General features: G+C 38.1%; 1 protein-coding gene and 1 pseudogene across 5 annotated transcripts; one reads left to right on the plus strand and one right to left on the minus strand.

The window, feature by feature from the left end:
• Nucleotides 1-4,816: 4,816 nt before the first annotated feature.
• On the minus strand, nucleotides 4,817-5,170 carry LOC100472306 (annotated as a pseudogene).
• A 19,317-nt stretch (nucleotides 5,171-24,487) lies between these two features.
• Nucleotides 24,488-121,649, plus strand: UHRF2 (ubiquitin like with PHD and ring finger domains 2). 5 transcript variants are annotated; one of them, XM_019809755.2, is made up of 16 exons: nucleotides 24,488-24,985; nucleotides 30,854-31,087; nucleotides 42,833-43,092; nucleotides 61,519-61,737; nucleotides 80,127-80,236; nucleotides 83,113-83,299; nucleotides 91,207-91,330; nucleotides 91,645-91,752; nucleotides 94,051-94,155; nucleotides 104,390-104,496; nucleotides 107,732-107,894; nucleotides 108,541-108,681; nucleotides 110,375-110,471; nucleotides 110,793-110,945; nucleotides 115,103-115,201; nucleotides 121,178-121,649. In XM_019809755.2, the coding sequence occupies exons 1-15, from the start codon at nucleotides 24,833-24,835 to the stop codon at nucleotides 115,189-115,191; spliced, it is 2,250 nt and encodes a 749-aa protein (XP_019665314.1). In that variant the 5' UTR covers nucleotides 24,488-24,832; the 3' UTR covers nucleotides 115,192-115,201; nucleotides 121,178-121,649. The 5 variants fall into 5 exon arrangements, with proteins under 5 accessions (XP_019665314.1, XP_019665313.1, XP_011235359.1 ...); XM_019809754.2 differs by having other exon boundaries at nucleotides 110,793-110,950; nucleotides 121,178-121,647; XM_011237057.3 differs by lacking the exon at nucleotides 121,178-121,649 and adding an exon at nucleotides 116,170-116,308 and having other exon boundaries at nucleotides 24,489-24,985.
• Nucleotides 121,650-138,558: the final 16,909 nt, after the last annotated feature.

Raw genomic sequence — 138,558 nt, forward strand, 5'->3', positions numbered from 1 at the left:
CTATTAGGGAAAGCTTACATCGGAAAGTTGGCAAGACAAAGAGCTAATACTTAACCCAAAGGCCAAAGGCTGGGATTGCAGAACCAGGATTTGAGATTCAGGCAAGCTGGGGTTCAGTTTATAGGAAGGTAGAAAGAAAAGAAAGGTCCAAGGACACTGCTGTAAAGAACCTCAGGGTATTTGTAAGTAAAACCAAGACAATATGAAACACTAACATTTGTCAGCTTCATAGCAAAGCATAGCTTTCTGTCTCCTACCTAGCTTTTAGGTGAGTTAAAATAGGCCTAGTTCCTAGTTCCAGTCCCTGGGATATACATGGTGACTTATATTATTAAAATCTCCTTTCTCCATGCGATGATATTACCTTGGCTCCATCTGAATACTTTGGTTTACTTTGACCTCTGCTTCACCACAGACTGGCTGAAATTTCAGGCCCTTTCTTTCACAAAGTCTCCTGTCCCAAAGTTTTGCAGATAAGCCTCAGACAAGGTCATAGTCAGCTCTTACTTAAGGCTCTGCAGACCTAATGCTGTCTGACTGGCAAACAAGCATGCCAATAAAACAAAAATCTAAATGCCCTGTCATGATCTTCAAGGCTTATCTCATCAATCTCCTCCTATTACCACAGCCTCTCATGTTTACCTCTTTCCAGCTTCACCTTTTTTTCCTTGATCATGCCAACTTTCCATCTCACCCATAGACCCAGGCCCTGCCTCAAATCCTGTACTTTATAGGGGCCTGTCTAGCCTTCCTCCATCCATGCACCTCCCTATAGAATGAGATCCACAGGTCAAGAGAGTTGCCTACCAAGACATAGTACCTCCCATCGTTCTAAATCACACAAGAAATTGCTGGGACCAGAGAAAGTTTGGCCTAAGAGCGTCAAGCCTGCTCCTAGAGTCTACAAGGACCTCTTTCCCAGGTCTACCCTCCTGAGGCAGTCACTCCCACAGATAATGTACATCTGTAGAGACTGTGGTACGCAGCATATCACGGAGTACAGTGACATAGAAAATAATTATTAAATAACATGTTTGGTTAGGTCTATCCAGAAAAAAGGGTTAAATTAAAAGCAGTGCCTTTGAAACTGTGCCCTGAAGGTCAACTTATTAAGACTTTGTTAAACCAGAAAGGCAGGGAACTTCAGAGCTCAAGTTCCCCTCAAGACACCTTTATTCTTGTCTCTTTTGATGAAACTTCAGGAACTTGCTCCTAGTCTTCCAATAAACTCAGTGCCTATGTTTGAGGATTAAATCCAGCATTTCATAGTCCACTGCAAACTAATGCTACAACACAACCTTTATTACTGATGGTCAAAACTGTCTCCTTAAAATGTTTTCCAAATCAGACTGTCAATCACACTTGGATTCTGGTGCAGAGATTAGAATATTCAGTACTTGCAATCTTAAAAGAGTCGCTCATAGACATTGGCTTGCTGACACAAACAATGATAAACATAAATAAAAATGATCAGATGCTATACAGCTATTCAGAAGGTCTATAGCTCCAAGGGATACCAATTTTATTAACAAGTAGTAAGTTAATTTATAGTCTAAGCTGGCCAGTTATTACAGAGGTAAATAGAATTTATATTTCTATTGTATAAATCTTTTTTAAAGATTTATTTATATATTTTGAAGAATGAGAGTTGGGGGGGGGTGCAGAGGGAGAGGGAGAGAGAGAATCTCAAGCCAACTTCCTGTTGAGTTCATAGCCCAACACAGGGCTCCATCTCAGGACTCTGAGATCATGACCTGAGCCAAAATCAAGAGTCAGTTACTTAACCAACTGAGCCACCCAAGCACCCCTTTATTGTACAATTTTTTAAATGCAATCTGTAGTTAATTTTTAAAACAATCTATTTGACTTTTACTTCATCTTCTCCATTGATTTTCGTAGAAATAATGGAGAGCAGCTGTCTTTCAAAACTAACATGTGCTTATCTACACATTTATGTTTCCCTTTCTAAGTTCAACTAGTTGGTGTTGGGTAAGTAGAGTGTGAAAGGTCATTTTCTTAGCTCAGATTCTTAGAAAACAACATGAAGCAAAACTCTGTGCTAATTCTTCCCTGGCGATTCAGTCCCAGAGAGGCAAGAACAAAGGGAAAAGGTAAATGAGGCAAGGAAGGACAAAAAGGTAATACAATCTTTGGTGTATTTGCTGAGCTGGTCATATTTATAAAAGAGACTTAACAAGTTCTTTGGTAATGTGAGGTATCTCCAGAAAATCATTTTGGAATTACTGCATTTGGAATCTTTGGAGGGCAGGCAATTTATCTTTCAGGTTTTTTTTTTTTTTACCTCCCCTTTCCCATAAGTAAAAGTTTGCCACATAGGGCATTAACTCCATGCTGTTCCTACCCTATAAAAGCAAACAGATTTTGATACTCCCTACAGTTGAGGATTGAAAGACAACCATTCACTACACCAATACCCACATGACAGATGCCAGAGGATAAATTAATGTACTTCTGTAAAGATAACCATATCCTGCCCACAAGCCATGACTGAGACTGCCACTACTGGATGTATGGTGGTCCACCACCATCCACCAACATCCCTCAGTTTTGAGAGAATAGAGAGGTGAATTGAAAGGAAATACAATGGGGACCACAACCCCCACATTCTTCAAGTCTGATAGTGGTGCAAATCATTTCAATTCTTTCTGGGATAAGGCATTATTTATAATTTACACTTTTTACTGAGGGGGTAGTCAGTTTCTGGCACTGTCACTTGGCCTTTCTGAAAATAATGGCCCTTAATCTACATAACACAAGAAACCCATACAAAAGTTCTGAATTGGACTGAATGGACTAATACTGCATTTATCATCTGGCTATCACAACTCCCCTGTAACTGGAAGATAGGATGGTATTTTGGGCCTCTTGATATTAATGCTAGTGTCAGCTCAGACTTCATACCTATTTGGAATGCCTGGTTATTGCCCTTTTCCCTGGCACACTGGTAAATGACCAAAGGTCCCCTTAGGGAAGGATAAGAAGAATATTTGTCCTATATACCCTTGTGGCATTGCTAGATTCTTCCTTAAGGAAACCTGGTCTCCCCTTCAGTCAATGGACTCTGGGTCTATTTAGTTCTAGAAATTGGGCGAGTTTTCACTGTAGCACTGATGTCAGATTTCCAGCTCTTAATTTTCTATTATCCAAATCAAGCAGTGCCTAATCAGTTCTCCATGTGTCTTACCCCTAAAATTGCTAGATCCATGTAAGTCAAGGCACTATAACTGCTATTCTGATTTTGATGCCCGTTGCATTAATTATGCCCATCTTGCCTCTGAGAATTAAGTCCTGCCACTGGTCTCTGTCATTGTCCCATTGTCCTCATTTATATTAGACGACCTAATTTCCATGGCACATCTTCAGTCATCGCCTGCAGAGAGCAGGCATCACTAAGCTTCCTAAAGAAACTGGCATACCCAGCACTAGTATATTTCCTATTGCCTTCAAGATAGGAGTGAGCTATGAGTCCTTCCAGGGAGCTTAGAATCAGTGACAGGTCTTCAGGTTATACACAGTAAATCCATTCTAACATTCCTGCTTCCCTGATCCATGTCTTCATTGCTCAATGAACAAGACAACTCATGAGTATATGCCAAGACAACTGGCAACTTCACCCCACATACTCTAAGCCATTGTCATGACCAAATTTCAAGGAGCCAAACTGACAGTGTGTTTAGAGCAACTCTAGGTCCTGGAACATTGAATCCTGAGTTATAGAAGATACCCCCATACCTGTGAATTCTACCAAGACTTATAGTCCCTTGATATCCTCTGATATCTGATATCCTCAAAATCCACTTCTATACATGTTCCCTTGTTCCCTGCTGATATATAATGGCCAGATTCTGTCATTTGTTTAATAGGTAGTCTATCTCTTCCCTAAGCAGGGACTGTACCTTTCCTCTCAGGCTGTGCTGAAATGTGATCCATTGGCCCAGAGGCAATGAGTTGTGGCAGAGGCAGCTTTAAAAGAGAACAAGTATCATCTTATTAGCACCTGCTTCGAGTGAAGCCATTGTACAAACTCTAGGAAAGGGGAGGGTGTTTTCCTTTGGCAAAGAAAACAAGTGGATTCCACTGGCCCAGGAATATTCCAGGGAATTTTTTAGTTCAGTGTTCTTAGGTTTATCCATTCCAATATCCTCATCACAGATCTTTTGTGCCCTCTTCCCCATCCGGGTCCTGGTTTTAATATAGTATATGTACATAGAAGTTACAAATTTAATTTCCTCTACATCTCTACTGCCTTATAATTAGAATCTGGATCTGATTTTCAAACCAGTCTACCCTGAGGCCAGACTGCCATTGACCCCTCTGGTTTTCAGAGGATCCCTTAAATATGAAATTAAGCTGCCCTGAGTATATCATTTTCTTTTCTTTTCTTTTTTAGAGAGAGGGAGGGTGGGGGAGGGGCAGAGGGAGAGAAAGAGAGAGAATCTTAAGCAGGCTCCATGCCCAGCGCAGAGCCCAACTTGGGGCTCAAACTCATGACCTGAGCCAAAACTAAGAGTTGGTGCTCAACTGTCTGAGCCACCCAGGTGGCCCCCCCCTTTTTTTAAGAGTTCAGCTATTTATTTTTTTTAAGATTTTATTTATTTATTTGAGAAAGAGAGAGAGAGAGAGAGCGCGCACAATTGGGGGGGAGGGGCAGAGGGAGAAGCAGACTCCCTGCCAAGCAGGCACCCCGACGCAGGGCTGGATCCCAGGATCCCGGGATCATGACCTGAGCTGAAGGCAGATACTTAACCAACTGAGCCACCCAAGTGCCTAAGAGTTCAGCTATTTATTGAACACTTTACAGAAGAGGTTTAGTAAAAAGACCAAAACCCATGTCATCATCAGACTCCTCTGATTCTTCTTTTTTGCTTCTACTTTCTTCTCCTCAGCTGGGGCAGCAGTGGTGGAGGGAGCACCTGCTAGGGTAGCACCAGCGGCCGGGTCAGGTCCACCAGCCCCTATGTTGCAGACGAGGCTCCTGATGTTGACATTGACCAGGGCCTTTGTGAACAAGCCCGGCCAGAAAAGTTCAACATTTACACACACCCTCTGCTTTAATGAGGGCATTGATCTTAACCTCCATGACTGTCACCTCATCATCATGCACAATGGGGGCCAAGAAGATGTAGGCAAGCTCCTAGACAGAGGCCATGATGCAGGCAAATGCTGCGTGGGCACTGCCAGGCTCAGTGCTAGTTGCCTGACCCCAAAGCCAACTTAGCTTCCTCAGAAGGACTGAGCACCTTAGTGGAAGCTGAGGAAAGTATCATTTTCTTTATATAAGATTTCTACTGCCATCAAAGGCAGTAACACCATGTGACAAATCTTATAATTATTATTTTCCACATAATGATCTCAGAATGCCTTGCCTTCTACCTTGCATCTCCTCCCAACTAACCACAGGCAAAACTTCATTAATTGTGATTTCACTGCCAGAGGTCATTATCCTCCCACTTAACCACCAGCAGTGGGGTCTCTATTGCCTTTAGTCAGGTAGGTAACCCAACTCCAAAATTCCATCCTGAGAGTTTTTCCTTTTAAGGCTATCCTAGAATCCATTTTCTTAGCCTCAATTTAAAAACAAAACAAAACAACAACAACAACAAACCGAGCCTGAAGCGAAGCTTTTGTGCTAATGTGTTATTAGGGAGTATAATCTCAGGAAGACAAGAGTGAAAAAAAAAAAAAAAAGAGAATTCATTTAGGTAAGGAGAGAAGACAAACACACTAGTGCATTATTAAACTGGCCCTAGCAATGGACTGACTGCTCAGTGTCACAGGACCCTTCTAGAAAAAGCCATATGGAGCCACTCTGTCTTGAAATCTTCTATTAGAAAGGGTGGGCAATTTATCTGCTGATTCCTTCCTGTTATCTATCTTCCTTTAGTTGTGTTTACCTATACAATATTAATGCTCCTGCACTTCCTCATTCCCCTGGACATCCACTGGTTCCAGTTGGATCAGACAAGGCCTTAGAGTTACTGTGACAAGCAGCCAAGAAACATGGACCTGTGGGCTTGAATGGATCAGTGGAGCCCTGGACTTCCAGCCTGATGCTCACATAGGTTTACCCTCTCACTTGTCTGAGAAAGCTGAGGCCTTTAACACTTCCTGCCTGACTCACAGATGAAAGCCTCGGGTACCTTAAAGTAAGACTCCTGCTTCAGCTTCCTAGAGCCACAGATAGTCTCTTCAAATTTCAACTACTCCTTGACCTCTGGACATTCTCTTTCTGGTATCCATCGACTCCATCAGGCCAGCCGTGGCTCTCCAGGCTCTGTGTCCTAGGGCCCTAAATTGGCAAGAAAAGTTCAGAAACATTCATTCCAGTATGAAAATCATCATCCTTTGCAGCTGAATACCACCTCTCAAGCCTGAAAAATAGCAAAAAACCTGATAAAAATCCCCTCATGGCCCCCTTCTCTGCAAGACACTAGGTGGCTACACTGTAATTTAGTCAAGATTAATGAAGTGCCTAAACCTTTAACAGTGTTAATAAATTAACTGTGGTTTTCTGTTGTCAAAAAAAAATTGAGTATTTTGTTGTTGCTGTTGTTTTAGGAAATAATGAGCATTACCTCCTTATTATAAATTCAGATTTTATAATAATACTGGAATTTTAAAATTAATAAATAAAAAATTTTTAAATAAAAAAATAAATTTAGGTTTTAGTATCTTTGGCTTGTAAGAGACAAGGTTTTTAGAGAACAAATTCCTTCATTACCTGGCTGTAGGTTTATTTAAATTCCATTTAATGGCAAAGTGACGTGGGTAAAAACTAAGGTGAAGTTGTCCCTATGAAACTGTTTAATATATAGGCAAAAATCTGAGTTACCACATCTGTCATAATGGCTAAAATCAAAAAGACAAGAAATAGCAAGTGTTGGCGAGGATGTGGAGAAAAAAGAATGCTCATGCACTATTGGTGGGAGTGTAAATTGGCACAGCCACTATGAAAAACAGTATGGGGTTCCTCAAAAAGTCAAAAATAGAAATTCTATATGATCTAATAATTCTATTACTGGGTATTTACCTAAAGAAAACAAAAACAGTAATTTGAAAAGGTATATGTACCCTGTGTTTATTGCAGCATTATTTACAATAGACAGGCTATGGAAGCAACCTAAGTGTCCACTGATAGATGAATGGATAAAGAAGATGTGAGATACAAATATTTATCTGTATATGAAACAATGTATTACACAGTCCTGGAAAAGGATGAAATCTTGCTATTTGTGACAATATGGATGGACCTAAACGGTATTACGTTAAGTGAAATAAGTCAGGCTGAGAAATACAAAAGCCATATGAATTCATTCATATATGGAATCTAAAAAACAAAACAAATGAATAAGACCTATAGATACAAAACAAATGAATAAGACCTATAGATACAGAGAACAAACTGATGATTGTCAGAAAGAGGGAAGAGAGGGGTGATAAGCAAATTGGGTGAAGGGATGAGAGATACAGTCTTCCAGTTATGGAATGAATAAATCACACCATAGGGAATATAGTCAGTGATATTGGTATGATGACAGCTACACTTATGATGAGCACAGTATAACATATAGAGAACTTGAATCACTATGTTGTACACCTGAAACTAATATAATATTGTATGTCAACTATACTCAAATTTTAAAATTAAAAAAAAAAAAGCAGCTGAGTCACCTCTGAATCCTAATCCAACTATGAAAAATCCTCCCTGGTGCTTTAGAGGGTCTACCCCTACTGCTAAGACACATCTAGACTTTTCAAATACCTAGTTTTGATTTTTCAAAAATAAATGTGAATATTTAGACTGTCAAAATCTCTGTCATATAATAGCTGAACCAAGAGAATTCTTTTCCTAAAAGTTATCTCTCTAGAATTAATAGGTTGGATCAAGGAGGTGAAATGACCTAAATGGGTAATATTGTTACCTTAACCAAATTTTGTTAGAAGACTGTCTGTGGGCTAATGAGAATCATAGAATCTCATCCTTGAATTAAATATTTTGACCTGATCACCTTGGTTGATATTTTGCAGATTCTTGGGACTTGCCCCAAATCAGAATCTATTAGAATGGTGTGTCAAGAATCTGCGTTTTCAACAAGCTGTCCAAGTGATTCTGTTTGTGTGTTTGTTTGTTTGTTTGTTTGTTTGTTTGACAGAGAGAGAGACAGAGCACAAGCAGGGGGAGCGGGAGAGGGAGAAGCAAACTCCCTGCTCAGCAGCGGGCCTGATGTGGGGCTCAATCCCAGAACCCTGGGATCATGACCTAAACTGAAGGCAGACGCTTCACTGACTAAGCCACCCAGGCATCCCTGTCCAAGCGATTCTTATGGCCACTACAGTTTGAGAACCTGCTGAAAGAGAGCAAGTCAATGGTACTTTACTGAAAGGCAATTTAGTAGAAACTCTCTCAACCAATCCTGAATTAACTAAATTATTAAACTGACACTTTATTGATTCTATAAAACACACTGCTGGCCAGGACCCATTGAATCCTTTATACCAGTAAACTACTCTTTGATCTGCTCTTGACATTTTGAGTTTTCTGCTTATCAAAAGTCAGTGGTTTGGTTTTTAAAAAAATACTTTTATGTCAATTGTACTTTTTTTTAATTATATTATGTTAGTCACCATACAGTACATCCCTAGTTTTCAATGTAAAGTTCCATGATTCACTACTTGCGTATAACACCCAGTGCACCATGCAATACGTGCCCTCTTCTACAAACTGAGGGCTTCAATTGTACTTGTTTTATAATCATGTTTCTTAATCAGTATTACATAAAAGAAAAGAAAAAGACATGTTTAAGGTAAAACTAATTTAATGCTTCGGATAGATTCTAAAGGCAACTCACACACATACAAATGTCAAATTAGGAGCAAAAGATTGGAGAAGGAGTATACATTTTTTCAGTTCTTGCTCCACCTTAAAAAAAGGGAAACTAAAAAGCCTAAACAATTCATTGCGCATGTCATTTATCCAAGAAAGATCATGGAACTTGAATCATGGGTATCATTGTCAACAACAATAAATTCCTTAGTCTTAAAAAGAAATTTTAAAATGTCATCTAAATTAGTGAATGAATATGCACTTATATTTTTTAAGTAAAAATAAAATACCTAAGATATATGTATATGTTTATATATATTTTATATGTATGTGTGTGTGTGTATATATATATATAATATTTTTATGATTCCCCTCTTTAGCCACCTATTTGGATTAATAGGGCTTTTATCAGTTTTTATTTCTTTGGTTAAGAGGGCTTCTATCTGTCAAAATATACATGCTCTTTAATCCAGTAAATATATATCTAGGAACTAGAAATATCATTTATCACTTATCATAATGATAGATAGGTATAGATATATAAATATATAGATATAGCTATAGATAGGTGTATATGTGTATATGTGTGTGTGTGTTCATTATGCATTGATTATACTACCAAAACTTAGAGACTTCCCAAATATCCATCAATGGGTGTTTGTTAAACATGTTATCCATTCAATGGAATATTATCCAGAACCATCAAAAATACCAAAATCTACATACAGTAACAAGGAAACATTGTTCAGGTTATTCTGTTAAATGTTAAGTAAAAGTTACATACACATGGAAAAATATCTAGAGTATTTATATTAAAAAATTCATCGTGGTTTTCTCTAGAAGATGGAAGAAATTTAAGTAAATTTCCCTAATTTCTACAATGTATATGTATTACCTAGGTATTAAAAATAATAAAAGACAAATAAAAAAGTTTGGGGCTCAGAAAGATAATAATTTTTGATGTTTTAAAATTGGCCAATTCTGATTCTTTGACTACTTAAAACCATATTTATCTTTGTGGGCCTCAATAGAAACCACAACAATGTTCTCTAAATTTTCTCCTAACAAGCAAAGTACCACAATCTTTAGAAAGCAACTTATCACAATGGGGTTTCTGTGGATATTGCAATAGATTTGTATCACTGCTTTATATCATCGAAGGGTATTTATTTACCAATATCAGAGGGGAAAAGACTTTTTTTGTTGATTTTCACAAGCTATTCTAGAAACTATTAAAGTTAGGTATACAATTATATAAACATTTCTTTTCTCTCAGAAAACAGCATTAAGCAGCATAAACAAAAAATCTTACCAGGACTTTTAAGGAAAATTGAGATATTTACAATGGATAAAACCTGTAGTTATAGGTGCTTGTGAAAAGCAACAGATTGTAAATTTTTCTAACTTTAATTTTAAACGTAAGTTAAAACGTCTTTTATATCTATAACTTTATGTGACCATAATATATTTTAAGTCCTAATTAAGGGCTTGGACTTCCAAAATTGGAAGAATTTCTCTGAGAACAAGCACACCAAAACTTGCCAACACACAAGAGCCACTCCAGATTTGCAGAAAAACCACAGGCTTCTTTTTTTGCATCTGCGTCATGTTTATTTTAAAAGTAGGAAAGCCAAATCAGAACAACAATCATCTTTCAAAATGATTTATCTTGATAGTCTTTCCTCTTTTTCTAAAAAGAATAACTATTCTTAAGACAAAACATATAGATCACTTCTATTTCTTTAGGTTATATATACAAAGCTCTTTCTTTTCTCACTACAAATTTTTAGAACTTATTAATTTATGTTTTGGGGTTCTTTGCTTTTTTAAGGAAAAACGTTGCACCTTAAATACTTAGTTTTGGAAAGCAAAACTCTTTACTTTGGCTATTTTAGAATTTAGTATGATTCATTAAAAGGAAAGAGCTCTGGGAGTACCTGGGTGGCTCATTTGGTTAAGAGGCCAACTCTTGATTTTGGATCAGGTCATGATCTCTGGGTCATGAGATCGAGCCCGCGGACAGGTTCCGCACTTAGCGGGGAGTATGCTTGGGGATTCTCTCTCTCCCTCTACTCCACCCCCTGCTGGCTCACTCTCTCTCTTGCTCTCAAATAAATAAATAAATAAATCTTTTTTTAAAAAAAGGGAAAAACACTGGAGGGTATTATGCTAAGTGAAATAAGTCAATCAGAGAAACACAATTATCATATGGTTTCACTAATATGTGGAATATAAGGAATAGCACGGAGAACCATATGGAAAGGGAAGGAAAACTGAATGGGAAGAAATCAGAGAGGAAGACAACCATGAGATGCTCTGGACTCCGGGAAATAAATTGAGGGTTATAGAAGGGAGGGGGGTGGGGGAATGGGGTGACCAGGTAAAGAGGGCACGTGTTGTGATGAGCCCTGGGTGTTATACACAACAAATGAATCGTTGAAAGCTGCATCAAAAACTAGTGATGGCTAATGGAAACTTATAAAATAAATACATAAATAAAAAGTTTAAAAATTAAAAAAATTTAAAAAGAGAAAAGCTCTGAAAAAAAATCATCTAGATTATCTTAAATCTGCAAACTGAAAAAGATCAGATCATTGTATTCTTTCTCACCACTGTTATTTATTTGCCAGTGATTTTAATACCATCTTAGATAACCGAATTTTCTTTTTTTTTTTTTAAAGATTTTTATTTTTTTATTTATGTGACAGAGAGACAGCCAGCGAGAGAGGGGATACAGCAGGGGAGTGGGAGAGGAAGAAGCAGGCTCCCAGCGGAGGAGCCCGATGTGGGACTCGATCCGGGAATGCCGGGATCACGCCCTGAGCCGAAGGCAGACGCTTAACGACTGCGCTACCCAGGCGCCCCCCGAATTTTCTAAGATTAATATTCAACATGTGGTTATAATTCATTTACCTCCTAGCAATCTGAGGTTCTACCTGAATGAACTAAATTTTAAAACCCCTAAATTAGTTTCAAGGTTTTTCCAATAGCAATTCATCCTTTACTTAGGGTATTTTGCTGTTTACAACAAGCAGTAAGTTGTAATCTTAAAAGGAAAGTAGGTAATGATAGAATTTCAAGTTCATGAGAATGGCAATATCCCATGAACTGAATTGTGTCCCCCTCCCCCCAAATTCAAGTGTTGAAGTCCTAACCCCCAATATGATTGTATTTGGAGATAGAACCTGTAAAGAATTAAGGTAAAATAGGTCATACGGGTGGTACCCTAATTCAATATGACCAATATTCTTTTAAGAAGGAAAGACACCAGGAATGCACATGCACAGAGGAAAGACCATGTGAAGACAAAACAACTAGGTGGCCATCTGCAAGCCACGAAGAGAGGCCTCAGGAGAAATCAAACCTGCTGACACCTTGATCTTGGATTTCCAGCCTACAAGCTATGAGAACGTAAATTTCTGTTGTTTAAGCCACCAGTTTGTGGTATTTGGTTATGGCAACCCTATCAAACTAATACAACATCTGAAGCAATCACCAAGTATTTTTAAGCCGCAAATAAATGCCTACAAATGAGAATAGAAAAAACAAACAAACAAACAAACCAAACAACACTTTGGGAACCTTGCAAATAATTTAACAGAAAATAATAAACTGGTTCTATACACAACAGCAAATATAATGACCGTGCGGTCTGGATGCTTTAATGACTGACTACATCATGGTTGAATTGACTGCTCCAAAACTGGGCCACATTCAGAGTTGCCATCTTAATCACTATATATGGATTGGGACTGAGTCCAGAAAAGATACAGGGAAATCATACTACTTCTAGTATTGGTCTGATTGGACTTTCTGATTCAAAGGAGACATTCAGGGACATATATTCTATTTCTACTTACATTCCAAGACTATGGGACATATAAAATTTTTCTCGTAATGGTTTAAGGGTTGCTTTGTTGAAGTTACTGAATACAAAATTTGACAAGGGCATGCCCCTGCCTCAATTACATTTACTCTCCTTGAGTTTCTCTTGACGTTTTTGACAATTAAAAGGTAGTTAGCCTTTTTGCTGACTTTGGATAAAGTTGCTGAAGATACACACAATTTCAACCACATTCATTTCTAATTCCAAATCATTTCATGATTTTTTCTCCCATCGATCTATGAATAATTCAGAATAACTGAAATCCTCAAGGGATATACTTTAAGTATAACCCCATTTTTTAAAATTTGTACCTTGTTTCAATTTGTTTCCATACTTTCATGGTATCATGAAGCTAAATGAAATGCATTTTGGCTTTTTTTCCCTAAAGATTTTACTTATTTATATGAGAGAGAGAGAGAGCGTGCATGAGTGGGGGGAAGGTCAGAGGGAGAGGGACAGAGGGAAAGGAAGAGGGGCAGAGGGAGAAGAAGACTCCCTCTGGGCAGGGAGCCTGATGTAGGGCTCAATCCCAGGACTCTGAGATCATGACCTGAGCCAAAGGCAGACACTTAACCTACTAAGCCACCCAGGTGCCCTTATTTTGGCTTTTTAAAATTGTACACATAGGGTATTTCAAGGCATGGTAAAAAATCCAATCAGTCTCTTTTCGATCTTCCCATTCACATGTCATTCCAGTCTTTTTTTTATCAAAGATCCTAAACCATACTGTGAGCCAAGTGTCTGCTCATTCTCACCCACCTTTCGCACCCCTGCCTTACTTTAGGGGGGTGGTCTCCCATCCCCTCCTGCATTTGTCCATGTTGCAGCAGCTTCTCTGTTGCAACAGAGTGGGATTTGGTTCATTTCATTCCTGGTGACCTCATGAATTCTAGGATCACTGTCCTCCTTCTCTATTCCCTGTGGTTCCAGTTACATTGGCCTCAGGGAGAGGTGAGATGGTAAGGCTGCTCTTCCATTTACTGCCTTGTCTCTTAATTTCCTGCCTACCGTCCCAACACCACCAACATAAGGCTGCAGAATAGGTACTATGTTTTTCTGAAGAACTGGGAGAAAGCTAGAGGGAATAACAAAGTAGGAAAAAACAAAGAACTGGATGCTATATGTCCAAAGAACAGAAATAAGGTTCCCTTTGGTGGAGCAGCATAGTTCCTAGACTTGTTTCACCCTCCCTCAAAGGTCACTTTGCCCCAGAGAGCCCCTCCTTTTACCTTCACAGTGAGATTCTAATACTGCTTTATAAATATTGTATTCCCTAATACAGGAGTGATATACTAGTCCTAGGCTCTGTGCCTTGTCCCCACTTCCACCTACAGCTATTCACCTGAGGTTAAACATTTCTCCAAGGCTGCATTGTTATATATAGAATAATAGTACTTAGGATCCTCAGCAAAATTTTGGGACTTAACTCAAAGCATACACCCTTTCATGGAACCTTTGATATTTTAGAGGAAAGCTATGCCTCCAAGCTTCTCCTACGGTAACCTAGTAGAAAACACACATGCACATACATACACACTCATGGGCACACACACGTGTATCACATGTGTGCACATAGCATATGCACACACGGTTACACACATGAATATGTATTAACACACGCGCATGTACACATACTATCATACCTTTCCCCAAAATATAGAACCAACCTCTCATCAAGATCCTTAATTGCAGAACCTGCAGAAGCTTTTAAATTTCACTTCTCTTTGTCTCTGACCAGAGAAAACTCTTATACTGGACTTTCTCCCTAATTAATCTCTGAAAAAGGAGGGAGAAGAGTGGAAGGTTAATTTCTCTATATAGATCAATGCTAAAGCTAGGATTTACATTTTCATTTATACCACCCATGATAGAAATAAAAAGTTCACTTTTTCTAAGAAGGATGTCCATATAACTATGTAAGTGTAGATATGTATAAACATCTGGTGTACATAAAATGAACACATCATAAGTTAAATTTTCTATATATAAACTCTTCTGCGGCCACTATCCTGATCATAATATAGAATATTACTATCACCCAGAAGTTTCTCTTGTACTCTCTCAAGTCCTTCATTCTCCAAAGTTTTGACTTCTAACACTATGCATTAAATTTGCATTTTCTTGAACTCTATATAAGAAATCATACAGCATATGCTTTTTGTGTCTGGCTTCATTTATTCAACATAATGATTCTGAGATTCATTCATGTTGTGGCATATATTAGTAGCCCATTCTTTTTTATTGCTGTGTAGTATTCCATGGTATAAATATACTACAATTTGTTCATTCATTCTTCTATTTATAGATATTTAGGTGGTTTCCAACTTGGAGCTATTATAACTAAAGCTACTACAAACATTCTTGTACATATTTTATTGGACATATGTATTAATTTCTATTGCATATATACCTATGAGTAGAATCTCTCCAAGGGTAGGTATATAGAAACTGCCCAGGTTTCAAATTTGGTTGAATCAATCTGTGTTCCCATCCTGCAAGGTATGAAAGTCCCAGTTGCTCTTTATTCTTGCTAACACCCAACACTGTCAGTCTTAATCTTTAGTCCATTCTCTTGGGACTTGTGGTAAGTTTTAAGAAACTAAACATTGTTGTGATATTCTTACGAATATTTTTATTGCTATGGATATAAAACAAAACAATAATTCCTACCATCTTTCAGATTGTACCGTGATATATTCTGAGGGATCACTCAAGAAAGTATATAATTTTGTCCTAGCTGGGACTAGATAAGATGATACTCGGTCACAAATTTGAGGTAGATCAAAAGTTTACCAGCACCAGCCGGTCATGTGACAAAAAATTCAGCCTGAACCAGCAAATACATGAAGTGCACTTATAGTAGCAATCTATGGTTAGACTGAGAGATTGGTGGCTTATGAGAAATAGAGTAACAAGTTTACTAATGCTATAAAAGATTACCAATGGATAATCTATTACATCTAGGACTAATAGGAGATGGTGTTTTAGATTAATTACAAAATGGCCATAATTATTTCCCTCTCTACCACTTTGCAATGAGTCTTTGCAGTTCCTCCTGTCAAGAAGAGGAGTCAATTCTCCCTCTCCTTGAATTTGGGCTGGCCTTGTGACTTGTTTTGTTCAATAAAATCTGATGAATTGACACTGTGCCAATTCTAGGCCTAGGCCTCAAGAGGTCTTTTAGGCTTCCACTGGCTTTTTTAGAACCCTGAACATTCACCATGTGAATAAGCCCAGGCTAGACCCATATGTTTCAGTGACAGATCATTTCAGGTGAGGCCATTCTAGACCAGCCAGCCATCATCTGAAACCTGAAGAACTGCTCGGTTGAGCCTAGTCCAAATTGTTAACACATAGAATAATGAATTAAATAAATGGCTGTTGTTTTAAGCCTCTAAGTTTTGAGGTGGCTTGTTATGCAGCAAAATTTAACAAATACAGGAAGTCTATCACAAGTACTTGATGAAAAAAATTCTTAATTATCATTATGAAAAACTCAAACATAAATTTCTTCTGAGTCCTGCCAATAGTTGCTGCTGCTGCTAATAGTACTCAACATTCACGGAATGGTATGTTAAGTGCTTATATATGATATCTCACTTAATCCTACCATAAATCTATTAGGTAAACAATAGATTACAGTTGAGAAAACTGAGGTTCGCATCACAGAGTTGACTCCAGAGCTGACTCTAAAGCTTAAGCTATCAGCCACCTCACCACCAGCAGTGGTTTATTCTAACCCAATACTACTTTTCCTGATCATTACAATTTAGAGATAGGAAATAGATAGCCAGTCCCTGGCTTGACTTGCTCAAACCAGTCCCTGCTAACTCCTAGTCTAATGTGGTCTTCTGCTAAAATTTTTTGTAGCTTATAAATTATATGAATTTGCTCAAACCAGTCCCTGCTAACTCCTAGTCTAATGTAGTCTTCTGCTAAAATTTTTTGTAGCTTATAAATTATATGAATGTTCATAATAACAAATCTCTATGGTAGTTTATAAAAGAAAATATGTAAGCTAATATCGTTTAAAATATTCTTTCAACAACCTAAAAGGGATAACAAAATTTCCTCACTGTTTGGAAACTTTATAAAATGCAATCTTAATAGTACAGTTTTATAGGGAGTACATAGATATATTAGGTTTATTTGCATAGTGTAAATATCATTTTAGGTACCAGGAAGAAAGTGAGACCGTTATATCACTGTAAATATTTTTGCAATTGTATTGTGATTTTTTTTCTTTTGGCTTTACAAAATTATGTTTTCGATTTAAAACTTAGCGTCTGGGAGTGAGCAGAGAGAAGGCAAATAGTAGATCTTTCTGGGTTTTGGAAATCCTCTGGGATTTCGTAAGAGGATAGAAAGCTTCTTAAAGTGCCTTATAAATATTATGATTTGCTTGTTGAACTAATGAAACACAAAAATGATTTAGATATATGTAAATTGGCCAAGCAGAAGTTAGCACTTCGTAATTCATCTCCATCTTAAGCTTACTGGAACCCTATCAGAGAGAACTTCTTCAAGCTCATAAATCCAAATCCATAAAATGGACTGAAAATGACAACACTGCTTCCCACTCCAAATTCTTTATTGTTTCAAATCACCAACAGAATCATTTGAAAATCAGAATAAATCCTATTGACAGAATGCATTCAGATACGGTGACAAAAACAGAAGAAAGTGACCATTATCAAGTGCCTATGCAAAGAGACTTTGTCTCATTTGGTTCTTGTGGCAGTCTATTTCAGATATAGAAATCAAGGCTCAGAGAAATTAAGTAAATTGCCCAATGCTATGACACTGGCGCTTAGCAGATTGCAGAGTCAAATTCAGGTCTCTCTGATTCTAGAGCCCATATTCTTTCCATCATGCTACACACTTTCATTAAACCTTCATTAAACAAACTAATTACTAAATGGATATGGATCAGTTGTAAAGGATTTCTTGCTCATGCAAATCAGCAAAATAATGTCAACATGTGTTTTCACTTGGAAAATGGGGGGAAAACACCTTTCTATAGAATGTATTTATGTTAATAACCTTTCCCATTCACAGGCAATAATCCTCATAGCAAACTAAATATATTAGTGAGATTGAAACACTGTATTTTTTCCTCCATACTAGTCTAGACAAAAATCTATTTTTTATTACCTCAATTTTCTTATCCTTCTTCATAAATAGCAATAGTTTTTAAAGGTGATCATCTCTTAGACCTGGGAATTTAGATTATAAGAAAATGTACAGCAAAGTTTTTTCTACACAAAAATTATAATTATCTGTATAAAAGAATACATGATTTATCTACCTCCCTGCAAAGAGGAGGTAGGAGGGCATGAAGAAATGCTCTAGAATGATGAAGAAAGTAGTATCTTCACCTTTAGAGGCCTGCAGATTATGCAAATTTGTTTCTTGGTCCAATTAGACACCTGAATAGACTCTAGCTCTTCCCTCCCTCCCTCCCTTCCATCCTTCAATAACCACTTATTAAGTATATCTAGGTACCAAGCACTGACTTTTGTGTTGGGAACAAAGATAAATAGACTAAGTCCCTGTCCTCTAGGGAATCAAAAATTTCATGGAGGAAAGACAGTCATGCAAACAAATTACAGCTCTGAGTTCAGTGTTAGAGAAATGAACTAAATTTGAGAATACAGGTGAAGCTGGGGAGTATCAGGAAAGTCAGCCTGGAGGAAGTGCCATGTGAGAAAAATCATGACATAGGAGTTGAAATTTTCTAGGCAGAGTAGGCATGGTAAGAAAGAACCTGGCCAAGTTCAAAAGAGGGTGGCTAGAGGGGTCTAAAGACAGGGGTTTACTGACCTTTACCCTCAAGAATAAAAGGTGAAAACTAGAGTCCAATGAAGCTTTCCACAAATCAAAATTTAGTAAATCTGCCAATTTCACTCCTAAGTGATGCTCAAAATTTCTTAAGGCAAAGGAATATGATAAGGATGGGGTTGGGGGTAAGTTATAACCTAAAGTAACTTAGGGAACATAAGATATCTGTAGTGTTATAATTTTTATATTAGATCTGGGGTCAGCAATTCTGCACCCTGCCACCAATTTTCATAAAGTCTTATCAGAACACAGGCACAACATTCATTTACTTATTAAGTAGCTGCCTTTGTATTACAACTGTAGGATGAAAGTTGCAAGATATCATCTGTCCACAAAACTTAACATATTCCCCATCTGAACTTTTAATAGGGTTTGCACTAGAGCTATACGTTAATGCAAATAAATCTCAGAAAAATAATATTGAGGTAAAACATGTTTCAATATTATAAAGAATCATGTTATATAAACTGTAAAAAGACCTCAAATTTACTAGTTTTTAGAGATACATATATTAAAAGTATAAAGACAGGCATAACAATAATAAATATCCAATTCAAGACAATGTTTCTCTCTTTGGAAAAGAGAGAATGTAAGCAGAGAGGGATTTTAACTACTTGAAATTTCTAAAGCAAGGTGGTGAATACAAAATTGTTTATTATATTATTCTCTATATCTTTTTTGTATGACTGATGTATTTTTATTTTAAAAACTCTTTGGTTATACAAAAAAAAAAAAGAAAAGAAAAAAGAAAGAAGAAGGAAAAAATTAAGTGGAGAAGTTATAGACATTTCTATTCCCCCAAAATGGCTGCAACAATATCTTCCATCCCATATGCTCTTCTTATAATATGACTTTTGACACCCCTCCCATCAAGAGGTGGGATATGTATCCCCTCCCCCTGAAACTGAATGGGCTTTTGTAAATGTTTTGGTCAAAAGAGTATGGTACAGGTGATGCTGTAGGACTTTCAAAAAAGCCATAAAGAGTGATGCACCTTATACTTTGCTCACTGGAATTCTCAGCCTTGAAGTCTTCAACTACAATGTAAGGAGCCTGACTACTCTGAGGCAGCTATGCTGTGAGAAAGCCCAAACTAGCCCATAGAGAGAAGTCCATGGAGAAGTCCTGAGACTTCCAAGGGAGAGATGCCTAGATAGTTCCCAATTGCTCTAGTCTCCAGTCTTCCAATTTTAGCTGCATCTGATTATAATAGCATAATAAATTCTAAGCCAGATCTCAAGGCTTTCCAACAGAGCCAATTCAGAACTCCTGTGCTGCAGAAAATGTGAAAGACAGTAACATCACCATTGTTATTTAAAACCTCCAAAATGTGTTTCACGGAGCAAGTTGTAACTAGAATTGACCCCATCCTTAGAAAATAGAGACTTACCTGCCTCCAGTGGGGAAATCTGAGCTGAATTGATCCAAAGACCCACAAAGAGGAGGACCAATTCTAGAAGACAGGAGGAGTGCCTGGCTGGCTCAGTTGGTAGAGCATGCGATTCTTGATCTCAGCATTATAAGTTTGAGCCTCATGTTGGGTGTAGAGATTACTTAAAAATAAAATCTTTTTTTAAAAAAATTTTTTAGGGGGCGCCTGGGTGGCACAGCGGTTAAGCATCTGCCTTTGGCTCAGGGCGTGATCCCGGCGTTATGGGATCGAGCCCCACATCAGGCTCCTCTGCTATGAACCTGCTTCTTCCTCTCCCACTTCCCCTACTTGTGTTCCCTCTCTTGGCTGGCTGTCTCTATCTCTGTCAAATAAATAAATAAAATCTTTTTTAAAAAAATTTTTTAGAAGGCAGGAGAAAGCATGTGACTGAAAATAAGGATAAACTGTAAGTCCTTAGTGAGAATCCCAGGTCCCCACTTCTTTCTGAGCCATCAAAGAACGAGAGGCACTCATTGCGGGAAAGACAAGGATTATTCTCTGGACAAAATGAATGGAGAAGCCTTGAGAGAAACAAAAGAGGGACAGCTGAAGGGTAAAGAACATTGGCTAAAGATGAAGGACACAAGGGTCTAAGCTCTAACACTGTCATTCATTGATTACATGTCCTTGTCCAAATCATTTTCTTATTTGTTAGAGAGAAGGTAGACTGGAATGATCTCTAAAGCAGATGTCCACAGTAAAAATTTGTGATTCTATTAAAAAGAAGGAGCACACCCTTTAAAATATAGCCATATTTAAGTAATGAGCCACAATATGAAGTGTTTAGTTCACTTCTCATAACATGTAGTTCTTTTAGAAATAGCGCTAGAGATTACAACAAAACCTTCAGTGGGCACTTTAATGACACCCCCACACACACACACATGCAAGGGACCAAATGAAAGGGTGTGGGCCATGGTACAGGAAACTGAAGGAAGATGCATGAATCTAGGACTGTAGAACTGTTACAATCTGTAGACCCAAAGCAACAAGAGAAAGGGAAGGTTATCAAAACACGGAAGAGTGAGTCATGTGGAGTAGGCTACTTTAAGAGGAGTAGTGACTTCCCAGGAAGGCAACAATAGCTAGGGGTGAACTTTTAGGGGGAAAGCCAGAGGAATAAATATACTGACCTCATTCTTTGTTTCCTATTTGTGCTTCCTTCGCACTGGCCAGACTCAACTGGAAGCCTGAGAGCACTGATTCCATTGATATATTCCTTGCCCTTGGACTCCAGGACAGCAAGCAGGTAGAGTGGCTCTGGTGGAGCAAAAGGAAGACCACCAACATAGAAGTGCTGATGAAAAGGTGATAATCGTAGCTTCAGAGAGCAAATTGAAATTCACTTTTTTAACATACATGAAAGTTCTTGACTTTGGGACGTTAGGTGAGAAAACTGGAGATATTCTGTGGTGTGAGGAGTCTAGAATAATTAGTTCAAAAATCTTTTTCTGTTTCGCCTGTTTTGAGTTGAACAAATTTTGAATCATGACTGATGGCATAAATTTCAGTATTTGCTCTTGATCCATAAATAATTCCTCTCTTCTTTGCCTGTTCACATCCAAGTTGTTTTAGCTGTTTATGTGATAATAAAGCACGTTATATCAGAACTGTCTGATATTTTGTTTTTTGTCAGAGAACTTCTATCTTGCTTTTTCAACTGAACAACTTCCTAAGTAGGCAAAAAAACATGCAGGGAAAGAGGGGAAACCTTAGTTATAGTATGTACTGTGTGGAGAAACACAGAGGGGTGTATTTTGTTATATATAGAATCACTATTTGCAATTACTTATTTATATCCTAAGGAACTTACTACAGACATAAGCTTATGTTTCAAGAAGTAATTAATTTGGTCTCCACAGGACAAATATATTTTTTCTGGGTCTCACACCTCTAAGTCCTGTCCTACCAATCCTTTGGGATCTATAGTGCCTAGATTAACACAAATCCTATACAGTCGAAGTAGACACCAATTTTCACAGTTTTCCCGCAAGAGTTCTCCACCACATTAACAAGGATAAATCCCTTCATGGGTGTGAGTACACAAAGTCTTGACTAGTTCATCTTTCAGAGCTTTTCTACTTCCCTTCAAAACTTTGGATTTATATTTCCAACGGTCAGTTATACATCTCCATCTAGTTCAGTTAAGAGCATCACCATCTACCCAAGATACCCATTTTTCTCCCAAACTAGAAAACCCAGGAATTAGTCTCAGCATTTCACATTTCCACATCCCTCATAGTGACACATTTTACAAGTCTGGTAGGCTTGATTTTCTAGAATATTCTGGAATTTGCTTTTTCTTCTCTTATCCATTGCCACAATTTTTCACTGAAATTGACACAATTGCCTCTTCACTAAACTTTCTGACTGGTCCTTTAGCTTTTCCCTAAGGTATCCTTCAAAATTCCTTCTGTTATCTTTCCAAATGCATGTTTAATCACATCAGTGGTCTCCTTAAAATTTTAGTTTCTTCCTGTGGCCTGCAAAATCTACTGCTTTGAATGCTAATCTTCACCATCCACCCTTCTCCATCTAGTCAACCTTTCTCTGATATGCAATCTCTTCTGACCTGTAAAAATGCACACCTTCTGTTTGTACGTAAGCATTCTCTTCTCTTCAGGCATTCTCTGCTTATCTAAATCCTCTCCGTAATAATAGCATGAAAATAATTTATTGTGTACTACCAAGGGATGGGTGCTATGCTAAGGACTATACGTCCATTAAATGTTATGAACACCATTTTACACTGAGGAAATTAAAACAGGTAACTGGTCCAAGATCACATTTGAAGTAAACATCAAAACTGGGATTATAATTCAGATCTTTCTCAATCTATGAGTTGAAATTTAAATACTGCCCCCATTACAATATACCATCTAACTTAGGTCAAGTTGTACCCCTATCCTTACACTTCCAGATCATTCTGGTCCCCCTTCTCTCACTGCTAATTACTGTTTAAACTGACAACAAACTACTTAGTACTCAACAATTCTTTAGTATTTTCATCTTTTCTAAATCTTACCTGAACTAGGTTGTAAATTCTCTGTAGCAGGGAATTAAAGAAACTCTTAACATGTCTTCACAAGGGTAGAGCACATTCTTATAATAGCAAATACCTATTCCTCATTGGGGCAGGTTAGAAGTGTGCTTTACATATCTCCATCATCTCATTTACGCATGTAATGAATATTCAATATTTGCTGTACTTAAATCAGGAGCAGACAAGATGAATTATATTTAGAGGATATAAGTGAATGTAAATTTTTCAGCAAGGGCAGAGACCCAAAAAACTAGTATGTATTCCATTTTTTTCTGTCTCTTACATGTTGGGCCATCCTTTTCTTAATGTTACTTCTGGACTTCGCCAGACTTGTAATTATTTTAATTGGTTATTACAAAATTGCTGCTCTACCTCTATGGTAATAATTAGCACCAGTCTGAATATTCAAGCTGTGGATTTTGGCAAGTACAAAGTCCAAATTTTGTTATATGTATTATTTTATACCTATATCCCTTTATATATCTCTACTTTCACATGGTCTCTTCCTTCTTATGAAGACATTTTCATTTTAAATAAACCCACTGTTAGCTAATCCTGCGTTGGGCCTATTTCTGATCATTTATTCCTGGTAGGATCTTTGGAGTTTTTCCTTCTGACATGTGTAGTTCTGCACCCTTTGTAAGTGTTCTCCATGCCCCTTCAATCCGTTAGGTCAAAGGCTCACTAACAAGGTCCAGAAAACAGAGATGTCCGATTCTGGCGAGCGGCCCTCCGGGTGGCAACACCAAAACCTCTGTGGCCAAAGGTCCAGGCGTGAAGGCTTTGGGTCAGAGAGGGCGATACCAGCGGGACCAGCGGCCTGCGGACCCGAAGCCTCCACCTCGACCCAGACGCGGGAAACCACAGGAAGCAGGTTTCCGCGCGAAGACAGCCTTCGGGCTCGGCGGGAAATTCGGGCCCGGTAGGAAGTTGGCGAAGCATAAGCGTCCTGGGTCCTTCCCCGGGCGGCAGGTCCCGCCAGGCCGCGGGGCGGGCCGAGTCCGGCTGAGCGCGGCAGAACAGGCTCGGTTCCTTCTGGGCTTTCTCAGAAATTTAGGCCGCACCCGCCCGCACCCCCATTTTCATGATCATACAAGTGCACGTCAGAGTTGCTTATTTTGGACGTGTTTTTGAGACCACAGAAACGTATCCGCTTGGGCCTGAGGAGTCGCTAGCCCCCCTGGGTCCCAAACACAGGACTAACACGGGAACCCTTGCTGTGGGCTTTGCAACCGCGCGAAACCTTCAGACTAGAGGGCGTTTCCAGGGCCCAGGTGCTGGAGCAGGGGCGAGCAACGGCTCTCCGCAGCCCCGCCCCTCCACCCCGCCCTCTCCGCACCCGCCCATTTTAGTTCTCTCCGGGCTGTAGCCTTCCCTCCCCGCCCCCTCACCCCCGCTGCTTCCTCTTTAAGGCGGAGCCGGGCGTCGATCTCGCGAGATCCGGGTTGGCGCCGTGACCTCCATGTGGGAGCTAGAGCTCTATAAGTAAACACTCCGTGCAGCGCAGACAAGGCTTCTTCCTATTTGTGAGGCGGGGGCTGCGGTGGTGGCGGCCCCTGCTACTGGTTCCGGTTTCCTTTCCTTCTCAGCTCCGGGCAGGCGCGCGGGTTAGGAGTCGCCGCCTCCTGTGGGGTCCCGGCATCTGGTCGGTTTCCCTCATTTGTGTGCGCGCTCGCCTGCCGCCCGCGGAGAGCCGGAGCCGCTGGAGAAGCGGGCCGGGTGGGGCGCGGCGTCCGGAACGCAGGGGGAGACAAAGCCGGGCCAGCCCCTTCTCCTGGCGCCAAGATGTGGATTCAGGTTCGCACCATCGACGGCTCCCAGACGCGCACCATTGAGGACGTGTCTCGCAAAGCCACAATTGAGGAGCTGCGCGAGCGGGTGTGGGCGCTGTTCGACGTGAGGCCCGAGTGCCAGCGCCTCTTCTACCGGGGCAAGCAGGTGAGGCGTGCCCACCGCACCCCTCGGGAAGCCCGGGGAGAGGGCTACAGGGCGCCGCTGGAACGCGTAGGCTGGACGGGCCCGAGGGCTTGGTCCGCCGCGCGCGTAGAGAGCACCTGGCTCCCCTTCGGGTGGGCAGCCCGGGAGGCTCAGAGTGCAGGCCCAGGGCCCGCCGAGGGGGCGCAGCGGGGTCCCTATCAGCCCCAAAGTGCAAGTGCGGCTGGCAGGGTCAGAGGCGGAGGCACCCAGAGCGCGGAGACCTCAGCCTCCCCCCCTTTCTCAATGGGCCAGTATAGCCCGCCGGAGTGCCTGGGTTCCCTCGCTTCCCGCGCTCGGCGGGGTCGGCGCCCCTGGAGGCGGGGAGGGCAGCGGGCTCTGGCGGCCATGCCACAGTGCTGGTGGGGAGGGCCGACGGCCCCGGCTCCGGGCCGCGCTGACCCGGCTAACGGCTCACATTGCTTCCGTGGCTCGTCTGCGCTCCCGGCTTCCGAATAGGAGGGGGGAAACTTACAGCTCGCTTCCTCTTAGGCAGGAACCCTAGTTCTGACTCTTAACTGCGAAGGGGTCTGAACACACTAAAGATTCGAAGCGTTTCCAAGACTTCTGGCTCCCCTCCCTCACCTCCTCTTCTAGAATTGGAATCTGTCTTGAGGATTACGGACTTGGACTGAAGGAGGGAGCTCTTGATGTAATTCGGCATCGGGTTTAAACTCCCAGGTGTAGGCAAGGTAGGGGAGTTAATCCCAGAATGGAAAGGAGTTTGAAAGACTGTTTTGCTCTTTTTGCTTCTCACCTTCTGATGTAGTCCCCCTCACACAAGCTTTTAAAACAGCAACTGGAGCATAGCCAGCGGTACCATACTTGAAGGCTGAAAGTGGTTTTGGCAGTGAGGGTGTCTGTGGGTGTCTCTGGTAGTTGTATGGTATGGCCATGCTCTGGCCCATTGAAGATTTTTCTTCTCCGACAGGTTCATACCTAGAGACCAAGCCTACCCAATTTTGTTTGTTTCGTTTTGTTTTTCCGTTTTTTCCTCCACTAGAAAGGTGGCATTCTCCAGTTGATTAGACCACAGTTTGGCGTCAGTTTTGTGGTTTGGAATAAATGTACTCTTTGATTTGGTGGAAGTAGCATTTTCCTATAGCCACAAAGGATTTGAAAGGAATATTTTTTCTTCCCTTCATAGGATTAGCTTCAAAAACTGCCCAGAAATGTTAGAGTAACAAGATTATACTCTGAGAGAGAAAGAGTCAGGGTTTATTTTAATTTGTTGTTGAATAAATGATAACATCTTTGATAGGTGTCTGACGCTGTTTTATATTGATCCTTTACTGTTAGACTTGTAAAAACAGGTGTTCAATTTAGTTGTAAACTTTGCTTTTGAAATCATGTGTACACTACGTAGCTTTGTATTGCTGATACCTTTTTATCTATTGGTCAAAGATAAAAATTACGTAATCAAGTCTTCTGAATTTTATTTTCTAGCTAGGAATATAGTAGTACATGAATTGCTGGGATACTTTGACTTTACAAGAGATAGAAATGAAGCGTGAGAATTGTGTTTTCTGGGAAACACTCCTAAAGTCTAATTATCAAATATACTACTAAAAGAAAACGTGGCACCTGGCTGTCTTGAGGAAAAAGTAGAAATTGAGTTAAATTCAGGTCAACAAAGTAGACTTCCAGTAAACCAGGAAACTCGTTCCGGATGTAGGGAAAAAGTGTTGAGGATAATCACCCTTTTGTACTTCTTCCCCCAGGACAGTTGATAACTCACCGCTTTTGATTTCTTCGGCTCAATTATAAGCCAGTAAGGATGAGGAATGGAACTTTGGTGCCCCATTGAGTTGAAGACAGAAGGAAGACACTGCTTCAGCTGTGTTTACTTCTTTGTGAGCTGAGGAACAGCCATGGCAGTGGTTACTACCTCCATTCTCTTTTACTCTTTGGAGTTCACAGTCCATGGACAAAGTAATAGGTCTGTAGCAGACAACTATTGGATTGGCATCATAGGGCTGCCCCTAGCCTATAAAATGCCTTTGTGCTTATTTGAAAAAGGCACTCCTTTACTACCACATAGTGAAAAATGTCATAAATCAAATTTACAGTATCTGTGATGTAAATGGTGGTACCCTTTGCCTTTATTCCCCACCCCTTTTATGTTAGGTTTGTTGCTTTTAGTCTTAGATATATACCAGAATCACTTGTGGATATTAATTATAAGTTCTCAACCCACCCCAGAATTGCAAGTGGTTGAATTTAACAAGACCCCGTGGGAGATTCTGATGGCCACCAGAGTTTGAAAATGGATGTTGAAGAATAGTCAATCTCCTAATTTCTTACTATTCAAGGTATGGTCCCTGAATCAGCAGGACCTGCAGCATTAGGTTCACCTGGGAGCCTCACACTTATCGAAGTAGAATCCAAATTTTTAACAAAGGCCCCAGGTGATTTCTAGCAAATTAAATTTGAAAAACAGTAATTGTGTAATTGACTCCACTTTTGAGGGTTAAGATAGAGGGCAGCAGTTGCAGGGCTATAAAAGTTCTGGTTAGAGGGGCGCCTGGGTGGCACAGCGGTTAAGCGTCTGGCGTCTGCCTTCGGCTCAGGGCGTGATCCCGGCGTTCTGGGATCCAGCCCCACATCAGGCTCCTCCGCTATGAGCCTGCCTCTTCCTCTCCCACTCCCCTTGCTTGTGTTCCCTCTCTCACTGGCTGTCTCTATCTCTGTCAAATAAATAAATAAAATCTTTAAAAAAAAAAGTTCTGGTTAGAGTAGGGTAACCTCACTTGGGTATTACTCTGGGAGGTTGAGTGTGCATCCTGGGGATTAGGTCTTTAAGGAAAGTTACATTGATGGATCTCTAAATATTTTGAGAATCCAGAGCTTTTCCTACTTTGAAAGTATTCTGTCACTTCCCCTCATTCTTTTGTTTATGCCACTGTAGGTGGGACATGAACCAGAGCTGAAGGAAAACTGAGTAGTACCCTTTTAAAAGCCCCTGGATTCTTTATTTTTACATGGAATACAAAGTAAAAGCATTTGCCTATTTAAAGGGGAGAGAGAAAGTGTGTGTCATATCTATATTATATATATGATATGAAAGATACATGAAAGTTGTTAAGGGATCCAGGTTGAGGGCATTGTTATCAGTAACCCCTTGGGAATGACCTCTCCCATTGCCTTCTCAGCTATTGCCAGCTGGTGTTTCCTTCCTAGTTTTATTTCCCATCACTGTTGCAGTTCTTCCTGTTACCTGGAATTTCTTCCTTCAACCCCATATACATGCAAGACTGAAGTCTGGCAAAAAAACCCAAAAAACAAAAAACAAAAATAAACACTCTAGGGCCATTCTTGCCCCTCTAGTATTTTAAATACTGCACTCCCATTTTCTAGGATGGCAGTTCCCAAACATTTTCAGCTTTGAGACACTGATGGACTATGGTTACATGCCTGAAACTCACGGGTGTTCGTGATTCCTAAGTGATTCAATCCCTTCTCCACTTGGGGTATAATATAAGTGGCAATAACTTCCAATCTACACTTAAATTTGGGAGAACTTCACTAGTTTTCAAGTAACAATTCATTCACAAAAGCCTAGCTGTGTGGAAGTTACTACGCAATGGATAGTAATCACTATTTTATGAAAACTGGAAGAATACGTATGAATTAGGGGAGAAGTAGATACTCTGGGTAAAAGTGGCTGTTTTAGCAAGCGTGAATAATTGAAGGAAAAGTTATATGTTAATGTGGGCCTAATGTCTACAATAGGACCTCATGCCTTGATATGCTTAGTGTTTTCCTGACTGAAGACATTGCTCTTCGTTTCAAACCAAGTACCGTTTGAAGCAGCTTATATTATTTTGGCCACTTAGTAGAAACTTGTCAGAGGGATTTAAGTATAAGAATGTCCCCGCTGTCCCTCTGACTCTTGTGCCTCAGATTTCAAAGGAAAATTGTGGAAGCACTTTCAATTTCCAATTATTTTACCATCTTAACAGCTTTCTTCATTTTGGGAGATGTCCTTCCAGTTAATTGCATATTGTGTTACTGGGTTTTTTGTTTGTTTTGCATGTTCTATACTGTTAAGAGTTTGTTTTTTCTTTTACTTGGACATTCATAATGTGCAACAGTTGTATGTTTAATCAAGTTGTACTTTTTCAACTGATTCAGAATTGGTATGTCTTACTTTTTTGGGGGAAAGGGGTATTGGAGAGTGTCAAAATGAAGGTGTGAATGTTTAGTTATATATTTAGTATAGTTTTTTTGCTCCTTGAATTTTTCTCCGGGAGTTGAAGATTAGGTGGGTGTTGTGTTTTGTTTTGTTTTTTTAATAAGGTAAGCAATATTAACAATTTCTAATCCCTATAAGGGCTTATTTACTTGTTGACTTGGGAAACTCCTTAGGCTTTTTGTAATAAGCATGTGAACCAGCCTGTGAGATAGTGTCTAATATCCCCACTGGGAAATTTGTGAATTGTTTAATCACTTAATGTAGTAAAAATTGTGAATATCTATAATATGTAGGGTTGTGCTAGATGTGTTTTGGGACCACTTGAATTAAAATTATTTATCCAGTATATTAGTAAGTTTATCGTTTAAGGACAAACTTATTCATTCCCTTTGGTGGACTTTGGAAATATGGTCTTATTGTGTTAAGGAGTTGAGGACGAGGATGGGTTTTATATAGAAAGAGGGGGAAAATGAACAGTGGTTAAATTGGTGATGTTTCTGGGGAAATGATAGTTTGATCTTCAAGGAGCTTTTCTTACTGTATTATGGTAAAGTGGCCAACTGAATTTTATAAAGAAACAAAATGGAAACTATTAGTTTTCAAGGGTTTCTGTAACAAAGCCACCAAAACCTAGGTGGCTTAAAACAATAGAAATTTATTGTCTCCTTTTTCCAGAGGCTGTGAGTCTGAATTCAAAGTATGAGCAGGGCCATGTTCTCTCTGATGTTTCAAACAGAGACTCCTTCCTTGTTTCCCTCAGCTTCTAGTGTTACTAGGAATCCTTTGTAAATTCCTTGGTTTGTAGATGCAATGCTCCAGTCACATGACTGCCTTCACATCTTCTGTGGTCCAAATTTACACTTTTCATAGGGATGTCAATTACAGTGGATTAGGGCCCACCCAATGTGACCTAATTTTAACTTGATTACTGCTATAAAGACCCTGTTTTCAAATACATACTGAGATATTTGGGATTAGGACTTTAGTATAATGGGGAGGAGGGGTTGTCACAATTTAATGCATTGCAGAGACCTTGCCAAGATATGGGTAAGTTGCAAGATAATTTATTCATTATTCATCCTGGAAGACTTTTCATGATACAACTTGACAACCTTTATAAATGGAGAATAGAATTAGAGAACTTTAGGCAAGTGGAATAGCATGACCAGTACTTGTAATTCTTGCTTTAATTTTTTTTCTGCTTGATTTAAAAAAAAAAAATTGCTGACAGTGCTTCAGAAACATAAAATTGTTAAATGTCTTTATGAGCACAAGGTCATAAAACCACTCACCTTCAAAATTCACCTTTCTTACAGTGGATTCAGGTACTGTTAATTTAAATAAGACTTGGGGGAGAAGTCTAGGGTTTTTCTGCCTACATGTTGAAGTCATGTAAGCAATGATATATGTTTGGTTTCAGTGGCTATTCATGTTCCTGATAGCTAATATGGAATGATTGTCAAGAATTTATCGAGGTCTTGAGATGCTGCTGCCATCAGAGGCCATAAAGTAATAGGAATGGTTTCAGGTTCACTAAATTGTATTGCTATGAGTTTTAATAATTTGGGTAACTAAAGATGTGGAAAGATCAAGTTTTGAGAGAAGCATTTTAATCTTTTTTTATCCTTTTTTTCCAGTTGGAAAATGGATATACTTTATTTGACTATGATGTTGGACTGAATGACATAATTCAGCTACTAGTTCGCCCAGACCCTGATCTTCCTAGCACATCTAAACAGATTGATGTACAGGCCAAACCCTGTTCTAATAGCCCACCTAAAGTAAAGAAAACCCCAAGGGTGGGACCTTCTAGTCAGCCATCTACATCAACTTGTGATTTTCTTATTGATCCTGGCATTGGGCTATATAAGGTATGTTGTCTTCTTTGGACTTGATAGTTGTGGAAATACAGATGTCTCTTCTCTTTAGGATGTTGCAAATAAGTGAAGATTGATTGTCATTTGAAAGTAAAGACTGAGCTGTTGATACTTTAACTTCTAAGTCTTTAAAAATTGTGCAATATGTAGATAAATGTATAAAATGTAAGTACAGCCTAAAAATACAAAGCAAAAACCTGTGTAATTCCACTGAGGTTAAGTAGAATAATGCCAGTTCCTTTTTAAAGCCACTACTAGAACATATCTCCCTTAAGAGGTAAACTAATTCTGATTATTCTGATCTTTTTTGTTTTAGTGTTGCTACTTTTGTTATCTCTAAAAAATGTTTTGTCTTGCCTATATTTGAAGTTTATTTAACAGAATTCTATTTTTTCTCAGCTTTGATTCTCATTTTATTAACATGCCATAATACAGTCAGCCAATGATTAATAGATAATTTTGGGCTTTTCCCAGTTCCACCTGTTTTGAACCTTCTTTGTGTATCCTGGTGCACTGTTCTAGAATTTCTTTAGGAATTTTTACCTAGAAATGGAAGTGCCGGTTCACTCACAGGATACTGCCAAATTGCTCTCTACTGTGTTCTGTTGGTCTGCTTGTGTATCCCTATGTTTGTGCTCTTCTAAGTACTGTAGCCTAGTAGACTGTTATCTCCCTATCCCATATCTCCCAAATCTATTCCTATTTAAGGGTGTCTTGGTGTTCAGCTTTTAACACTTGCATGTAAAAATTTTAGAATTAGCTTGTCAAACTATACAGATAAGTAATACAGGATTTGATGGGGATTGTATCTATAAAATAGCTTGCAGAATTGACAACTTTACAATGTTGAGTCCTTCATTCATGGACATGATTGATGTCTCCACTAACTTAGATCTTTGATAGCTTTATCAGTTTTCTTTACATATCTTATTTCTAGTGGTTGCATTTTTAATACTATTATAAATGGTTATCTTTTAAAATCGTGATGTTTGCCTACATATAGAAATGCAGTTTATACATTTATTGACCCTTGTATCTACCAACATTTTCAAATTCTAGTAAATTTGGTAGAAATAATTGAATGACAGTTTTGCTTCATCCTCTCCTTAAGATTGTATTTTCTTAATTCTTAGCGGTTGGGACAAATTGGGACCAAGACTCAATTTTTCAGAGCATTTTTAGGCTAAAAACTAAAAATTAGTAGCTGAAGTAAATTAAGAAAATGCAAATAAAGATAATTTTTGATATAAGGAAAAATGGAAACAAATCCTATGTATAGAATTAAGAAAACTGGCCAAGAGCTATATCTCAAAAGTATCTGGCCTAGATGGCTACACTGATGAATTACCTTAAACCTCTAAAGAATAGATAATTATCTAAATTGATCCACAACTTAAAAAAAGGAAAGCTTCCCATTGCTTTTTAAATTTAATATAGCACTGATATTGGTGTGCTTTTTGTTATATTTTAGTATCACTACATATTGATGTCAAACTGAAGTTATATTTAGCAAATAAAATTATGGCTATATGTTAAAAGAATAATACCTTGACCAAGGATGGTTTGTCAAGAAGTGGGCTAGATCATTATTTGAATTTTTTTTAAATATATAGATGTTTCAGGTATATAACTTTATAATTTGCCTTCTAAAATTCAGGTTTACAGCTTTATAATTCGATACACTACAAGGTGATCACCACCGTAAAGTCTAGTTACTATCCGCTACCACACAGTTGACCCCCTTTGCCCATTTTACCCAACCCCCAATATAGTAATATTAATATAATTCATCATAGTAATAAGCCAAAAAAACCCAAATGATCTAATCTAAAAAAGAGATCCATTTCTGATTTTTTAAAATAAATCCTTCGTAAGCAGAACAGATGGAATACACGAATATTTTAAACTGTACCAGCATCATGCTTAATAGTGGGGGAAAGCCAGAAGCATTCCCATTAAAGACAGGAGTCAGACAAGGAAGCCAGTTAATGATGTTACTTAGTATCTTTCTACATGGAGATAGGCAGGAGAACAACAAAGCGTAAATATTGAGAATGCAAAGTTATTATTTATGGCTATCTGGAAAGGCTAAGAAGATAAACATATTAGAGTGTTACAATCAGTAAGGTGGTTCTTTAAATACTAATGCTTTCCTTGTTACAATCATTTAGTAAAAGAAAAAAATTTATAATAAAATGTAGTGTCTGGGAATAAAGTTACATGACATGGGCAAGACTTCTATCAACTAAAACAATGCTTTTTATATAGTCAAAATTTAGAATTTTAAGATTTGAGAGAGCAAGCACAGCAGGGAGTGGGGGGCAGAGGGAGAGGGAGAAGCAGGCTCCCTGCTAAGCAGGGAGCCCAACGGGGGGAGCTGCATCCCAGAATCCCAGGATTGTGACCTCAGCCAAAGGTAGACACTTAACAGACTGAGCCACCCAGGTGCCCCAGAATTTAGAATTCTTAATGTCTATTTCCATATTGTCTACAGCACCTACTGATATCATCCCTCTGAGTAACCAGTATTTTCTATGTGTTTTTTGTTTTGTTTGTTTGTTTGTTAAGATTTTATTTATTTGAGACCGAGAGTGTAAGAGTGGGTTGAGGGACAGAGGGAGAAGTAGACTCCCTGCTGAGCGGGGAGCCCAGTGCGGGGCTTGATCCCAGGATTCTGGGATCATAACCTAAGCCGAAGGCAGACACTTAACCAACTGAGCCACCCAGGCGCCCCTCTGTTTTCTAAATAAACTTGTTTTAGAACAATTTTAGATTTACAGCATAATCGGGAAGATACTACAGAGTTTCCATATATCCCACTTCTGGTTTGCCTTGTTAACTAATATTTTACATTAATATGATACATTAGTTATAAATGAACCATATCTCCTTAGCTTTTATCTAACACCCTTTTTCTATTCCAGAATCCCATCTAGGATGCCACATTATATTTACATTAGTGCTATACTAAATAGTTGTTGAATCTCCTTAGGTTCCTCTTGGCTGTGACAGTTTTTCAGACTGACTTTGTTTTTGAAGACCTTGACATTTTCGAGGAGTACTGGTCAGATATTTTGTAAAGTACCCTTCTATTAGGATTCATCTTATTTTCCTCATCATTAGACTGGATTTACATATTTTTTGGAGGAAGACCACAGAGGTAAAGTGCTATTTTTATCACATTCTATCTAGGGTACAAACTACCAACATTCTATGTGCTAATTACAGGTTAGGTTTTTACATCAGTAGTCACTTACCGTACTGTTGATGTGAACTGTAATCACCTGGCTGATGAGGTAGCATTTGTCAGGTTCCTTCACTCTGAAGTTACTCTTCCCCTACCCCTTTTTCATACTGTATTCTTTGAGATAAAGTCCCTATATGCAGCCCACAGATAAGGAGGTGGGTTAGTTACAAACTCCACTTCTTGAGGGTGGATTATCTACAGAATGTATTGGGAGTTCTACATGGGAGACTTGTCTCTTTTCCCCCATTTATTGAGTTAGTCATTCACATCAGTAGGGATATTTTCCCCTCTGTGTCCCTTTGATATACCTCCATTATTGTGGGGGTGTTTTGTTGCTTTTGTTGAAGCACTTTCTGGAACTAGAAGATGCACCAGGCTCATCTTAGTTATTTCTTGCCACAGTCCTGGAATCAAGCATTTCTTCAAGGAGCCTTGATTCTTTTAATTGGAGAATGGTATTAGAAACCAAGATCTAGGGTCTAGGTATGTTCTTTGCTACTAGAGTATCATTGCTTTTAGGGCCCCCAGCTGACAGACTAAGGAGGTATATGTATGTATATATAAGAACTCCTGTATATCCCTTATCAATAAGTATATAGCCATCTGTATATCAGGCTTACATTATTTTAACTATTTGGTTAAGGGCAGTAGTTCAGAAGCTGCTACTTTTGGCTTAATATGTTTTGGGCAGTGAAGGCATGAATTTGTTTTCAAAGAGGGCCAGCTTATATAGGTATCCATAAGTCTGAACTTAAGGTTAATCATTTCTAGTCAACTTCAATTCTTTCTGTTAAGTAGGGGTGCATGGGTGGCTCAGTCAGTTAAGCAGTCTGACTTTAGGTTTTGGCTTAGGGTCATGATCTCAGGCCCTGCATTGGGCTCTGCACTCAGCTCAGAATCTGCTTGAGATTCTCTCCCTCTCCCCCACCCCCTGCTTGTGGGCTTGTGCTCTCTCAACTGTATTAAATTCTGTTGAGCATATTTCTCCGTACCCTGCCATATCTCCAACCTAATTCAAAAGAGCATTTTGAGAAACTACTTCTCTCAGCAGATCTGTGCTTTTTTTCAGTGTTAGGTACTAGAAGTAGTAGATAAAGTACTAACTTTTTAAAAATGTTTTTGTTTTTGTGTTTTAAAAGACTGAGAGTGAGAGAACATGCATAAGCGGGGAGCTCGACACAGGGCTTGATCCCAGGACCTCTGGATCACGACCTGAGCCAAAGGCAGATGCTTAACTGACTGTCACCCAGGCACTCCTGCTTTTGTTTCTTTTTAAAGAGGATTTTATTTATAGGACACAGGAGTGGTTTTTTGTTTTATGTTTGGGGTTTTTTTTGTCTTTTTTTTTTTTTAAAGTAGGCTCCACACCCAGCGTGGAGCTCAATGCAGGCCTGAACTCACTACCCTGAGATCAAGAGTTGGCTGCTTAAACAACTGGGCCACTCAGGTACCCCTGTTTTATTTTAAGTAAGCTCTACACCCCTTGTGGGGCTTGAACTCACAACCCCAAGATCAAGAGTCACCTCCTTACTAACTTGTTGGCCAGTCACCTCTCTAATACCTTGCTTTTTAAAGAACCCTTATAACTCGTATTAATATATAACACAGAGGTTAAGAAATTCAGCTTTGTCATCAGACTTGCTTTCAAATTCCAATTCAGCTTCTTCCCATTTGTACAAATATAATAAGTTTTATATTGTCTTCCTTTCCTCATTTAGAAACACACATGAAATCTGGAACTTAAACTCTCAAAAGGCTATACTGTTGTTTGTAATGTTTAATCAGAGCTGCATTTAACTTATTAGTTGAAGAGGCTAACAGATTTGGGTTTTTTGTTTTTTTTGATGAAGCTTAGTAATTGTCATAGGTATTTGAAATTTTCACTGGTTTTTATTTGAGAGCGTGAGCAAGCATCTGGTTGTGTGTGCGTGCAAACGCACAGAGGGAGAAGCAGACTCCCCAGTGATCAGGGAGCCCAACATGGGGCTCAGTCCCAGGACCCTGAGACTGACCTGAGCCAAAGGCAGATGCTTAACCAACTGAGTCACCCAGGTGCCCCTGATTTTTTTTTTTTTTAACATGGAAGTGCTTATTTCTGGATAATTCATCCATTGGATGAATATTTGGTTATCTCATATATATTTGTACTAGATATTAGAGATGGAAGGATAAACAAATGATATTGTCCCCTGCTTTCACAGAAATTATTAAAATTTACCTTTGGCTAACCTGAAAACCCTTAGAAGCTGCTACTTTTAAGATGATTTGTTTTGAATATTTTCCTTTGAGCAAGTCTATGAATAGTATATCAAAATTTAATTTGTTCCTGGATCACTAAAATTGGGAGGTTTTTTTGGCCTTTATCTTGAATTCCCGCTTATGTCACTTGTGCTTTGTAAAGATTCTCCTTTTATAGACATAGGGCTTTCTATAATTAAAATTGCTTTATGGATGAGCAAACAGATTTGGGGCTTTTCCTTTTTGCCTAAAATTTTCCTTGGACCTCATGCAAGTGGATACAAAAATTGAATTTTCAAGTCAGTATTTCTCAAAACTGGCATAGGTAAACATTTAAACATTTTTTTATTTAAAATTTATTTTTTATTTTTTCATTTTAATTTTATTTAATTTGTTTTTATTTTATTAAAAAAAACAGAATTTTAAACTGAAGTTCTTGTCCACCATCATTCTTGTTTTGCCCTGTTTGATGTCTGAAACTGACCAAATGTTCAGTTATCTTTTCACATGTTGTAAGAAACTATCACACTCAGAGAGCCTGTGGAAGATTTTGTGGAGCCTGGCTACATCCGTTTCCATGGTCTCTGGGAGGTAATTTTCCCAAACAAAGTGGACTTCTGATATCTAAATAGAGTTTAATTCTGGTTTTTTGGATGTGGAAGCTTTGAATAACTCACAATAGATCCTACTGTTGAAATGACTGTCATCTTGGCCTAAACTCCACAATGAGGATAATAAGGCTTTAGAGTGTAGATAAGTTAACTTTTTTAGAGAAGTTAAACTTTTTACATATATTCTGATGTTCTGTATTACAGGAAATAAAGGAAAGGGGAAACTTCTCAATACTTAAGTAAAAGTCATGGATATTTTAATATCTCCTATCTTTTGTAATACAGTGCAACTGTGCTTTTTGATTTTGAACCTTTTTGAATATGAAACATAATAGACAATACAAAAAAGTAGAGCTTAGTGAAATAGCAAGTCAATGTCTGTAAATACCAACAAATTAGGAAATACAAAAGCAGTACCCCAGGAACTTCCCATGGGCCCCCTCTTGGGGGCCCTAGTTATAACTGATACCCAAATTTCTAAGTAGTCATTTCTTCACTTTTGATTAACTTGATCCTTATTATTACCCTTTAACAACCTCTTAATAACCTTTAACCTATGTGTGCATCCTTTATTTTCTTTCTGAACTTTATGTAAATGGAACCACATTGTGTTGTATTTGTAAATTTTTAGAAAAAACATAAAATGAGAGTCATGTTCAAAGTCAGAGAAATCTTTATCAGCTTAGCTGATATCTAGCTAAGCTGTGTATCTCCTGAGGGCCACTGTATTTCCTTTTGTACCTCATTGGAAAATAAGCACTTGTATTGTAGTTATTAAAGGAGGTAATATACGTAACAGTGAATTGCTAATATCTTTACTAAGAAGACCATGGTATTAAGATTGTACTGAGATTTAATGAGTCTTAAAATTGTGCATATTGATACCTAGCAGAAGGAGACTGTTGTTTCATTTGTGCCTATACTTGCCAGGTTGGCACATCATGGGGCTTTAGTCACCTAATCTCTTAATACACAGCAAAGTATGTTATTTTATAAAGAAGCTGCGGCTGAGACAAGTTAAATAATTTGTTCAAGTTCAGTTATATACCTCGTAGATGATAAACACAAACTTAAACCTAGGTTTATCTGCAGAGCTGCTGTAGGGTTTTTGGGGGGTGTGTGTGTGTGTGACCTAAGTTAGGAGCTAGTTCTTAAATGAGAGAGCTGGTGTGTTTTAAGTGGAACATATAAAATGCTTAGAAGTATACCCAATAGAGTAAGTGTTAAGTTCTCCAGTATTTGTTGGTGTTTCATTTTTTAATGATTTCTCCTTGCCTCCCATACTTCCCTTTTTCCCCACCCCCAAACTCTCACCTACTTGGCTATGGAAGATTCTTCTCTAAATGTGGCTATATTTTTTATATGAATAAATCCAGATCTTCAGTTAACATTTATGTGATTGTGTTTGTTTTTAACTTTATCTCATAACTTTAGCTCAGACACTCCTTCCCCATTAATTTGTTTTCCTGTATCTTTTATGTTTTGACATCTTTGGGGGAGGTACCTGCTGGCTAAGGATAGACTACCTCTTTCTAGATAGAAAGAGGCAGTAAACAACTTGTCTGTGAGCCCCCCCCCCCGTGGTGGTAGGATGGTTTTTATTTAAGAATTCAATTTATTTATTAAATGTAGAGAGATTTAGATTTTTCTATTTAAAGTTTTTCTTTTACTTCCAGTATAGTTAACATAGTTATCTTAGCTTCAGGTGTAGAATAAGTCTGTTTCATGGTTTTTCTTTTTCCCTTTATTTTCTTGAATTCCACATGAGTGGAATCATATGGTATTTCTTTTTCTAACTGGCTTATTTCACTTAGCATAATACACTCTAGCTCTGTCCATGTTGTTGCAGATGGCAAGATTTCAGCCTTTTTTATGGCTGAATAATACTCCTGTGTGTGTGTGTGTGTGTGTGTGTGTGTGTGTGTACGTATGTACGTATGTGTATCTATCCGTTTATCGATTATCGAGGAACACTTGGGCTGCTTCTGTATATAATTTGTCTATTGTAAAGCTGCTATAAACATAGAAGTTCATAAAGCCTTTCAAATTAGTGTTTTTGTATTGTTCAGGTAAATATCCAGTAGTGTGAATACTTGATCATAGGGTAGTTCTGTTTTTAATTTTTTGAGGAAACTTGTACTGTTTTCCACAGTGGCTGTACCAGTTTGCATTCCCACCAGCAGTGCAAGAGGGTTCCTTTTTCTCCACATCCTCACCAACACTTGGTGCTTCTTGTGGTTTCGATTTCAGCCATTCTGACAGGTGTGAGGTGGTATCTCCTTGTAGTTTTGATTTGCATTTCCCTAATGATGAGTGATGTTGAGCATCTTTTCATGTGTCTGTTGGCTATCTGTCTTCTGCCAATTTTTTAACTGGATTATTAGATTTTTGGATATTGGGTTGTATCAGTTCTTTATATATTTTGGATATTAATCCTTTGTTGCATATGTCATTTGCAAATATCTTCTCCCATTCAGTAGGTTGCCTTTGAGTTGATTGTTTCCTTTGCTGTGTAGAAACTTTTTATTTTGATATAATCCCAATAGTTTATTTTGCTTTTGTTTCCCTCAGATGGCATGTCTAGAAAGAGATTGCAACAGCTGATGTCAAAGATATTACTGCGTGTACTCTCCTCTAGGTTTTTGATGGCTTCAGGCCTCACATTTAGTTAGGTCTTAAATCCATTTTGAGTTTACTGTTGTGTACGGTGAGAGAAAGTGGTCCAGTTTTATTTTCCAAGTGGCTGTCCAGTTCTCCAACACCATTTGTTGAGGAGAACATCTTTTTCCTTTGGGTATTTATTCCCCCTTTGTTGAGGATTAATTAACCATATAATTGTGGGTTTATTTCTGGGTTTTCTGTTCCATTGATCTATGGTCTGTTTTGTGTCAGTACCATACTGTTTTAATTCCGCCACTTTGTAATAGAACTTGAAACCTGGAATTGTGATGCCTCCAGCTTTGTTTTTCGTTTTCAAGATTGCTTTGCCTATTTGAGATCTTTTTGGTTCCATACAAATTTTAGGATTATTTGTTCTAGCTTTGTGAAAAATGATGTTGGTATTTTGATAGGGATTACATTGAATGTGTAGATTGCCTTGGGTGGTATAGACATTTGAATGATATTCTTCCAGTCCATGAGTATGGGATGTCTTCCCATTTCTTTGTGTCATCTTTAATTTTCTTTCACTGGAATGTTAATGGTTTTCAGAGTACAGGGCTATTACCGATTTGGTTAACATTATTCCTAGTTAATTTTACTGTTTTTGGTGCAGTTGTAAATGGGATTGTTTTAATTTTTCTGCCGCTTCATTATTAGAGTATAGAAACGCAACAGATTTCTGTAGACCGATTTTTGTATCTTGCGACTTTACTGTGAATTTATTTATCGATTCTAACAGTTACTTGGTGGAGTCTTTCAAGTTTTCTATATATAGTATGTCATCTGCAAATAATGAGAGTTTTACTTCTTTCTTACCAATTTGGATGCCTTTTAATTTTGTCTAATTGCTGTAGCTAGGGCTTCCAGTGCTAAGTTGAATAAAAGTGGCAAGAGCGGACATTCTTGTCTTATTCTTGACCTTAGGGGAAAAGTTCTCAGCTTTTTACCATTAAGTAACATGTTAGCTGTGGGCTTTTCATATAAGGCCTTTATTAAGTTATGTTCCCTCTAGACCAACTTTACACAGGGTTTTTCATCATAGCATATCATAACTTTTTTATTCAGTTTTTAATTTTCAACTGGATTACCATGAAATCAAAGAAATTACCTTGGCGGCATCCTGGTTTTTTTTGTTATTCGTGTAAGTTGGATTATCCTCCTAACCATAATCAAAACCCAGGCTTTACAAAGAATCTTTAATCTCTTGCATGCATTTGACTCATTCAAATTTGACCTAATTCAGTATGTCTATGTAATGTGCAAAATCCTTTTTAATTTAGAATGATTTTTTCTCACCCAGTTTATATGCATTGTCATGAGTGGTTAACTAAATTGAGAATTTGTTTACAGTTATAAGTCTAAGGTTGTTTTACTCAATGTCCTGCCTTTTATGAGATAGTAAATTCTCTTACATGTCATGAATATGCAATGGAGTATTTTCAGATTGCCTTATGTTTCTGTTACTTATTTCAGTATCAACTGTATGCCCTATTGTCTGCTATAATAATTGCATAGTGCTACATAAAACGTTACATTTTGATTTGCTATGAAAGCGCAGTCTCGGATTACTCTCCCAAGTATGATTGACCTTAACATTGATGATTTTTTTGCTTTAGCTAATGTTGCCTGTAAGTACGTCTTTAAACTGTCAGTGACTGTTAAGGAAGAAAAGCACTTGTGTCCATTTAATGCATGGATTAATTTATGTAATATATACTGTGTTTCATCTTTGAGTTTATCTTTTAATACCTTATTTCATCACTTAACCTTTGAAGTTCCTATTTACCTATCTTGTCATCTCATCAGGCTTCCTAATACAGTGGCGAGAATATAAGCTTCAAGGTCGATGTCTGCAAATTCTAGCTTTACATTTCATTAGCTTTCACTTGGAGCAAGTTAACTTGTCAGAGCTTTTCATTTCTTATCTTGTAAAAGAGGAATTATTAAGCTTGTTAGAGTTAGACAAGCCTAAAGAGAGACTTGCATAGTATATGGGTATTTAAGTTTTAGTATAAACTCCACCCTGGTCCCAAGCTATACCATCTGTCAGAATTCTGTTGGATACCTTAAGTGGTCTCTAATACCCTCAGGAAGAATTAGCTTGATTAGATGATCATCTTGTATTAATGATGTCTTTTTTTTTTTTTCTTCTTTCAGAGGGCTTTTAAAAAATGAAAAAAGCTGAAGGGGGAGGTCTCTTGGTTACTGCTCTTGAAAGAGCCTCGCCTTTAGACCAATTTCCTTAGATTTTTTTAGGAGAGTTTTGTTTTGTTTTGTTTTTGTGTTCTATTTAACCAGCTTCCATATTGTAACTCTTCTCTGATATGCATGGTTTCTAATCCACTGTTTTCCTCTTGTCAGCATGTTTTAGTTCTGGAGTATGCACTACACTTGAATACATCTATTTTGCATCTTACAGCTTTGTTCCCTTTATTTTCTACTTTGAGGTGCTAAATAATGCATTTGCTAGTGAGTTATTAACTGGTGCTAGAACTTACCCCATTTTGTATAGATGGATTTACTAGATTCTTCCTTTTATACATGTGCATAATTCCCCCATGTTCAGGTTTCTTCTTATACTTTTTTCTGTTAGACTGATTATAAGTTATCTCTAGGATAACAGCCACAATACTATGAAGTCCCGGATTTTCACTAAGTGACATTCTTATTTAATGACTTGCTACAACAACATTTAGGTACGCAAGAATGATATTTTTAAAAGTCTAATGTAGACCCAGGCAAGGAGTAAAGAAAATATCTATTTCATTGAACGAAATTGGAAGGAAAGTTAGTTTTCATAATAGTAAATAACAGATTTGACAGTGTAATCCAAAAAGAATAGTTTTGATCTAATCTAATTACTTTAAACAGGAATAGCTGCAAATGTTAACCATGGTAATTCAGAATAACTTGGGTTATTATATGGTTTTTGAAGCAATAGATGAAATCAAGCTTCATTAACTAATTTTAAACTTTTTTTAGGTAAATGAATTGGTGGATGCCAGAGATGTCGGCCTTGGTGCTTGGTTTGAAGCCCGTATACGTAGTGTTACTAGAGCTTCTGATGGACATTCACGTGGCAAAACTCCACTGAAGAATGGCAGTTCTTGTAAAAGGACTAATGGAAGTGTAAATCATAATTCCAAAGAGAATGCAAATAAATTGGACAGTGTACCCTCTACGTCTAATTCAGACTCTGTTGCTGCTGATGAAGACGTTATTTATCATATCGAGTATGATGAGTAAGTGCTCATGCTATTGAGGACTTCGTTCATATTTTTGTTTATAGAAGCAAAGCCTTCCATTTCAAGATTGTTTTCAAGTAATAGTCTTTCTGAAGAAATCTTATAGGGGTCATATTCAGTCTGTTACCCTTTTACTGGTTGTAATAAGGGCTGCTTAATGCTCAGTCATCTCTGGCTCCTAAGTGGTTTGTTATTTTTGGAATCCTGATGCCTGGCTTAATTTAGTATGTAAGGGTTTCTTTGTCTCTTCCTCTATGATATACTTTTGGTTTTTTGTTTTTTGGGGTTTTTTGTTTTTGTTTTTTTGGTATGTAATAACATGTAGAGTAGAGCTATTAGGATGAGGTTGAAATATTTTTTAAATAGCTTATTGAGAAAGTTCACATACACAGTTTACTCATTTAAAGGGTACAATTCACTGTTACTAGTGTATTCACAGGATTGTGCATTACCACAAACCAATTTTAGAACATTTTTATCCCTTCCCCCAAAAAACCCCTATACCCAGCAGTCGCTCCCTTCCCCCCTCCCCAATGAAATGTTTTTAAATGTTCTTTTTTTTAATTGTGATTTTTTAAGATTTTATTCATTTATTTGTGAGAGAGAGAGCATGTACACAACTGCACAAGCAGGGGGAGAGGCAGGCAGAGGGAGAAGTAGGTAGAGGGAGAAGCAGGTTCCGCTCTGAGCAAGGACCCCCATGCAGGACTCGATCCTAGGACCTGGGGATCATGACCTGAGCCAAAGGCAGACGCTTAACTGACTGAGCCTCCCAGGCGTCCCGTTTTTAAATGTTTTTATGAAACAGTATTAACTTGCCTTGAGGGCTGAGATTCTAAAATTGATTATTTTTTTTTAAACCTGTTTTCAAAATTCTAGTATTAAAGTTACCACTGAGGCAGATATAGTATTTATTCAGCACGGTAAACGAACTTCTCAAGTGATAACCTTAATATGCATAGAAAATGTTAGGCTACTAAGTCTTTATCAGTATAAGAGTTCAAGATCCTAAAATGGTTTTATTTATTTATTTATTTTTTAAATGGTGTAAAAGACTTTGGTGTTAACCCAGATATCCAGGATGCCTAGAAAGGGGTCCTTAGTCATTACTTTTCTGTTACTTCCTGTGGTTGTAGCTAACTTGCCAACCTTATTTCAAATGAGACCTCATACAATAAATAGAATATCATGTAACTAACAAGTTGAATGAATATTAAGATCTGGGATTGGCCAGAACTAGCAATATTGGTAAATCGAGTCTGGGATAGAAAGGGATTAGAATTGATGTGTTGATAGTAATCCGTCTCTGAGTTTGTGAATGCTGTGACAAAGAGTATTGGGGACTGTAGCTGTCTGTATACCTGCTGTCAACAAGTAGAGTTCTTGATTTGCTTGAGTTTTATTTCTTAGAGAATAGAAGAGGTATTTGGCAAAAAATATTGTACAGAATGGCACGGCAGAGAAATAGTGTAATCTTTAAACAGTAAGTGAACTAAGGCTTATTAAATTTTTAACAGTTTTAGGGGTTTTGGAGTAAGACTTTCCAAGGGATAGGCCTCAGTTTGGTGTAATGTTAGGGCACAAATCACTATACCTTTGCGTTTATTTGGCTGGTTTTTTGTTTTTGGAAGGAGAAATTTGTCTTGATAAATGTTAGTAAAAGAGTCTAAATCCAACATGCATAAGAAGACTAAAATTATTTGTCCTAAATACTTTTATGAGGTAGAACTAAATGTTTCACTGCCGGCAACTTAAAGATACGATAGCTGTCTTTGAGAAATAGGAGGACAAAAGCTTAAGTGGTAGGTGAATGCCATTCACATCTTTAAAAAGAGAAAAAGGCTATATAAAACATAGTATAAAATAGATGAGCTTTTGGATAAGAGTCTCATGTAACAGAAGGCTGGGATATGCACCTAGAAAGAATCATGACCCAATATGGATATGATAACAAATCCTGTTCAAGTTTATGGTTATTGGAAAAGGAAGTTAAAAACTATAGTAAAGTGCCTGTTGAGCTCAATAAGTTAATAAACAAGTTCTTGATTCCTTGTATGGAGGATGCATTGAGGAGTGATGTTGAAGTGGTTTTGTTTTTGTTTTGTTTTTTAGTAGTAAGCTCCAAGTGAGTCAATAGAATGTGGCTATTAAATAGTTATATTGTAAGGATGTTTTATCAAAAGATAGCTAGAATAAGCAGGGTAAGGTTACTACTGGTTATTCCCTACTTCGAATATTATTTGCCATCTCTCATGTTTTAAGAATATCAGCAGGACCTGGTGCATCTTCAGAGTAGAACCCAAAATGTAAAATTATCATGAAAAGTGACTGAAGGAACTAAATATTTAGCTTAAAAAGACATGGATCATGATAGCATTCACATTTTAAAAGTACTGTGTAGAAGAAAGTTCTTTACAACATAAATGGTAAATTTAGGATAACCTAAACTTCAGTCATATCTCTAAAGAGAGAATGGTCTGCCCTGAACAGTGAGCAATAAACAGGCATTGGCCATCTTCAATCATATAGACTGGGAGAATTAGTAGAGATGTTACATTGCGAAGAGAACTTATAAAGTTTAAGTGATTGGATTAAGTGACCCCTAACTTAGAATAATTTTTACTTCTGCAACAGAAGTTCTCAGTTTTTTGGACTTAAGCTCACTTAAATAGACATTAGTACTTACAGGCTACCATCCCATTCCATTTTTGATACTGATTAAGTGTTGTCATTTCCCTCAGTGAACTAACCTCCTTTCTCTCCTGTTAGAGTAAATTGAAAGTAATCTGCTTTATTAAAAATCATACCTCCCAACCTCTGAGTGTAGTAATATAATTTGAGCAGGCTGTCATTTAGCCAGGGCAGGGAGGTACATGGGACCAAGGAACCCCAAAAAGCCAAATAAAATCTAGTGGTAGACATGGTTCTAAAACATAAATGAAATTTGTTTTCCTAATCTTCATTTTTCTTTTCAAAAATTAAAGATTAAAACCTTGTAAATTCATAAAAAACAGATTGAGATTTATCTGAAGTATTTTAAGATTTAAGAGTTTTACTGTTTGTACGGGTTTTTGTGTGTGCAGTTTTTTTTTTTTAAGATTTTATTTGAGAGTGAGCATGCGTGTGTGCATGCACTAGCAGGGGGAGGAGCAGAGGGAGAGGGAGAAGCAGACTCCCAGCTGAGCAGGCAGTCCCACTCGGTCCTTGATCCTATCCCCGGGCTCTGGGATCACGACCTGAGCTGAAGGCAAATGCTTAACTGACTGAGCCACCCAGATGCCACGTAAAGGTCCCTTTTCTGTAGATTCTTTGATGGACATAGACTGAATTGTCGAAGGCTTCTAGTGAAGATCTTGTAGTTCATCAATCATAAGGCCTAGATTAGGCTTGTCAGCTTTATGATTCACATCTTACTGCAAATAACATAGAGCAGACATGTGGTGTTAACATCAAAGTGCCTGGTACAAAGTAGGTATTTGTGGGGGGGGGGTTTCCTAATTGCTATTTTATACCACTTATCTGTTGTCACCCTTGTCTTAGCAAGGGCTTTGTATTTTTATTTTTATTTTTTTTAAAGATTTATTTATTTATTTATTTATTTATTTGACAGAGATAGAGACAGCCAGCTAGAGAGGGAACACAAGCAGGGGGAGTGGGAGAGGAAGAAGCAGGCTCATAGCAGAAGAGCCTGATGTGGGGCTGGATCCCAGAACACCGGGATCACGCCCTGAGCTGAAAGCAGACGCTTAACCGCTGTGCCACCCAGGTGCCCCAGGGCTTTGTATTTTTAAAACTCAACCAATGTAGTAAGTACTTGGGAGGGAAAGAGTTGGCAGTAGGAATATTAAATTTATACTTAAGAGATTTAGATTCCAAGGAGTCCTGAAATCCTCTTTAAGGTTTTTAAAAAGTACCCGGTTAACGGAAATGTACAACATGGCTGTGAGGAGAGCTACCATTTTTTCTTTAAAGCCATGATTACCAGGGAGAGACTATGCCTGATGAAAAATGTATTTTTAGTGGTATTTTGGACCAAAAAGGGGGGGGGTCAGAAATGAGCAAACGTCAAGGGTAATACAGGCAATTATAAATCATGAAATGGTTAAGCAGTCAATTAAGAGACAACATGAAATTTTCCCTTGTTTCATAGTAAGTTGTACTGTATACTTCCATAGCTTTTTAAAAGTTGTATTTATTTCCATTAATTATTCTCTCTGTAGGTAAGGTATTTAAAGTTTAACACTTACTAACAGTCCTGAACATCTAAATTCATAAGGGTGTGACTGTAATCTTGTAAGAATAAACACCCTGATGTTGACTGAAGGGGAAGAAGTGGACTTGGAAAGGACAATAATTTCTTTAGTGTTTCTGGTAGGTTAATGTCTGGGTAGTATGTGTATGGCATAGCTTCCAGTGATTTAGCTTACGTTCAGTCTTAGGTGCCAGACTCTCATCTAGCTTATTACATGGATGCCCCTGTGATCTTCAGCATAACTACAGTGTTAGTTTCATTAACTCCCAAACAAAGATACCAAGGCTTAATTATGTAACTTGCCAAGAGTAACATCTATTAAATGCTCTGACTCCAGAGCCAAGAGTTAGCCAATATGCAGTATTGCTACTCAGCCTAAACTTGGTACATGGGATGGGTAGTAATGTTTCTGTTGTCTTCAAAGGTCAACCATTTTGTATGACCTAAAGACTTAACCGTGGACTTTGCCCAGGTTTTAAAGCAGGCAGCATACATACAACTTCTGTTGAGTTTAACCCTAGGTATGTAAGCAACTGAGGCCACCATACTGAATTTAATCTTGACTCCTTATTTGGCTGCTTTATCAGCGGATAAGGGCTAAAAAATCTTACCTTGCTTTTGTATTAAGCAGTATCTGTTCTCAGTAGATTTGATTTAGACTTATTTTAATTAACCAGACTAGTTGTTTTCAACCCTGGGTACACGTTAGTTGTCTAGGACTTAGCTCCAGAACCTCTAGTATGATTGTTCTGAGGGCCTCCCAGGCATTGGTGTTTACAGAAGTCCCCTGTGATTCTAACGTGCAGCTGTGGTTGAGAATCACTGCCCTTAAACTAGTGGTTCTCTGTGTATTCCTTGGCCAGCAGCATCAGCATCACTTGTTAGAAAAGTAAGCCTTTGGGCTCACTCCAGATGTAATGAATCAGTCTTGGGGTGGCCCAACAGTCTGTTTTAGGAAGTCCTCTGGGTGATTCTGCACATTCATGTTTGCAAACCACTCACTGATAACAGCTGATAAGGCTGGGCCAAAGAAAATTGACAGACACCTGCTACTGAAGAGCAGTGTGGGAAAAGGGGATTGATAGACAGTTTGAGTAAATAATAGTTTATTAAAGGCCAAAGGTGAGGAATCTGTTCATTCTTATTTTACACATGTCCAGGTGGTTTGTGGCTTGTTTTTTTCCCCCACTGTTTTCATATAGACAAAATTATTAGAATTGTCTCTTTCTGAAAGAAGTATTTCAGTCAAGCTAAATTATCTGTATGTAACTTTGAATGAGGGACTGTTTTCCACTATGCAGTCATTATCTGTACTAACTTTGCATAGAAAGCAACGTCCATAATGTGTATGGAAAATCGATGTATTAAAATGTGTTGGTAAATTCTTGAGTGGGCGAAAATATTGTGTAATGGTTGAATATTTGTTCTGTGACTAATCCTGGTTTTCCTGTTAAATTAGGCTCTTAATTATACAGTTGGTCCTTCTAAGAACTTTCTGAATTTGACCTAGGGTTAAACTAGATCTTAAAATCTTCCCTGATGCCTTCTTGCTTTGAAGGTTCACGATGTACCTTTAGTTAGTCTTATAACCTTAAAAGACTTATAGTCTTAAATCCCATACAAGGTCAAACAAGTGAATTTGAGAATACTATTCTTGTTGGTGATTTTCTTTCTTTCTTTCTCTCTTTCTTTCTCTCTTTCTCTTTCTTTCTTTCTTTTTTCTTTTTTTTTTTTTTTTTAAGATTTTATTAGACAAGAGAGTGAAAGAGTGCCCAAGAACCCTAGCAGGGAGGGGCAGGGGGGAGGGAGAAAGAAAGACTCTGAAGCACACTCTATACTGAACACGGAGCCTTACTTGGGGCTCCATTCCATAACTGTGAGATCATGACCTGAGCCAAAACCAAGAGTCTGATGCTTAACCAACTGAGCCACCCAGGTGCCCCAAATGATTCGCTTTCTCTACTGTTTTATTAAACTGAGTAGTTTAATGTAGAGATTTTGATTTCTAAGTTTTAGCTGATTTCTGTAAAGAAAAAAGTAAGATAGAAAACACCTATTAATTTGTTAAGGAAGTATATATGTAAAGAAGGAAAATGTTTATGGAGATTGTTTTTTTTTTTTTTTAAGATTTTATTTTTAGGGAATCTCTACACCCAACGTGGGGCTTGAACTCAGTCACAAGATCAAGAGTTGAATGTCCCATCGACTGAGCCAGCCAGGCACCCCCATATGTTAAGAATGAGTAATTATTGTCTGTAGCTAGGCAAAGTTGAAATCTTTAAACCTGAGTAAATGATTGCTAAGAGTTTTCATAATCACATGAAAACTATGATCTTCCATGCTCTATAGTGTTCTCATTTAAAATAGAAATGTCAGTTTACCTCAGACACAAATGTTTTTGTTTTGACTTTTTTAGTAAATTATTGCCAAGTATTCCTTTTAGGGGTGCCTGGGTGGCTCAGATGGTTAAGCCTGTGCCTTAGGCTCAGGTCATATCTCCAGGTCCTGGGGTCGAGCCCCACATCGGGCTCCCAGCTAAGCGGGGAGTCTGTTTCTCCCTCTGTCTTTCTCTCTCTCTCTCAAATGAATAAATAGAAATCTTTTTTTTTAAGTATTATTAAAGTATAGTAGCTTAATTTAGTAATTGTACAGTGCCTGGAAGTGTTATTTTAGCAAGTACTTGACCTGGATTGTTTTATGTAATCCTCATAAAAACTCAGTGAAGTAGGAACTTCTTTTATGTGTTAAGTGGAGATAACTGAGATTTAGAGAGGTTTTAACTTGCCTGATATTGGGTAGCTAGGAAGTGGTAGACCCCAGTTCCCAAAAGCACATTCTTGCAACCATTCTGCCATACTATAATTTTGAGAGAAACATACTTATAAAATATAATAAAACATCTATATGTAGCATATAGGATTGTTTAGATAATTTGAATTTTTTTCTCTCTCCAGTTAACGATGTTTCTGTAGAATAGATACCTTGAACCAAAGGTTCTTTGCTTGTTCATAAATGCCTGTGTGCCTTTTTTCTCTGGGGAGAATCCAGAGCTCATTAGTGTTATATGACTTCTTATATCAAATAGGTTAAACTGCTGCTTTTAACACAGTGTCAAGACTCTGCCATGGGATTGAGATCAAATGGAAATGTCATAGCATCCCTTAGGACTTGGAGGATAACTTATGCTAGACTATAATTTAAAAGCTCATCTGGCAAGTATCTTAGTATAATGTCATTGCTTTCAGCATTCTTTTAAGATTTTTCAAGATATTCTCAGCCTGTGTTGCATGTCTTTTGAGTAGCCTTAATTATTGCATATAGAAGTCATTGAGCCAGTTCTGAATAAAACAAGTGGTATTTTTAGATAAAAGAAAGTAGTTTTTTCTATAAAGTAACAAAACTAGTTTTTTTGACTGTATTGATATAGTGATCTGTTTCTGAAAGAGTCCCCAAAATATTTTTTTTTTAATTTTATTTGTCAGAGAGCGAGCAAAAGCAGGGGGAAGAGAGAGCACAAGCAGGGGGAGTATCAGGCAAAGGAAGAAGCAGGCTCCCCGCTGAACAAGGAACCCAATGCCGGACTCGACCCAGGACCCAGGGATCATGATCTGAGCTGAAGGCCGATGCTTAAGCGACTTAGCCACCCAAGTGTCCCGAAGAGTCCCAAAAATATTTTAAGCAGTGTCAAAATGTGATGATTTCTGGGTTTTGATGGGAGAGAAAGAGTAGGAGATTTTTCTTTAATCAAGTCAGTGTTCTGTTGATTTTTTTTTTTTAAGATTTTTTTATTTATTTATTTGACAGAGATAGAGACAGCCAGCGAGAAAGGGAACACAAGCAGGGGGAGTGGGAGAGGAAGAAGCAGGCTCATAGCGGAGGAGCCTGATATGGGGCTCGATCCCATAACACCGGGATCACGCCCTGAGCCGAAGGCAGACGCTTAACCGCTGTGCCACCCAGGCGCCCCATGTTGATTTTTGAATATAGACAGCAAGAATGAGAGGTTTAGTTTCAGAACCCATGTGCAGCAACCAGTCTGACCCATTGTCGCTTGATTGTTACTATTACATTGTTCATTGTTACTGTTTACCAAAGACCTCAGATACTTCCTCCAACTTTCTCTGACATGCCGCGTTCTGAATAGATCATAATCAAAAGGAGGGCGGAAGAAGTTAGGTCTGTGACTTTGTCATTGCTCTTCTATTTTGTTATAAGATCACTTAGTGTCTAGAAGAATGACTTTACAGGTTGATTTCACCTTTTCAAATTTCTACACCATCCCTTTACATTAGTGTTTCTCAAAAGTTTGATCAGTGGTACTGCAGATTCATGGGGGAAAGGTGTTTAAAATGTAGATTCCAGAGGGACACCAAACCTCACCCCCACTCCAGTGTAGGGTGGGCCTGGCGTACGGCCCAAGAATCTGCTTTTCAAATAGGTATCCCAGAGATCTGTTAAGTGTTCGGAGTGGTAGTTCTTTTATAGTTCAGGCATTAGAATCAGAATTTGGTTTGAATTCCAGGTCTTTGGTTTATTGGTAAGTTTTTTTGTTTTGTTTGAACTCTTGCAGCTTTAATTTTCTCATCTGCAAATATCTACTTGACCAATTTTTTCCCTAATAACCTTGAAAAATACCCAGTAGTAATAGAACCAAACTTTCTGCATTTCGTTGATTAATAAAGCCAGGTTGGTAAGTACTCTTAAATATAGAGTTTTATCTTTGGCATAGGTATTTTTTAACATAATTATGTTGTTTACATTATTAAAACAGTTATCTACCATTGTTAAGGTGTTATACAAAATGAGATTTATTTCCATGTAATATGTAAAGCCTTACTACAAGCAGTTATAAATTCTTAATTGTCTGAGTATGCTTTACATTTAAGGCGTGAAACTTAGTAATGTTATCTATTAGAATAAATGCTTTTTGCACGTGGTATGACATTAAAGATTTGCTAAACTAGAACATGCCTCCAGGTGAATGGTGTTCTTATTTAAGCATATTAGCTCCAGGAAGCCATGTTTTGAAGGAAGGTTTCAGTGATACTTCTTTGCTTAATACATTTTGAGTCTAAAATTAGTGTTAGCCTATAAGCCACCTTAGTTTACTATTTATAATAAATTTATTTTTGAGGAACAATGCTTAATTTCCCTGAAATTTAACTCCTCAGGCTTTACTCGAGGATTATTTTGTCAATTGAAAACAGACTTGGCTTTTGCTAAGATTTCACAGTTAAGAAGAATAATCAAAAGCATGTACTCCGAAAGATAGCTCTAAAAGATATCCAAATATTTGGACCAATGAAAATGTTACCGAAAACACTTAAGCTTAGGGATTTTTTAAAATTTTAATTCCAATGTAGTTAACATACAATGTTATTAGTTTCAAGTGTACAATATAGTGATTCAACAGTAAGCTTAGGGATTTTTAAGGGTTGTCTGATTGGTCCAAACTCTAAAGGATCCAAAGTAGCTAATTAGAATAACATCAGAATAACCTTGACTTTAGGTTCTGAGAACGGGAATTCGTGTAGTACAAGGGAAAGAAGGACCCTAGTTTCATACTTCCATAGGTGATAGGATTGGCCCTCAGCACCATGTAGGTGAAGTTGGCCTTGATAGATTCCTGCCTCTCTGTATTTCAGTCTTTGAGAATATCTTGAGTCCTGTTTCAGAAGTTGCTCAAGGTTCCAACACTTTACAAAATATTTCAGTTTCCTACGTAGTTTTGCTTAGTGCAAGCTGAAAGAAGTTGGTTGTCTGGACCAGTTTGCAGAGGTTGTCTTCAACCATACATTGGACCTCATGGGATGGGGAGAATGCTGTGTTGGAGACTGCCTATACTTAAATTGAGTACTGGCATAATTAACAGTTGAACTGATTACAGGTTTTTTGTTTTTAAGAACATCAAAAACAATCTTTAAAAAGCTCTTATTAGCTCTTCATTGAATTCTATGGTCCTACTTTACTGTCTAGTTCAAGGATGAAGAGGAGATATAGCAAAATCAAGAGGATCTTTTCGAAATACAGATGTCATAGTTTTTTGTAGTTAAGAGCCTTAGTTATTTAAAAGCAGATTTTTCCATTTAATGGGTTACATGCTTCCAAACATCTGTAGTCCTGGTATATCCCAAACACATCAAAGTTTGAAAATGGTACCTGCGCAATGAAAACTTGCTTTTTTACAGTGTAGGTATTGTGATAAAAATATGCAGCCCTAGTTTCTAGAGTACGTAGGGCTCTGAGAGTACAAGGTAGACGAGATAACTTCTGTATTTCTGAAGGAGACTAGCAGGGTACCAAGCATAAAGAAGTAGGAAATAACAGGGTTACCTGAGGGTAGATTAGTGTGTCTGGAGTGTAGGAGGTACATGGTAAGTAGTAAGAAGTGAAACTAAAAGTGAATAAAGACGTTCATTTAAACATGGAAGATTAAGATGCCTGTTTGTCTCCAGTCCTTCTTAAACCTTCCTAGAAGACAGTAGAAGAATCAATGCATAAACCCCCAAGAATAAAAAAATGGGATAGGAGTAAAAGACACAAAAGAAAGCAACAAACTTTTGGAAGGTAAGAAGCTAATGGGTAAATGATTCCTAACTTAGCAGACCGGAGAAAACTGGAACCTAGGAGCACTGAAGAACCTTTGAAAGGCTCAGGCCTTGGATTTACCAGGTACCTTGGAGGTAGGCATATGAAATAAAACTGAAAACAAAAGGATTGGTCAATTTATATGAAAGATCGTTTTAACCAATCCCACCCTATTCAGGGTTTAAACCAAGAAAGAGGGAGACTGTGGTATTCAGGAAAACAGGAAATAATGAAAGGAGATCCCAGCATGAAGCTGTGGAACAGGTCTAGGCCAGGTAAGCTGTCTAGATTAGACTAGGATGAGGTCTCTAAAAGAGATGTTTTGAAGCTAAAAGGATTGCTTGAGTGCCTGAAATGTCTGGATGTACAGAAGTTTACCAACCATGGCAGAATGAAGAGAAAATAATGGTGCAGAACAGTTAAGCATTCAATGAAAACCAAAACTGTGGAATAAAGGACAGGTATTAAAGCATCCTTCTTTACTTACCTGTGACTTCTACTTAATCAACATGTCTACAAAAATTATTTAAAAAAAAATACTTTGTATACGTGCTTAGGAGCAAGAAAAGGTTTATCAGTCCTTGCAGGAATATGGGTTTAGATCCAGATACTTGGAGTTTGAATCCTGTCTCTGCCTCTTGTTTCTGTCCAAAAAAAACCCAAACCCCTCTGTGCTTCATCTGTAAACCGGGGGTGGGGGGTGGGGGGTAGAATAGCACTTCTAAGAGTTGTAAATATGTGAACACTTTAAACAGAGCCATGTGTTACCAATTATAAGGAAGAGAATGAAGACAAATGAACTGTACACAAGGGATGGGTAGAATAATAATTTAAAAACCAAAGTATGAGCATGTCATTTAAAAATATGGTTGTAAATAAAAAAGCTGAGAATTGAAAATAGTTACATCTGGGGAATACAAGCCAGGAATATGGTGGGCTGGGGCAGGAGACCGCTTGTCCTCATTGTAAGGCTTGAGTGTTAACTTACTGAATTTTGTACATATATGGGAAAACTGAAAAAGAATGAGCCTTTTGTTTGGATTTTAACTTGAACCATAAAGCACTGTATTATTTATTATAGAAATCTTCAAATTTTTTCGGAGGTTGAGAGAACAGTATAATGAACCCATCTCCTAGCTTCAACCATTATGAACTCCTGGCCAATCCTGTTTAATCTAAACCAGGATCCCTAAGCACTACTGGATTATTTTGAAACAAGTCCCAAACCGTACCACATTTCAACCAGTAAGTGGCCTTAGTAGCTATGGTGGATGCACTGCTCCTCCCTTCAAGGAAAAAAAAAAACAAAACACAAAAATGACCAGCTGCAAGGAATGAATGCAATTAGCTGAAAACTTTTAGCAACAGCACTTTGGAGACCTGCCACAGTGTTTGAGCAAAGACCACATTCTCCCAGTATCCTCCAACCAGCGAGCAAGCATAGCCTGGCAATTTCTGCCCACTGTGGAACCCTATGGTCAGTTTCTGTACCATAGCTCACCATTGGACTGGTCAAGACTTTGTCAGAGTTGTACCACATTCTGATGCTTTTCTTGCTCAGCCATCCTTTCTTCTTTCAGAGTGACAGACTAACATGGTCTCAGGGGTTTTGCTTATAGGTTCACTTTCATCTTAACATCTCAGAGCATTCAACTGACTATCTGCTGAAAGGATTCTTTTTAAAGTGTGTAAGAAAAGAACATACTAGATCTCAGACTGATTTTCTTTAAAAGGTGTTTGTGCATTGGACCTTAGGCTGGTGTTTGCGAATTTAGCATTCAGGAGGATTCTCATCATTCCCTGACTTCAAAAAACAAAAAACTCACTGTGCTTAACCTGCAAACAGTATGGTTTATGCTGAACACCTACTTCTAGGAGTGCTTATGTGATCAGCCCCTAATATTCTTTATTTAATATCCCTGTATTCTTTATTCTTTATTTAATATCCCTGGTAGATAATATTTCACATGTGTTGTCATAATTTGTTGCCGGAGGATATAAGCACATTTTGTGTGACCCTCTTGGGAGAGGATTCTGGGCTTGTACTTGGTTTCCTTTGATTTTACCCTATGTGCCTTTTTCCTTTGCTGTTTTTTTGCTTTGTATCCTTTCATTGTAGTAAATCATAGCTGTGGAAACAACCATATGCTGCCCTATGATAGGGTCCTTTGAGTTTCCCTAGTAAATCACTGAACCTGGAGATGGTTTTGGAGACCCTAACAAACCAACAAATCCCACATGAAATTTGTAATGATTCATAAATGTGAAATAACCAGTCAATAGTCTTGTCTTTTCAAAACTATATTTAGGTTGTCCAAATAAGGATCAAAACCAAGATTTACCCATTACATGTAATTTTTGGGTGAAATCTGTAAGTTCAGACTTAACCTATTTTTTCCTCCTTGCTCGTTTATTTGTGCAAGTGACAGTTTATTCAGTTTTCCCAGAATCTGGGCTTTACTGATTACATCCCTATAGTGGTATTTAACTTTTCTCTGTTAATGTTAGCTTCCTGAAAGCTTATACTTCTGTCTAGAGGTTTGATTGGATTCTCATTCTTTATCTGATAAGACTAGTAGAGAGACGGTGTTTACTTATGTATTGTATAATATGGGGAGGCACATAATACCTGCTTCTTTCCTCTTTTGGGTTCGGGGATCTTAAGGTTCTTTGTTGTCATCCTGATCCATTTATTGTGAAATTTGCTATTAGATTTTAATGGTTTAGCAGCCATTAATCTTTACCTAGATGTACTATTTTGTTGTGTTGCAAAACAGATGCCTATCTTTCCCTCATTTATTAGCTATAATTCTTTCATAAAGAACTTTAACAAACAGTTTTATATATAAAAAGATAAATTATTCCTGAACTTTTTGAGTGTTAAGTTCTTTAGCACTCTCCAAAGTTTGACCAGTAAGATGTTTACTTTTAAGTATCATTGTGAACTAATAGATTTTAACACATGTTTTAAAAAGTTCTTGGTGCCCAAATTGTCCCATCTCTGGCCTCTGGAGGCTCCTTCAAGTTGAACTTGACATATGCAAAGAAGTGAGGGCTTCTTTGCATTCAAGTATAGTAGGATGTCCCAAGCCCTTCTACTTCCTGCACAGACCTGAATTCAGCCATTTCTTCAAGGAGCCCTAGTTCTTACTAGAGATGGTATTTAGAGCACGTAGTCTGGGCTGCTCATCGATACTTGTTTAATCATGTTTCTAGGTCTTATCATTGGACACAGCCAGGAATTACTTAAATATGCCATATTGGAAATATTGATATTTCCAATTAAAGGGTTACAATTTAATCTCTTTAATCTTCCGTTTCTTATTTTTTCTCTTATCTTGAAAATCATGGTTCCTAATAATAACCCCGTTGACTTGCTTTATCCTACTAATTGTAGTTTCAGGTTAGGCAGTAATAATATTGCAAACAATATGATTACTGAAAAGGTCGTGGTTTTGTTTTTTACTTTATGTCCTTAGGAAATAACCCTATTTAGGATGTGTTATTAATCTAGTGCTTTTAAGTCCCTTGTAATGGTTCCTCCCTATGTAGTTAAGCCACCATGCTTTTGGTTTTTTTAGGGATTTCTTATATTTTTCAAATCCTGCTTTATAATTGTGAAAAACATTACATGGTTCTATAGGTAAATCTCCAAAACAAGATACATGCGGAGAAACAGAATGTCCGTCATGGTTTCTTACCTCTTCTATTTCTTATCTCTTTTTATAGTCACTATATTTATTAGTTTTGGTATATCCTTCTGTTTTAAAATATAAGCGTATATAATTATATATTCACATCTATTTGTATATATATATGCATGTGTGTGAATAAATATAATTTGTATTTCCACACACACTTATTAGGAAGTAAGTAGCACACTATGAACACTTTGCATCTTGCATTGTTTTGTTACCATAGCTCTCCGTATAACTCCATCGTATATAGTCTGTTCCTTTTTCACAGGAGCATAATATTCCATTATGTAATTGTACCATATGCTATTTCAAGTGGTTTTCTCCTGTAGGCGTTTGATTGTAGTCCTGCCGTTACAGATACTATAGCTATAAATAGCTTTGTGTATGTCCTTTCATGGGGATTTTTATTTAATGTTTGGGATGGATTCCTAGAAATGGAATTCCTGCGTCAAAAGGTAAACAGGTAATTTTGTTGGCTATTGCTAAATTCCTCTCTACAAGGGGATAGTACTACTTTGTATTCCCATCAACAATGTATGAGAATACTTGTTTTCCCACAACTTATGAACAGACCATTATCAAACTTCACAAAATATTTTAAGAAGATCTGTGTCTTAGACTTCAGCAAAAGTGTGATGTGGGTTTAAGATTTGATCCTAAAGATAGGGAGCTATGTTAGGCCTTGACGGTAGGCTTAGAGAAGTGCAGGTCTTTGTTAAGGGGGTATAGTTATATTAAAGAAATGTTCAAGGTACAGCATAGGGAGGACTTACTAACTGGATGAAGGCATTATTAGAGGAATCAGGGATAATTCCTAACTTTCTGGGAGTATAAATAGTTTCCTCTAGAAAATACTGAACGTAGATTATGGGATGGGGAATTCCATCTTGGATGCCTTGAATTTGAGGTGCTTCTAAGGTATCTTTTAGAAATGTAGTTGGATATATGAATCTGAAGGAAAAAATGGGGGTTATGGTGGAGCTTATGTGTCCCTATCCTATGTGTGTTAGGATACCTGTAGATGAAGATGCCCAGGAAAAGAGTACTCTTTGAGCACTTGGCATGTTCTTGACTTTGATAAGAGAAGTTTTATGTGCCCCTTCCGTGTTTGTTTTTATACGGAGCATTGACTTAATATCTCTTTGGCTAGAATTATAAAAAGTATACTTTATTTTCATGAGTTACCTTTTATAGACTAGTGCATACATGTAGAGTATATGTATATATAATTCTGTTATGAAATTGTACAAATTTCCAGGGCAAATATAGCTTAAATTCCCTTGCTCTGATGTATGGGATGATTTATTTTGCCTTATCTCTGATAAACATGATTTTATATACAGTTTTGAAACTTGGGTCATGATTTCTACTTGAAATATTTCCTTTCTTAGTATCTACTTAGGCAAACTTTGACAAATTAAGGCAAACGGAGAATTTTTTTGCCGTCGAAATATGCTTTCTTACTGTATTTTTTTAATGTTTTTTTATTATATTATGTCACCATACAGTACATCCCCAGTTTCCGATGTAAAGTTCGATGATTACTAGTTGCGTATAACACCCAGTGCACCATGCAATATGTGCCCTCCTTACTACCCATCACCAGTCTATCCCATTCCCCCACTCCCCTCCCCTCTGAGGCCCTCAGTTTGTTTCTCATAGTCCATAGTCTCTCATGCTTCATTCCCCCTTCTGATTACCCCCCTTTCTTTATCCCTCTCTTCCCCTACCGATCTTCCTAGGCTTTCTTACTGTATTAAACATATGGTCTTAAGAATATTAAAGCAGGAAACAAGTTCACAAACCTCAGAAGTAGAAAAATCCTTAAAAAAAAATCTAGTTTAACTTCATTTTACAGATTAGGAGAAATATTGGTTATTTTTGTGACCAAACCAGTGTGAAACAATATGAGTGTATAAACACCAAGTGTTGGGCCAGAGACCTCTAAATTTAGGTTTGACGATTAAAAAATGGGATTGAAATGGGAGAAGAGCGGAACCATAGACATGATTTTGTACTTGTCAGTTTCTTTAGAATTATTTCTGTGGGTTAATGACAATATTAACTGTTTACTTAACCCATTATGTACTGTTTTAAGCACTTTACAAGTCTTCACATTTTAGTTCTGGAAACAGCCACATGTGATACAGTTAGTTAACATTAAGCTACATTTTACTACATTTTACATATGACAGGTTTAGTAAGGAGACAGAGTTTTCCAAAGGATATCCAGTAGTAAGTAGCTGAAATGGGAATTTAAACCCAGCCAGTGAAGACACGAGGATGATAAAGGACTCAAAACGTTTTTATATAAGTTGAAGGAAATCCACTTAAAATATTTTTACTTAAAAGGGAATATTGAGGGTGGCAGGGACATTTAGACTGTCCAGTATTAGGTCTTTTGTGAACAGTGTATAAATTTCTTCGTGGGACTTAGGCGTAAAATGAGTTCCAAAGCTTATGTTTGATCCACTATCAAGTATTTTCTCTTCCCTATGTCTGAACAGTATGAAGATAGAATGGCTTTTCTGAGGGTTAAAACTGTCCCCTTATCACTTACTGTCCAAGCAGAGGTTACATGCTTATTTGGAAGGCTTGTGGTAGAAGGGAGTTATGGCATAAGAAGGGAAAAATGGACCAGATCCATTCTGAGACCCTTTGCTAATCCCGAGATTTTTCTTTTTCAATTAACTAAAATATGAAGAGACTTTGTTAAATTGGATGATTTAACTAAAGGTGATAAAACTAAAGATCCCACCTAGGATTTATACCCATTTACTCTAAATGAGTTATGTGTACTGTGAGCGTCCTAGGCTTGCACAGTTCTTGGTTTCTCGAGAAGAACCAAGGCTTTCCTGCTAGAGCTGCTTCCAACTTTGGACCCACTTACATTTTGAGCAGGCCACTCGGTTAAGGGTTAATGGTCTTTTCGTTTCTACCTTTTTAATACTGTCACACTAGGGTATGATATTTATTCTTATAGCACACTAGGTTTATCAAACTGGAACATGCTTTTCAATTACAGGTTTTGTGAAAATTGATTGCTGAGCCTCATTCCCAGATTATCTGACTCATTAGATTTGAAGTGGAGCCAAAGAATTTGCATTTGTAACATGTTCCCAGATGATGTTGATTTTGCTGGGCTGGGGCTCATACTTTGAGAAACACCATTTTGGTAGTTTGGCCTACCCCAACAGATTGAGCTTTCCAAGAATAGGAACCAGACTTCACTCATTTCTTTGTCCCCCTGCTACCAAGAAATACATAAAGGTAACAGGTCTTAATTTTGTAGCAACTGTTACTGTTTCATTGCTCTCTTTGGCTTGTTGATACCAGAAGTTAGGCCTAAAATTTAGGAAACTTCTAAAGCTTTAAGTTTGGATCAGGTTTCGTTTTAAGTTAAGCTTACCTTTAGAAACACAAAATCAAGATTCTGCTAGAATTATTTCACATGGGTCCACTTTTTTTTTTTCTTTTTGCCATTACTAGGCTGCATGGCTACCTGTAAGGAAAAATGGAGGTTATGAAATATACTGAAATGTACTAAGTTCATCTTCTTATGTGTAAAGCAAGCAGCAGATCTCAGTGAACTGATTTCTGAGCTCAAGAACAGGTCAACATCTAGTTCTCTTAAAGTAATTTTTAAGCTTAGGCTAGAATGTGCAGCAAGAAGAGCTCGTATTTTTTACCTACTCCTACCTCTTAATCTAGCAAAGAATGTCTTATGAAATTGTTAGCAAAAACTGTTTATCCTGGCAGTTACAATCATGAAAAAAATACCAATTAAGTGAAATCAAGAATGTTTAGGTTTTTATGTATTTGCTTTTAGTCTTTGGTAGTAATCATAAGCAGCATTCTGTGATTCTTCTCTTTTTCTCTCCTCAGATATCCAGAAAGTGGTACGGTAGAAATAAATGTCAAGGATCTTCGACCACGAGCTAGAACCAATTTGAAATGGAATGAACTAAATGTTGGTGATGTGGTAATGGTTAATTACTCTGTAGAAAATCCTGGTAATAGAGGATTTTGGTTTGATGCAGAAATTACCACATTGAAGACAATCTCAAGGACCAAAAAAGAACTTCGTGTGAATATTATCTTAGGGTAAGATTACTTACGCTGATGTCCTTTAGCTACTGAAGTAATCAAGGAATATAATCTTTAGGTATTATGCACATGTTCCTTAGTTAAAAAACAAAAATGGAATCTATGAAAGTTAGAAATTTATGTACTAAAGGGGAACTTTTTAAAATACGTTCTTGAGATTTTTGTATTAAGGATGGCCCTTAAATGTCCATCACTGCTTTAATGCTGGATATGTTATTTGAAAGCATCTTGTAAGTACCTGAATATTTTATTCAAGAAATCCTTGCTTACTTCATAGGTTTCTTATAGGTAATATACAAAAGCATTTCAATAGCTGTGGTTACTATGAGGAGCTATGGTGATATAATAGCAGTGAATATCAACCTAATCAGCTGTCTGCTATACTTGTAAGACTAGCTGAAATTTTCCTTTATACTAATTTTCTTCAGTTTACAGAATTTAACAAGCTGAGTAAAGAGAATTCAAAATGTAAAATATCACTCAAAATGCCAAATTTCTCCACTGTTTCCATCATCAATTCTTTTATTGGGGCGCCTGGGTGGCTTAAGTTGGTTGAGTATCTGCTTTTGGCTCAAGTCATGATCCCAGGGTCCTGGGATTGAGTTCCCGCATCAGGCTCCTTAATCAGGAGGGAGCCTGCTTCTCCCTCTGCCTGCCGTTCCCCCTCGGTGTGCTCCCTAACTCTGTCTCTGACAAACAAATAAGTAAAATTAAAAATATATATATTTTAGTGTTTCACTCAAGTGATAAATTACCATGCATTGTTTCACAACTACTTTTTTACATATAGGAAAATATTATCACCATCTTTCTGTGTCCAATTCTTTTTTTTCCTTTTTAATTTTTTATTATGTTAGTCACCATACAGTACATCCTTAGTTTTTCATGTAGTGTTCCATGATTCATTGTGTATAACACCCAGTGCTCCCTGCAATATGTGCCTTCTTACTACCCATCACCAGCCTATCCCAATCCCCCATCCCCCTCCCCTCTGAAGCCCTGTTTGTTTCCCAGAGTCCATAGTCTCTCGTGGTTCATTCCCCCTTCTGTTTACCCGCCCTTCATTCTTCCCTCCCTTCTCCTACCGATCTCCCTGCTATTCCTTATGTTCCATAAATGAATGAAACGAAATGATTATCTTTCTCTGCTTGACTTATTTCACTTTGCATAATCTCCTCCACTCCCGTCCATGTTGCTATAAATGTTGGGTAGTCGTTCTTTCTAATGGCTGAGTAATATTCCAGTGTATATATGGACCACGTCTTCTTAATCCATTCATCTGTTGAAGGGCATCTCAGCTCCTTCCACAATTTAGCTATTGTGGCTATGAACATTGGGGTGCATATGGCCCTTGCTTTCACTACGTCTGTATCTTTGGGGTGAATACCCAATAGTGCAATTGCTGGGTCATAGGGTAGCTCAATTTTTAACTTTTTGAGGGATATCCACTGTTTTCCAAAGTGGCTGTACCAACTTGCATTCCCACCAACCGTGTAAGAGGGTTCCCCTTTCTCCACACCCTCTCCAACATTTGTTGTTTCTTGCCTGGTCCATTTTTGCCATTCTAACTGGCATAAAGTGGTATCTCAAGATGGTTTTGATTTGAATTTCCCTGATGGCTATTTTTTGAACATTTTTTCATGTGTCTGTTAGCCATTTGTATGTCTTCATTGGAAAAGTGTCTGTTCATATCTTCTGCGCATTTTTTGATTTAATTGTTTCTTATGTATTGAGTTTGAGAAGTTCTTTGTAGATCTTGGATACCAGTCTTTTATCTGCAGTATCATTTGCAAATATCTTCTCCCATTCCGTGGGCAGCCTCTTAGTTTTTTTGACTGTTTCCTTGGCTGTGCAGAAGCTTTTTATCTGGATGAAGTCCCACAAGTTCATTTTTTCTTGTGTCTCTTACCTTTGGAGTTGTGTCATGAAAAAAGTTGCTGTGGCTGATGTCATAGGTTACAGCCCATGTTCTTCTCTAGGATTTTGATGGATTCCTGTCTCACATCGAGATCTTTTATCCATTTGGAGTTTATCTTTGTGTATGATGTGAGAGAGTGGTCAAGTTTCATTCTTTTGTATATAGATGTCCAATTTTCCCAGCACCATTTATTGAAGAGACTGTCTTTTTTCCACTGGATGTTTTTTCCTTTTTTGTCAAAGATTAGTAGCCCATAGAGCCGAGGGTCCATTTCTGAAGTCTCTATTCTGTTCCCTTGGTCTATGTGTCTGTTTTTGTGCCAGTACCATACTGCCTTTGTGATCACAGCTTTGTAGTAAAGCTTGAAATCCGGCAACATGATGCCCCCAGCTTTGTTTTTTTTTTTTTTTTTTCAACATTTCCTTGGCGATTCGGGGCCTTTTCTGGTTTCACACAAATTTAAGGGCTGTTTGTTCCAGTTCTTTGAAAAATGTCATTGGTAGTTTGATCGGGATGGCATTGAAAGTGTAGATTGCTCTGGGTAGCCTAGACATTTTAACTATGTTTATTCTTCCCATCCATGAGCATGGAATGTTTTTCCATCTTTTGTGCCTTCTTCAATGTCTTTCAAGAGTGATCTGTAGTTTCTAGAATATAGATCCTTTACGTCTCTGGTTAAGTTAATTCCGAGATATCATATGATTTTTAGTGTTATTGTAAATGGAATCCATTCCCTAATTTCTCTTTCTTCAGTCTCATTGTTCGTGTATGGAAATGCAACTGATTCCTGAGCATTGATTTTGTATCCTGCCACATTACTAAATTGTTCTAAAGTTCTAGTAATTATGGGGTGGATTCTTTTGGGTTTTCCATATAGAGTATCATGTCATCTGCGAAGAGAGAGAGTTTGACTACTTCTTCGCCGATTTGAATACCTTTTATCCCTTTTTGTTGTCTGATTGCTGTTGCAAGGACTTCTAGTACTATGTTGAATAACAATGGCTAGAATGGGCATCCTTGTCCTGTTCCTGAACTTAAGGGAAAGGCTCTCAGCTTTTTTAGATTGTTCTGTTCTTTTGAGTGAACACAAGCAGGGGGAGTAGGAGAGGAAGAAGCAAAGCAGTCTCCCAGTGGAGGAGCCTGACGTGGGGCTCGATCCCAGAACACTGGGATCACGCCCTGAGCCGAAGGCAGACGCTTAATGACTGAGCCACCCAGGCGCCCCACAGATGTATCTTGAGATTCAAAATGAGTCTCTTGGAGACAGCATATGGATTTGTTGTATCTTTTTATCCAATCTGCAACCCTGTGGCGTTTTATGGGAGCATTTAGGCCATTCACATTGAGAGTGATTATTGAGAGATATGATTTTAATGATGTTGTGCTGCCTGTGAAGTCTTTGTTTCTATACATTGTAAATTTCTGTTCTGTATCACTCTTGGGGACTTTTTACTTTTATAGAACCCCCCTTAATATTTCTTGCAGGGCTGGCTTGGTGGTCACATATTCTTTCAGTTTCTGCCGGTCTTGGAAGGTCCTTGTCTCTCCATCCATTCTGAATGACAGCCTTGCTGGGTAAAGGATCCTTGGCTGTATGTTCCTCTCACTTAGTGCTCTGAGTATGTCTTTCCAGATTTTTCTGGCTTGCCAGGTCTCTGTAGACAGGTCTGGCTTTATTCTGATGTTCCTCCCTCTGTAGGGGAGGATTCTCTTCACCCTGGCCGCTGTCAAGATTGTATCCTTGGATCTAAGATTCACGAATTGTGCTATTATGTGACGTGGTGTAGGTCTGTTCTCATTGATCTTGGGAGGGGTGCTCTCTGCCTCTTGGACATGAATGCTTGTTTTTTTTGCCAGATTAGGGAAGTTCTCAGCTACAATTTGTTCAAATATCTCTTCTAGACCTTTCTCTTTCTCCACTCCCTCAGGGATGCTGGTGATTCTGACATTGGAATGGTTCATTGAGTCAGTAATCTCCCGTAACCTACATTCTTGAGATTGGATTTTTTTAAGCCAAATTCCCATTTTTCCTTTTTTTTCTATCATCCCATGTTCCAGTTCACTAATTCCTTCTTCTGCCTTGTTACCCTGGCCATCAGAGCATCCAGTTTAGACTGCATTTGATTCATAGCATTTTTAATTTCTCCCAGATTCACTCTCATTCGCCCTTATAGATTCTATATTCTTGTTAATATTTTCATTACTATTTTTTTCCAGCCTACACATCATCTTGACCATTGTTACTCTGAACTCCATTTCTGACAATTTGGTTATGTCCATATCCATCAGTTCTGTGGCAGAGGCCACAGTCTCTGTCTCCTTTCTTTGCTAGGGATTCCTTCTCCTGGTCATTCTGATGAGGAGAGGTTGCCAGGACCCAGGCAGTGTGCACTTGTTTTATAGGGACCTTAGGGATGTGGGCTTCTTGATTTTTCAGCCTGCCTTCTGGGGGGAGGGGGGCAGCCACACTGATACTCAGGCAACCCTATTTGGGTAGAGTCTCCCTGTTCCCTGTGAGAGGGGATGGGGATGGGCACCCTGTGAGCTGGTATTTCCGGGCTTTTGTTCTCTGGCAGCTTTCCCTGGCGGTTTTCTGTGACTCTTCTGAGAGTCAGAGCAGCAGTGGCCGTATCCTAGCCTCTGTTTCAGAACAGAGAGATCGCAGTCCACTCTCCACTGAGCTCTCTTGGCCACTTTAACTCTGTTTCTGTCAGTGCTGCTAAAAACCCCGCAACGTCCGGGTTGTGCGCCCCACAGCCACTCTCCCAGCCCCCGCTCCCAGGGCTGGCACATCTGTGTCCTTTGTGCTTCTAACACCGCCAGCTGCCCTGGGTTCCCACGTGCGCTCCTGAGCTCCCTGTTTGAGTGTGGTTTGCGCACGCTGCAGAGCTCCAGTTTTCAGTCTGGTCGCACGTGCTCCCGAGCACCATGTTTCAGTCTAGTTCATGTGCGTGCTCTGGAGCTCCCGGTTTTCAGTCTGGTCCACTCACGCTCCCGATGTCCTGGTTTCAGTCTGGTTTGAGTGAGCCCTCCAGAGCTCTGGTTTTCGGTCCGGTTGTGCCCACGTTCCCGAGCTCCCGGTCTCGGTCTGCTTTCTCGTGGGTACCGGTCCGCAAATCTGGCCCGCTCCCCGGTGCAGGTGGCTACTGCTTCCCGGTGCCCGAGCCTCGGGGCTCCCTTTCCATTTATCTTCCGATATCTGTGTGCAGATTCATGGTTCCCTGCTTCGTACCTCAATACTCAGTGCCAGAGATGTTCGTTTGTAGAGATCCAGATGTATCTTCCTAGTCTCAGGCTGATTTTGTGGGTGTTCAGGATGGTCTGGTAGATATCCAGCTCGATTCAGGGGATCAGCTGAAGAAAAGGTCCCCTACTCCTCTGCCATCTTTTTTCATCCTGTGGCCAGTTCTTTTGAATAGAGTTTATTGGTTGAACAGTCACTAATTTATTTTTTTTAAAGTCTGTTAAATTGTTTGTAGTTCTTACAATATTTAAGTGAATAATTTCATATATGAATTTTGTGCTTTGCTGTATTTTTTTTTTTTTTAGAAGGAATTCTTATGAATACATTTTTGTCGAGCATTGGGGATTCTAGAACAATCCTGGCAGTTGTGTATGTGTGTGTATAGGAAGCAGCCAGGGCACCTGGGTGGCTCAGTCGTTAAGCGTCTGCCTTCGGCTCAGGGTGTGATCCCAGAGTCCTGGGATCAAGCCCCACATCAGGCTCCTCCGCTGGGAGCCTGCTTCTTCCTCTCCCACTCCCCCTGCCTGTGTTCCCTCTCTCGCTAGCTGTCTCTCTGTCAAATAAATAAATAAAATCTTAAAAAAAAAAAAAAAAAAAAAGGAAGCAGCCACACTAAGATTCTTGTCAAGTTCTGATTAATAGAATTATTATATGTTATATATAATATATTGAATAGATATATAATGTGGATTATATGTTAAATATAATGGATATATTATAATAAATCAGATTAAGTATCTTCTTATGATTAATAATACAGAGTAGGGGTCAGTTAACTACAGCTCACTGCTTGCCTGATTTTTATGAAAATAGTTACTGGAACATGGTAATGCCCTTCATTTACGCATTATCTATGGCTATTTTTGTATTCAGCATTGTTCAGTGGTTGCAGCTGAGACCCCCTGGATTGCAAACCTAAACTATTTACTCTCTGACCCTTCATGGAAAACGTTTGCTAACTCCTAAGATAAAAAGAATGTTGTGAGGTGCTGAAAATAGCTTATATTTTAGAAAGCAGTTTCAGAACTTTCTACAAACAAAAGTATGATTTTGTTGCCAGGTAAGGATGTAACTCAGGCTTCTAAGCAACTTGAAAATTGGATATGGATGCAAATCATGAAGAAAAGGAAAAGGCCTATACATAAATGGGTTATATAGGGGACCATATAATGTACTTGAGTGTAAGAAGTACAATACAGCATGTGTATATGATAGGAGGAGATAACAGTACTCAATAGCATAGAGTTTAAAATAAAAAAAAAAAGCTTGCTCTTTAAAAAAAATGTTCCCTGTGTGATTCTAAAGTATAGTTAGAGAGGAGCACCCTGGCTTTAGGGACTAGAACTAAGATTGAGTGGAAATTATCGATGGTCAAATATTGGCTCACTAGAGAGAACAGTTACGTGATAGCTATCCCAAAGAGTAAAACACATTGTCCTGTAAAATATTATGTTCTCTGTCATGTAAGTTTTTACTAGACGTGTTAGGGACATAAGAGCTTAAAAAGGAGTCAGTGTGGCATGTGGCTGTGGATAGGATTTTTTTTTTCCATGGTTAGAAATCTTTTTACTGGAAAGAGTGGATAAACAGCAGAATGAAAGTCTTAATGTATTCTGCTGTTGACAGCTTTGGGCTGTTACAAACTGTGCTGTCGTGACATCATACCTGTTGCTTATGTGCATTAGTTTTTGTAGGCTGCATCTTGCCTGGTAGAATTGCTGGGTTTAAGTAGCTCTATCAGATTACACTTCTATAGCAGTATTAGAGGTCCCATTGCTCTGCATTCTCATCCACACTTAATTTGGTCACACTTGAATTTTTGCTAAGCAGAGGGGTATATAATGAAATAGTATATCATTACGGTTTTGATTTGCATTTCCTTGACTACTAACGAGATTGATAACCTTATGTTTGTTGGCAAATTTAGATACTTTTTGTGAGGACCCTGTTCCAAACATTGTTTTGTTGTTAGTCTGTATTACTGATTTTTTTTTTAAGAGTTCTAATTATGAAGACTTGACCATTTCAGTTATGTGTAGAGAAAGTATTTTTGCTTTTATAGCTTTTTTCATGTTTTGAATAATAGTCTTAATTTTAAGTAGTTTATTAAATTTTTCCTCCTGATGCTTATGCATGCTATGTCTTAAACCTTCTGGGTTTGGGTGGGGAGTGGGGGCTATGGGTGAAGGTGGTCAAAAGGTACAAACTTACACTCCAGGGATATAATGTACAGCGTGGTAACTATAGTTAGCAATACTGTATTGTATATTTGAAAGTTGCTGGAGCAGTTCTTAAAAGTTCTCATCACAGAAAGAAATTACAACTATCTGAGGTGATGGAAGTTAACTTTTTGTGGTAATCATTTCAGTATATACATCTATCAAATCGTTATGTTGTATACCTTAAACTTACACAGTATATGTCTATTATATCTGAGTAAAACATGGAGTGGGCAGGGGAGAAACTTTTCTTACCCAAAATGCATTAAGATACTCTCCATTATTAAAAAAGCTTTGTGTTTTTGCCTTTCTTTAGTGGGTCTTTAATCCATTTGAAGTAGGCTTTGAGGTAAGGGTTTGACTTCCCTTGATATATATGGATAATCATTTTTCCTGGTAGCGCTTATAAAAAAAGCCCATTTTCCCCTCACTGGTCCTCAGTATGACCTCATATCAAGTATGTAATTTGATGCATCCATCTGGTTTCCATTCTGTACCATTGGTCTATTTTGTGTATCCTAATATCAGTTCCACATTTTAATAATACGACAGAACAGGGCTTCCTACCTTGTTCTTCAGTAGTTCTCTGTTTTCTTGGGTCTGTGTGCTTTCATTTCAGTTTTCCAAACCATCCTGGTAATTTAAACATAAAAACCATTGGGAATTTAATATACTGTGTTGACTCTAACCCAGAAATGTGCTTTTTCTCCATTTATTTAGGTCTTTAATGTGTTTTTCTCATATTTTTATTAGGTTGAACCATATAACGTGTTTTTATACGTTCAAAATAATTGAGTGATGGCAGTTATATGGTAGAACTTGATTTAATATTCTCCAGAGATCTGATCATATATGAGTCTGTTATCCTTACTTAACTTTAGGTATTACTTATTGTTCCGATAAATGCAATTTTGGGGGTGGGGGTCACTGATATACAAGTAACCTTTGATCTTGGATCTAGTAGCCTTACTAGATTTATTAGTTTTAATTTACATGTAGATTTTTGGGGGGGAATTTTTATGATTGTAATCATCTCTGAATTATGACATTTTTGTCTTTTAATTTTTTTAATTCACCAGGTACCCTTTAGTACATTGTTCAAAGGATGTGGTAATAACAGGCATCTTTTTTCTCCCTTACCTCTAAGAAAAACCTTTCAAAACTTCACCAATAACTATAGTACTTGACATAAGCATTTTGTGAATATGCTGTCCTGGGTTTGCATTGGCAATATTTTGTGTGGAATTTTTGCATTTGTGTTAATGAGTAAAATTTGCATGTTAGTTTTCCTGTCTAGCTGTCCTTCACAAATTATTCGGTTTTTATAAAATAATTAGAATATTCTTTGTCTTTTGGTGAAGTTTTTTTGTCCTTTTCGTGGCTGTTTGGTAGAACTTTTCAGTAAAGTCTTCTGGGGCTGAGCTTTCTTTGTGGGAAGGATTTTTATGATTAGCTCAATTTCTGTAATGATAGGGAGACTCTAATTTTCTATTTCTTGAAATAAAATTTTATTTTTTAGGTACTTGATTTTATCTAAATTTTATTGTCATAAGTTTATTTAACCTCATCTTTTAATGTGCAGTCTTTATTGTGATGTTCCTTTTTTTATTCCTGAGTTTAGTTTGTGACTTTTTAATCTGTCCCCCCAGAGGCTTATGAGTTTTATTAGACTTTTATAGATAACTAACCTTCAGCTTTGATACACTCTCTATTGCTATATTGAAGGTACAAAAGGAGAAATAAATATAGGACATCATTTTTAATCTAGGATATTTGATAAGGGAACTTGGAGTTAAAGTTCATGCTTGTTTCTTTTCTTTAAAGATCTCATCTGTTTGTCAAAGAGAGGGGCGGGGGCACAAGTAGGGGGAATGGCAGGCAGAGGGAGGAGTGGGCTCCTCGCTCAGCGGGGAGCCCAATGTGGGGCTCCATCCCAGGACCCTGGAATCATGACCTGAGCCGAAAGCAGATGCTTAACTGACTGAGCCACCCAGGGGTCCCTCTGTTTTAAATTTGTGAGTACCAAAAAGTGAATATGCTTAAACTGTCTCATGATCAAATTCTATTTTTAGTGTCATTTTCTGTTTCTATTTTAGCTTTGAAGAAAATTCAGAACAAAAGTTTGTGGAGTTTAAATCCATTTTCAAAATACTTTGTTCAGTTACTATTATGATGCATATTGCATTTAATACCATATGAAGTTATACTAGTTTAGATATAAGTAGAATTTGATTTCTATAACAAGAAAATAATTTATCTAAAGCTAAAACTGAACGGATGGATGTACTTTATGTTCAGTGCCATTTTTTTTATAGGGCTTTATTTACTAAATTTTATCCATACTCATTTATCATCAAATCTCTTTAGTGATATTTTTAACATTCTTATACAGTACAACTTTGGTGTCCATTATCAAGTTATAAATCAGAACTCACTGAATTTTCACCTTATTGGCCTCCTTGTGGAGCTTAGTCATATATATATAAATATGTTTCTGCTTTGGCGCCATTGCACTTGCTGTTCCCTCTGCCTGTTCTGCTCCACACAGATACTCATTTGGCTTGCTCTGTCTCTTGTCTCGGTTCTTTGATCAGACATCACTTCAAAAGACATCTTTCTTGATTGTGTTGTATAAAATTATATATGCACATGCCAGGCATAGATTCCTTGAGCTCTTTCCTTACTCTTATTTTTCTTTATAGTATTGATTATCATCTGACATTTGTCTCTCTTGGCCTACTTGGAGTAATTTCCTATTCTTGCTGTAATAAATTACCACAAACTTAGTGGCATAAACAGATAACTTACCATTTTACAGTTCTGTAAGTCAGGAGTCTTGTATGGATTTCACTGGGCTAAAAGTGTCAGCAAAGATGTGTTACTTTTTGGGGACTCCAAAGGAGAATTTGTTTCCTTGCCTTTTTCAGATTTTAGAGGCCCCCACCCTCCAATTCCTTGGCCCGCTGCCCACTTCTTCCCTTTTTAACATTACGTATAGGACTATTCTAAAGTTCCCCTGTAATTACCTTGGGCTACCTGCATAATCCTATTTCAAGGTCATTAACCTAATCATGTCCACAAAATCCCTTTTGCCTTGTAACATAATATTCCCATGTTCCCATACTTAGGACCTAGACATCTGTGGCACCTATTATTCTGCCTGTCCTACTACTGAAACATTAATGCCCTGACTTTTGTTGGCTGCTGTGTGCCAGGCCATGTTCTAGGAACAAGTTATAATGAGTATTTGGTAAATAGAGTATTTCACAGAATCTGAGATTAACAGGTTTTTTTTTTTTAATTTTAACATCTCAAAATGTATCTTAAAATTGCTATTGGAATGAAGTTGGGTTCTTTCAGAGATTTGAGTTTGCTTCTGCTAGGCACCTTGGAGTACCATGTAACTTAAAATCTCTAAGCTTCTTCAGGTGGTATGAATTCATATCTGCAGAATGGCATGAATCATACCTTTGTGGTTCAATTCTTGGGGTACTTTTCCTCCTTTAACTCAGTGATAACATTGAAAGAGGCATGTTTATTTTCTGTCTCTGCCTGCAAGGTGGTTAATTTATCATTTATCCTAAACTCTGAGAAGACCATTTGGTATCCTAGCTTTGAGGGTCCTTCTTAGACACCTTATTTCAGACTTTTTTCTTTCTTATAATTTCATAAAATAGTGTATCTTATAGTTGTTGGCTTCCATCTAGAGTACCAACTTTGGGGGTGGTTCTTAGACTACCCATTGTAGGCCAATTTATTTTTTGGTAGTATTAAATAATATATTTTACAATTGTTGGTTTATTAGGTTCAAATGAAATGTAGTATTGAAGGAATATTCATGTTTTTGGTGTGATTTAGGTTTCATCAGCTTTGTGCAGAAGACAAGGGTGTGGTAAGCCCCCAGCTAAAATGATAAATGAGTGAAAAAATAATTCTAGTTTTGAAACTGTTTTTGTGATATTTATTGAAGCACCTAATTAAATATATTTAAGGTTTCTGTTTCCAGGTAGGATGGAATAGCTGGCAGTAATTAGCATTTTTACAATTAGAAGATCCAGATCAAATACTGTTATCATCTGTTTGAAGGCAACAGAGAGGCAAAGAGAACTACCAGGGCCTAGGGACTCTGGAATGGGAAGAACCTTAGAAGACAGTTGGTTTTTATAGTTGCTTTTTGCCCTGGGAACTTTGCTAATTATGGATGCAGAGCAGATCTAATTGAAAGCAACTGGGAGCGTGGTGGAGACAGAAATCAGAACTTTGGGCAGATAATGGGGATGGCCTGTATTCCTCACAAAACTTTTGCTAAACACTGGGGTTTTGCTGGGCAAGAGGCTAAAAATGTAAGTAAACAGCACGGTGGAATTTTCAGCAGTCTTAGAAGGCAAACATGGATTTGGGGATCACTGGTGGAATGATCCCACAGAGTATACAAAATTCTCTTAGTTGAAAACTGTGGATGGTTAAGACAAATATGTAGACTAAATCTCACCAAGACTATAAACAAGCCTTGCATCAGCATAGTTGCTGAATAAAATGTTAAACCACCACAGTATCTCTCCAGCAGAAGGAAGATTGCTCCTTCCTTATGGTACAGAAACATCTGAAGCCTCCTCTAATGTTTTATATTTATAATGTTGAATTCTGAGGTTTGGTTTGCTAACATCTTTATCTTGGCTTCATTTTTTTGTAACCTGTTTTCATTAGAAGTGGATTTCTAAATTGAGAATTTTTTTATATGTGTTTTCAGATGCTGTTCCATTGTATTCTAGCATACATTGTATCTGATGAAAACTCAGCTTATATTCTCTTTGTTTTTATCTCTAGTTTTCAGCAGCATTATGCAGTATGCCACTGTGTTTTCTTTATATTTATCCTGCCATGAAGCCAAAAACACTACCAAAAGACAGGGCCACATAGTCAAAAACCAGAAGAAAAACCAGCAATAAAAATGAAACTGATCTTGGGGCACCTGGGTGGCTCAGTTAGTTAAGCATCTACCTTCTGCTCAGGTCACGATCCCAGGGTCCTAGAATTGAGGCCCAGGACAGGCTCCCCACTCAGCGGGGAGCCTGCTTCTCCCTCTCCCTCTGCCCACTTGTGTGCTTGCATGTTCTCTCTCTCTTTTTCTCAAATAAAATCTAAAAAAAAAAAAAAGTGTGTATATATATGTGTGTGTGTGTGTGTATATGTGTGTGTGTGTATATATATATAAAATATGTTCTTGATAATTAAAAGTTCTCAGACAGGGATTTTAGAATAATTATGATTAAAATGCTCAAGAAAATAGATGAGAAGATGGAGAATTTCAAATGAGAATTAGAATCTATAATCACATGGAATCCATGAAATCACTCTAGAACTGAAATATACAGTATCTGAAACTAAGAGTTCTTTAGATTGGCTTAATAATAGCAGAAGATAGGAGTAGTGAACTCAAAGGCAGGTCAGTGAAAAATTTGGATAAATTGACATATGAAAAAAAGTAGAAAAGACTGTTGGACATATGGGACCTGGTAAAAGGGGTGCATTACATGTACTTGAAGTTCCCAAAGAAGAGAAGGGTGAAAACAATGTTTGAAAATATAATAGCTAGAATTTTCAAAAGTGAGAAGATATCAGCCTAGATTGAAGTCCTATGAACCCTAAGCAGGATAAATGTAAAGAAAGCACAGAGGCATATTGTAATGCTGCTAAAATCTAAAGATAAAAACAAAAGGAATATGAGCTGAGTTTTCATCAGAAATAACAAAAGCTCTAGAACACAAGGGAACAGCGTCTGAAAATACTACTAAAAAAATTCTCAACTTAGAAATACATTTCTAATGAAAATAGATTACAAAAAAAGTGAAGCCAAATAGTGATGTTATCAAACCTAACCTAAGAATTCGGTACCAATAGACCTGCACTAAAATACTAAGGAGTTCTGTAAGAAGGAAGGTGATTTCAGGTAGAAATATAGAAATACAGGAAGGAATTAAAGAACAGAGGAAGGGTAACTATATGAGTAAGTGCAGACTTCACAACACTAATGAAGTTTATGTGTAGAATAAAATGCATGACAACAGTGCAAAAGTTGGGGGTTGATAAATGAAGCTGTGAAATTCTGACATGCTCAAGGAAGTAGTGCAGTAAAACTTTGATTTCTTGGGTTTATTTACATGGTATATTCTGTAAGAACCACTAAATTAAAATATTTTAATAACATTGAATATATGTAATTTATTAATATATAATTTAATATAACAATATAATTTTAATAATTAAATATAACTAAAACTATTAGCAAATTAATAGGGTGAAATGGAATAATTATTAGAATAAACCAAAAGAAGGCAATCAAGAAGAGTAAAAGAAACAAAAAGGTAGATAAATGGGAAACAGTAAAATGGTAGAAACAAACCCAAATATGTCAGCCATTTATGTTAACTAAACGTGAGCTAGATATTACAGTTAAAGATGAACAGGATTAAAACAAAAACAAAATCCATATGCTGCTTATGAAAAAGATTCCTTAAATATGAACTCACATAAGTTGAAATTACAAAGATGGATGGGATTCCAGGTAGATGACAACAGCATAGATTTTTAATCTCCCTAGATGTCCTTATACAATCATATAGAACAACTAAAATATCTAATCCAAACTTCATGGGCAACATCTTTAACCATTCAGGCTGTTGTGGTATCTCCTAAAGGAACCAAAATAGCTGGTGGGATAAATAGCTGAAAGCTTACAAGACCAGTGTGGTAGCGGTAGCTGTGCAAGAGGTAGGAAAGGGTAACTACCCAAGAACTCTGAAATGATAGAACTAGTTCAGCTAACTGTTTTGAGAGGGGCAGCTATGTGGCCATTTCTCAAAATGACCCCCAGTATTTCCTGCTTCCTGGTATTCATACCTTGCGCACAGTTCCCACCCACATTTTACTTAGGGTTACTCTTGTGATCAATAGAATATGGCAGAAGTGATGTTTTACCACTTCCAAGATTCAGTTATAAAAACATTGAAGCTTCCATTTTGGGCTCTCAGATGACTTCATTTGGGGGAAGCCAGCTGCTGTGTTGTGAGGATTCATACATCCTAGTGGTCTTGCCCTAGTTGAGCCTTTAGATGACACTGTAACTCTGGTCAACAGCCTGACTGAAATTTGGCAACATCTTGAGCCAGAACTGCCCAGCTGTGCTGCTTCCCAAATCCTGATTTGCAGACACTGAGGTAATTTATGTCTAAAGCTGCTAGTTTTAAGATGATTTGTTATGTGACAACAGAACTAATCCAGCAACTGAAGCTAGAAAGGGTATGCACATCAGTTTAGATGAGTACAAGCAGTTTGCAATAAGATTTTGAAGGGATTAGCGACCAGCGAGCTCTTGAAATTATCTAGCTAAAACTGTTCCAGGACAAAGCCCCATATAGAAAAACTACTGGAAATACAGCCCAAACTGAGTAGAACAGGGACAATAAAGATAAAAAGAAAAAAGATTCAGTTAAAAATAGGGAAGGAGAAAAGAGCCAGGAAATTAAGCTTCCATAGTAGTTATCCCTTTAAAAATAATTTGAGGCATAATTTATATACAACAATATGCACTATATATTTTTTGTACTATATATTTTAAGTGAATATTGGCAAGTATGTATACCCATGCCACCACTGTAATCAAGATATAGAACGTTTTCATCACCCCAGAAAGTTCTTTTGGGCTCCCTTAGGTATCTGCACAAACCTCAGCCCCAGACAACTACTCATTTGCTTTTTGTCAGATTAGCTTTTAGTTGCTATAGTTTTGAATGCTTCTCCAAAAAATAACAAAAAGAGTGAGTTCTTTGGAACTCTATAGCTGTGAGCTAATAAAGCTAAGTGAAATTATACCCTCCAGAAGTTCAATACATTTAATTTTTTTTTAAAAGGCATTGATGTCAAATTACATATTAAATTAGAAGAAAAAGGAAAAAAATGTAAGGATGTTATCTTCATTCCTTTTAGGGAAAGTGTCACAGAAAGACATGCATGAGTCAAGAAAAGATGGACTACGGATTTTAAGTCTAGCCAAACTGCCCTTCAGAATAAAGGGTGGAGACAAACTATCATTAACTTGGAAGAACTAGGGGAGCTATTCTCATGAATGCTTCCTGGGAAATGTTCTAGAGAACTAGCTTCAGGGCCATCAAGATTACTGAAGAAAATTAAACAAAAAGAGCAGTGATAAACATCAAAAATATTTTTACATTTAGGGACACCTGGGTGGCTCAGTCAGTTAAGCATCTGCCTTCGGCTCAGGTCATGATCCCAGGGTCCTGGAATCAAGTCCCACATCAGGCTCCTTGCTCAGTGGGGAGCCTGCTTCTCCTGCCTGCCGCTCGCCCTGCTTGTGTGCTCTCTCTTTCTGACAAATAAATGAATCTTAAAATATTTTTACATTTAGAAGTTGGGACTAAAAGAGATACATAGAGAAGAAAGTGTAGTATGTCATGATTATATGATCTGACATAGAACTGTAAGATGTGGGTGAAAATACACAAAAGAATTTAAAATTGTGGGGCGCCTGGGTGGCTCAGTGGTTAAGCGTCTACCTTTGGCTCAGGTCATGATCCCAGTGTTCTGGGATCGAGCCCCTCACCGGGCTCCCTGCTCAGCGGGAAGCCTGCTTCTCCCTCTCCCACTCTCCCTGCTTCTGTTCCCTCTCTCGCTGCCTCTCTGTCAAATAAATAAATAAAATCTTAAAAAAAAAAGAAAAGAATTTAAAATTGTTTTCAGTAATCATGATGACAACAAGTAAGAATGTCTCGTGTGTAATGTGGGATAAGGCAAAGAAGTATTTGTAACATTCTAATTTAGACATCCCTGGTATCTTTGATAACTAGTATTTTCTGACTGGGGAAAAAGGAGAGACAGACACATAATTGTTTTTAAAAAAGTAAATTTACCCTTCTGTTCAGAATTTGAACAAAGCGTTTATATGAACTCATGAAGTATCTTGTATGTGTATTCATGTGTATGTTTAAATTTTGTAGCGCTGTCCACTGAAGAAGCCTTGAAACAGTGATCAACTTAGTTGCAGGAAGCTTTTCTAGTGCCTGAAATATGGCTTTGAAATATTATTTCTACCCAAAAGAAATTGGGATTCCTTATAGATAGGACTCCAGGCTAGAGGCAGAAAATATGCAAGATGAATTTGGAACCTCTCGTCTCAGGGATAACAAGGAAACCCACAAACACTGTTAAGTTCTTGTCAGATTTGGGAGTCAACTGGAAGTTCCTATTAGCCAAAGAGAGACAGTTTGAACATCAACAAGGAAAATAGCTACAGTGGTTTGAAGCACCTCAGATATGTATGTAAATTCCTAGTAATATAGAATTGGTGACCTATATAGGACATTAGGGAACTATTTAAGTTGCCAAAGAAAGCACTTAATCCATATTTTTTATATCATGTATCACTGAGTCACCAAATAATTGATGACGTCAAGTTTCTTTCTATTGAACTCTAGCAAAAAAATTAGAAAGGAATGCTAGAACTGGAATAGCAACACTTTCTAAACCCCAGTGAATTAATCTTAGTATTGAGTATTGATAGCTGCTATCATAGGAAAAGACAACTAAATAAAGTAGGTGCTTCCTAATAGAATAGACCTATAAATAGTTATACCAAAACATGAACCTGGATTTGATTAAGCATTTCTAAATGCAAGGATTGACATTATTTTGTGTGTGTAAAGGGCCAGATAGTAGTTTTAACCCTCGACAGCCAAATGGTCTCCACCGTCACAGCTACTCAGCTCTGCCATTGTAGCACAAAACCAACCACAGAGAATGCATAAGTGAGTAGGTGTAGCTGTATTCCAGTAAAACGTTATTTACAAAAGCAGGCAGCAGACCAGGGTTTTTGACCTGTACTCTGGATTCAGCTACCAACTTACTGGAAATGCAAATAACAGAAAAAGCCTATTTAAACTACACTTTGGGAATGCAAATATCAGAATCAAAACATTGGGCCACTCTATAGGACAAATGGTGGTGGTTCTTTAAATTGTAAAGAAGGAAAAGATAATGTGGGAATTGATTAGAGTCTTTAAAACACAGGCAAAACTATATGATATGCTTAGGAAGACAGGTTTTGTAAGACTGAAGAAAATTAAGGTAAATATGATTCTTAGAAGGGAATGAAAGAGATTGAGATTGGGAGGGAGCATGGCAAGGGCTTCTGAGGTAAACCTTTCCATCTCCTGTCATGGTGACTACAGGATGTATACCTTATAACTGATTAAACTATACATAGATAAATGCAGTTTTCTGCATTTGTGGATATCTGACATTAAAAGTTTTAAAAGTTTTACATGTGAAAACACGGGAAAAGTCATCAAGCAAATTCTAACCAAAAAAAAAGTACACTTTTGATATAGAATGCATTACTAGAGATACAAAGACATTTTATAAGATGATTTAAGAGTCCTAAATCTGTATGTACCCACTAACATAGCTTCAAAAATATAAACCAAAGTTGACAGAGTAAAAGGAGAAATCTATATATAAATCCATAATAATAGGAAACTTTGAAGAAGTGTATGTAAACAGGTATAAATTGTGTCTGTGAGGAATATGGCTTAATATCCAAAGGACTTTTCTTTTTAATAAGTCATCTTTTTACCCGGAGACTTACTGTATTTACTGGAAATTTGTTTAAATCTTTAATTTTGATTAATAGAGTATCATTTTACCTAGTGTTTAAATTAACAAGATACCTATCTTCTAGCCAGATAATCTAGGTGAAGTCTGTAACTTTTTTTTCCTAATATTACACTTAAAGTTACACTTAACTGTGAATAGTAACTGATCACTGTTGGACTTTCCTGCCATTGGAAACAATAGCTCAAGGTGATTAGAATAACTGGAATCCCAATTTTAAATCAACAAAGTTCAGTGGGTTTCCCAAATGACTCTTAATTGTTTGTACATGGTTTAGATTTTGCTGGCAAAAGTTAACTTTTCTTCTTTTTTCAAACAGGGGTTCTGAAGGCAAATTAAATGACTGCCAGATAAGATTCGTAAATGAAATCTTTAAGATCGAGAAACCTGGAGCTCATCCCCTATCATTGGCAGATGGAAAGTTTTTAAGTATGGATTTTTCTTATGGGTTTAGACGACATATGTTGTACTTGATTGGTATTTTAACCACCCAGAAAATAACTTTTGAGAAAGTATAAAACTGTGGATCATACAACCATTTTCAAAACAGTTTTGATCTAAGATCCATTTTGGTTTAGTGGATTTATGGATTTTTGTCAAATCACAAAATTTGTTTTCAAAAAAATATTTTCTTGGCCTTTTATTGCTGTTTTCTTGTTTTCTTGACTATAGATTCTGTCCAGATAACCCATTCAGTAATTTTGTGGCCACCCAAGATTGATTTTTAATAACGAGACTTATTTTTATATGAGTAGAGTCTGACTGACAGTAGTGCTGGTTGAGCCTTGAGTTTCTGAGGTAATAAATGAGGTTTAAACAATTGTGAGAATATTGGAATGTAGCCCTGTCTTTTCACTGTGCATACTGAATTTGCTTAATATCATACAGCTAGTTGGTAACAGAGGTAGGACTAGATTCTAGCTCTTTTAATTCATGGTTCAATCACTATTTTTCCAAATAGATTACTGTCTCATACTTTCTTAATTCTGGATTTTTGGGGGGAAGCAATTTATTGGCTTTATGCCACATGTCAATAACTAGTATATGTTTTTTTAAGATTTTATTTCTAAGTAATCTCTACATCCAACATGGGACTCAAACTTACAACCCCAAGATCAAAAGTTGGATGCTCTACCTACTTGAGCCAGCCAGGAGTCTCAATATCTAATATTGTTTTAGAAAAATACTCCAGCTAAGACTTCTGCTTAACCTTTTCTTACCTAATTGTGCAAGATAATAACAAGACAATACCTTTAACAGGTCAGTAAATAGACTTTCATGGCACCAGTCTAAGCCATTCTCATTTTTTGAGACTGCAGTGCTGATATATCTAGATTTGAATTAAGAACCTTCAGGCATACTGTGTTTGAGTACTTGTATGGTTATATCCTAGGAGTGAAGGTAACTTGAGTAAACCTATTTCTTTTTTCCTTTTTTTTTTTTTTTTAAGATTGATTTATTTTATTTTAGAGGCGCAGGAGGGGAGAGAAAAAGAGAGAATCTCAAGCAGACTCCCTGAGTGTGGAGCCTGAAGCAGGGCTTGATCTCACAACCCAGAGATCATGACCCGAGCTAAAATCAAGAGTTAGATGCTTAACCAACTGAGCCACCCAGGTGCCCCTGAGTAAACCTATCTAATGTGACTTAGTCATTCTCAGTAAAACACAGTACAAAACCAAGATAGATGAGGGGTTTTTGTCTTTCTATTATCTATTAGTACATCTGCATGTATTCTGTTCTCTCTCATTCTCCATATCTCTCCTCTGCCTAATACTAATCGCATTATAGCTACAACTTTAAACTTGTATGTAAAGAAATCATTTCACAGCAATAGCCAGATTGCCTTTGATTTCAGCATTCTCCATACCAAAAATCTAAACATGTCAAAGGCATATTTTTAGGTCTGTTATGCATCCATTACTTATATGTTGTCACGGCTCCCATAGTGGAAGTGAAACAAAATTGTAATCTGCCATTCATTAGCAAGAATAGGCAGTGACCCTTCAGAAAGATAGTACTGAAATCAGTGCCTTTTCCCTTCCCCCTCTCTCATTTCTCCAGTATGGTTCCCCATTTCCCTGATATTGCTAGATCAGTTCTGATATGGTAAATTTCCTCACAAATGTATTGTGTACATTTGTTAGAAATTCAAAATCTAGAACAATATTAATTTAAATATAGGGGCTCATGGGTGTCTCGGTTGGGCAACTGCCTTCGTCTCAGGTCATGATCCTGGAGCCCCAGGATTGAGTCCCGCATTGGGCTCCCTGCTCAGGGGGGAGTCTACTTCTCCCTCTGACCCTCCCCCATCTCATGCTCCCTCTTTCATTCTCTCTCCCTCAAAAAAAAAAAAAAAAAAAAATTAAAATATAGGGACTCCCAGGAAGTAATCACTCTAACAATGTATATCATTCTGAACATCTTCCACTATGTACATAATTCATCTTTGTGTCTTAAAAGTAAAATTCTTCAGTTTCCTTTTTGAATTTTATATACCTGATTACCTCTGTATTATAGTTCTTGTAAGTTTACCTTATTTTAAATAAAATCTTTCCAACTATTTCTCTTGACATTTAAATTAATTTTTGTATTATGAACATTAAGATTTTTTTGTGTACATATGTATATCTTAAAATTTCAAGAAACACTTTGGCAAAAGCTGTTTGGATTTAGATAGGTTGGGGGGCAATAAATGGTACACCTCTTACTTGCCAGAGTTCTGAACCAATTGACAAATAAGATAAAAATCAACTGAGTTAGAAATACTATTTCTATGACTGGTAAAAAGTATGTTGGGGGCATAGCTTGAATGGGAACCAAAATGGGCTTGCTCACTCAATAAAATCAGCCTCCCTCTCCTAGTTTAGCCCACTCAAGGAAAGGTTTAGATCTGCATGGTATTTAATAGTTCCATTTGTTAAGTAGTTAGATCCAAACAACTTTGTGCAACAGAATGTTGTATTCCCTTGAAATCCTAAGATAACTTACGGTGCCCTGGTGAGTTCACTGCATTGCCCCTGGAACTTTGAGTCTGGTCCATACAAATTTTAAAGGCAAGAGTAAGAGTGTATGTTACCCTCTTGCATGTAGTGATGCCTGCTGTGCCTGGGCTTCATCCCTGTTATTTTGATAAGTACAGGATGAAGCTCAGGCATTTATTCTTAAAGCCCCACACTTGATTATTCTTTGTGGTTTTTTTTCTATTAAAAAAAGCTGTATGCTATTTTCATGTGTTTTTCTTTGTAAGATTCATAGATGTAAAAATGATCCTAACACTGGGCTTGTTATAATTTTATTCTTAACAGGGAAAAATGATCCTGAATGTGACATTTGTGGTGGAGATCCAAATAAGAAATGTCGTTCTTGCTCCTGTCGTATATGTGGTGGAAAACAGGAACCCAACATGCAGCTTCTGTGTGATGAGTGTAACATGGCCTATCATATTTACTGCCTGAATCCACCTTTGGATAAGGTCCCTGAAGAGGAGTACTGGTATGATTATCAGGGTTTTGTTGTTGTTGTTGTTACTGTGTTAAGAATTGAATGTGAAATATGTATTTGAACCACCAAAAGATTTCTGAAGATATATAATGTGTATTAAAGTGCTTAAAATTTTTATAGCCAGTGGTTACTTGGCATTGATAACCTTATTTGGTTATTATAATGGCTGGGGAACCGGTCTCTAGCTCATTTTTTTAATCCTTGCAGTCCTTCCTCTAATATGGAGTCTTCGTTCTTTCAAAAATGCAAATCTGATTGTGTTGACTCCTTTACATCACCCTACAGGGCCTTGCATAATACTTTTTTAGTTGATTTCTCCAGGTGTATTTCTTATTTTTCTTTCATTTTCCCAAATACTCTATACTCTAGCCAGATTAAGTATCTTTCAGCTCCTTAAGTAAGTCTTGCTCTTTCTCTTCCTCTGGGGTTTTATGCTTGACACATATTCTCTTAGAAGCATTTTCGTCTTTGTTTAACCTTCAGGATGATATTTATCCTTCAGATTTTCACTTAACTATGACTTCATCTGGGAAAGCCTTTGTGGGTGGTCCCATCAACCCCCCAGTTATTTTTAAAATTTTTTTTGTGCTTTTTAAAAATTGTTTTAAATTTTTTTTAATTTAAATTCAATTAATATATGGTGTATTATTAGTTCCAGAGGTAGAGTTCAGTGATTCATCAGTCTTACATAATACCCAGTGTCCTTACATCATGTGCCCTCCTTAATGTCCATCACCCAGTTACACCATCCCCCATCCCCACCCCTCCGGCAGTCCTCAGTTTGTTTCCTATGATTAAGACTGTCTTATGGATTGTCTCCCTCTCTGATTCCGTCTTGTTTTATTTTTTCCTCTCTTCTCTTATATGATCCTCTTGTTTTGTTTCTTGAATTCCACATGTGAGTGAAATCATATAATTGTCTTTCTCTGATTGACCTTGCTTCGCATAATATCCTCCAGTTCCATCCACTTCGTTGCAAATGGCAAGATTTCTTTTTTTTTTGATGGCTGAGTAGTATTCCATTGTATATAGATACCACATCTTCTTTGTCCATTCTTCTGTCGATGGACATCTGGCTCTTTCCTAGTTTGGCTATTCTGGACATTGCTATAAACATTCAGGTGCAAAGTGCCCCTTCATATCACTACATTTGTGTCTTTGGGGTAAATCCCTTGTGCAATTGCTGGATCATAGGGTGGTTCTGTTTTTAACTTAGAGGAAGCTCCATACTGTTTTCCAGAGTGGCTACACCAGCTTGTGTCCCCACCAACAGTGTAGGAGGGTTCCTCTTTTTCCACATCCTCGCCAACATCTGTCATTTCCTGCTTGTTAATTTTAGCCATTCTCACTGGTGTGAGGTGGTATCTCATTGTGGTTTTGATTTGTATTTCCCTGATGACAGGTGATGTGGAGCATTTTTTCCTGTGTCTGTTGGCCATTTGTATGTCTTCTTTGGAGAACTCTCTGTTCATATCTTCTGCCCATTTCTTGATTGGCTTATTTGTTCTTTGGGTATTGAGTTTGATAAGTTCTTTACAGATTTTTGATAGTTTTTATCTGATAAGACATTTGCACATATTTTCTTCCATTCTGTCAGTTGTCTTTTGGTTTTGTCGATTGTTTCTCTTGCTGTGAAGCAGCTTTTTATCTTGATGAAGTCCCATTAGTTCATTTTTACTTTTGATTCTCTTGCCTTTGGAGACCTCTCTAGTAAGAAGTTGCTGCAGCCAGGGTCATATAGGTTGCTGCCTGTGTTCTCCTCTAGATTTTTTTTTTTTTTAAGATTGTTATTTATTTATTTGCCAGAGAGAGAGTGTGCAAATGAGCATAAGCAGGGATGCAGCAGGTAGAGGGAAAAGCAGGCTCCTTGATGAGCTAGGAGCCCCATACAGGACTCAATCCCAGGGCTCTAGGATCATGACCTGAGCCAAAAGTAGATGCTTAACTGACTGAGCCACCCAGGCATCCCTCTCCTCTAGGGTTTTGGATTCCTGTCTCACATTTCTGTCTTTCATCCAATTTGAGTCTATTTTTGTGTATGGTGTAAGAAAATGGTCCAGTTTCATTCTTCTGCATGTGGCTGTCCAGTTTTCTCAACACCATTTGTTGAAGAGACTGTCTTTTTTCCACTGGATATTCTTTCCTGCTTCGTTGAAGATGAGTTGACCGTAGAGTTAAGGGTCTATTTCTGGGTTTTCTATTCTGCTCCATTGATCTATGTTTCTGTTTTTATGCCAGTACCATACTGTCTTGATGATTACGGCTTTATAATAGAGCTTGAAGTCAGGCATTGTGATGCCGCCAACTTTGGTTTTCTTTTTCACCATTCCTTTGGCTATTTGGGGCTTTTTCTGCTTCCATACAAATTTTAGGATTATTTGTTCCATCTGTGAAAAATGTTGGTGGTATTTTGGTAAGGATTGCAGTGAATGTATAGATTGCTCTACATAACATAGACATTTTAACAGTATTTGTTCTTCCAATCCATAAGCATGGAACATTTTTTCCATTTTTTTGTCTTCCTCAATTTCTTCATGAGTGTTCTATAGTTTTCTCAGTACAGATCCTTTTCTTCTTTGGTTAGGTTTATTTCTAGGTATCTATGGCTTTTGGTGCAGCTGTAAATGGGATCAGCTCCTTAGTTTCTCTTTCTTCTGTGTCATTGTTAGTGTATAGAAATGCAACTGGTTTCTGTGCATTGAGTTTATATCCTGACACTTGGCTGAGTTCTCTATGAGTCTGGCAGTTTGGAGGTTGAGTCTTTTGAGTTTTCCCGAGTATCATGTCATCTGTGAAGAGTGAGAGTTTGACTTCTTTGACGATTTGGATACCTTTTATCTCTTTTTGCTGTCTGATTGCTGAGGCTAGGACTTCTAGTACTATGTTGAATTGCAGTGGTGAGAGTGGGCATCCTTGTTGTGTTCCTGACCTTGGAGGAAAAGCTCTCAGGTTTTCCCCATTGAGAATGATATTTGCTATGGGCTTTTCGTAGATGGCTTTTATGATACTGAGGTATGTACCCTGTATCACTACACTGTGGGGAGTTTTCATCAAGAAAGGATGCTGTACTTTGTCAAATGCTTTTCCTGCATCTACTGAGAGGATCATGTTCTGTTTCTTCTTTTGTTAATGTGATCTATCACGTTGATTGATTGCAGATGTTGAACCACCCTTGCAGCCCAGGAATAAATCCCACTTGGTCGTGGTGAATAATTCTTTTAATGCACTGTTGGATCCTATTGGCTAGATATAGTTGAGAATTTCTGCATCCATGTTCATCAGGGATATTGGTCTGTAATTCTTCTTTTTGGTGGGATCTTTGTCAGGTTTCGGAATAAAGACTATACCTCATAGAAAGAGTTTGGATGTTTTCCTTCCATTTCTATTTTTTGGAACAGTTTCAGAAGACTAGGTATTAATTCTTCTTAAATGTTGGGTAGGATTCCCCTGGAAAGCCATCCAGCCCTGGACTTCTGTTTGTCGGGATATTTTTGATTACTGCTTCAATTTCCTTGCTGGCTATGGGTCTGTTCAAGTTTCTCTTTTTCCTGTTTCAGTTTTGGTAGTTTATACTTTTCTAGGAATGCGTCCATTTCTTCCAGATTGCCTAATTTGTTGGCATATAGTTGCTCATAATATGTTCTTATAATTGCTTGTATTTCTTCAGTGTTGGTTGTGATCTCTCCTCTTTTATTCATGATTTTATTTATTTCAGTCCTTTTTCTTTTCTTTTTGATAAGTTTGGTCAGGGGCTCCGCAGTTATTTTAGATGTGCCTATAGTAGTACTTAATGATTATTAAGTGCTTAATATATGCTAGACACTAACAAAGTGCTTTATATGGATTATTGTATTTAATCCTATGCAGTTAATAAGTAGAACCAGGCACTAGGGTTCAATATACTGATCAAAACCTCTACTACTTCTCTTAAATAGTCATAGCTGTGAAATGAAATCATTAGAAAAAAGACTGGGAAGAACATACCCAAAATAAGAATAAACTTTTTCATGTCATACTAAGAAGTTTTTTCTTCTTAACCTATGGAGTGTTGCTGGTGTGGAGGGTTAAGTTAAGGAATGTCACTCTCAGAAATACAGGCGTACTTCAGAGAGAGTACAGGATCCAGACCATTGCATTAAGTAAATATCACAATAAGGCAAGTCAGATGGATTTTTTTGCTTCCTAGTACATGTAAAAGATACTTTTTACGCACTATTTTGTAGTCTATTAAGTGTGCAATAACATTGTTTCTGAAAACATACATACCATAATTTTAAAATACTTAATTGCTAAAAATGCTAGCCATCATCTGAGCTTTCAGCAAGTCTTAATCACTGATGACAGATCACCCCGACAATATAATAATGAAAAAGTTTGAAATATTGCAAGAGTTGCCAAAATGGACATAGAGACAGAAACTGAGCAAATGCTGTTGGAAAAATCGCACCAATGGACTTGCTCGACACTGTGTTGCCACAGGTTTTAAGTTTGTAAAAAAAAAAAAAAAAAAAAAAAGACAGTATCTGTGAAGTTCCATAAAATGATGTGTGCCTGTAGTAACATCACAATTGGGTAGATGATATTATTGTGAAGAATAGATTGTTTTCCATTCCTTTGGCCTCTTCCCCCCTGTTGAGAAGGTTGTTATTGTATTACCACAGAGGCTGTATGGGTGGGAGAAGCAAAGGGATCTAACAACTTCTTTTTACCCGCTCCCTCTCCCTTGCATGGTCACAAACTGAATTTTACCATCTACAAACAGTAATTATATTTCCTCTAAAGTCTCATATGTTTTTCTTCCCTTTTGTTTCTGTGGAGGGTAGTTCCTGCTTCTCTAAAATACAAACCCTTCTACCTGCTCTCATAGTTCCATAACCCTTTGCCTTTTCAGGAACTTCATTCCTCTACTTAATTCTCAAATTGCCATTACTGGGTCATTCTCATTAGTATTCTGGAATCTGTTCATTCTTCCAAATGCACACAACACCTTCCATTGATCCCATTTCTTTCCTTCCTTTACAGCAAAGCTTCTGAAGAGCTATCTGGGATGATTTCCATTTCCTCTTGTCCTTTTCATAATTCAGCTCTCCAGCTGGACTTTGCTTCCCACAACTCCACTATATTTATGTTAGGGTCAAAGACACGTTCCATGTTGCCACATCCAGTGGTCACTTCTGAGTCCTCTCCTTACTTGTACTTCTCAGCCGTCTGTCTTTACAGATTTTCATCATACCTCACTTGGCCTTTCCTTCATTTGTTTGTTTTCTCATATCTATCAGATTTAAGAGTTTTCCAGAGCACTACTCACTTGCTTTTTGTCTTCATGCTTGCTTCCTAGGTGACCTGATCTGATCATGAGACTTTAAATACCAAGCTAATGGTTCTAAATTTTCAATATATTTGTACCTAATCTTCCCTGGGTTCTATATTCCTGTATTCATTCAGCTGTTTACTTGATAGACATCACAAAATCAGTCCAAGTGGAAATCTTGATTTCCATAAACACGCCCCCTAAAATCCTGCTCCTCTCGCAGTCTTCAGTAAATGCTACAGTCATCTGCTTGTTCAGGCTGAAAAGCTAAACTTCCTCTTTGATTCCCTCTTTGCCCTCCTTAGATATTCTATATCCTCGTCAGTCCTCCGTAATCTTTCTCTCCTCTTACTCTTGTCTAAACTAATGTCTTCCCTGAACTGTATAATAAACGTCTAACTAGTCTCCTTGCTTTCACCTTGCTATCCTTCTCCCATAGCAGCAGAATGATTTTACTAAATCCTGAGTCAGATTACTCATCTATTTAAAATCCCCTAGTGTTTTCCTGTTGCACTTAGATGGCATGTGCTTTGGTTTTATTCTGACCTGGCCCTGCCTGCTCTATAACCTTATTGCTTATCTCTGGGCAGTTTATTTTGCTAAACTTCAGATCCACCCACCTTTATGTTTTTTAAGGCATACCACTCCTTCTTGTGCCTCAGGACTTGTATACTTAATGTCTTTTTGCCCAGAATGCATTCCCTGGCTTCATAGGACTGACTCCTTTGGTCTCAGCTGGAATATTACCTCAAAAACTACACTATCTGAAGACACGATTTCTAATCCCTCTTAATATTAACCATGTAACCCTGATGTATTTCCTTTATAGAACTTGCCAACTTCTGAAGTTGTTTCATTGTATGTACTAGTTTTCTTTACTCTGTACAAACTTTTTTTTTTCTTTTTTTTTTTTTTTAAAGATTTTATTTATTTATTTGACAGAGATAGAGACAGCCAGCGAGAGAGGCAACACAAGGCAGGGGGAGTGGGAGAGGAAGAAGCAGGCTTACAGCAGAGGAGCCTGATGTGGGGCTCGAACCCATAACGCCGGGATCACGCCTTGAGCCGAAGGCAGACGCTTCACCACTGTGCCACCCAGGCGCCCCTGTACAAACATTTTGATCATATTTATCCCCAGCACCAAAATAGTGCCTTGTATATCTTTTCTATTTCTCCAAATCATGTTGTTCACATATTTAATCTCTGAACTCATTTTCTCACCAGAAAGTATCTGCTTTGCCACTAAGATCTCTGAAAAATATGGTTTTAAAAGGTTAGCACATTGGGTAAAATCCATTCTTAGAAAAAATTAATTTTTGGAAGCCTCCTGATTTCCCAATTAGAAAGGATTTTACTTGGTAGTATTTATTACTTTCTACTACATTTAAATTTTTGCCTTGATTTTGCATCTATATTATCACAACCTAAGTGATTTTCTGAGTCAGAGACTGAATTACATTTCTCTTTCCTCCAATACTAAACAAAATATCTCATAATTAAGCAGTCAGAATTAACTGGTGGGCGTGGATGTCTTTTTTTGCTCTACAGACTATATGGAATAATTATGAAATGGAACGTATAGGCACATTTAATATTAATGGAGGGAGTGGCCAGTTGATCTTCAGGATATCCCTCAAGTTTGCATTCCTTGGTGATATAGGAACAGCCTCATCTGATTCTATAGACATATTTATACTTCGCTTTTTAGGAATGATTTAAGGTAGCTTATAATGATATGCAAGTTATAGTAGGTTGACCAACTGCAAATAGGGTAAAGGACAAAAAGTATAGAGAATTAAAACAGAACCTGAGGATAAAGTTAATATAAACAAGCATCCTTGGATCCTGTATATTAGCTATGATAGAGTATACATTTTTGACTTTGAGAGTTTTAATAACCCAGTTTAGATGGGGATGTAACCAATTCAGTTGCATACTTGAACATTCAGTCTAGGATCATCTATTCTTGCTACTTCTATTAAATAATAGGAACTTCAAATGAATAAATTCCATTCTCTGGGCTAGTGATAAGATCAGAGTTCATGGGCACCTGGGTGACTCAGTTGGTTAAGCATCTGCCTTAGGCTCAGGTCATGATCCCCGGGTCCTGGGATTGAGTCCTGCATCCTCCTTGCTCAGTGGACAGTCTCCTTCTCCCTCTGCTCCTAACTCCCCACTTCCAACTTGTGCTCACTCTCTTTCTCACAAAAATAAATAAATAAAATCTTAAAAAAATCAGAGTACGTGGTGCCATTTGAATTGGACAGCTTTGTCTGGCTTTTGAACTGAATTTGAGATTTTATGATATTATAATCCTTTACGCTCTTTAAAGGAGTGATAAGGTTTTGGTTTTGGTTCTTTTTTCCTGCTAGCTTAACCATGTAAATACTTTCATATTTAAATATTTAAATATTTTCATATTTTAATATTTAAATATTTTCATATTTAAATATTTTAATATTTAAATGCCAGCTGAAGATCTATAATATACACCAAGTATTACATCTTAAAACTTGTTCTGACCTAGTAAGGCCATTCTGTTACTGGCTTTAATATGGTATTATCAAAATTCCTTTTTCTTTTAAAGGTATTGTCCTTCCTGTAAAACTGATTCCAGTGAAGTTGTAAAGGCTGGTGAAAGACTCAAGATGAGTAAAAAGAAAGCAAAGATGCCATCAGCTAGTACTGAAAGCCGGAGAGACTGGGGCAGGGTAAAGAAGAAAGTCTCCTTTTCTTCTTAGCTATAACGTTTATGACTGTAATGCTAGTTATAACATTTCAATACCAACAGTAGTGGTGATACAAATTATATTTTCCATAGCAGAAATATTAACAAATAACTATATTATTTAATTATATAATTGTTCCTTTGTTGTAACTGCTACCTATATGTTAATGAAATCACATAAATTATATGTTGTTAATCATATAGTTAGGTTTCTATTTTATTCTCATTTTATGGGAATTAAGGGCTTTAAGATTTGACATAAGCAGTTTCTCAAATAGCTTGTTTGTTGACTTGTAGGGAATGGCCTGTGTTGGTCGCACTAGAGAATGTACTATTGTTCCTTCTAATCATTATGGACCTATTCCTGGGATTCCTGTTGGATCAACATGGAGATTTAGAGTTCAGGTATGTTTTAAATTGGCTTTGTTGAAAGGGTAAAGTTGGATATAGGTAAAATTGTAGCAATGTCAGCTTCTGTTAATTAAAAGTGGACTAACCTAGGTTTCTTCATACGGCATTCAGTTGTTAGAATGAAAGATTCTCTATAGGATGGGTAGCCTCTTCCCCATAGCTTAATACAGAGGACCATACATCATGGAATTAGGCATCAGCTATGCCTTTTCATCACTTTGTCTTGCTATTCTGATAGTTAACATTATTGTTAAGCTTTCTAGAGAATTTTTCTTGCTGAGAATTTAATATTTACAGTATTAAATTTTTCTTCTTTAAAATATTTAGTAAGTTCTCATTTAATATCATTGAAGTCCAAGAAAGCTCACTTCAGGTGTTTTGTTAGGAGTTTATCTCCCTGAATAAGTTGTTGGTCAGAGGAAGTGCCCAGATACCCAAGGATAAGATTACTTCTCTTTTACTCTTGAAGGCTCTATTATATTCATTTCTAACTTCTTTTTTAGAATGGTAATTTTATGATTATAGGGAACTTAAAAGTTATTCATCTTATTTTCTGTTTCTCAGAGACAACCACTTTAAAGTTTTAGTTGTTTCTTCTAGATTTACCTTATTTCTAAATAGCATGTTTCTCCTGCTTTTGTCTTCATATTTTAGTTTATTAACTTCTTTCAGTGGAAGAGGAGCATTTAGTTTAACACAGTCTGTATCTTCCCATCCTTGCCATGGTTATATAATTTTGGCTAAATCCATATGCGTGTTTTATGACTTTAGATCTTTAAATACAGTAAAAAAAAAAATACTACAAATAAATACAGTGTAATATTATAAATACAATAAAAAGTACACTTAGTATATGTTTAATTGCCTTGTGTTTTTTTTTGTTTGCCTCATTTTTTGGGGTATACCTGTCACTAATTTATTCCCAAATTCTAAAAGCCCTATTAATACGGTCTCAGATGAGTTTAAGGTTGTTGGCCTGAGCAACTACAAGGATGGATTTGCCATTTAGGAAGTGGGGAAGAGTAAGATTTATTTTCATCAGGACTGGTGAAGTTGGGAATCAAGTGGTCCTGTCTTCTGGAGTACCTGGTGTTTTCAAGACCTAAACTCAGGTTCTGATGCCTTTATTAGCTTCTCATTGACTTCTAACGTGTGTCTTTCCCTACCTCGATGTGCAGGCTTGGATTTCAGCTTCTTTTACTCTAAGAACAATTATATGATAAACAAATGAATTGTAATACTCCTCTCAGGGAGTTTGAAGTACACAAAGTGACACTGTTCCAGTGAGCCAAAATTGAAGATACATGGGAAGAAGCAGTAGGCCATTGAAGTAGTAGAATAGCATGAGTAAATTTAACAAATTGGACAGCATGTTTGGGTAACATTGAGTAGTTTTGGCTCAAACTTATATGCTCTATGAAGGAGAAGCTGGAGATAAGAATTAAGGTGGGGAGCCAGATTGAGACTCGAGGGTGATATGTAATACTTGGGGCTTGATATACAATATGGCCATTTAATGTATTTTAAGCAGATTTGTTCTTAAAAGTATTGTTCTGTTTGTGATGGGTAGAATTGGGTTTAAAGAGAAAAACTGGAGGCAGTGAGAAAGGATGTTTATAGCATTCATGAGTCAAACTAAGATTATAGCAGTTGAAGTAGAGAAAGATGTGTTTGAGAGATCTAGGAGATTGATCAAATTTATTTATGACCAAAATGGGTTTGAAAGAATAGAGGAGAAGAATGAGGCTAAAATGACTCGTGCCTGGGGTGCCTGGGCTCCTCATTCGGTTAAGCATCCTACTCTTGATTTTGACTCAGATCATGATCTCAGGGTCATGAGATTCTCTCCCTACCCCTTCCCCCTCCACTTGTACACACCCTCTCTCTCAAAAAAAATAAATAAATAAAATAAAATGACTCTTGCCTTTCAGATGTGGCTAGGGAGCAGTGCAGTAATTAAAGAGAAGAAATGAGATAGGAAGGGATCTGGACCACTGATAAAGAAATTCTGTTTTACCGAAGTTGAGCTATAATGACAAGTAGACATAAAATGATATTTAATAATTCTTTTGAAACTTAGAATTATAGGTCTGAGCAGTTTTAAGGTCACCAGCTTAGTACCTAAGGGATATATATAGTTGGGAAGAAATAAAGTTGGTGAGCAAAAGATAGAACTCTGGGTGACATTCAGTTCTTAGTTGGAGGCTTTTAGGGTTCAATAATACATGTGAAAGCATTTTGTAAATATAACTTGACTATTCAGAGTATTTTGAGACTCTCTTTATTTCATAGGTGAGCGAAGCAGGTGTCCATAGGCCCCATGTTGGTGGAATTCATGGTCGAAGCAATGATGGGGCTTACTCTCTTGTCCTCGCTGGCGGATTTGCGGATGAAGTAGTAAGTCACGATACAACCTTGTTCTTTAGAACCTGTCTTGATCGTTCGGTAAAATATAGAAGCTTTTTCTAGCATATATCAAATCCCATTTTTTTTTTTAGCATAGTTTTTATGTTGAAGTGGTCACTTCTGTACAAATTACAAGATAAATCAATTGGCAGCCTTTAATCTTTACATGTACTGATTTTATATATATGTGGTAACTGATTATGCAATAAGAATACATTCTCTATAGAACTCACTTTTTTCTAATTAAACTTATTATTTTGGGATGTTGTAGATTGACGTGTAGCCTTAGAAGTACTATAGATATCTATATGCCCTTTACCCATTTTCCCCCCAATGGTAACGTCTTACAAAACTGTAGTACAGTAGTATCACAACCAGGATATTGACATTAATACATTCAGGTCACTGAACATTTTCCTACCACTAGTATCCCTCATGTTGTCCTTTGATAGCCACACCAGCTGCCTTCCCTCTACCGCTCCCTAACCCCTGACAACCACTAATCTGTTCTCCATTTCTGTAATTTTGTTGTTTCAAAAATGTTTAGAAGTAGAGGGGCGCCTAGGTGGTTCAGTCGGTTAAGTGTCCAACTCTTGATTTCCACCTGGGTCAGGATCTCAGAGTCATGGGATGGAGCCCTGAGTGGGGCTCCACACTCAACAGGGCGTCTACTTGAGATTCTCCATTTCCGTCTCCCTTTACCCCTCCCCTCCCATGCTCACATGCCTTCTCTCCCTCTCTCTCTCTCTAAAAATCTTTAAAAAAAATTTAATAAGTGGAATCATATAGTATGTGACCTTTGGGAATGGCACTCTTCACTCAGCATATTTCTTAAATTGTGGCATGTATTAATAGTTTATTCCTTTTTTATTGCTGAGTAGTATTCCATCTATAGGCATGCCACAGTTCATCTGACCATTCATTCATTGAAGAATATTCCGGTTGTTCCAGTTTTTGACTTTTACAAATAACTGCAATAAACATTTGGGTGTAGGTTTTTTAATAAATGTAAGTCTTTATTTTTCTGTGATAAATGCCCAGAAGTGTATTGTTGGGTTATATGGTAGTTGCATGTTTAGTTTTTTAAGAAACTGCCAAATTGTTTTCCAGAGTGGCTGTACCACTTTACGTTCCTATTAGCAGTGTGTAAGTAAGTGATGGAGTTTCTCTGCACTCTTGCCATCATGCAGTGTTCTTGCTTTGTTTTACTTTAGCCATTCTGATAGGTATGCAGTGAGATCTCATTGTGGGCTTAGTTGACATTTCCCTAATGGCTGATGATGATGGACATGATTTGCTTTTTTGCTATGTGTATAGCCTCTTTAGTCTCCAGGTCAGTTGCCCATTTTCTAATTGGTCCTATTTGGGGTTTTTTGCTGTTCATTGAATATGTAGTTTGCAGGTATTTTCTCCTAGTCTGTTTCATTGGTTTGTGTTCATGGTATGTTACAGCTGTGTAGAGGCCAAGATGCATGTTTTCAGACAAAGGTAGAAAAGCTTGCCGTTTTTCTAACAGGCAGATATGGCAGTACGTTTACACTAGCATGGCAAAGGAAACTGAAGATGGAACTACGCAGGGTAATTATTTGAGTACTCATTTAATATGCCTATTTTTAAGTTGTATTTTTCAGAAATACAAAGGATGTTGTATAGTTTACTACAGTCAACACTAAATTTTTTTTTTTTAAGGCTCTGGAAGAAAACAAGCCAACTAACAGTAGAATCTTTTTAACATGTTTTTAGCAACAGGCCAGTTGTGTTTGATCTAGACTCTGACATTTGTATGTGAGACTTTGGCCTAATTGTTTTACTCCAGTAAACCTCAGTTTCCCCATGGGTAAAATAGAAAAAAATAGCACCATTTTATAACAAAATTACTGATATTAAATGAGGTAATTTATGTAGTCTTAGCATATAACGAGGATTCAAGCAGTTGTATTGTCTATAGCAGAGCTTATCTTAAATATACAAAACATAAACATGTAGAGGTGAAAATAAGTACCAGGTTGAATTCAGATGGTTATTACTACTCCCCTTTTTCCTCATCTTTTGAGTATAGTTAATAGTCAAACATTAAACATTTGTAGAGAAAAGTACTAATGAGCTGTTAATTATGTATCTTAAGCAATTAATTCTCAGTCTATTAAGTAATGTAAAGAATAATTCATTTTGGAGCTAAAACACATAGGCTTAGATCACCAGCTAAGATATATTTGGAGATGTTAATACGTTTTATAAGCATTTTTAATCTTTTGATCTCTTATTGCAGGCAGGTCATATCTACAGAAATAGGTGGAGGAAACCTGAATAAACTTTTCTTATTTGAGAAAAAAATTTGTTTCGAAACCTTTAAGTATAACATTCATGGAGCCCATAATCTTTGTTTTGTCCAGATGAATGGACATGAAACTACTGAATTACCTGTTGATAAACTAGTTAATATTTTAGTCTAGTAACTTGAGAATCAAATGCTAGTTTTAGTGCCCTGTGTTAGGGTAACCTCACTAGAGGAATGAGAACTCACAAAGATGATCTGCCTTTTATAGTTGTCCTGAGAAATAGTTTGCTCAGTGATCAGGAACAAATTCTGGAACCAAACTGTTTTGGGTTTGTGTCCTGGTGCCATCTCTTTCTAGCTAAGTGACCTTAGGCAAGGTAATGAACCTCTGCCTCATCTATAAAATAAGGCTTTAAAAAAAGTACTTCAGAGGGTTGATGTGAGCATTAAAAGAATCACACGTAAAATGCTTAGCCTAACTTCACAGACATACGGAGTAAATGCTAGGTGGGTGTTATCAGCAGTAAAGTGGTAGTACCCAGTTTTGCAAACACGTAAGGGGTATTTTGAGAGAAGCTGGCAGATTGAAGCTGTATACTAGATAGCTTTGAATTAAAGAATCATTAAAGGTGTCTGGGAAAAGATTAATGATCTTAACTGTGCTTTAGGATATTTATCTGATAGTCTTTGCAGGGGGGGCGGGCAGTGAGAAGATTGAGATGAAGGTCTTTTGCTTGATAAAGGTAATGGCAGGAATGGGAGCATCCAGCTCATTGTGTTATGCAGCTACTTTACAACTTGAGAGAAGTCGAGATTGGGAAATTGAGTCACTCTGGGGCAGTAGTATGCCCCCTGTATAGATGATGGCTTCTTACGTGAGGTGTTCTCAAATAGCAGGCTTCTTTAGGTTACTGACCCACAGGGGTACAACTTTGTGGAGCATGGACAACAATATGTAACAAATGTGGGCTGATCATTTTTCCTTAGGAAAATTAGCCTGAACTAATATATTGGGTGAGTTCTGACAGTCCAGCAATTCTTTTTTCCCCTAATAATAATTAAAAGTTTCTGTTGGTGTGATGAATAAAGTATTCATGAGTTAATGACATAGAATTTTAATTATTCTGACTTGATTATTTGCTGTTTGAGGAATAATCAGAAATGTTTTGTTCTTTCATTTTAAAGGCTACTTAGTTTTTAAAGCTTAGGTTGCCTCTATTATGCTGTTCTAGTCACCACTTCTTTTTCCTTTATAGCACTACCACAATTATAACTTTAAAAGTTGACAGGGGAGCTGGATGGCTGGGGGGCTCAGTTGGTTAGGCATCTGCCTTCAGCTCAGGTCATGATCCCAGGTCCTGGGATCAAGCCCCGCAAGGGGCTCCCTGCTTGTGTGCACTCACATGAGCGTGCCTTCTCTCTCTGACAAATAATTAAAATCTTTTTTTTTTTAAAGTTGACAAGGTTATGAAAGTGAGCATTGTGAAGTCAGTCCAAGTAACCTTTGGAAGACTTTCTGATTTAAGAAGTGTTCTGGGCTGCTCTAGATGTAGTTATTTATTAGATTTCCTAAATGGAATACACACTAAAGATGAAATTCCTTAATGCCTTAGTCTTCAAAATATAGACTTCAATATTAGATCAACAAAAAGTGAAGTCAAGGTTTTTGGACAGATAAAAGCACTTCTAAAACCATGAGATTTTAGTTAGGACTTAATCCAAAGGAAAAACGAGGTGCAAAGTAATTGACCTTTACAACAGACGATTAAGTAGAGAAAAACGTCATTATTTTAAGTTCAGTCTAAACTAATTAAACTCTTGCAATAAAGAAACATTGTTGGGTGGGGGAATGAGCACAATGGTTGAAAAGGAGTAGGAGATACAGTCTTCTAGTTATGGAATGAGTAAGTCACGGGAATAGAAGGCACAGCGTAAGAAATGTAGTCAGTGGTATCGTTTTTCGTTTTTTCGATTTTTTAAAAAATTTTTATGTTATGTTAGTCACCATACAGTACATCCTTAGTTTTTGAGGTACTGTTCCATGATTCATTGTTTGCATATAACATCCAGTGCCCCATTCAATACGTGCCCTCCTTAATACTCATCACCGGCCTATCCCAATTCCCTACCCCCCTCCCCTTTGAAGCTCTCAGTTTGTTTCCCAGAGTCCATAGTCTCTCATGGTTCGTTCCCCCTTCTGTTTACCCCGCCTTCGTTCTTCCCTTCCTTCTCCTACCGATCTCCCTGCTATTTCTTATGTTCCATAAATGAGTGAAACCATATGATAATTGTCTTTTTCTGCTTGACTTCTTTCACTTAGCGTAATTCCCTCCAGTCCCATCCATGTTGCTGTATATGTTGGGTAACCGTTCTTTCTGATGGCTGAGTAATATTCTATTGTATATATGGACCACATCTTCTTTATCCATTTGTCTATTGAAGGGCATCTCAGCTCCTTCACAATTTAGCTATTGTGGACAATGCTGCTATGAACATTGGGTGGATATGGCCCTTCTCTTCACAATGTCTGTATCTTTGGGGTGAATACCCAGTAGTGCAGTTGCTGGGTCATAGGGTAGCTCTATTTTTAACTTTTTGAGGGATCTCCACACTGTTTTCCAAAGTGGCTGTACCAACTTGGCATTCCCACCAACCGTGTAAGAGGGTTCCCCTTTCTCCACAACCTCTCCAACATTTGTTGTTTCTTACCATGTCCATTTTTGCCATTCTGACTGGCATAAGGTGGTATCTCAGTGTGATTTTGATTTGAATTTCCCTGATGGCTAATGATTTTGAACATTTTTTCATGTGTCTTAGCTATTTGTATGTCTTCATTGGAAAAGTGTCTGTTCGTATCTTCTGCCGATTTTTTGATTTGATTATTTGTTTCTCGTGTATTGAGTTTGAGAAGTTCTTTGTAGATCTAGGATACCAGTCTTTTATCTGCAGTGTCACTTGCAAATATCTTCTCCCATTCCATGGGCTGCTTCTTAGTTTTTTTGACTGTTTCCTTTGCTGTGCAGAAGCTTTTTATATTTTGGATTTTCCATCGAAGAGATATACTTTGACTTCTTCTTTGCCGATTTGAATACGTTTTTTATCCCTTTTTGTTGTCTGATTGCTGTTGCAAGGACTTCTAGTACTATATTGAATAATAATGGAGAGAGTGGGCATCCTTGTCGTGTTCCTGATCTTAAGGGAAAGGCTTTCAGCTTTTCCCCATTGAGAATGATATTTGCTGTAGGCTTTTCATAGATTGTTTTTATGAAATTGAGGAATGTACCTTCTATCTCTACACTCTGAAGGGTTTTAATGAGGAAAGGATGCTGAATTTTGTCAAATGCTTCTTCTGCATCAATTGAAAGGATCATATGGTTCTTGACTTTTTCATTGATGTGATCTATTACACTGATCGATTTGCGAATGATGAACCTTGCATCCCAGGGATGAATCCCACTTGGTCATGATGGATAATCCTTTTAATGTACTGTTGGATCCTGTTAGCTAGGATCTGGTTGAGAATTTTGGCATCTGTATTCATCAGGGATATCGTTCTGTAATTCTCCTTTTTGATGGGGTCTTTGCCTGGTTTGGGGATCAAGGTAATACCTCATAGAATGAGTTTGGTAGTTTTCCTTCTGTTTCTGTTTTTTGAAACAGCTTCAGGAGAATAGGTATTATTTTTTCTTTGAATGTTTGGTAGAATTCCCCAGGGAATCTATCAGGCCCTGGACCCTTGTTTTTCGGGAAGTTTTTGATAACTGCTTCAGTCTCTTCATAATTAATTGGTCTGTTTAATCAAATTCTTCCTATTTCAGACTTGGTAGTTTATAGGTTTCCGGAAGGCATCCATTTCTTCCAGGTTGTTTAATTTATTGGCATATAGTTATTGATAATAGTTTCCAATGATCCTTCGTATTTCTTTGGTGTTGGTCGTGATCTCCCCTCTCATTCATAATTTTATTAATTTGGGTCCTTTCTCTATTCTTTTGCATAAGTCTGGCCAGTGGCTTATCGATCTTAATTCTTTCAGAGAACTAGCTTCTAGTTTTATTGATCTGGTCTACTGTGCTCCTGGTTCCTAATTCATTGATCTCTGCTCTAATCTTGATCACCTTCCTTCTCGTGCATGGGTTAGGCCTGTTCTTCTGTTCTAGCTCCAGCTTCTTTACGTGAGAATATAAAAACTGCATTTTAGATTGTTCTGTTCTTTTGAGTGAGGCTTGGATGGCTATGAATTTTCCCCTTAGGACTGCCTTTGCAGTGTCCCGTAGGTTTTGGACTGATGTGTTTTCATTCTCATTGGTTTCCATAAATTGCTTAAGCTCATCTTTAATTCCCTGGTTTACCCAATCATTCTTAAGCAGGATGGTTCTTAGTTTCCAAGTGTTTGAGTTTCTTCCAAATTTTTCCTTGTGATTGAGTTCCAGTTTCAAAGCATTGGGGTCTAAGAAGATACAGGGAATAATCTCAGTCTTTTGCGATCAGTTGAGACCTGTTTTGTGACCCAGCATATGGTCTATTCTGCAGAGAGTTCCGAGTGCATTCGAAAAGAATAAGTATTCTGTTGTTCTGGGGTGTAGTGTTCTGTATACATCTATGAGGTCCATCTGGTCCAGTATGTCATTCGAAACTCTTGTTTCTTCGTTGATTTTCTGCTTAGGTGATCTGTCTATTGCTGAGAGCGGAGTGTTGAGGTCCCCTACTATTAACGTATTATTATCTGTATGTCTCTTTATTCTGGTTAAGAGTTGGCTTGTGTATCTAGCTGCTCCCCTGCTGGGGGCATAGATATTTATGATTGTTAGATCCTCTTGTTGGATACACCCTTTAAGAATAATATAGCGTCCTTCTGTATCTCTAACTACAATCTTCAGTTTTTAGTTTAAAATCTAATCTGTCTTATATGAGAATTGCTACCCAACTTTTCTTTTGAGGTCCATTGGCATAAAAAATGGTTCTCCATCTCTTCATTTTCAGTCTGGATGTAACTTTAGGTTCAAAATGAGTCTCTTGGAGACAGCATATGGATGGGTCATGTCTTTTTATCCAATCTGCAACCCTGCAGCATTTTATGGGAGCATTTAGGCCATTCACATTGAGAGTGGTTATTGAGAGATATGATTTTAATGATGTCATTTTGCCTGTGAAGTCTTTGTTCCTATACATTGTAAATTTCTGTTCTGTATCACTCTTGGGGTCTTTTTACTTTTATAGAACCCCCCTTAATATTTCTTTAGGGCTGGCTTGGTGGTCACATATTCTTTCAGTTTCTGCCGGTCTTGGAGGGTCCTTGTCTCTCCATCCATTCTGAATGACAGCCTTGCTGGATAAAGGATCCTTGGCTGCATGTTTTTCTCACTTAGTGCTCTGAATATGTCTTGCCAGCTTTTTTTGGCCTGCCAGGTCTCTGTAGACAGGTCTGACTTTATTCTGATGTTCCTCCTTCTGTAGGTGAGGACTCTTTTCCCCCTGGCCACTTTCAAGATTGTATCCTTGCATCTAAGATTTGCAAATTGTGCTATTATGTGACATGGTGTTGGTCTGTTCTCATTGATCTTGGGAGGGGTGCTCTCTGCCTGTTGGACATGAATGCTTGTTTCCTTTGCCAGATTATGGAAGTTCTCAGCTACAATTTGTTCAAATATCTCTACTAGACCTTTCTCTTTCTCCACCCCCTCGGGGATGCTGATGATTCTGACATTGGAATGTTTCATTGAGTCAGTAATCTCCTGTAACCTACATTCTTGAGATTGGATTTTTTTTGAGCCAAGTTCCCATTTTTTCCTTCTCTTCTACCATCCCATCTTCCAATTCACTAATTCATTCTTCTGCCTCATTTACCCTGGCTGTCAGGGCATCCAGTTTAGACTGCATTTGATTCATAACGTTTTTAATTTCTGCCAGATTCACTCTCATTTCTGCCCTTAGAGGTTCTATATTGTTGTCCATATTTTCGTTACTATTTTTTTTAAGCCTACACATCATCTTGACCACTGTTACTCTGAACTCCATTTCTGACAATTTGGTTATATCCATATCCATCAGTTCTGTGGCAGAGGCCACAGTCTCTGTGTCCTTTCTTTGCTGAGGGTTTCTCCTCCTCGTCATTCTGATGAGGAGAGGTTTCGGGGATGCACAGAGCCCAAATTATTGACCAGGACCCAGGCAGTGTGCACTTGTTTTATAGGGACCTTAGGGATGTGGGCTTCTTGATGTTTCAGCCTGCCTTCTGGTGGGAGGGGGGCAGCCACACTGATACTCAGGCAACCCTGTTTGTGTAGAATTGCCCCGTTCCCTGTGAGAGGGGGTGGGGATGGGCACAATGTGAACCAGTATTTCCAGGCTTTTGTTCTCTGGCGGGTTTCCCTGGTGGTTTTCTGTGACTCTTCTGAGAGTCAGAGCCACAGTGGCCTTATCCTAGCCTCCGTCTCAGAACAGAAAGATCGTAGTCTGCTCTCCACTGAGCTCTCCTGGCCACTTTAACTCTGTTTCTGTCGGTGCTGGCTAAAAACCCTGCCCCATCCCGGGTTCTGTGCCCCACAGCCACTCTCCCAGTCCTCACTTCCTGGTCCAGCATATCTCTGTCCTTTGTGCTTCTAACACTGCCAGCTGCCCTGGGTTCCCCGAGCTCCCTGTTTCAGTGTCGTTTGCGCATTCTCAATATCGGGTTTTCAGTCTGGTCGCGTGCGCGCCCCTAGTCTCAGTCTGCTTTCTCGGCAGCTACCAGTCCGCAAATCTGGCCCGCTTCCCGGTGCAGGTGGCTACTGCTTCCCGGTACCCAAGCTTGGGGCTCCCTCCCCCTTCCGTTTATCTTCCGATATCTGTGTCCAGATTCACGGCTCCCCGCTTCATACCTCAGTACTCAGTGCCGGAGATGTTCTTTTGTAGAGATCCAGATGTATCTTCCTAGTCTCAGACGGGCTGATTTCGTGGGTGTTCAGGATGATCTGGTAGATATCCAGCTTGGTTCAGGAGACCAGCTGAAAAAAGGTCCCCTACTCCTCCGCCATCTTTTTTCTTCCCCTAGTCAGTGATATTGTAACAGCATTGTCTGGTAATAGATGGTAGCTACACTTGTGGTGAGCACAGCATAATGTTTAAACTTGTATCACTATGTTATATACCTGAGACTGAACATGGTTTGTAAACTAATCAAAAAATAAAAGAGTGAACCACTATTTTGATAATGTTAGTAGAGTTAATTTGTATACTGATTTTCTTCTCAACTGATTTTGAGTACTGAATCAATAACTTAGTAATATCAATATGAATTTGTAATTAATACAGAGATATTTGTGGTCCTAGTTTCTGTAACATCTAGTTCCTTTGGCATGTTTTTTTTCACATTTAGTAGACCCTTTATACAAATTTTAGTTTTCAAATTCTTTTCCTTTTTAATGATAGGCTATTATTTCACCAAATGTAATTTAAGTGAACCTGTACAATGTGAAATGTGGGGAACTTACTAAGCTGTTAGGATTTTAATTTTGAATTTTAACAGCAAATTTGGGTATGGTGTAGATTGCTGATGAGAAATCAGATATGAAGTATTTACTAAAATGGTATGCTGTAAAATCCTACAAGAGAATATTGATGTTTATTTTAATACCATTGAATTAAACGAAACAATATTCCCAGTCTATAAATCTTATTTTGTAACATCCTAGAGATTACTCATTTATATACATAGCATGAGAATAGCCACATTTGGAGGTACTGGAAGCTCTAACTTTAAAATGATCATGTGATGTAACTTGATATAACTTGAAGATGTACTGCATACACAACTGCATTTGAGATATTTTGGCAAGTATCTCTCAAGGTACCTTGGAAGAGAACATGTAAATTCATAACATCCTAACCAAATGTTCTGACTGTAAAATAAGAATTGGCAAGATTATACTTGGGTTTAGGTATCTTAATGCTGAAAATCTTTTCCCGTAGGACCGAGGTGATGAATTCACATACACTGGGAGTGGTGGTAAAAATCTTGCTGGTAATAAAAGAATTGGTGCACCATCGGCTGATCAAACATTAACAAACATGAACAGGTACTCTTTATTGTTAGAGTTTGTAAAGACTATTTGGGCTTTGTATAAAAGTTTGATTATAGTAATATAATTTGTAAGTTAGACTATAGGGGAGAATCTTAAATTGAGAGTTAAAGATCTAAATTTAAAATCCCATTACCTGATTATATAATTATTTTTAAGCATTCTTATTTCTTCATACTACTTTTTAAATGCCATAATTCCCAGTCTTAATACATGTGTTTTACATTTAAAAAAATGTTGAAACATTTGAAGGAAGGGAACCTATGTAAGAGAAATTGAGGACAAGGTGGCTATCTACTATCCCATAGGTCAAAGTTATGTTTTACTCAACACAGATTTATTTTTTAAAGTAACAGACTTCTTTTTAAAAGAGACTTAACAAATGTGAGATAGGTTTAAGTTCGGGAGCCGCATTTGTGAGCATAAGTGAAACATCAGATAAACTTAATCAGAGCTACACTCAAGGTGCTTTTAGAATTTATAATGTCTCTTCAGTGCTATAAAAGAGGATGTTTAATTACAAAAATGACCTTTTCTACGTAAATACTTATAAAGCATTACAAAAGAGCCACCTTGTGCTGACCTTTGTTCTGTAGAAGTATTAATGACATTCCAGCTTCCATGGGAACAAAAAATGATTTTAAAATGTTTTATTTCAAAGGTGCATGCTAATAGCAATAATAAAGTGACCCAAACCATCAGATAGCAACGACCACATTATAACTTGTCATATTGATAATTTTTTGATCAATTTCATAAAGTTGAAATTTTTATATCCTATTGTTAAGGGTGTTTTATGGATTATTGAGTAAAAATGAGTATTTTTCTTTCTTGAGTCTAAATCACTCGGTTTTAAGTAGTGTGCCCTTAATTTCTGATTACCGTGTGAAGTAAAGAATACACCAATATGATTTCAAGAATTTGTTGCATACCAAATTACATACAGTCTGTTTTTATGTCTTCCTTCTATATTATTTCTGACAGTAGGATTATTTAACTGAACCAGCAGAGGAGACAGGTCAGATTTGCTGGTGAAAACATTCCTGAGGCAGGAGTCCAATCCTTAGCTAGTCTTTTTCTAGCAGAATAGCAGCTCTTCAGGAGGAATGATCTTAAAAGGAGTTAGAAAGATTTTGATGTGTTTTTGTCGGTGAAAGTATTATCTTGAATTTGCAAAAGGGCTTTTCACGTTGTCACATCTGAAAATTATATTTACCTTTTAATAACAATAGATGATTTTGCTTGAATGAGGTTTGTTTCCTAGCTTCCTACACTTGTAATATACATGGTAAATATTTTCCAAGCTTTTAAAGAATCTAATAAGTATAACCCTGTTTGCCATATGTTATAATCTTATTAGAAAATAATTGACAAGTAGTAAAAATGTTTGTATTGAAAGGAAGGTAGTGAATATAAAATATTAACTCAAAAACATTTTGGATTGACTTATAGGGACTCTGACGTCCGTTCAGTTAATTTATACATTAAGCTTTTGAGTATGCATAGTGATTGTAAAGACCTCTGGGCAAAGATACCTGTATGTTTTATAAACATGAAAACTGGGGTGAAAGACCCTTAGCTCTGCCCCATATTATACTCTTTCCTGACTAGTATATGGTCCAGTGCATTTTTGCTTCTCCACTTAAAGGTAGTTTGGCTCCTGTTTCTTGCTTTGAGAAGTTTGTTCCTATTTCTTCTCAGCTTTTCGCTTTATGAAACTGAAGAGGGCAGCAAGGTAACCTAGCCATCCTTTGTAAGGGCAGTTAGAAGCAATCGATTGAACTGCAGAGTAATGGAAAAGCCTTGTTTCACCTAGTTTGATCTTAGATTCTTTTCACATACTTGAACTACCTACATACTTATGTGAAGCTAGAAGTGAGTTAATAATGCCAGTTAGTGGTGGCAGTCGTTCTGAATGAAGGTGCCTGTAAGCACCGAAGCATTCCACTCATTAATGTGAAAATAGTATTTTTCCTTTTCCTACCTCTTTAAGAAGATGAAGTATGTATATCTCAATAGGTATTACATAAATAAGCTGGAATACTAGCCCTAGAAGGTTGGTTACATTTTCTTCTACCTCCCAGAGATTTAATGCATCTCCCTTTGAGATAAAAAAAGATAACTTGGTAAACTTTATTTGACCACATTTATAAAGTGGTTTTTTTTTTTTTAACAATATAACTGATCAAGAGATCTGGGTAGATTAGACATTTAGTCATAAGGTCAGTTTTTTTTATTTGAGCCTGCGTAGAATTATACCCTGAAAAAGTATTTTGTATCATATCTGAATTTACCAAATTGGGTGTGTATGTGTTTTAACCTTACATGTTCTCAGTGGTTTTTTTTTTTTCTTCACTTAAGTTAAGAAGTAAGTATCTGAGAAGAAGAATACAAATTTTAAATAGATTCTAGTTTGGTGGGGTTGTTTTGTTTTTTTGTTTTTGTTTTTTGGCAGGACTAAGTTCTCCCAAGAAAGGTCTTCTTACGTACCCTTACTGATTAATTACTGCTAATTGAGTACACCTGCTAAGAAGCTTCAACTAAATCAGGAGCTGCTTCTCACTCAGTGTTCCTCCTTGTTCACATGTCATCATAAAAATAGTGATTTGGAGGAGCCGAAAATCTTTATTGTCATGACTTAACACAGGCATTTGAATGCTTCAGTTTTATTTAAACTTTTTACTCGAAGTCTTTAAACTATATTATCATATTAAACTTGTTCTTTAATAGCTTCTAGATGTTAAGGATTCTCTATCTGGAATGTGGAAAGTAGACCTAGAAAGGTCATCTGTACCTTGCTGACAAATTCATTTTCCTGGATTTCTTTCTACATTATTCCAGCAATTTACCTCACTCCCTTATCAAGAATAAATACTACAACAATCACTTGCTTTAGTTTTCCAACTTTCTCCCTTCCCTCAACAAACGTTATTTTAAAAAAATTCCATGTATTTCTAGTTGTTTTCTATTATACGTGGCACAGATGTTATTACTTTCAGAAGAACCCTACAGGCTATCTGAGAACCAATCCCCTGGCTTGGGGGTGACATCAGAAAACTGATTTGTCTTCTCTGCTGGTGGGGGAAAGCATAATCCTATTATCTGGAATAATATGGAAAGAATCATAGAATCTTAACCATCAGGTAAGGCATAATTCACCTTTTAATTGAGCTAATAATGCGATTATGTACTTAAAGATTACTTGGTATAAAGACTTTGTTTTATTTTTTAGGGCATTGGCCCTAAACTGTGATGCTCCATTGGATGATAAAATTGGAGCAGAGTCTCGGAATTGGAGAGCTGGTAAGCCAGTCAGAGTGATACGCAGTTTTAAAGGGAGGAAGATCAGCAAATATGCTCCTGAAGAAGGCAACAGATATGATGGCATTTATAAGGTGCTCTATCTGGCATGACATCTTGTTAGTCATTCTTCCTGGGCTTTCAAGACAGGGTTGCCAAAGGGAACTACTCTGCTGGGTGGGCTAAAGGAAATAGTAGATCACCTTAGTTGGCATTTCTACTTTTTCTGGAAATGTAACAAATATACAAAGTGAGCTCCTAACTTTAATACTTTTCTCTTAATGTTTATTTGAAGCCCATAAGGGCAGAGTTCCATTTTGAGTTAAGCTTTTTATAAGTATATATTCACTATGATAAAACTAAATAATGTGACCATTGTAGATACTGATTCTTATAGATTTTCAAAGTCAAGCACGTTATAATGTGTCAAATAGGTTGTTTTCTTTAAAAAATGGAGGCATTTACTGCCACCATTTTTATCTATTATGCAGGAATCTATTTGTGAGCATAATCTTGTTAATATTTCAAATTTATAGCAGTGTGTACTTATATGGGAACTATCTTAATTAGGAAATAAGGTCAAAACAATATTTTTAGTGAATATTTTTTATTTCCTGTTACTACAACAAAGCAAGTATCTTTTGAAGTTACATTTAGTTTAGTCAAGTGTACTTAAACTAGTAATATATTATGAGTAAGTCTAAATATTAAACTTCAAACTACTACAAAATACTGATTTAGGTGGTGAAATACTGGCCAGAAATTTCATCAAGCCACGGATTCTTGGTTTGGCGCTACCTTTTAAGAAGAGATGATGTCGAACCTGCTCCTTGGACCTCAGAAGGGATAGAGCGGTCAAGGAGACTATGTCTACGCTTACAGGTGAGATAGCGTTTGTCTAGGCCACTTGTCTGTTCATAAAAATGTGCACCTCTCTAATGGCTTTGTGCCGTAACACTGGATACAACTCATGGCAATTGATCAGTGGACTTTAAGGGGTGAGGAGTGAAATCATGCAAGTTACACAGAAGGAAAACAAGTAAAAAGGTAGCATTCTAGGTGTCAAACTGCCCTAAGACCAACAATTGTGCTTGGGAAAACCCAGGCCTTCAATGAAAAGTAAAATATTTCCAATTCAATTGGAAATGACTTGAAGAATGACGGAGAGGGATACATAAAATTTATATAAAGGAGGCCTTAAGAAGGGAAGTTTATCCTAGAGGGCACAGGGGGTGTGTCTTTGGTAGGGGAAGGGGGAGGTGGCTTGTAAGAGTGGTCTGCTTCCTACCCTTCTCACTTTTCCTCACCCCTTTTTTCTCTTCCCCCTCAAAGCTGCTTCTCTGTCCTGTCACCACCTTTAGTGCTTTGCCTTTTTTTTTTCCCCTTTGCCCATGTTCAGCTGTTAACCCATATAAGACTTTGTTGGTTTTGTGTGCATAATGGATGGTATGGCTACATTCCCCGTCCACTGCCTATGCACCCTAGACTTTGTCCCTGACACTGACTTCAGAGCATGGTTTGAGTTCATCCTCCATCGTTCCCCATTGTTGTGCTTCCTGTAAAGACTACCAGCTTTTCATTTCCCCTGGCTCTGCCCACACTGCATGTGTAGGGGCTGAACTATGGGCAAGTGTCTGACCACCCAGGCAGGTGAGTGTGTGTTTTCTAGTGCAAGTCTGTGTCTGTTTTTGTTTTCTTTTTAAACTTGTAGAATTAATTGTTTCATTAATTAAATGAGACCCATCGGCTACTAAAATAACTGCCAAAATAATTCTTTTTATAACAGTATAAAAAAAGAACTTGTTAAATCCATTTTTAAAAGATTTTTTTCAGGTTCATTGTTCAGCAGAGCAATGTTCTAGACAGGTTAGATTTGAAACTGTAAGCAGAAGCATGTAAGCCCATCTCTTAAGATAAGTGAATAATATCATTGTTGGGGCCTAAAACATGTTGAATTTTAAATATCAGTGTTATCAACAAAGCATGTCCCCCAAAAAAGGGTAGCCACTAAAACACAAATAGATAGACTTTATTCCTTAAAGTCTAACCTTTAGCTGATAAAGAACTCAGTAATTTAGTGGCTTTAGGTCTTCTAAAAGCCCCTTCCCCCCCCTTATTTTGGGAGATAAGAAATTTAGTCCTTAATGTTGGGGGAGGAGTTGTTTTGTTTTTAAAGATTGGCTCCACAATTGAGTGTAATACCATCTGTATGAGTGCGTACTGTGCTCTGTGGTTGATCTTAACTTACCTTCATATCTAGATTCTTCTCTTCCTTAAACTTTTTAAGCCACCTATTCAAATCTCCTGAAAACTTGTCTTTCCTCTTTTAGATCTGAGACTAAGATCATTATTTTATAAAATGGAGTATCTTAACTACATGGTTTTACACTGAATTGGGGATTTTAATAGTCTTCTGTCCTTTAAATGTCTGTTTCCTTTATATGAAGTCTCTCAGTTTAGGAAAAATATAGACTCTTCACCCCTTCCTTTTTTAAATTTCTCAGCAGCATCTAGACACCCCCCCACACACTTCTTTGCAAAACTTAAATCTATATTGTACTTTTTTCCCCATCAGTATCCAGTAGGTTACCCTTCAGATAAGGAAGGGAAGAAGACTAAAGGACAGTCAAAGAAGCAGGCCAGTGGAGCCTCAAAAAGGCCGACTACAGATGGTAGGTAATGATTGCAGACGTAAGTCCTAAAAACATAGTTACTAATAAAGAAAAATATTAAGAGAATAAATTGAGAAACGAACCAGAAATTAAAAGAGATGTTTGGGAGTGGCGGAGAGGCGTGGGACTTTTTGTGTATTTTAGTAGTGTCGGTGCCAAAACAACAGCAAATGCAGTATTCACAGCTCCAAGGGAAGTTAGATGCTGCTTTATGCAGGTTATCTTCATGTTAAACATTACTGGTGCCAGTTAACTCTTTGATCTCATCGTTCTACTTGGAATCACTCATAAGTCTGCTTGTGTATTTTTAAATAAATCTAGATGATTGTCCAAGTGCCTCCAAAGTGTTAAAAACACCAGATTCAGCAGAAGCAGTTGAGGCTTTCCAACTAACCCCTCAACAACAACATCTAATTAGAGAAGATCACCAAAACCAGAAGCTATGGGATGAAGTGCTTGCATCTCTTGTGGAAGGTCCAGTATGTAAAGGTTTTTTTAATAATAATGTTCTAATATTAACAAATAGTAAAAAAATAATATCCTTTGCAAGTCAGTCAAAACTTGATGTTTTTATGTAATCCTCTCATCCAGTGCTACTACCTTTCAGAAATAAACTAAAGTAATACTTAAATGCTTTTAAATTGATTTTAGGCCTCTTAGTTGTTGGTTTTGGCCTCTCTGTGCCTGAACTTATTTATGTTGAAGGCACTGTTCATGGGAAGAATTTTCAGTTTGTGTAACACAATTTAAAACTCATTGGGAAATTTCTTGCTGTAGTTCAAAATTATCTGATGGTGTAAATCTTAAGCAGTTCAGCACATGTTTAATAGTGGTTAAAAAAAAAAAAACCTGTCGATTTATTTAAATACTTTATATGTTTTGGATTTTTTCCCCCATCTTTTGGTGATCATGAAATTTTAAAGTGAAAAGAAATTACAACTCATGTGTTGATTTTGTGTTAAGCTGTATTTTGCAAATGAAGCTTTCTTATCAAATTCCAGAAGCTGGAATTTTCAGATGTGAATTTATTCCTTCTTTGTTCACTTGCTTTTATTATGTCTGTAATTTTACTTAAAATTAGAATATTCCATCTTATTAGATAGTAACCCCTTATTAGGTGTAATATAGTTACTTTTCTGGGTTTTTTCCTCCATGCAACTAATTGTGGGTGAGCTTTAGTATCCTCTCTTGAATTTTTATCCTGTCATCTTCTAGTAATTTCTTCTTTCCAGTGTTCTCTTTATTTCTGTCCATTCATTAGCCAGAATTTCTCATGTGTCTGAGATGGGGTTAGTTATCTTTCTGTCTAAATTTAGAGAGAACTCACTTTTTATGTTGCTTTTTATTTGAGAAATGGTTATCAATATTAAGGAAGAATGTTCCTTGGTAAAATTTTTTAAACATGCATTCATATATTTATATATTCATATATGTATATTTATTTATATACATATTTTTTTTAAGATTTTAAATTAATCTCCCAATATGGGACTCAAACTTAGAACCCCAAAATCAAGAGTCACATGCTCTACCGACTGAGCCAGAGCCAGCCAGGCGTCCCTATTTATTCATTTTATTGTATTGTATTTTTATTTTATTTTATTTTTGTTTTTATTTTCTATTTATTTTTGAGTACTCTCTACCCCCAACGTGGCGCTCAAACTCACACCACCAGGATCAAGAGGCTTATGCTCTATAGACTGAGGCAGCCAGGTGCCCCTAATTTTTAAACTTTTAGAAATGGGTGAGATTTATCAAATACTTTTTTTTCTGAGAGAGAGTGTGCCATGGTGTGGGGGGTTGTAGGGGGTGATAGACTCTTAAGCAGGCTCCACACTCAGTGAGGAGAGCCTGACCAAGGCTTAATCTTACCACCCGGAGATCATGACCTGAGCCAAAGTCAAGAGTCAGATGCTTAACTGACTGAGCCACCCAGGCGCCCTTCAAATACTGTTTAGATTTATATTGGAGTCATTATTTCCTTTGCTTATAAATGTGAGATGTTGGGTTATTCTTGGTAAAACGAGGCTTACATGTTTGGAGGACAGAAGGAAAGTGATTTAGTTCTATGTGAAGTGTTACTTGCTTTTTAGCCAAGATATCCAGGCATAAAGAGAGTCTGATTCTAGTAGGTCATTTTCACTTAGAGAAAGCAAGAAACAGCAAACAGTTGTTGATAATAATCTAATTATTCTCTGGTGAGAGGATACAGCTGGTTAGGGATAACTCGAGTTCTAGTTCCTGGGTGGGCAGGAGACAAAGTACTAGATATAGGTGAAGGAAAAAGCCACCTAAGGGTACATGGAAGTTCTTTTGCACATCTGTTGACTGGATTGGAAATGTGTATTGGGTTTCACTGTGAGACTTTTAATATGTATGTCCTATTTATCAATTTAAAAAAAATTATTAGGGGCGCCTGGGTGGCACAGCGGTTAAGCGTCTGCCTTCGGCTCAGGGCGTGATCCCAGCGTTGTNTTAAATAAAATAAATAAATAAATAAATAAATAAAATTATTAAAGTGATTGTGTCCTGTGAGACTCAGTAAATGTATGCAAATCAAGTACACTTGTCAGCTCTTCTTTCAGTGTAACTTTTATATGAAATAGTCACCAGTTGACAGTTCTCAAACCGCCAAAAAAAAAAAAAGACAAAAATAATATTCAGTAGGTTATCCCACTATTGGCAGGATCTTACATGCCTGGGTGAGATGATCGTGACCTTGCTGCTAGTGATTACTTTGGATGTTTATGTAGTATTGCCATGGGCAGATTTTATGCCTATTCTCTTCAGGTAAACCAGGAATACATTTATTAAGCTAGAAAAATCAGGAGTTGGCCAATGACGACTTTTAAATAAATGCATTTATTATATATGTGTTGTACATTTTTATTCCAATACCTTCCCATCCCTACCTACCTCTTGCTATTCTCTCAGGCAAAGTGCTTCAGCTATAGTATGACCTCTGTACTATTTAAACACACTCAACCTGTTCCTCCTTCTAGGCCATTATACCTGTACGACCTCTCTGACTAGAAAATTCTCTATACCTTGATGTGGCTCACTCATTCCTGTAAGTCTCTGAAAAATCCTAGTCCTCAGAGAAGCCTTCCCTGGCTACCCTTTCTAAGAGAGCCACTCTTTACTCATGCTTTAATTTGCTTTGTTTGCTCAGTTATTACTATCTGAAATTGATTTTTTTTTTTTTGCCTGCTCTCCTAAAGGAATATAAAGTTCCATGAAAGTAGAAACTTTGCCTTTTTCTCACTTCTACCCAGATGAGCATCTAGCACATTGTAGGAACTCAGAATATCTGTAGTGCATCTTACAGGGATCATGGAAATACCAGGGAAATTATCAGTCATTAACAAACTAGTTTGTCATGGGAAAGGGTGGTTGGTATTAAAGTTTGAGTTCTTTCCATATCTCTTCTACATGGTACATTCTTTCAGTGTGTTTTGTAATACTTGTTGATAATTCACTTTTATAATGTATGTAAATAAGTTTCAAGATATAACTTTGAAATGGGATCTTTGATTTAATTTTGACCTGAAATTCTTGTACATTCTGCTTTTTTATTGACCAAAAAAAAAAGACATAAAAGTACACTCTCGTACTACCAAAAAACTGAATTAGCCTTGCAACTATTTAAAAAGCTACTTATCCTTCTAGTTTAAAGAAGCAGTTGGGTAAAATGGAACCAGTAATGGCTTTTGATGAGTATAGGAGTACCCGTTTGATCATCTTTGCTTAAGATGGCTCTACCTTTTTTTTTTTTTAAGATTTATTTATTTATTTTAGAGAGAGCACGCATGACAGCACAGGGAGGGGCAGAGGGAGAGAAAAACTTTAGCAGACTCCTCGCTGAGCTCAGCCTTATGTGGGGCTTGATCTCAAGACCCTGAGATCATAACCTGAGATGAAACCAAGAGTCTACTTAACCGACTACACCACCCAGGGGCCCCAAGATGGCTCTATCTTTTATAATTTAGTCCCAATTCGAGTAAACATTGGCATCAGGAAAATATAGGATGTTTTTAGACTGAGGCAAAATACCATAGAAGATAATCCTAGGAAAATAAGTATGTTGATTCTTCAGCGTATTAGATACTACAGAGTATTAGTGCTTTTTTTTTTTTTTTTAGCTTAAAAAATATTGAGGTTTTGTAACAGCAAAAGATTGAATAAATAATATGTGTTCATATACTGGAATTACCACCCAGCTTTTTTGAAAAAAGATCTGTATGTAATGACTTTGAGACAAGCTGTCCATGATTTTTTTTTTCTTTCAAGTTTTTATTTAAATCCCAGTTTGTTAACATATGTCTGTGATTGTTTTAAAGGGAAAAACAGTGATATCTGGAATGTGAGGTTTAAGAGGAACGTTCACTTTTTAATGCCATATATTTTGATTTTGCACCTTTTCCAGTCCAGTTCTAAGATTTAAAACTAATGTGTATATCTTAATGGAATGGAGTTTCTTCAGTTTTATATATTTACTTATGGTTACCATCACTTTGATTTAATACAAAATGTGTTATAGTGACAAAGACATTTTTCTGTAATTACTTAGAATTTTATTAATATTTTATGAAATGCTAATCTTTTTTTCTTTCCCTTGGGTACCATTCTAGAATTTTCTGAAAAAATTGGAACAATCTTTTATGTGTGTCTGCTGCCAGGAGCTAGTTTACCAGCCTGTGACAACAGATTGCCTCCATAATGTCTGTAAAGTAAGTAGATTTCTTTCTCATTTACCCTTGTTTAGGACAAAAGGGTACACTAACCTCCAAACATGTTTTTAGTGTGTAAAGCATTTTTCCATGCAGCAGAACAGTTGTGGAACCTTGTCAGTTAAGAAACATCTCATTACATTTTGTCAGTAATGCATGTTTCAATTCTACAGTAATAGCCAAATATGTATCATGTTTGGAGTTAGGAGAGGTTGCAGTGGAGAAGAGAGTAAGGTGTTGTTGCTGTTCTCTATGTTAGAGCTTATGTATGTTTCATATATTATAGTGCAAACTGAATTCCGTCTACACAATGGAATCTAAAACAGATTCTGTTTGGCAGCATGCCCAGAGGAGTTGAATATTGTGTTATTAGTGTGGTGTAAGGGGAAAAATTGAGTTTTAGTCAAACCAAGGTTGGAATCCTGCTCTACTGCTCAGTGGTTGTGTGCCCTGACCTAACTTCTGAACTTTAGTTTGTAAAGTTTCTTTTGTAAAATGGAAGTAAACCTTCCGCATATGTGTTTGTGCCTGACCTATATATTTCTGGAAGACACATTCTACATTTAAGTGATTTGATGAAGTATATAACTTAGTTCTAAGCAGGGGAATCCTAATTTTTTTTTTGGGTGTTCTGTCATGAAAGAACAGGATTAAAATCCAACCTAGAAGATGAGGCTAGTGGAAACTCTACATAAATTCTAACACTCTCATTTTATTGGATGAGGAAATTAAAGGACACAAAATTTAAAGTCATTTACCTTAAGTCTCACAATATGTGCTAGAAGTGGAACTTTAAAGCCATGTCTGTAGACTAGTTTTCATAGTGCAGATTCAAGCCTTAACAGTTGTTGTTCATCCTAAATTTCTGGTTCCTATTTAAAAGTGTAAGTCATTGACTTTTCTACACGCTATTACTCTTACGAAATTGGGTATGTTTTTGTTTTTGTTGTTTTTTGGTTTTGCCTTAGGATTGCTTACAGCGCTCCTTTAAGGCTCAAGTTTTCTCCTGTCCTGCTTGCCGGCATGATCTTGGCCAGAATTATCTCATGATTCCCAATGAGATTCTGCAGACTCTACTTGACCTTTTCTTCCCTGGCTACAGCAAAGGACGATGATTTGTCTACTTTACTGTGTTGCTCTTGATGGCTTTTTGGACAATAAAGAATCTAAAATGGTTGGGGGGAGGGGGCGGGGAGGGTGGAAGCGCAATGGTGGACCATATCTCTCACGTTCTGAAGCAGCTAATCCTCTTTCCTACATAGCCATTATCTTGTGTGTGTAGTAAGAGGCCCATTTCTCAACTGTCTTTTAAATATCAAAAGGTAGTTCCTGTCAGTAACAACTAGTTTTAAATGAGTAAAAAGTCAAAGCCTCAGCTCTAGTTGATATCCAAGTTATGATTTATTTTGCAACTACCTCAGGACAGAAAAGACTTATGGGGATTTTTTAAATCATTGAGTAATTAGTTAAATGAAATTTTAGCTACGCACTGCCTCCCAAATATTAGTTGTGCCTGGTTTGTGTAATTTGATTTTACAGAGGAAATGACACTCAAGATCTTTGGAACGCAGCTTCTGTATTGTGCATAATACATTTTTAATGTCTTCTTCCATTACAATGTGTTTTGCAAGGACAGGTTCATTTTTTAGCCCATTTTGTGAGCTCCATTGTGCTTTTTTCTGGTGTTTTATGCAAATTGACTACTAATGACTAATAAGAACAATATGAATGCATTGTTGCTGCATTAGTGTAATATGGTGTGGTTTTGCACTTAAAAGAGGTATTCAGATGCTCTAGTTGTAAATGTTCATGAAAGCCTCTTCTGTACTAGTCAAACTGCTTTTAGTGAGTCTCACCAGTGGTTTTACATCTGCAGAGCATCGAGGGCTGGGCTGACTTTTGAGAGGACTGAAATTGCTTCATATTGTGATCCTAAATTTTATATTCACTATATTCCCTAAAGTATACCTTAATAAATATTTTATGACCAGAAAAATAGTTCATCTTGCTTCACTTTTTTACATTTGTCTGGCTTATAGTACGTATTTTTAAGAATTAATCACTTCCAGAATATTTCATTATATATTTTAAAACAAACGTTTTCTAGAATTCTCTACTCTTGATTTTTTGGCAATAAGAACTAGTTTGAAATCTTAGACACTAAGACAAGTTTCGCCCTGGGTTTGATTTTTTTTTTTCTCACTTTTACTAAATTAGAAAAATTTCCAAAATAAGTACCTAGTGACTGTTCTTTTATTTATTATCTATTACAACTTCAGTCTCGCATTCAGTTTTAGCATTATCAGTGCTCCTTATTTCACAGCCATGAGAAAACATCTTTCTAGTCTCTGAAAGTATATTGTTATATTTTCATCAAAGATTTAATATCAGTTTTCCTGCTTCAGAATTCAGAGCTACATATAGCGCCAACATTTATTGAATATTGCTTTGCACTAGTCACTTGTACGTGTTTATGTGTGTTCATTCAGTCCTGACAACCCTTAGAGGCAGGTACGATTATCCCCATCTTATGGATGAACATCAGAGGTACAGAAAGGTTAAGAAACTTGCCAAAGTTCGTACATCAAGGAAGTGGCACAGCTGAGCCCACAGACACTGGCGGTCTTTACTTCTGGGCTGTATAAGCTCTCACATTTGAATATAAGCCAAACTAGTTGGGGTGCTTTTCCTGCTTTCAATTAAATTCAAAATCAGGTCCTAGGGAACACTTAGAGCATAGTGATTGGGAACTGTTTTTACTTAGGGCTAGTTATGGACATTGGAATCATTTTCATTTTGAAGAATCACATAGGACCTTTTTATATTGAAATCAATCATTAAATTGCATCATCTAGTGTGTGAAGGGTGGGGAACAAACATCTCCCAGTTTCAGCTACTTGAACTGGTTTAGTTCTGTTTTTATTAGCAAAATAAGTGACTCCCACAGTTAGGCTATGTTTTGTCTTAACTTTGCTATAGTATTATGGGCTAGGAAAGAAAGTGGATTCTAGCATATGTTCAGGAGCCAAGAGTGGCCCCAAATTAAGCAATTCTATGTTGCTTTTAAACTTTTTCAAAAGACCTCAGATTTTTTTACGTAAATAGTTTGGTTTGATATAAAAGATGCAGACGTTTAGGAAATAATGACAATCCCTTTGCCACACATGTAAAAAAATAAATAAAAACCCCGAAAAACATTAATAGTTGTTATATCATCAAATATGTAGTGAATGTTCAAATTTCCATTGTCTAAAATGTCACGTATAGATATTTTAGGTTTATGTCAGAATCCAGATAGGGACCTTATATTGTTATTAATTGCTATTACTTACCTGTCTTTTAATCTGTATATATCCCTTTAATTTTCCTTTACTTTTTGCAATTTGTATGTTTAAATTATTCTGGAGCCTTTCTGACAGAGTAAGATTTTGCCGATTATAACCATGTGGTATGGTTTAACCTGTTACTCTTTATTCTGTGTAAATTGGTAACTGGAATTCAAGCATGACCAGATTCAGGTTTGATCCACCCCCCTCCACCACACACACACCCCACTCGCCCCCCAGCCAAGACTTCTTCATAGGTGGTGTGGTTATCCCTTCAGGTGGTATATAGTATCTGGTTGTCTCTTAGGCTCAAGTTTTGAAAGAATAGCTTCTCACTGGATTCTGTTACATGTAGTTGGTTACAGTGATTGCTGTTAAGTACTCAGACACTTTCATATGGGTAGGATTTTTTTCTAACTAGAAAAAAAAAAAAACTAAGCAGGACCTCTAGTTGTAGAACTCATTTCTAAATAATGCCATTCATTCAACAAATAGGTGCATGCTAGTATGTTTAAGAGTATTAGGTAAACTTTGGGGACCTGGCAATCTAAAACATCCTAAGTTCTCTCATAAGGTGGTTGTGACAGTTTGGCTAACAGAAGGGGGACTTGCCTCTATGACTTATAGCTTTGGGTTTTAGTATAGAGCCTACATATGAACTGGATAGAGATCTGCTCTAACTTGCCCACTGTGTACTACTACTTTTCTGCTTATTAGGGACAAAACCTTTTCCCATTCTTCAGGACACCGTGAAATACAGAGCTCATGACTGTACCTGATTTTAAGGAATTAAGCTTGATGATCCACTCATTACCAGCTTACACTGGGAAGAGTTTTCTGTGCTTTTGTACTGTATACTGACTGGTCCACACACCAGACGTTCGAATCCCTGAAGGAACTGATTATTTAATAACCTGGATTAATAATCAGACAGTACAAAGAAAAAAATTCAAACACAAAACATCAAGAACTAGCTAGAGTGACCAGGCAGGCAGACCAGGTTACAACTATTAAAAAATGAATGAAAGAATGAATTTTACACTATATCCTCAAGTATAAAACTGCATTACATTGCTAGAATAACAATAAGGTGCTGTGTGAAGAGTAGTTTGAGATTAAAATTCATGGAAGTAAATGATTGAAAACAAAATGCAACAGACAATGGACAAAATCTAAACATATTACTGGCTATTCCATTATATATGGATATTCCACTGTTTGTTTATTCATCTGGCGATGGATATTTGAGTTTCCAGGATTTTGCTATTATAAATAGCTGCTGGGAACCTTCATCTGTAAGTCTTTGGGAAATAGTTTGAAAGTTTCCTATAAAATGTGTTCTTACCATACAACCCATCAATTTCATTAGTGTTTACTCAATGAAGAGATGTTCTCAAGTGGTTTATACCATTTTACACTCCTGCCAGTCATGTATGAGAGTTCTGGTTGCCCCACATTCTCACTAACACTTTGTTTTTGTCCTCTTCATTGTACCATTGTAACCATTCTGGAGGATGTGTAGTTTCTGTAGGACATAAGAGTGAATTGAACATTTAGTGACCAGAATGACAGGGAGTCATCAGTACTGTTCTTCCAGTGTTTCTGGCTCTGGAGTGCATGTGTTAGACTGTACATCTTAGCCTCCTTGTGGTTGGCTAGGGTCGTGTGACCAGTTAATCAGTGAGCTGTTTAGTAAATGCTGTGTGTCACTTCTGGGCAGAGTGTTTCATCGCCCTCCAGAGTTGTGGGGGGTTTTTTCCTCCCTTCCATGGAGATCAGTAGTACCCAGGCTAACTTACAATGGACAGGTAACCATGAGTGAGAAGTACATCTTTAACAACCTAAGGTTTTTGAGTTCACATGACCTAGCCTAGCCTGATTGACAGAAGCATTCCTGAATTCCTCAGTTTCTCAGTAGACAAGGAATTGAATTTTTAAATTAGTGTTTTAATAATTTAGAACTAGAACATCCACTGTGTTTAATTGTTTTCATCTCTAAAGTCAGTTGACTACAAGTTATTGATTGGTTGATGGTGTGGTAGGCAACCTCTGAGATGGTCCCCGATGATCCCCAGCACCTCATCTTCATTCCCTGTTGCAACCCCTTTGAGTGTGGGCTAGACTTTTTTTTTTTTTGAGATTTATTTATTTTTTTTTTAAGATTTATTATTTAATTTATTTTAGAGCACTGAAGCGGGGGAGGTAGGGGGAGCCTTTTTTTTTTTTTTTAAGATTTTATTTATTTCTCAGAGTGTGAGTACAAGCAGGGGGAGCAGCAGACAGAGGGAGAAGCAGGCTCCCTGCCGAGGAAGGAGCCTGATGTTGAACTCAATCCCAGGATCCTGGGATCATGACCTGAGCCGAAGGCAGACATTTAACCAACTGTGCCACCCACACGTCTCAAGAGGGAGAGTCTTAAGCAGACTCGACGCTGAGCACAGAGCCCAGCGTGGGGCTCAGTCTCACGACCCTAAAATCATGACCTGAGCTGAAACCAAGAGTTGGACGCTTAACCGACTGCATCACCCAGGCACCCCTGGACTTATTCTTATAATGAATAGGATGCAGCCAAAGTGATGGGATATCACTTCCAAAGTTAGGTTAAAACTAACGTAGCTTCCACTTTGGGTACCTTCTCTTATTCACTCAGATAAGCCAACTCCTGTGTTTGGAGCTACCTTACGGAGAGGCCCATGTGCCAAGAAACTCTTGTCTCCAACCAATAGCCAACAAGGTCCTAAAGCCTCTACAGGAGTGAGCTTGGAAGTGGATTCTCCCACAGTTGAGCCTTGAGTGACTTCAGCCATTCCTTCCAGTTGAGACACCCTGAACCAGAGGTGCCAGCTAAGCTGCTACTGGATTCCAGACCCACAGAAACTTCAGTAAGGAATGTTGTTTTAATCACTAAATTTTGGGGTGATCTTTTATGTAGCAATACATGAGTAATACAGATAGGGTAGCCCTAAGTGTCAGTTTGCCCAGGACAAACCCAAATTGTATTTGTTGTTCCAGAGTTGTTATGAATACAGTTTACTTTTCCTTTTGTAAAGTGCCCCAGCAATCCCTCTCAAAATAACACCAGCATTTTTCACAGAACTGGAACAAACAATTCTGAAATTTGTATAGAACCAAAAAAGACCCCAAATAACCAAAGTACGTTGAAAAAGAAAACCAAATCTGGAGGCATCACAATTCTGGACTCCAAAAGCTGTATTACAAAGCTTACTCATCAAGACAGAATGGTACTGGCATAAAAACAGACACATAGATCAATGGGACAGAAAACCCAGAAATTGACCCTCAACAGTATGGTCAACTAATCTTCAACAAAGCAGGAAAGAATATCCAATGGAAAAAAGACAGTCTCTTCAACAAATGGTGTTGGGAAAATTGGGACAGCAACATGCAGAAGAATGATACTGGACCACTTTTTTTTTTTTTTTTCCTAAGATTTTATTTGGGCTGCCTGTGTGGCTTAGTTGGTTAACTGTCTGCCCTTAGCTCAGGTCTTAGGGTCCTGGGGTTGAGCCTGACATTAGACTCCCTGCTCGATGGGGAGTCTGCTTCTCCCTCTTACTCTCTCTCCCTCCCCTCCATTTATGGGTGCATGCTCGCACTCTCTCTCTTTCAGAATCTTTAAAAAAAAGATTTTATTTATTTGCGAGAAGTCAGGGAGAGGGGCAGAGGGAGAGAGAGAATCTCAAGCAGATTCCCTGCTGAGCAGGAAACCCTATGTGGGATCTGATCCCAGGACCCTGAGAACATGACCTGAGCTGAAGTCAGACGCTTAACTGACTGAGCCACTCAGGCACCCCTGGACCACTTTCTTACACCATACACAAAAATAAATTGAAAATTGGTGGAAGACCTAAACGTGAGACAGGAATCCAAAATCCTACAGGAGAACACAGGCAGCAACCTCTGTGACCCTGGTTGCAGCAACTTCTTGCTAGACACATCTCCAGAGGCAAGGAAAACAAAAGCAAAAATGAACTACTGGGACTTCCTCAGGATAAAAAACTTTTGCACAGCAAAGGAAACAGTCAACAAAACCAAGAGACAACTGACAGAATGGGAGAAGATATTTGCAAATGTCTTATCAGATAAAGGGCTAATATCCAAGATCTCTACAGAACTTTTCAAACTCAACACCCCAAAAAAGCAAATCCAGTCAAGAAATGGGCAAAAGACATGAACAGACATTTCTCCAAAGACATACAAATGGCTAACATATACATGAAAAACTCCATATCACTGGTTATCAGGAAAATGCAAATAAAAACTACAACGAGCTATCACCTCGCACCTGTCAGAATGGCTAAAATCAATAGCACAAAAAACAACAGGTGCTGGTGAGGATGTAGAAAAAGGGGAACCCTCATGCACTATTGGGAATGCAAACTGGTACAGCCACTCTGCAAAACAGTATGGAGGTTCCTCAAAGTTAAAAACTGAATTACCCTATAATCCAGCAATTGCACTGCCAGGGATTTATCCAAAGGCAACTAAAATAGCGATTCAAAGGGGCACATGCACCCCAATGTTTATAGCAGCAATGTCCACAATAGCCAAACATGGAAGGAACACAAATGTCCATTGACGGATGAATGGATAAAGATGTATGTGTGCGTGCGCGCACACACACACACACACTATGGAATATTAGCCATCATAAAGAATGAGATACTGTTATTTGCAACAGTGTGGATGGAACTAGAGGGTATTATGCTAAGCAAAATAAGTCAGAGAAAGACATGATTTCACTCATGTGGAATTTAAGAAACCAAAAAGATGAACATAGGGGAAGGGAAGGGAAAATAAGATCAACACAGAGAGAGTGACAAACCATAAGAGACCCTTAACTCTAGGAAACAAACTGAGGGTTGCTGGAGGGGAGGTGGGTGGGGAATGGGGCAATTGGGTGATGTGCATGAAGGAGGGCACTTGATGTAATGAGAACTGGGTGTTGTGTGCAACTGATGAATCACTAAATACTACTCCTGAAACTAATATTACACTATATGTTAACTAGAATTTAAATAAGATCTAAAAATATATAAAGTGCCCCCATTTAGAGGTCCCTGGTGGCTCAGTGAGTTAGGCAACAGACTCTTGATTTCTGCTCGGATAATGATCCTCAGGGTCGTGGGATCGAGCCCCACACTGGGCTCCAAACTCAGCAGGGAATCTGCTTGAGATTCTCTCCCTCTCCCTCTGCCCTTTCCCCCACTCATGCTCGCCAATCTCTCTCTCTAAACATACTATATATATTTTTTAAGATTTTATTTATTTGACAGCACAGCAGGGGGAGCTGCAGGCAGAGGAAGAGGGAGAAGTAGGCTTCCCACGGAGCAGGGAACCCAACGCAGGGCTCCATCCCAGGACCCTGAGATCATGACCTGAGCCAAAGGCAGATGCTCAACCGACTAAGCCACCCAGGTGCCCCCAACTAAAATCTTTTTAAAAAATAAAGCGCCCCAGCTTAGGTAAGATCACCTTATTGATAGACTCAAGGTCTCTAATGACTGGTGTGGGATCAGGCTCCAAGTCAGGCTCCACACTCAGCATGGAATCTGCTTGTGTTTCCCTCTGCCTCTCTCTCTGTCTCAAATACATAAATCTTTAAAAAATATCTCTAGGGGCGCCTGTGTCTCAGTTAAGCATCTGCCTTCAGCTCAGGTCATGATCCCGGGGTCCTGGGATCGAGCCCCATGTTGGCTCCCTGCTCAGCGGGGAGCCTCCTTCTCCCTCTCCTTCTGCCTGCTGCTCCCCTTGCTTGTGCTCTTTCTCTCTTGCTCTCTCTGATATAAATAAAATCTTTAAAAAAAAAATCTCTAATGACTGGTGTGCCTTGGTGGCTCAGTCAGTTGAGTGTTGGTCTCATTCTTAGCTCTGATCTTGATCTCACGGTCACGAGTTTGAGCCCCACATGGGGCTCCACACTGGGCATGAAGCCTACTTAAAAAATAAAAAAATAAAAAGATCTCTAATGACCTAAACCTGAATTCACTTTGTTTCTGAAAGTATTCTTTCCCTCATACCCAAGAAATTAACTCAATAGCATTCTTTCCTTGAGAAGATATAGGTATTTTTAAAAAATCTTTGGTGAATTGCCATAGATGAGAAATGATACTGGCAGAAAGCATAGCAAATTTTGTTTGGAGGGCACTTGGATGGCTCAGTAGGTTAAGAATCTGCTTTGGCTCGTGTCATGGTCCCGGGGTCCTGGGATCGAGTCAGGCTCCCAGCTCGGTGAAGAGCCTGCTTCTCCCTCTCCCTCTGCCGCTTCCCCTTGCTTGTGCTCTCTCTCTCAAATAAATAAAATCTTTAAAAAATAAAATTTCTGGGGCACCTGGGTGGCACAGCGGTTAAGCGTCTGCCTTCAGCTCAGGGCGTGATCCCGGCGTTATGGGATCGCCCCACATCAGGCTCCTCTGCTATGAGCCCTGCTTCTTCCTCTCCCACTCCCCCTGCTTGTGTTCCCTCTCTAGCTGGCTGTCTCTATCTCTGTCGAATAAATAAAATCTTAAAAAAAATAAAATAAAATAAAATTTCTGTTTGGGTCTTCTGTATATCTCTTGTTCAAATTGGGATTTTCCTGGTCTTGATATGATGAGTAACTTTGCATTGTATCCTGGACATTTTGAGTATTATGAAACTCTTGTTCCTATTTAAATCTTCTATTTTATAATAAAGACAGTCAAAACGTTTCGGTTCAGAATGCGTATTCTGTCCCACTTACATGGTTCATTGTCAATTTAATTTTCTAAGCTTCCGCATTGCTATTCTGGTCTGCATCCACTTGGGCGCTACCCAGAAGCCAATCTGAAACCTGGGCAATAGTCAACTCATAGTTCATTTTGCTGTGTTGATTATGGTTAATTTCATGCATAGTCTGCTTGAGGATTCCCCCAAGACTTCGTATACAGATTTAAAGGAACCCTTTCCCCAGCTCCCTTCTCTTTGTAATCCTCCCTCAATCTCCAGTGGAGATAGTTAAGGTGCTGCCTCTTTGTAGCTGCTCACTTAATGCAGGGCGGGAATGGTCTCCTCCCCATAGGCCTGACCGCATCAGTGACAAGGGGGCTGGGTGTTCACCAGGAGTTGGACAGGTAAAACCAACTAGGTTTTCCTATAGGTCACCCTTTTCCCATTCCTTTGGCTTTGAAAGCAGGCTTGTTGGGGCAGCAGCAGGGTAGCTGTGCCCATTTTCAGGTTGTAGACTTCCCTTGCACCCAAGCCAAAAGAAAGTAAAAAGAAGACAAAAGAAGAACTCCAGGAAACTTACTGCCAGATCATTCCTCAAGTTCCGAAATGCCTAGTTAGGCTTTTTTTTTTTTCATTTTTCCCCCTTTCAGAGTCTTTTGATTGTTGCTTTATGTATTTCATCCATGGTTTTTAGTTATATTTAGCAGCAGGGATAGAGTGGAATATACTTACTTCATCTTGTGTGAAACTTGAAGTCCCCCAAGTAGCCTTTCAAAAGCGGATTTTTATCTACTAAGAAACCAAAACACATTTAACATTAAAGGAACTCTATTTGAGAGGAAACTAACATTAAGCACTTATGTATCAGACACTATACTAAGTAATAAAACTTGCCAACAAACCAACCAAGAAGATAATTTCCTTTTATTATAGAACACACTTGAGCCAGGGGGAGGAAAATAACATCTATGCCATGTTCTATGCCTGTTGGGGTTTCTGTTTTTGTTTTTTTTTTAATTTATTTATTAGAGAACTCGAGTAGGGGGAGGGGCAGAGGGAGAGAAGCAGATTCCCCGCTGAGCGCCGAGCCGAAACTCCAACCAGGTGCTGAGTCTCGTGAACCTGAGATCACACCTGAGCCAAAACCAAGAGCCAGATGCTTAACCAACTAAGCAACCCAGGAGCCCCTGCCTGCTTGTTTTTAAAATATGAAAAATTCCAAAGAAATTGTAACAAACACCTTGCATATAGGCTACTCTATATCAATCAATGTTAACATATTTGCTTTTTAAAAAGGAACAAAAGGGGCGCCTGGGGGGCTCAGTCATTAAGCATCTGCCGGCCGCCCTCCGCCTTCGGCTCCGGTCACGATCCCAGCATTCTGGGATCAGGCCCGCATTGGGCTCCCTGCTCAGTGGGAAGCCTGCTTCTCCCTCTCCCACTCCCCCTCCTTGTGTTCCCTCTCTCGCTGCCTCTCTGTCAAATAAATAAATAAAATCTTTAAAAAAAAAAAAAAAAAGGAACAAAATACTGCAAATGAAGTCGACAACTTTCATTTGTCATCCTGCCCATGTTCCCCTCCCCCACCCTAGGAAATTATCCTGACTTTAGTGATGCCTTCTCAGTTTACTTGTTATTATGTATTTATAAAATATAGTATTTCAAGTGTTAAGTTTTATGTACTGTAAGTTTAGGTAATGTAAGTTTTATGTAAATGGTATTCTGCAATTTGCTTTTTCAACAACTTTATGCTTTAGGTTAGTTTTTTGTTTTAAAAAAGGTAAATGTATTATGATACTGAAATATTTAGACTTACTCCTCTCATTGCATTTTGTTTTCTATTTATCTTTATTATGAAAAGGGCAGGTATAAGGCCTTTCTTACCTTTCTTTATTGTCCTTACCTTTAAAGAGGGTTTGAACCTGCCCTCTTCCCCTTGCACTGGACCAAGAGTTATTCACATATTAAATCAGTTATTTTTTACTCACTCTTTTTTATAATTTTATTTTTTATTTGAGAGAGCGCAGGGGGAGGGGCAGAGGGAGAGGGAGAGAAGCAGACTCCCCACTGAGCAGGAAGCCAAAGCAGGGCTCCATCCCAGGATCCTGAGAATACGACTTAAGCTGAACAAGAGTCGGGCATGTAACCGACTAAGCCACCCAGCTGCCCCAATTTTGTACTCATTCTTAACTTTTAAACATACCTATACTTTAGAGCATATAAATATTTATAAAAATGGCCATTGTCTCTGTTTTTTTCCTGAATAAGTATCTTACCCTATTTTTATTACCCTTCAAATACCTTTTCTATTTTCCATTTGTTTATTATTTTAGTTAGAACTCTTTAAAACCTCAGTTGTTTTTTAAAATGTGTGACTTACTTGTTGAATACTTAAAGATCTTTTTGTTCCATAGGCCTTTCAGTGAATGTCTATTTTCAGTAAATTTTTCAATCTTTGCATGTCCGAAAATGTCTTTATTTTTCACACTGTTAGAAAGAAAAATTGGTTTCGTTTAGGTCTAGGTTGTAGTTATGTCTCTTCAGCATCTTATAGACATTCATTGTGTTCTGACATCTGTGGTTGCTGAACAGCTGGATGTCAATTTGTCATTTCCTTGAAGGACGTAGTTACTTCAGTAGCTTCTGAGTTTCACTGAAATCCATCTAGGTGTGGATTCATTTTTATTTGCTTGTGTTGGGACTTACTGTATACCTTTAAATTGGGAATGCATGTCTTCATTCTGGCAGCTTTTACTTTGTCCTAAAAACGTTGCGCTTTTCCTGTTTCCTCTGTCTCCTTGATCTGCTTTACCTTTACATCTCTTACATTTTTCATCTCTTTACCCACTCTGTGCTATATTCTAGGTGATTCCTCATATCTTTTTTATAATTCACTGAATTTTCTTTTTTAGTCTAGCCTACTGTTTTTTGGTTTTTGTTTTGTTTTTTAAAGATTTTATTTATTTGACAGAGAGAGCGAGCACACACACACAAGCAGAGGAAGGGGGAGAGGGAGAGGGAGAAGCAGGCTCCACACTGAGCAGGGAGACTGACATGGGGCTTGATCCCGGGACCCTGAGATCATGACCTGAAGCTGAAGGGAGACACTTAACCGACGGAGCCACCCAGGCACCCCTAGCCTACTGTTTAACCATCTAAATAAGTTATATTTTATTTTAAGAACAATTTTCTTCTAGTTTTATTTTCATATTTATCTATTCTTGTTTCATAATCTCCTGTTCTCATTTATGGATTTTAGTCCTTCTGTTTTCTCTTTGTGCATTTAAAACATACTTATTTCAGGGGCGCCTGAGTGGCACAGCGGTTAAGCGTCTGCCTTCGGCTCAGCGTGATCCCAGCGTTATGGGTTCGAGCCCCACATCAGGCTCCTCTGCTATGAGCCTGCTTCTTCCTCTCCCACTCCCCCTGCTTGTGTTCCCTCTCTCGCTAGCTGTCTCTATCTCTGTCAAATAAATAAATAAAATATTAAAAAAAAAAAACCAAAGCAAACCAAAGTACCTACACCTAAATAAAAAAAAATAAAACATACTTATTTCAAAATTGTTTTCTTTCTGTCATTTCTGGTTCCTTAAGTAAAAATTCTGCCATTTGTTGGTGCTTAATGTTGAATTTCATTATGTTTTGTAAATTTGTGAGCTCATCTTCTCTGGCATTTTCTTCTCAGAGAGTTTTCCTTATGGCTTATTTCTGTGTGCAGTCACTTCCTTTGGAGAAATTTTTAGATTGTTTCTTCTGGGGCCCTTATAGGTTTCTTGAAACTGAACTAGTTGTTATGTGAATTTTATTGAATCTTTGTTTTCACCCATGGCCTCGGAGGGAAAGCTTGTTTCCTGCTATGACCTTGGGCTGGTAGATACTGATATTTCAGTTCTGGTATTGGAGCAGGGCTTTCCCAGTCCTGAACATGCCTCATTTCTGCTCCTTACTATCTATTATAAATGCAGCCTTGATTCCTAACTTTCATTCCCTGGCATCACTGAAACCCCAATCCTAAGACACACATCTAGTCCAGCCTCCTCCATGGCCCAGGTGGGTTCAGGTCCTATGGGTTCTCTCTTCATTTCTGCCACCTGAAGGTTTCCTTTTCTTCCTCTATAACCAGTTCTTATTTTACTGTTTTTTGTTTGTTTGTTTTTTAATTGGGGGGAAGAAGAGTATCTTCCCAACGTGTCCATTTGCAGCAGGGATGGCAACAGTCCCACATCTGTGGAGTCTGTGTCCAAAAAGAAGAGTGCTGTCAGCATTTTTTATACATTACTTGGCTTCTCATACACACTTTGTGAGGTAAATGGCATTATGTCCATTTTACAGACAAGGTAAAGTGATTTCAGAGAGTTACTCACCCTAAGTCACAGGTAGTTGGCAGCAGATAGAATTTAAACTCAAGGCTCTGTGTTACTTTCTACTACTTTTTCTGCTTCACTGTGTTGTTTATTTATTACAGTATTTACTTTTAATTTATACTACATTCTTTTGCCCTTTGAAAACCAGGTTCATACACTATCTTAAAGAGAACTCATGTGCAACCTGACTGAATTTCATCTAAAAATATCCAAATGGTTATTGCCTAGTGCTTATTTCTTCTAGAGCCTCTTCTCATTTTCATACCATAAAAACACTGGATTTCATTCTTAAAGCCAACTAATTTCTGGGAAATACTGCAATTGTCTTAAGAACTGCACTGAGCCTGTTTAACTGTGACACCTTTCAGCATCTCCTCCCAGAACTGCCTCATGCTTGGGAGCATTAGACTTCAGATTCACAGCAATTTTCTGAATGGCAGGTACTGTCCCAGGCTAAAGCCTGTCTTTTTGACAAAGTACAGAAATAGTGCTAGCCCTCCACAATCCACCCCCTCCCTCCCAGCATGGTTGGTACCACATACTATACTCACTCCTTTGCTACTTGCAAGTTTATTTAACAGCCTACCCAGCTGTCTCTTTCCATGGAAAGTATTTTCCTCATTGTCTCTTGGAATGCATTTGAAGCAGCTTCTTTGAACCAATAAAAACATCTAGTTCTTCTATTCTGGGAACTTTAATATTCCTCTGTAGTTCATGTTGGATAGAATGTTGAACAAAGCAAGTTATTTTTTTCTTTCCATTCTTTATGCCCAGACTTTAAAGAAAGGATCTGTTTGCATCTAATTCTACTTTGGCTGCTCCTACTGCAGCAAGTAGCAGTTTTGGATCAAGTTCCCACTGGTAGCACTGTTGGGGGGAAAGTCTGCATATTTTTAGGATGACTGACATTGCTCCTGGTGCTGTTGGATTACAGCACCTTTTTTCTGGAAATTTATAATTTTGTCTGTTACTTAAAGCACTTAAATCTTCAGAATCTCACCAAGTTGGGTTTTTTTTCTTCAAATAATCTTCAGAGGTGCTATTGTAGATATGCCACTGAATGATAACACTTTTATTGGTAAGGTTAAAGCACAGTGCAACAAACAGATCAAAAGCACACTGGTTCTGAAAACCGTAGGCCTCAATAAGAGAGGTCCAGACACCCAGAGTCAGATAGGGCCATTAAAAAATTTTGTACTTTGGGGCGCCTGGGTGGCACAGCGGTTAAGCGTCTGCCTTCAGCTCAGGGCGTGATCCCAGCGTTACAGGATCGAGCCCCACATCAGGCTCTTCCTCTATGAGCCTGCTTCTTCCTCTCCCACTCCCCCTGCTTGTGTTCCCTCTCTCCCTGGCTGTCTCTATCTCTGTCGAATAAATAAAAAAAAATCTTTAAAAAAAAAATTGTACTTGATATTTTCAACCGTCCATCAATTCTGTTGAATTTAGAAGAAATTACAGGCAATCTCCAACTTGCATTTTAGAAGTTAATTTGTAAAAGAATGATGGCAATGATCTTTGACTTGATGTAGGTTGAAAATGCAATAATCTCACTTGTATGAATTTGTACAAATACTACCTATAGGAGCAATGATACGGAGGAAAAGGGTAGGTTCCGAGCTTAGCATATAAAAGCCTATTAAACCATAATTTAGCAACACAGCTTTTATGGAAAATGTATCCCTTGCCAGTCCCAGGCACCAGAGTACATCCCCTGTCCCAAAATGACTACATTTTTCCAAATTTTGGGATGGGGGATCTGAGAGCACAGATTGTAGCTTCTTTAATATCAGAGACTTATCTCCATCCCCAGTGAGTTGTATGTATGAGAGGTGGGGAGGAGTTAGGGGGAAAGCCCTAGATGAAAGGAACAACATATACAAAATTGAGTGGTTAGAGCTTGGCAAGTAAAGCAACAGCTGGGAAGCACCCCTGAACTGGAAGGACTCAAGGGCATCAGGAGGGAGGTGGGGAGGGGAAGATCCAGTATTCAGTGAAGCAAGCAATGAGAATTGCATATGAACAGGAGCAGGAAGAAAAGGGCAGCAGTAGGAAAAGCACATCATACTCTGATGTATATAAATACACTACACAAATTATGCATATCAGGGTACCTGTATATGTATACAGTTGGTAATGAACAAGTGGGTCTTCCAGCACCTCTGCGTCCCATTCTGGGTTACTGCAATCGTCCTGGAAAGTTTCCACCAACCCTATCCTCAGGGCTTTGCTGCAGTCTGGGCTCAGTTTTCAGTTCTGCAGACATTCAAACCCCAGGGCATTCCCTTCCTTGCCTCCCACTTCCCTACCTCTGGCCTCAGGTTTAGGCTCCCGTAGCTCAGCAATCTTGCTGCCTAGTTGGTTTCCAAAAAGACTTCCCTTCTCTGTTCTCTCAGGGTCCTCCCCTCGCACACACCTTTCCCTTCTGATCATGGGCTTCTCTCTCTACCCCTTTACCAAGAGGCCACCTGCTGTTGACCTACGCCCCTCCCAGACTTTGCACTCAGCATAGTTTTTAACCACCCCCTTTTCCCATTCTTGCTCCCTGTCCTCTTCCTAATTTGATGGAGTCCTCTCTCACTTTCTGACCCATGCCTTATCTCTCATGCTCTTGACTCACTTCTCTTACTTCCCACTCTGGAGAGCCTTCTCCCATCTCTCCTACCCCACCACTTCCTGACTCTTCTGTCTGGTCATTGAGCTGATGATGTTATTTCTCTTTCCACATCTTAATCCTTTCCTTCTCCCCATCCCTACCAGAGGCCCTTCTCTACCTCCTCCCCCATTTCCTTCTTGCATCTTTCTCCCACTTTCTATCCTACTCTCTGCCTTCTTGTAGCCTATTATAGGTCCTTCCCTCTCTTTCTGACCCAACAACCTCCACCCACCCCATTTCTTCTCTCCTTTTCTTTTTCCTCAAAGCCCTTCACCTGAGTCAGGGTTCCTTTCTTCTTTGAACCCTATTTTCATTCCCTGTGATCTTGACTTTAGGCTAAAACCCCTCCTCACCATTCCTGGCTCCTAGAAGGAGTCCCACACCTCTCCCCAATCTCAGCTTTTATTCCTCATCTTCTCTCTCCCCTCCATTTTTCCCAGGAATTCAATCCTTTACATACGAAAATAACCAAATGCTGCAACGGAGATACTAATGTGCTTCAAACATGCTTCTCTCTATTCCTGAACACTCCCCCTACCCTTTCCCCACATCTAGTTATGGCTGGCTTCTTTCTTTGTTTAGATTTTAGTTGAAAAATCACCTCCTCAGAGAATACTTCCCTACATACCTAATGTGAAAGGGTCCCAAATCCCCACACATACCATTTGATTTTTGTTTTCTAAGGAATATTTAATACCGAAGTCTTGATTAATGTGTTGTCTGTTTGTCCATCTAGTATTGGTGCTCCATGAAAGAGGTATCATTTAGAATGGTGCCTGGTACAAAATGGCTCAGTCAGATTTTGCAGAATAAGTTCATGATTCCTGGGTGCCGGACACTATGCTTAGTGCTCCCTTTGTGTTATCTCATTTAATCCTTACAACAAGGCTGATTAAGTATTTTATTATTGCTATTTTACACCTTAACAAACTGAAGTGCAGAAAGGATAAATGAGTTTGCCTATTGTCTCAAAACAATTGGCATATCTGAGAATTTAATCTAGATCTGTATGAAGTCACAGCCCATGTTCCTTCTACTTTCTCTGGCCGTCCAGAGGAAAGGGGTGCTTAGGAATGGAAAGAACAGGAAAGGAAATGGAGCGCAGGGACTTACAGTATAAGACACAAGATTCTGAATGAAAATGAGAATTAGAGCTACACTTACACTTACTTTGTCTGAGGCACTGTTTGGAGCAATATATTGAAACTTCACCTAGGAGTGGTAGGTAAGAAGATTGAGGCTGAAAGATGCCGTGTACCCTCTCTAAGGTCGTACAGCTAGGATATGGGGAAGCTGGGATCCGACTGCAGAGCAAGTGCTCTAACCGCCATCCCGCACTGCCCTCAGCAAGAAATTAAGCAGATACACAAGAGTGGTCTACTTTGGCACTAACTCCTGCTTCCTGGATTTTGTTTTCTTCATGGAATGACCTCAGGTAATGTGACACTCCTCCCTCCTGGCCTACTTCTCCCTGCTCTCCGTAGAGGAGACAATGATGATAACATCCATTCATGCATGTTACTCCACTAGCACTGAGGAGACAACCCCCCCCCCGCCTTTTTATCTTCCCTGTTCACCTGGGATCAGCATGGGGTAGCAGTTCTGCACCAATCCATCTGCTCCACAGACTCAAACTTTTTCCTTGACTGGGTATCCCAGGCTTAGACTGGCGAAGCATCAGAGGGACAAAAATGGAGAGCCAAGCTCTCCTGATCTCAACTAAACACCATTTATTACTAACAAAGCTGATTATTTTGAACTCAAAAAAAAAAAAAAATCCTTGATCCTTGATGCACTACTGGTAGGAGCAAGCCTACCGGATCAGAGAGAGAGGGAGTTAAGATGGCAGAGGAGTAGGGGTCCCCTTTTTCAGCTGGTCCCCTGAGTCGAGTTGGATAGGTACCAGACCATCCTGAACACCCACGGAATCAGCCTGAGACGCAGGAAGACACATCTGGATCTCTACAAATGAACATCTCCAGCGCTGAGTATTGAGGTAAGAAGTGGGGAGCCGTGGGGCGCCTGGGTGGCACAGCAGTTAAGCGTCTGCCTTCGGCTCAGGGCGTGATCCCGGCGTTACGGGATCGAGTCCCACATCAGGCTCTACCGCTATGAGCCAGCTTCTTCCTCTCCCACTCCCCCTGCTTGTGTTCCCTCTCTCACTGGCTGTCTCTATCTCTGTCAAATAAATAAAATCTTTAAAAAAAAAAAAAAAGTGGGGAGCCGGGAATCCACGCACAGATATCGGAAGATAAATGGAAGGGGGAGGGAGCTGCCGCATTTGGGCGCTGGGAAGCAGCAGCCACCTGCACTGGGGAGCGGGCCGGACTCGCGGACTGGCTCCCGCGAGAGAGGAGACTGAGACCGTGAGCCTGGGAACACGCGTGCGACCAGACTGAAATCCGGAGCTCAGGAGTGCTCACTGGAACTGGACTGAAACCGGGAGCTCGGGAGCGGGCGCATGTCCAGACAAAACCAGCGCTCTGGAGTGCGCACGAACCATACTGAAACAGGGAGCTCGGGAGCACACGGGGAAACCGGGGTTGGCTGGCGGTGTTAGAAACACAAAGGACAGAGACCTGCCGGCCCTGGAAGTGAGGGCTGGGACACCGGCTGTGGGGCGCACAACCCGGGACGCTACAGGGTTTGTAGCAGCGCCTCCAGAAACAGAGTTAAAGTGGCCAAGAGAGCTCAGTGGAGAGTGGACTGCGACTTCTCTGTTCCGAGACAGAGGCTAGGATACAGCCACTGCTGCTCTGACTCTCCGAAGAGCCACCAGGGAAAGCTGCCAGAGAACAAAAGCCCGGAAATACCGGCTCACAATGTGCCCATCCCCATCCCCCCTCGCAGGAGACAGGGAGACTCTACCCAAACAGGGTTCACTGAATATCAGCGCAGCAGGCCCCTCCCCCAGAAGGCAGGCTGAAAATTCAAGAAGCCAACATCCCTAAGGTCCCTATAAAAGAAGTACACACTGCCTGGGTCCTGGTCAATAATTTGGGCTCTGGGCAACCCCGCAACCTCTCCTCATCAGAATGACGAGGAGAAATCACCCCCCAGCAAAGAAAAGATAATGAGTCTGTGGCCTCTGCCACAGAACTAATGGATATGGATATAACCAAATTATCAGAAATGGAGTTCAAAGTAACAATGGTCAAGATGATGTGTAGACTTGAAAAAATATTAATGAAAATATTAATGAGAATATAGAATCTCTAAGGGCGGAAATGAGAGCGAGTCTGGCAGAAATTAAAAATGCTATGAGCCAAATGCAGTCAAAACTAGATGCTCTGACAGCCAGGGTAAATGAGGCAGAAGAACGATTTAGTGAATTGGAGGATGGGATGGTAGAAGAGAAATTTAAAACAGAAACTTGGCTCAAAAATCCCAATCTCAAGAATGTAGTTTATGGGAGATTACTGACTCAATGAAACGTTTCAATGTCAGAATCATCCGCATCCCCGAGGGGGTGGAGAAAGAGCGAGGTCTAGAAGACATATTTGAACAAATTGTAGCTGAAAACTTCCCTAATCTAGCAAAGGAAACAAGCATTCGTGTCCAAGAGGCAGAGAGGACCCCCAAGCTCAACCATGACAAACCTACACCATGTCACGTCATAGTGCAATTCGAAATATTAGATCCAAGGATAGAGTACTGAAAGCGGCCAGGGTGAAGAAATTTCTCATGTACAGAGGCAAAAATATCAGAATTACATCAGACCTGTCTACAAAGACCTGGAATGAGAGAAAGGGTTGGTAGGGCATTGCTAAAGCTCTATAGAGAAAAACATGCAGCCAAGGATCCTTTATCCAGCAAGGCTGTCATTCAGAATTGATGGAGAGATAAGGACCTTCCAGGATCGCCAGACACTGACCAATTTCATAACCACGAAACCAGCCCTACCGGAGATATTTAGGGGAGGTTCTATAAAAGTAAAAAGGCCCCAAGAGTGATACAGAACAGAAATTTACAATCTATAGAAACAAGAATTTACAGACAACATGACATCATTAAAATCATATCTCTCAGTAATCACTCTCAATGTGAATGGCCTAAATGCTCCCATAAAACGCCACAGGGTTGCAGATTAGATAAAAAGACATGACCCATCCATTTGCTGTCTACAAGAGACTCATTTGAACCTAAAGATACATCCAGACTGAAAGTGAAGGGATGGAGAACCATTTTTCATGCCAAGGGACCTCAAAAGAAAGCTGGGGTAGCAATTCTCAGACAGATTAGATTTTAAACTAAAGACTGTAGTTAGAGATACAGAAGGACATTATATTATTCTTAAAGGATGTATTCAACAAGTGGATCTAACAATTATAAATATCTATGCCCCCAACAGGGGAGCAGCAAGATACGCAAGCCAACTCTTAACCGGAATAAAGAGACATATAGATAAAAATACGTTAATAGAAGGGGACCTCAGCACTCCACTATCAGCAATAGACAGATCACCTAAGCAGAAAATCAACAAAGAAACAAGAGCTTTGAATGACATACTGGACCAGAGGGACCTCATAGATATATATGGAACACTACACCCCAGAACAACAGAATACTCATTCTTTTCGAATGCACATGGAACGTTCTCCAGAATAGACCATATACTGGGTCACAAAACAGGTCTCAACCGATACCAAAAACTGAGATCAGTCCCTGCATATTCTCATACCACAATGCTTTGAAACTGGAACTCAATCACAAGGATAAATTTGGAAGAAACTCAAACACTTAGAAACTAAGAACCATCCTAAGAATGACTGGATAAACCGGGAAATTAAAAATCAATTTAAACAATTTATGGAGACCAATGAGAATGAAAACACAACGGTCCAAAACCTATGGGACACTGCAAAAGCAGTCCTAAGGGGAAAATACATAGCCATCCAAGCCTCACTCAAAAGAATAGAAAAATCTAAAATGCAGTTTTTATATTCTCACCTCAAGAAGCTGGAGCTGGGACAGAGGAACAAGCCTAACTCATGCACGAGAAGGCAGTTGATCAAGATTAGAGCAGAGATCAATGAATTAACCAGGAGCACAGTAGAGCAGATCAACAGAACTAGAAACTGGTTCTTTGAAAGAATAAATAAGATCGATAACCCACTGGCCAGACTTATTGAAAAGAATAGAGAAAGGACCCAAATTAATAAAATTATGAATGAAAGGGAGAGGTCACAACCAACACCAATGAAATTGGAAGGATCCTTAGAAACTTTATGAACAGCTTTATGCCAATAAATTAAACAACCTGGGAGAAATGGATGCCTTCCTGGAAACCTATAAACTACCAAGAGTGATACAGGAAGAAATTGATTTTCTAAACAGACCAATTAATTATGAAGAGTTTGAAGCAGTGATCAAAAACTTCCCGAAAAACAAGAGTCCAGGGCCTGACGGATTCCCTGGAAAATTCTACCAAACATTCAAAGAATTTCTTCTAATACCTATTCTCCTGAAGCTGTTTCAAAAAATAGAAACAGAAAGAAAACCATCAAACTCATTCTATGAGGCCAGTATTACCTTGATCCCCAAACCAGGCAAAGACTCCATCAAAAAGGAGAACTACAGACCAATATCCCTGATAAATATGGACGCCAAAATTCTCAACAAGATCCTAGCTAATAGGATCCAACAGTACATTAAAAGGATTATCCATCCAGACCAAGTGCGATTCATCCTGGGATGCAAGGGTGGTTCAACATTTGCAAATCGATCACTGTGATAAATCATATCAACAAGAAAAGAGTCAAGAACAATATGACCCTCTCAATAGATGCAGAAAAAGCATTTGACAAAATCCAGCATCATTTCCTGATTAAAACACTTCAGAGTACAGGGATAGAGGGTATATTCCTCAATTTCATAAAAACCATCTATGAAAAGCCTACAGCAAATATCATTGTCAATGGGGAAAAGCTGAAAGCCTTTCCCTTAAGATCAGGAACACGACAAGGATGCCCACTCTCGCCATTATTATTCAATATAGTACTAGAAGTCCTTGCAATAGCAATCAGACAACAAAAAGGGATCAAAGGTATCCAAATCAGCAAAGAAGAAGTCAAACTGTCTCTCTTCGCAGATGACATGATACTCTATATGGAAAACCCAAAAGAATCCACCCCCAAACTACTAGAAGTTATAGAGCAATTCAGTAATGTGGCGGGATACAAAATCAATGCTCAGAAATCAGTTGCATTTCTATATACGAACAATGAGACTGAGTAAAGAGAAATTAGGGAATCCATTCCATTTACAATAGCACCAAAAATCATATGTTATCTCAGAATTAACTTA

The sequence above is a fragment of the Ailuropoda melanoleuca genome, chromosome 7, assembly GCF_002007445.2.
Source record: "Ailuropoda melanoleuca isolate Jingjing chromosome 7, ASM200744v2, whole genome shotgun sequence".
Lineage (NCBI taxonomy): Eukaryota > Metazoa > Chordata > Mammalia > Carnivora > Ursidae > Ailuropoda > Ailuropoda melanoleuca.

Coding starts and splice junctions, on each gene's coding strand:
- UHRF2 (XM_002929061.4), top strand. CDS start 24,833: ATGTGGATTCAGGTTCGCACCATCGACGGCTCCCAGACGCGCACCATT. Junction 91,753..94,050: donor CATGGAGATTTAGAGTTCAG/GTATGTTTTAAA, acceptor TTTATTTCATAG/GTGAGCGAAGCAGGTGTCCA. Junction 115,202..116,169: donor GCCTCCATAATGTCTGTAAA/GTAAGTAGATTT, acceptor GTTTTGCCTTAG/GATTGCTTACAGCGCTCCTT.